At 38.6% G+C, this 141767-nt stretch overlaps 13 protein-coding genes and 1 long non-coding RNA gene across 19 annotated transcripts; 8 read left to right on the top strand and 6 right to left on the bottom strand.

Moving 5' to 3' along the window:
- Positions 1-20540: 20540 nt before the first annotated feature.
- On the top strand, positions 20541-21557 carry LOC121972705. Its single transcript, XM_042524350.1, has one exon. The coding sequence runs from the start codon at positions 20541-20543 to the stop codon at positions 21555-21557; it is 1017 nt and encodes a 338-aa protein (XP_042380284.1).
- Positions 21558-29845: 8288 nt separating this feature from the next.
- On the bottom strand, positions 29846-33534 carry LOC121970794 (sucrose-phosphatase 2-like). The gene is made up of 9 exons (XM_042521754.1): positions 33281-33534; positions 32896-32967; positions 32507-32806; positions 32321-32422; positions 32032-32226; positions 31646-31936; positions 31206-31392; positions 30222-30268; positions 29846-30133 (listed from the first exon to the last, which is right to left on the bottom strand). The coding sequence occupies exons 1-9, from the start codon at positions 33485-33487 to the stop codon at positions 30041-30043; spliced, it is 1494 nt and encodes a 497-aa protein (XP_042377688.1). The 5' UTR covers positions 33488-33534; the 3' UTR covers positions 29846-30040.
- A 156-nt stretch (positions 33535-33690) lies between these two features.
- On the top strand, positions 33691-46189 carry LOC121970795 (protease Do-like 2, chloroplastic). Of its 2 annotated transcripts, XM_042521755.1 has the most exons (21): positions 33691-33903; positions 34011-34193; positions 34395-34448; positions 37295-37368; positions 38799-38862; positions 39452-39496; positions 40262-40369; positions 41141-41218; positions 41414-41480; positions 41632-41690; positions 41873-41972; positions 42874-42953; positions 43767-43823; positions 43943-44046; positions 44326-44413; positions 44515-44600; positions 44690-44714; positions 44795-44866; positions 45228-45278; positions 45348-45408; positions 45522-46189. In XM_042521755.1, exons 1-21 carry the CDS (start codon positions 33733-33735, stop codon positions 45764-45766), a joined length of 1872 nt encoding a protein of 623 aa, XP_042377689.1. In that variant the 5' UTR covers positions 33691-33732; the 3' UTR covers positions 45767-46189. The 2 variants fall into 2 exon arrangements, 1 of the variants encoding a protein (XP_042377689.1); XR_006109017.1 differs by lacking the exon at positions 45522-46189 and having other exon boundaries at positions 44795-44984.
- A 1249-nt stretch (positions 46190-47438) lies between these two features.
- LOC121973598 (CASP-like protein 1E1) lies at positions 47439-48332 on the bottom strand. Its single transcript, XM_042524993.1, has 2 exons — positions 48027-48332; positions 47439-47939 (listed from the first exon to the last, which is right to left on the bottom strand). Exons 1-2 carry the CDS (start codon positions 48290-48292, stop codon positions 47591-47593), a joined length of 615 nt encoding a protein of 204 aa, XP_042380927.1. The 5' UTR covers positions 48293-48332; the 3' UTR covers positions 47439-47590.
- A 16359-nt stretch (positions 48333-64691) lies between these two features.
- On the top strand, positions 64692-65123 carry LOC121972706 (verprolin-like). Its single transcript, XM_042524352.1, has one exon. It carries the CDS (start codon positions 64692-64694, stop codon positions 65121-65123), a length of 432 nt encoding a protein of 143 aa, XP_042380286.1.
- Positions 65124-75174: 10051 nt separating this feature from the next.
- On the top strand, positions 75175-76485 carry LOC121970797 (protein SRC2-like). The gene has a single exon (XM_042521756.1). It carries the CDS (start codon positions 75288-75290, stop codon positions 76257-76259), a length of 972 nt encoding a protein of 323 aa, XP_042377690.1. The 5' UTR covers positions 75175-75287; the 3' UTR covers positions 76260-76485.
- A 2710-nt stretch (positions 76486-79195) lies between these two features.
- LOC121970798 (alkylated DNA repair protein alkB homolog 8-like) lies at positions 79196-82454 on the bottom strand. 3 transcript variants are annotated; one of them, XM_042521759.1, is made up of 5 exons: positions 82236-82452; positions 82014-82134; positions 81897-81928; positions 80828-81040; positions 79196-80709 (listed from the first exon to the last, which is right to left on the bottom strand). In XM_042521759.1, the coding sequence occupies exons 1-5, from the start codon at positions 82368-82370 to the stop codon at positions 80392-80394; spliced, it is 819 nt and encodes a 272-aa protein (XP_042377693.1). In that variant the 5' UTR covers positions 82371-82452; the 3' UTR covers positions 79196-80391. The 3 variants fall into 3 exon arrangements, with proteins under 3 accessions (XP_042377693.1, XP_042377691.1, XP_042377692.1); XM_042521757.1 differs by having other exon boundaries at positions 81897-82139; positions 82236-82454; XM_042521758.1 differs by having other exon boundaries at positions 81897-82134; positions 82236-82442.
- Positions 82455-85322: 2868 nt separating this feature from the next.
- On the bottom strand, positions 85323-87623 carry LOC121972707 (leucine-rich repeat extensin-like protein 4). Its single transcript, XM_042524353.1, has one exon. It carries the CDS (start codon positions 87621-87623, stop codon positions 85323-85325), a length of 2301 nt encoding a protein of 766 aa, XP_042380287.1.
- Positions 87624-87763: 140 nt separating this feature from the next.
- On the bottom strand, positions 87764-88695 carry LOC121973599 (protein PHLOEM PROTEIN 2-LIKE A1-like). The gene is made up of 3 exons (XM_042524994.1): positions 88567-88695; positions 88351-88496; positions 87764-88271 (listed from the first exon to the last, which is right to left on the bottom strand). Exons 1-3 carry the CDS (start codon positions 88606-88608, stop codon positions 87881-87883), a joined length of 579 nt encoding a protein of 192 aa, XP_042380928.1. The 5' UTR covers positions 88609-88695; the 3' UTR covers positions 87764-87880.
- Positions 88696-90747: 2052 nt separating this feature from the next.
- On the top strand, positions 90748-93213 carry LOC121970800. Its single transcript, XR_006109018.1, has 3 exons — positions 90748-90902; positions 91240-91408; positions 92993-93213. It is a non-coding gene; the product is annotated as an uncharacterized LOC121970800 (long non-coding RNA).
- A 222-nt stretch (positions 93214-93435) lies between these two features.
- LOC121970799 (cactin-like) lies at positions 93436-94771 on the bottom strand. The gene is made up of 3 exons (XM_042521761.1): positions 94248-94771; positions 93843-94109; positions 93436-93727 (listed from the first exon to the last, which is right to left on the bottom strand). Exons 1-3 carry the CDS (start codon positions 94404-94406, stop codon positions 93608-93610), a joined length of 546 nt encoding a protein of 181 aa, XP_042377695.1. The 5' UTR covers positions 94407-94771; the 3' UTR covers positions 93436-93607.
- Positions 94772-95181: 410 nt separating this feature from the next.
- On the top strand, positions 95182-110996 carry LOC121970801 (peroxisome biogenesis protein 1-like). 2 transcript variants are annotated; one of them, XM_042521762.1, is made up of 17 exons: positions 95182-95472; positions 96268-96441; positions 97257-97356; positions 101447-101938; positions 103280-104026; positions 104120-104211; positions 105284-105357; positions 105511-105730; positions 105859-105952; positions 106067-106221; positions 106801-107025; positions 107352-107552; positions 107794-107919; positions 108045-108106; positions 109084-109201; positions 109686-109970; positions 110383-110996. In XM_042521762.1, the coding sequence occupies exons 1-17, from the start codon at positions 95275-95277 to the stop codon at positions 110419-110421; spliced, it is 3402 nt and encodes a 1133-aa protein (XP_042377696.1). In that variant the 5' UTR covers positions 95182-95274; the 3' UTR covers positions 110422-110996. The 2 variants fall into 2 exon arrangements, with proteins under 2 accessions (XP_042377696.1, XP_042377697.1); XM_042521763.1 differs by lacking the exons at positions 95182-95472; positions 96268-96441 and having other exon boundaries at positions 97257-97352.
- A 7327-nt stretch (positions 110997-118323) lies between these two features.
- Positions 118324-120806, top strand: LOC121970802 (tubulin beta chain-like). The gene is made up of 3 exons (XM_042521764.1): positions 118324-118811; positions 119231-119500; positions 119812-120806. Exons 1-3 carry the CDS (start codon positions 118418-118420, stop codon positions 120498-120500), a joined length of 1353 nt encoding a protein of 450 aa, XP_042377698.1. The 5' UTR covers positions 118324-118417; the 3' UTR covers positions 120501-120806.
- A 4875-nt stretch (positions 120807-125681) lies between these two features.
- LOC121973601 (NAC domain-containing protein 21/22-like) lies at positions 125682-127193 on the top strand. 2 transcript variants are annotated; one of them, XM_042524996.1, is made up of 3 exons: positions 125682-125974; positions 126309-126580; positions 126732-127193. In XM_042524996.1, exons 1-3 carry the CDS (start codon positions 125788-125790, stop codon positions 126993-126995), a joined length of 723 nt encoding a protein of 240 aa, XP_042380930.1. In that variant the 5' UTR covers positions 125682-125787; the 3' UTR covers positions 126996-127193. The 2 variants fall into 2 exon arrangements, with proteins under 2 accessions (XP_042380930.1, XP_042380929.1); XM_042524995.1 differs by having other exon boundaries at positions 125683-125974; positions 126714-127193.
- Positions 127194-141767: the final 14574 nt, after the last annotated feature.

The raw sequence follows: 141767 nt of genomic DNA on the forward strand, positions 1-141767 counted from the left end.
TGTATATCAGTTGTTACCCGCTGAGAAGTTGACTCACCCCGTGGATATTTACTATTTTTAGGTTGATGCTGTCAGGAGAGAGTTCCAGTTGCTAGTCCCCTGCAGCCACGAGGATGTTTATTTATCTTTTGGCTTTATGTACTAGACTATGTTTGGACTTGTTTTGTTTTGATACTTGGAGCTTGCACGGATTGTACTTATCGATGGGTTTTTAATTGGATTTGTTTTACTATATGTTTGCCTAGACGGCAGAAGAGATAAGTTGATTTGATCGTCGGATTTGTGTTTTATGAGTGTAGTGGAGTAGGATATCGGTTTTGAGCTTTATGGATGTAGTTGAGTGGGGTGGATTTTGAGTCTTATCATCATTGCTTATTAAACTGCATGGATGTCTATATGTTGTGGTTTGTTTATTATTGTTATTATTCCAGCCGCATGTGGCTGAGGTATATGGTGATGTAGAAAGTTTCAGATTGTCCGCCGTACAGGGGGGATGCTGCCGAAATTTCTTCGGACAGGGACTCCTCCGGGGCGTGACAAGCATAGCTTATATCAGGACGAGTATACAACATAGTGTACATTAAACTACCAATAGCACTGGCATATGGTTTTTTCTTCATTTCGGCTATTTCCTCAGGAGTCTTGGGATATATACTTTTGCTCAAAACAATACCTCTTGCTATAGACATCTGTTCAATGTTGCAATCTAACATATTGAAGTGTTGTATCATCTTAGTGATATAAGCTTCTTGAGACAAATCCAAAAGCCTTTCTGATCGATCTCTAATGATCTTCACTTCTAAGATGTACTCTTCTTCTCCTATATCCATTATGTCAAATTGCAATGAAAGCCAAGATTTGACTTCTATCACATACTTTATGTCACTTCCAGCTATTAACATATCATCAATATATAATGATAAAATGACAAACTTTCCTTTTTCCTTCCTAAGGTAAACACAATGATCCTTATTGATCATTTCAAAATCATAAGACAAAATGACTTCATTAAATCTCATGTTTCATTGTCTTGATGCTTGTTTTAGCCCATATATAGACTTTCCAAGTTCACATACTTTATTCTCTTGGTCTTCAACAACATAACCTTTTGGTTGTACCATATAGATTTCTTCATCAAGATTCAAGATTACCATTAAGGAAAGCCATTTTTACATCCATCTGATGTAATTCCATGTCAAATTGTGCTACTATAGCTAGGATGACACGTATTAACACAAACTTCACAACTGGGGAGAATGTCTTTTCAAAGTCAATACCCTCCATTTGGGTATATCCTTTTGCAACTAATCGAGCTTTGTATCGATTAATCGATCCATCTTCTTTCCTCTTTATTTTGAGAATCTACTTATTCCCAGTAGCCCTTCGGTCCGGAGGAAGATCGATTAAATCCCAAACTTGATTCTTTCTCATTGACTCCATTTCCTCATCCATTACAATTTTTCATTTTTCTCTTACTGAGCTTCTCAAAGCTTCCTCAACTATTCGAGGTTCCTCATCATCAACTAGGAGAATCAGCAATGCCTCATTCTCAACATCAAAACTTTTTTGAGGAATAATCTGACGACTACTTTTTCGTAGGTTAGATTGTTAAGAAACTGACTCATTCAGTGGTAAATTACTCCCACTAGGTTGACTAGATTCAGGTATCTCTTGATTTATTGATAAAGGAACATTATCCTCCTCCTCTATCTCATATAGAGGAATTGTCTTATCAACTTCACCTCGTGTTGGGAACTCAGTTTCAAAAAAAGTAGCATCTCTTGACTCTATTTCAGAGATGATTTCATCTTGTCACTCACCAATAAAAATATAACTCTTAGAAGTCTCAGAATACCTTATAAAGATACACTTCTTACCTCTAGGTCCTAATTTTCCATGTTCGTGAGTCTTATCATGAACGTAGGTAGTTGACCCCCAAGGTCTCAGATTACTCAAATCTAACTTTTTGCATGTCCAACGTTTATGTGAGATAAATGGAACTGACTTTGAAGGCACTTTGTCAAGTATATCCGCAAATAAGAATGCATCTCCCCAATAGGAGATTGGCAAATTAGCTTGCGCCATCATAGACCTAACCATTTCAAAAATAGTCATATTTCTTTTTTCAGCAACCCCATTTTGCTGTAGAGTTCCAATGATAGTTAGCTGTCTAATAATCCCTTTCTCATTACATATTGTCATGAACTGATCAGACAAATATTCACTTCCACGGTAAGTGCGCAAGGTTTTAATCTTACGTTCCAATTAATTCTCAACTTCATTCAAGTAACGAATAAATCAATCTAATGCTTCAGATTTATAAGAAATCAAATACGTATAACCAAAACGTGTGAAGTCATCAATAAATGTAATGAAATAAAAACTCTCATTTCTAGTCTTCATATTCATTGGACCACAAATATCTGAATGAATTAATTACAATGGTGATTCAACCCTAATAGCCTTACCAAATGGTTTCCTAGCTAGTCGTCTTTCTAACAAGACAATGCTCACATATAGACAAGTTAATCTTAGCATGTGTGCCTAAAAAACCCTCCTTAGCTAATCTATTCATTCGTTCTTGTCCTATATGTTCTAATCTAGCATGACAAATTTCATCATTAATATCAGCATTACTAGTAAGAGTAATGTTTGAAAAACAACCATCATTATTATTTGGTTCTACATCAAGAATCATAAAATCATTTGTTACATAACCATGCCCAATTAACACAAAGTTAATTCTAAGTTCCACACAATAGCTATAAAAATTTACACAATAACCTAAATCAAGAAGATAAATGACAGAAACCAGATTCCGTCAAATCTCAAGAGCCAGGACATCATGTAGAAACAGGGTATGCCCACCATGTAGGTTGAGTTTGCAAGTGTCAATTCCTTTAACTTCAATTCTTGCATTGTTTCCCACATATTGTTGGAGTATATACTAAAAGCCTAGCTTTTGTAAACATTTATTTTTGAAATAAAAGAATCACATTGGTCAATATCTGCATTTATTTGTTAAATGTAATTGTTCAATTAATTTATATAGTAGATAACATGGAGTGTGGTGTCATACTCAAAAGATCATGTTGTTAGTTCTTTATACATTATAAATAGTTGCTCACGACTAAGATGGAAAGGAACAAACTATCGGAATAGTCGTAGTGTAATTAAGTATTAGTTTATCTTGATTAATAAATTACACTGATACACTCTAAGTGTATTGAGTAGGACCATTTAGGTAAGTTCTTTTTGTACTGACTTAATAAAAGAATTAGACCTTAGTTATTATGGAAGTGTGTGTTCTTAATCCTAATATAATAACAAGCACATATATTTAATATTTATTTCTTTGACTTATCAAAGGGTGAGGTTTATCTCGATAAATCAATATGCCCGATAAGTTGGGAAATGATATTACTTATAGTGTGTATTGTTGATTATAGAAGGAATCTGTGTCCTAGTTATCTAGGTTGAGAATGTCCCCAAGAGAAGCTCATAAGGATTGTCATGTTAAACCCTGTAGGTGGACTTAGTTCGACATGACAATGAAGTTGAGTGGTACTACTCTTGGAGCTAGATATTAATTAAATAAGTTGTCAGTAACTTACTTAATTAGTGGGCATTCGTTATCTTAAACACAGGGAGACTAACACACTCATGATAAGAAGGAGCTCATAATGTAATTTGGGATTGGTGCGGTAGTGCGGTAATAACTCTCTAGTGGAATGAGTTATTATCGATGAACTTGAGTTGTGTGTTCGGAGTGAACACGGGATACTCAAGCTCATCGGAAGGCCAAAACTAATTTCTTCTCTAGGTCCTTGTCGTAACCTCATTGAAGCCTCAAGTCCATCCAAAGAAAGACTCATCTTGGTTTCCAAGAAGGGGGTCGGCCCAATGCTTGGTGACCAAGCAAGGGCCGGCCACATCCTCTTTATAGGGGCCGACCCTATTGCTTGGTGACCAAGCATGTAGGGGCTGGCCAAGATTAATTCAAATAGGAGGGTTGTTTTGAATTTTTAAAATCTTCTCTTTGTAAAAAACTATAAGTTTTAAAAGAGAGATTTTAATTTTTAAAACTTTTCTTATTTGAATTTGGCCACATGTTTTAATAGAGAGTTTTAAAAGTTTTAAAAACTTTCATTTTTTAACCATCCTCATGGTTTAAGAAAAAAAGGAAGATAAGTTTTAAAATTAAAATTTTCTATCATCATGTTAAAAAAGGAAATTTTATAAGAGAAGTTTTAAATTTTAAAACATGGTTTTAATTTTTAGAACTTTCCTTTTTTAACTCCTACTTTAAGAAATAGAGCTTGTAAATTTTATAAGAGGATTTCTTCTTGTAAAATTTTAAAAAATATATTTCCTTATTCTTGATGTGGTGGTCGGCCACCTTGCTTGGAGCCCAAGCAAGGGGTCGGCCAATTATAAAAATAAATCATCATCTAATTAATTTGGTGATTGATTCAATCAAGAGGAAAGAAAAGGAAAATTAAAAGGGAAAAGGAAAAGCTAGAGGAATATTTTAATTTTTGTAAAAACTCTTCCCTTATTTGCCTTGGGCAACTAATATAAAAGAATGAGTGAGGATGCTTCATGAGATACAATTCTTATTCTCTTACTTGGAGAACCTCAAGTGGTCGGCCCTCTCCCTCTCCCTTCTCTTTTCCCTTTTGCTCTCTTCTCCTTGGTGGTGGGGGTGGCCGGATTTTAGAAGAAGAGGAATAAGCTTTTGGGTGGTGTTCATCTTGGAGGATCGTCGCCCACACGACGTCCAAGGCGAGGCGAGGAATACGGCAGAAGATCTTGAGGTCATTAGCTTACAAAGAGAAGGTATAACTAGTAGTTTTCTTCTGCATCATACTAGTTATTTTCTTTGTAAGAATTCTAAATACAAGAGGCAATTAGATCTAATTTATCGAATTTATTTTTCGAGTTTGTGTTTTCTTCTTTTTCGAATTTGTGATTCGATTGTTATTTTTGGTTAACCTAGAGTTATTTAAGAAAATTAAATATTAGCTTTCCTTAAAAGGCTTTGTCTAGGCGGTGGTGGTTGCTCCCATATCCAAGAAGGTCATGTGCCTCGCCATGCAGTCCTGGAAGCAAATTTTGAAAATTAATATTTAATGAAATTAATAACATAGGTGGATTTGAATCAATAGTGTTAAGTTCCGCTTGCGATTCAAATCTAAACCATTAAGAACAGATAAGTTAAATTTGGAATCAATGATGTTAAGTTCCGTCTGCAATTCCTAATTTAACTTCTAAAGAACACAATAGATTATTTAAGGAAAGGTTCGACACTTGTATAAAAAATTTTGTACAGTAGAACCGGTACGTTTTCCTAGGGCTAACCAACACATATATCCATTTGTTGCCAGCTGATACTCGACGGTACTTCACATATGTAGCTCGATCACGTGCTACGTGGTTTGTTGCTCCTGAATCTATAATCCACAAAGGATACGAATCAGCTAACAACATTGTACTTGCAACATGATGCTCATGGAAAGAAGATAGAGATGGATCTACCTTTTTAGGCTCAGTACAATCCCGAGCAAAATGACCCTTCTTGCCACAGTTGAAGCAGGTCAACTTGCTCCTAGGTTTTTGCCCATATTTCTTTCCTTTCTTCTTGATTTGGTTTATAACCGCAACAACACTAGCCTCCTTTCCTTTTCCTTTTCTCTTTCCTTTCTTAAACCATCTTTTCTTATTCTTGGAACCAGAACCTCCAGCTACAAAAGCTTGACCAGAAATCCTTACGGATTCAATCCTCTCCACCTCAAGTTCAACATAGCGTGAGACATCGGTAAAAGTCTTGATACTCTCACTGTGGGTCAGATTCTGTTTCATCGTTTCCCAAGAATCAAGAAGGGAATGGATAACTGCTTGAACCTGTTATTTATCGGTCAACGCATGACCAACAGTCTTAAGCTCTCGAATCATGTTACCCATCTCCCTGAGATGTTGGGTCATGGTAACATTCGAGTATTTTTTACATCTATCAAACTTAATTGTTAGCTGACGGGGCTTACTGAGACTTACTCCACTGTACTTCTCTCTAAGGGCTACCCAGACAGCATGAGCTGATGGTAATGACTCATACTCAAATACCAGGTCATCCACCATTAAACTAATAAATATTCCCTTAGCAATGAAGTCCTTCCTTTTCCATGCCTTATAGACATCAAGGTATGTCTGTGATGTGCTATAGAACCATGGTTTTTCCATGAATTGATTTACAGCCTCTAGAACTTCTTGTTCCTCAAGAACGTATTGTATTTTGAGGCACTAGATTTTGTAGTTATCCCTATATAATTTCTCTCCCTTATTGAGTTCAGCTATGATGTTTTTAGTTGTCATGATCTACATAAATAAACACATTATTTATTATTTCAGTGTAATTCATATATGTGTAATTAATTATTGGCTCAGTGTAAATTAGAATTAGTTTACAAAATCAAGTGATAACTTTATTTTCATTCATCATTTGTATGTTCTAATCTAATCAACATTGATCAATTATATTAAACATATCCCATCTAATGAACGAATCATTTAATATGAATGAATCATAATTAAAATGAACTAATCATTTTATTGAACATGAACGAATCATGTATATATGAACTAATCATATTATGAAATGAACTAATCATTTTTAAGTTTGTTAACATATAACATAATTTTTCATTATATAATTCTGTTCGTACATAACAACATAAATTATTACATGACTCAAAAAACTAAATGAGTTGATATTGTTCGTACATAACGACAGTAAACAGAACACTAATAAATTATATAGACCAACACCGCTCCCACTAGGACAAATACTAGTACAGCTGCCAACATTATCCCTATTAACACTACAAGAATTTTTGCATTCAACAACACCCAATAGACAACGCTTTTTAATAAAAACGTTGTCGTTCTTTGTTTTACAACGCTTTTAGTGAAAAGCGTTGTCTATGGTATTTACTTTTTACTAAAGACAACGGTTTTTAATGAAGTGTTGTCTTTAGTGTTGTTGTTTATGGTCAAAGACAACATTTTTTTAAAAAACGTTTTTTAAAGTGTTGTGTATGTTTCCCCTAAACTCACTTAAAATAAATTCGCAGCCCTCGCTTTGCTAAACTCTAAACCCTCAACGCGCGCGCGCCTTCTCCTCACCACTCCTCTCCACGAGTTCTCCTCTCCACTCCTCTCCACGAGTGCCTTCTCCTCTCCTTCTCCTCTCCACGAGTGCCTTCTCCTCTCCTTCTCCTCTCCACGAGCGCCTTCTCCTCTCCACTCCTCTCCACGAGCGCCTTCTCCTCTCCACTCCTCTCCTTGCCGCGTGATCTCCTTTGAACCCTAATCTCGACCCAAACTCCTCACGCAAAACTCCTCACGCCGGCCCAACTCCTCCAAGTCGAGATCCCTAATCTCGCATTTCCCCATCTCCTCAATCAAAGTCAGCTTACCCTTCCTAATCTTCTCACGGCTCCTCAACTCCTCTGAACCCTTCGATCTTAGTTCCTTCCTCGCAGAGCAGATTCGAGAGTAGGAGGAACGGAAGAAAGAAAGGTAAAATTTCTTCCATCCCTCTAGAATAAGATTTTGTTTATTTTTGATTATTTTCCGAACTAGCCATTTTGCCGGATTCATACTGCATCAATTTTCCCCCTCCCCTGATTGTATTTTCTCATGATTTAATCTGGAATTTTTAAACGTTTAGCTATAGACTTTGGCAGTAGGTATTAATCCTTAAAAATAGCATGAAGCATATAACATGCTATCCTTTTTTCTCAAATTCAGTGTGAAGCTGTTGACCAAGTTGCAGATATTATTCACATTCCAGCCTTTCTTTGTCGTCAGGTATAATGTGCAGCTTGAAATTAATCAATATCTAGTGTTATTCTACTATTATTTTTATTGTGTACCCTTAATGCGCAGAGAATATCTCTCATTTTTATTGTATCTAAAACTTGTGTTCTGCATTATCTCATCTTAATTCTGGGCAGTGACTTGTGCCTACTCAGTTTGTTGAATTTATATCAACTACTATTGTTATATTTATGTCACTTGCCTTCTAAGAGCTTAATGGCTTAAGTATGATTTAATACATCATGCACTATTGCATTGAGTTGCTTATGTTGATGTCCCTTTGAGGAAGTTGCAGATTCTCAAGTGCTAAAGAAACAAAGTTGCTTATTATAAGTTATAATTCAAGCATTTTCCTGGAATGGTTTCATTTTTCAACTAAAGGTTAACATGTTTCAATAGATAATATGTTTTGGTGAATGCTCCAATATTATATGACTCTACAATTTATACCAAGGCAAAAGTACCTAACTACCTATACGTAGACTCTAACAAACATGTACATATGGATAATATGGATAAACATGTACAAATATGTTGTGATGTTGCTGCAAGTTTCTGCTTTTATCTTTTATTTTTTTTCATACTGTTGTGAATTTGTTGGTGTAAATATATCATCTTGCTGTGAGTTTATGCATGTTTCTAACTAAACTTATGTTGATCAGTCTAAGTTGTTACAGATCAATGGATTCTACTAGAAAGAGTAAGAGAATAGGGCAACTTGCAAAGTTGGACAAGGGTAAAGAAGTCATTACAGCTGCCCGTGAAGAGAGTTGCGAGGGTGATAAAGTGTTGGATTCCAAAGACACTATCTCCTCAAGAACTTCTAGAGGTCGCACACAGTTGGATAAGATTACAAAGCAAAGAATGCAAGGTATTAGAAATGAGGTGTCATTCAATAATTTTGGACAACCGATAGGACCAGCTGCTGTAGCCATGCAAAGTTACATTGGTGTCTTGGCTCGGCAAAAGGTTAATATTAAATACAAGACATGGAAGCAAGTCCCAATTGCTGTCAAAGAATTAATATGGGAATCAGTCAATGTAAGCAAGTTAGCATGTTTTAACAATTATAATATTTCACTACTAATGATAGATATATTTTATGTTTGTCTTAATTAATCTTATTAATGTTTTCCACTTATTTGATGTACAGTTGATTTATAATGTTGACTCAAAGTGGAAAAAGGGATGTTTGAGGTCTGCAAATAGTAAGTGGAGGCAATACAAGACCCATCTCACCCAAAAATTTATTTTAAGCAGGCGTGACAAACCTGAGGAGTTGAATGAGCCACCTGTTGGCTTTGAAATTACAAGAGAAGATTGGCGTGCGTTTGTCATTAGTCGCATTTCTGAAGATTTCATTGTAAGATTTTAAATTTTTTCTTTTGAAACTATTCGATCATAATTCATTATGTATTATTCAAATTTGATATATCGCCTGTTTGAAATAACTAGAAACTCAGTGATCAACAAAAAGAGCGAAGGAAAAAAAATAGATATCCTCATCGACTCTCACGCAAAGGGTATGCACGCTTTGCTGAAGAAATTGTAAGTATTTTTAAAATATATTTCCTCTAAGAACCCTCTAATTGATTCACATTAAATTATTTCACATTTGTTATTTGATTTTTCTTTGTTGTAGGGGACTGAATTATGTGATGATAATGACATCAATAGAGCTATTATGTGGAAGAAAGGACGCGCCAACAAAGGAGGAGAGTTTGAAGGTGAAGATTTGGTGGACACAGTACACAAGATTGTAAGTAAATTTTCATGTTCTTCTGATAATGACTTCAATATATCTTCTAGTTTTCGAGAGTAAAGTTGCATGCATGCATACCCTTTGCGTGAGGAAGCCAAGGCAAGCAATGCAATGAGGAGTTTAACAGCCATTCCTTGCATAGCTTGAATTCTCAGTACTAGAGCATGTATTGAGGAAGTAAATGGTGAATGAATGCATTGAGAGCTTAGAGGTGACGGGTTTATATAGAACAGATGTGGATTTACTAGGTATCTAGGTTTGAAATGTTCTTACTTGGAGAAGAGATCAAGTCGAAAAGTCTATTACATGCAGTGGTTTCCTTTTGCTGCAATCAATTAATGGTGAATGCATTGAGAACTTAGAGGTGATAGCTAGAGTTTCTATAGAACAGATGCAGATAAATCAACCAGGTTTGAAACGTTCTTGGCAGTAAGCAATTTGTAAGCTTCAGTAACCCAAGGGCCAGTAAAGTTGTTCCCCAGACCACTGCTCTGAAGCTTCTATTATGTTTTCCCACTTGATTGGTGACAAATAAAGCTCCTTGTCTCCTTGAGCATTCTCTTTGTGTTGTTTTAGTTTGAATTAAAGCATAAGATTCATGAATCGGAACTTGAGAGGTTGGGAACAACTTTACTTTTGATTATTCTTTCCTGCAACTCCAGACAATTAGCTTCAATTATGTGGTGGTCCTCTCTTTATGGGTTTGTGTAGTGAAAATTTATTAAAATTTTGTCATTTTATTAAACTTGTAGTCAATTGCTCAATCAAATATGTGCCTTTTTTAGAACTGTGCAGAAGTAAATATATGATTGAATGCCAAAAAAGGAAAAAATATTTCAAAGTCAACTTCATATTTGTTCAATATGACTTACTAAGCACTTGACTTGAGCTATCACGGGAAGAACCGGCCTGGACATCAGTATTTTTTAAACCAATATTGCATATCCTTGGTAATTATCCTTGGTAAAGTACTGATAATTCTTTTTAATGTTGCATTACAGGATGAATATATACAGCAAAAGAGGGAGGGTAAGCTGCAATGCGAAGGAGCAAAAGAGGATATTCTTACCAAGGCACTTGAAACTCAGGAATATTCTGGGCGTGTCCGGGGTATCGGAGGTCATATCAACCCAACAATCTATTTCAATGTTGGTAGAACAAGGAAGAAATATGATGTTACCCTAGATATAATCGCTGAGCATAAAAGGGAGTTGAAGGAGGCGAAGATGCAAATTTTAGAACAAGATGTACGCATCCAAAAACTTGAAGCATTAATGCATAAAAGGGGTGCATGGGACAATTCAATTGATGACAAAGGCAGTTGCTCGGTGAAGTTTCATCAGAAGAATATTGAAGAAGATGACGTACAGATTGTGGGTAAAGACGAAGTTTTACAGGTAAAATACAAGTTATAGTGATATTCATTATTATTATAGCATTATAAACTAAATATAATCAACATGTTTTTTTTTTAATATTTTAGGGTCAATCAGTTGCATTGACATTGGAATCTTGCTCAAATATTGCTGCATATGGTACAATTGTTTGTTTCAATGGCATGGAAAAAATGCTTCATGGTATTCCATTTCCCAAGAATTACATTCGAGTCTCCATTGATCAAGCAGTGGACAAATCCGCTCCTTTGCCATATCCAATTCCAAGTGAATGTGAAGTAATTGGTGATGCCATAGGAACTGTTGTGGCTTGGCCTGAACAGCAGATTGTGAAGCAAGATGAGGTATATGAGATATTATATTTCTAATTATATTGTCACTTTATTATTATATTTCTAATTATATTGCCACTTTATTATTATTCAACCTAGCTATCTAACTTGTTTATATTTGAAATTATTAGAAGCCTAGAAGGAAGAAGTTTGAACGAAAAAAATCAAAACCTACTTTGTCAACAAGTGTCCCAAGAGCATTACATATGTTATATTGTTACAGTAAGCATGCTCTAGATGGAGGAAAATGTATATCAATGTGCTTAGATAATGAAGTGTTTGATGAAGATTGTGAACTTTTTCTTGACCTTGAGGACATCAATTCTTTGTATCATTTGGAGTCAATTTCAGGAAATTTGATCGTTGCCTACATATGGTAAGTAAGTTTATTTAAGCAATTTCAGCAACTTTTTCATCACATGTTTGCTTCCCAATTTTAGCAACTTATTATGGTTTATTGTTACAATTTCACCAACTTATTATGAGTGATCATTATTTTTTAATCCACATGATTGTTTTGTATCTAAATTTTATTATTTAGTATCTAAATATTATTTTCTCAGTTGCAACTGCATTGCTTTACTTATGCTGGGAATTACTGCATTGCTTTATGTTTGCTGGGAAATTCTAATATCTAGCAAGACAGAAAATCCCTAATTTGAACTGCAAGAAGTTTATTAATATTGTTGTGTGAACAAGTTTACTCTTGAAAAATTCAACTTCTAGTAATTTTCTCATACCATGTTATTCTCATTAAGTTAATAGTTCATCATTTCTATTGAGAGGTTTACTAATATCAATTGATGTGGTACACTTTACATAAATATAGCTCATTCATTTTCAACCGGCCCTTAATGTTTGCCTTCTGCCATTTGTTCTTCTAGACAGGAAGTACTTTGCTCATATCTTTTTTCTTGTATATTTTTAAGTATCTTAAATGTGCTTGTCCTCAAGAAATAAAAGAATTTGCATGTATACATTTCTGGTATGTTTAATATGCAAGATTGTTCATAGTAAGTTCTCATGTATGGATGTTACTATCATCAGCCATAACTTAGTGTTATGAGTGATCATTATTTTTTCCAACTTATTATGAGTGTTTTGTATCTAAATTTTATTATTTAGTATCTAAATATTTTTTCTTTGCAATGATAGGTGTCTGTATAAAAAGATGGTGAAAGATACCAAGACAAAGAAATTCAGATTTATGAATCCTCACAAACTCCCATATCTGGCAAAAACGGCACAAGACAAATCAGTTAAGCTTGAAACCCTGAATCAAAGGGCAACTCTTTTAGCAGATAAGCTGACAAGTGCATCAACAGATCAACTAGTGTTAGTGCCATGTAATGTCGGGTAAGCAAGAAGTAAAACATCACTTTCAATTGCTTCCTTTCGATAATTTATTCAATTTTATGATCTAATCCTATGTATTTGCCTAGTTTCCATTGGAATCTTAGTGTTATTGAACCTTACAAGGATGCTATTTACCTGCTGGATTCCCTAAGTTGCCGCATTCGCGATGATGATTCAAAATACGTAATGGAAATGTGAGTTCAGATTTCTTTTAGTAAATATTTATTATAATAAAAATCTTATTTAACAAATATTCTTAACGTATGAAGGGCCTTAAAATTGTTTAATTCAACCAAGGGAAGGAAAGGTAGGAAAAATGTTAAGTGGGAAGTAGTTAAGGTATGTGTACTTTTGTTTAACATATATTGTAATGTGTATAATTTTCATTAACAATTTGACTCTAATTATTATATATAGGCTCCTCAACAACCGGATGCGAAACAATGTGGTTTTTTTGTGATGCGATTTATGAGAGAAATTATTGAAGAAGTTGAGACTATTGAGAGAGATTCGCTGCAATCAATAGTAACATTATTTAGCTTATCTCAAATTATTTGACATAAACTATTTAAAATTACAAAGTGATCAGTGTTGATTATTTTTTCCATTAACATAAATTGTGTATATATGCTCACAGTTCACAAAAATAGGGTACTCTCGTGAACAAATTGATGAGGTTCGGTCCGAGTTGGCGGAGTGCATACAAGATCATATTTATGAATAGGTATGGAATGATAGTTGCCATAATTCTATTTAGATTTAAGTTCATGGAATGGTGGTTTTTTTTGGTGGAATCATAGTTAATGCCAATTTTTTTGATGCAGTGCATAGTTACCAGATCGACCTTGAGCAGTTGACCCCAAAGAAAAGTTGTCACTGAAGTTTAAAAACTTGTGAAAATTTTTAGTGAATGATGATGTTTTGTGAATGATGATGTTTTGGAAAAATTGTCACTTAGGTGAAAGGATGTTTTCTGGATTAATATGCAAGTACAAAGCACTGTATTATATGTTATTCTGTAAAGTTCTGTCAGTGTAAATTATCTAGTTTCTTTATCTAGCTTTTGTTCCACTATTGGGTTTGTTTTTCTAATAATTACTCGTGCAACAAAATATTGAGCAAGAAGCTGTAGATCTTATAATCGGGTAAAGTAGAAAAAGTTAACTACTTCATTATGCTTTCATCTTAGTATTTGTATATTTGATTTGTCTTCTTTGAACCAACTTCAAGTCAAAAAGCCGGATCCTCTAGATAGCTGTTAAAAATAAGGTATTATTTGGTTTGTCGGTGATCTTAATATTTGGTAATATTTGGTCTTTGATGCTCACGACAGAGTTCCAATGCTGCATGATTACCTTGTTCAAGCAGATTGCTCACTGCCTCAGTAGCTCGCATTTTCAGGTTTGTTTCATCATTGATATTCCTTCTTTTTAGTGTTCTATATTAAAAGGAAATACTAACTATCGATGAGATTGTTATCCTCTTGCTTGAACATGAACCAAAGTATATAAATTTGACCTTTTGATCTGAAAGTATAAAAAAAGTTAATTGGATACTAGTTTTTTATTTTTTTTTTGCAGTTGCATTTGTTGTATTTTCATATGTTTCTCAGTGAACTTCTAAACAATTCTTTTTTCATTAATTTATTAAGGCTTATTATAAGTTTCAGTTTGATGGTGCAAATTGTTTTCTTTTGTAATCCATCTGTTTCTTCTTTGGTTTAGGAAAGTTGAAGTGAATCCCTTGATAGTTGTTTCATAGGTTTGTTCCATTATTTTCCAGTACGTACTGGAATCACTATCAATAGCCCTCAAGGACTGTTTACAACCTTGCAATCAAATTAATTGGACTTATAATCTAATGTATGGTCATCTGGAGCATGAATATTGGAGGATTCATGAATGACTCTTCGGATGATGAATGTATGTCATTTAATATTGGTTCATGTATTTATTTAGATACATCTTGAGTATTCCTATAAATACCCTATGTATTTAACAATTCAAAGATGAAGAAAATCAAGTAGTTGAACACTAACACTTGGACGCCAACATTTTTGAGATGGCGCCTAGATTTGACCATCTAACAGACACGGCTAAAGGATCAACTTCTATGAACACCCTTAATAACTTATACAGATATTTGTGAACAATTAGGTTGGTGGCTATCATTTATCCTCCCTTTTGTTGTTTTTTCCATGTACCCAATGCAACTTTCATTTCAAAGGTTCCAAGCTGATGAACAAGGATGGGTGGACACAATCAAGTCAGTGCGATTTGGAGGAGCTGTCAGGATTAGTACCATGGATTGGCTTGGGCAATCTTAATATTTGCGTCAAACTGTCTTCTGGCCTTCCCTATCATCTGCAGTATCTGAGGTATACTATGCACATTTACCGTGAATTTTCCTTATTGAGCTTGGGCTGGTGATTATGAATGTATTTTATTTCAAGAACCGTATAAGCAAGTGTTCGTGCATCTAGTTTTATAACAATGCACTTCGTATCTTTGATCTAAAAAGCTTCTGAAACAAGTCATCTTCTCCAAGCATGCCCTGGTCAACATGCTAGTCACCTACTGGAGTCATTTCCTCGATGGCACGGATGAATACCTGAAATCCATCCTCTACTCCACCATTCTTTGCCACTCCTCAAGCCGAAACAACTGCAAAGGTAGAGTCAACATCAAGTATTACATTGTGCCTGGCTACAAGAAGACCGGGGCCGCAAAATCCAATAAAGACAGGTCAAACATCAAGTAGCATTTTGTAACTTATTCCTCTTAGGTTATATGCTTGGTTAATATATATGCTTAGAACTTGTAAAGACAGGTCAAACATTAATATGCTTGGTTAATATATCCATCTACAGCACGCTCGCTTTTTCCTCTAAATATGATTTTCATTTAGCACAGAACTAATGCCAATTTTTTTATTTTGATGCAGTGTTTAAAGAGCTTGAGTAGAAGTTGGCCCTAAAGAAAACTTGTCAGTTACGATATAAACACACTTACGGTATGAATTACATGTATATATAACATTGACATATTATTTAGTACGAGATTTACATGTATGAAAGTTTTCATACAAAATTTCTTGATTGCCTACAACCCCAGGTGTGCTGATGACAAGTTGAAGAAGATGGCTCTAAGAGTGATAGCTGAAAGCCTTTCAGAAGAAGAGATTGCTGGACTTAAAGAAGCAATTCCATGCGATGGACACCAACAACAGTGGTTAGTCAATGATGAGGTTTTGTAAAACTTGTGTGTTTGAAAAATTATTGTCATGAAGTTAAGGATAACTTGTATGATACAAATTTAATTTGTGGATCAATATGTATACATTTTGTTTGTATAATATAAAGTTTTATTTATTTGTTAAATAGTCTTATTATAAAAATGATTGTGGTTGTGGATATTCAATTATATGTAAATTTTGAGTATTTTTATAATTTTGCTATTTAATTAAAAAACAATTTTTTTTAAAAAAGACAACGTTTTTAAGTAATAAAAGACAACGCTTAAAAAACAATGTCTTTGAGACCAACCACAACGCTTTTAAAGCGTTGTCTTTGATATGTGCATTTTTACAACAGCATCTTTAACAACGCTTTTTAAGAACGAATAGACAACGCTTAAAAAGCGTTGTCTTTGTGACCAACCACAACGCTTTTAAAGCGTTGTCTTTGATATGTGCATTTTTACAACAGCATCTATAACAACGCTTTTTAAGAACGAAAAGACAACGCTTAAAAAGCGTTGTCTTTGTGACCAACCACAACGCTTTTAAAGCGTTGTCTTTGATATGACTTTCTACAACACCATCTACAACATCACTTCTTAAGTACATACGACAACGCCAAAAAAGCGTTGTTGTTTAGCTTTTTTCTTGTAGTGTAACTTGGACTCATTTGGGATAATTTCAGATGGGGCAACTTCAGGATTCTTCATCAGATTCATTTCTGGATCTTCCTCGAACATTTCCTGGTTCTCTTCAGACTCTTCAGGCTCTTCTTCACCCATATAGTGAAGTAGTTCCTTACACAGTTCTGAATATGTGATGCATCCTTCATGACGTCCCCATACATAGTCTGCTATTACCCTAAGATACTCTGGCAATGAATGCATCAATGCCCAGATCTTATAACTGTCCAGGACTGGAAACTCTTCTTGCTCAAGTTTCAAGAATAGTCTATCAAGCCTTCTAACATGTCCGTCGACTCCATAAGCAAACTTATACTCTATCTCCTGAATCTCCTCCCGGAGTTGGTTTTGCCACACTTTGCGATGAGTCAATGCGGTAATCGTATGAGCCATCTGAAAAATTGAATTTAAATAAGTCAGTACAAAACTGACTAACTAATACAAAACCAGTTTAATTCAATTTATACAGATATAGAATCATCATTATAAATGAAGAAAAATAAATCTTCTTGATTTTCAGGAGTTTAAGTCGACTGACCGATTGGACCGGTCGATAAGGAATTCAGATTTTAAGCTTAGTCTATTGTCCTCATTAGAACTAATTTAATTGGACAGTGATTTCTGACCTATGTTTTGTTATTGTTTAAGTTCATTTGAGTCAATCTCAGACTCATTGATCAAATTCAGGTCCATTTAATCAATCCAATGCCCATTGGATTAAGTCCGATCGATTATAACATATCTAATCTTTTTGATCAATTCTGACATAATAAAACTAATCAGGTCATATTTGATCAGTCCAACTTCTGTAATCAAAACGACCCCAATTAATTCAATAATAAACCAAACTAGTTTAAACCAACAAATAATTTGAACCAGATCTAGATATTATTGAATCAATTTGGTATTCTTAAATCAACTAATAATTTAAGTCAGACCTAAATTTGATTTGACAAGTTGGTCTCGTTCAATTTTCAACTAATTGAACCCCAAATTAATTAAATATGCATTTATTAATTAATAATACATTTCCCTATGTATTTAATTAATTAATATATTCAATTAAATTTTAAATCACTTTTCATGCATGCAACAAACATGATTTTATTTTTTATTTTTTTCAATCGATTGAAGAATCGATTAAACACATGATTCACTGTGTCGTGAATGGAATCAATCAATTCCTTATCAATTGATTCAAATAATTGAATCGATTGAGCAATCGATTAAAACAAAAAAAATTACATGATTCATCTTCTTCTCGTGACAAACACGAGGCATCTCGCGACCGACTTTCACTGGTATTTAAACGCAGTCGCCGACGCTTCTCTACTGCGACTCTATGCCGTCGAGGACTGTACGATTCCCATGTAGCCGGATGGAAATCGTGATTCGGGATGCGATTCTGGCAGAGATCGCTGAAATTGTAACGTTGCGATTTCTTCATGCTTAGGCATGGATCTGATACCATTGTTGTATATTTGACAGAATGAATCAAACATAAGATAAAGCTGTAACCATTCACAGTGATCTCCCGAAGAAATCGAAGAAGAACCATCGGACGTCGCTGTTGTCGAAATATGATCACGGGTAACCGGAAAGTGTTTCAAGGTTCACGAGTCAAATCCCTTTCCTTTCAGATGTTCTCCTTTGCACACTGATCACCGTCGTCGTCTCTCACTTTCCTTATGCTTCTCGTCGATGCCTTCTCATGACTTGGACACACCATTTATAAGAAGATTAAGGAAGACGAAGGAGAAAGGACGCCCCTTCATCTCTTGGCGTTTGCAGCAATGAGAGATATGAAGGGGAAATGGTGCCCCTTCGTCTCCTGCAATGCCCAACACACTATCGATCCTCTAGATAATCTTACCTATTTTTAGTCGGAAGATGTTTTGCGCCAACATCCAACCTCCGAGTGATTGGATCTTATCCAGGTGCATAGAAGCATTTTTTCTAACTTTCACTTTTATGTACCATCGAGTTAGCACAATAAGCATAATATAAAAAAAATAAATATTTTGACGATCTCGAGATTGCCCGGTCCTGACTTCAAATTTTGCTAAATCTAGGATGGACCGACGTCTATTGTTCTCTCAACCGGAAATGCATCATCACTAGGTCACTCTTCTCAGTGCTTACCTTACTTATTATTTATCGACTTACTTAACTTTTGACCTACCAAGTCTTTTTGCTAGATACTCCATCTTAACTTTAGCAGTTGTCAAGTACCGTAAATATAACTGGACTTCTTACTAAATATCAATCTATCTGATCTTCTTGTGTCAGTTATCAACTTAACTAGATTTCAACATAGTGTCAGGTCTATCAAGTCTTTCAATCTTATATACTTGATAAATATTTAGAAAATATAATATTTAATTTTAATCTATTTATTATTTATCAAAATCTGAATTTAACCATTGTATTAATTGTATTAATAGACTACTCCACTATCTTGCTCATATCAATCTACTATCTGCGTATCATCCGTTTAAATGTTGCATTTTATTATTACCAATTAATCGTAATTAAGTATTGCTATGTAAATTGCGTTTCTTTAATTTAATTACTGATTGGGTAACAAAAAACATTGTTAGAAAAATTTGGGATCATTAAACTTTAAATATTACTCATATGAGCTGTGACAAGAAATCATTATCAATTAATAATGATTAAGTGTTGCTATCTAAGTGATATTTATATAAATGTTGCTAATTTAAAATAGCGATACTCTGTTATGCAATGCTTTAGTAACACTTTTAAGAGATTGTTTGATAACGCTTGTAAATGTTACCATTACATATCATTTGGTCCGCGTAGAAATGGAGATAGAGCACACTAATTTTGAGTTAATTGAGTCAGTTGCATAAAAGACAATGGTAGTTATTACTAATGTTAGAGTGTCCTTTGAGCACTAGCATCACTCCAAATGGAATGAGACAATTTATTATTATTATTATTATTATTTTATAGTTAATATCAAATATACTAATTCTGAGATAAAATAAAATAATTTTATTCTACTCCAAATTAAGATTGAAACAAATGTTAATCTAAAAAAGTTGTTTTTCATTTGGAAAAGTTGATAATGACATGGGAGTTTTCAAAGTAGTTTTGAAAGTGTTTGGAATCCTAATGAGTCATTGCCGTCTTGCCGATAAACCAGTTACATTTTGGGACATGCTTATAAAACACATTGAGATATTTTCAAGAATATTCAATGACAAAAGAAACTAAAGGCAAACAAAAGGATTAGAAGTAGGATAAATATTTTTTAATAAGGAGACTTAGACTTGTCTTTTAATAAATTGCCAAATTTAAAATAAAAAAAAATTGTGTATAAGTGTACCAATTGTTCCTTTAATTAAAAGTTTAATTTAATTTATTTATTTATGCTAAATTTGTTTTGTTTGGTCTGCATTCATAATATCACGATATAATAATATCCAACGACTTAAATTAAATTGACCTAAAATGATACTTTTTATTTTATTTATTTATAATTCGGTTCGCATGCTCATTCAATTTGGCGAGAATTACAATACAATAGAATAGGTCTGCGGTGGCATTTTGGTAAAATAATAAATATAGAGATACTTTCCGGTAAATTGATATGACGTGTGATTTGATAAATTCCTATTTAAAAGGGTTTTTTTTTGTAACGGCGGAATCGGATCCGACCCAGTCGGACCAATACACGTTTTATCGCGTTTCCCGGCTTATTATCGTATCGGCCGAATTGCCGACTTTTCCATTTGCTCCTTCCGTCCACACGCGGCTGTCGTGCGCCACGTGGCAATAACTGATAACCTCACCCCCCATTCGCTATTTAAACCCTACTCTGTTTCAGGTTCCACCCAAACGGCCGCCGCCTCCTCCTCCTCATTCCCATCGCATGACGACGACGATCGCCTCGGCGACCGGTCCGACGAAGACGACTCCGCTCGTCACTCCTAGAGTGTGCTTCTCCTTTGCGGCCTACGCCAAGGCGGTCGTTGCGCACCTCCGCGCTTCCGGCGTCCCCATCGCCCCCGGCCTCTCCCACGACGAGTTCGCCGCAGTCGAGTCCGCCTACCGCTTCGAGTTCCCCCCAGACATCCGTTCCATTCTCCGCGAGGGCCTCCCCGTCGGCCCTGGCTTCCCCAACTGGCGCTCTGCCTCGCGGCAGCAGCTCCGCCTCCTCCTCGGCCTCCCAACCGCCGCAATCCTCCGCGAGGTCTCCGCCGGGGACTTCTGGCCCACTTCGTGGGCGCCCCGCCCTGAGAACCCCAGTTTCTCTTCCGATGCGAGGGAATTCCTCCGCCGCGCCCCGACGCTGGTCCCTATTTACCGGCAATTCTACATTCCGGCGTCGCCCTGCCTCGCCGGAAACCCGGTCTTCTACGTCCGTGGAGGAGACGTGAAGCTTGCGGGGCTGGACCTAGCGGACTTCTTCCGGACGGAGCGGCCGCGAGGCTGGGCTGCAGGCGCACCGGTGCCGGCGTGGGCGGCGACGTCCGCGAGGAGGGTGGACTTTTGGACGGATCTGGCCGAGGAGGCCGCGTGGCGGGAGAGGGAACGAATCTGCTCGCCGTGGGAGGCGAGGGTGGAGCAGCTGCTACAGGAGGCGAGGCAGCGGCTGAAAGAAGCCGGGTGGGCCGAAGAGGAGGTGGCGGAAATGATCTCACCGGCATCGGACGCTCCAGCCGTCGGTGACTCCCCGTGCTCAGAGATAAGGGGCGAGGGCGGCGTGCTGCGCCACGTGAAGCTTCTCTCCCTTGCGTTGCTCCGCGGCGGTTGGAGCGCCGGCGAGGTGGTGGAGTCAATGGGGTGGACGACGAAGAGAGCGGCGGCCGGAGAGGCGGAACACAAATCGATCAGCGCGTCTAAGCGACCCGAATCAAAATGGCTCTTTTTCGAATTAAAAAAATAAATAAAGAGAAGGGCGTATCATCAAAGAGTTGACTACGAATTAAAAATTCACTTAATTGACGTTATATATTTTTGTATTTAATTTATAATTTTTTCATTATCTTATTATTTTTTATTAAGAATGAAACTCTAAATCCAAAATAAAATTACTTTAATATTTTTTTTACACTAAAAAATAATTTTAAATTTTATAAATAATTTACTCTAATAATTTTTCAAAAAATTATACACTACCATAGTTCTCTTTCATTGGCATTAGTGATATTAGAAAATATATATTTCTTGACATTTTGATTTAAATCAAGTATAATATTTATTTTTATCAGTTTAATATCTGATATAGAAGTTAAATTTTTTTTATAAAGGAGAGTCGCCCTTATATAGTATATAAGGGGTATGATACGCTGCCCAACTCCCACACACGACTAGATGTGTAGGGTGCCCGTTAATGATCCAAATGTCCAAATATCTATGAGAATTGTGAACTATATCCTTGGTGCAATACATCATATCAAAGAACAAAGAAAAGGAGATTATAAAGTAAAATCTTCCCTCCCTTAGTTATTTGACGGTTAATTATAAGATAATCTCGTGATTTACTTTCATTTACATAATTTGGAGACAAATTGTAAGGAACATGCAAGTAAAATACTTACCCCAGTAGACATCTGGGTATGACTATTGGCGAGCGCCACTGGAGTCATGATCATTGCACGGGCCCGGGCGTTAGTCCATATCTGTGCGAGCAGCCCCTGGATAATTATTTTGTGTTCCGGGGCTCGGGATTCATCACTGTCGGAGTTGTGCCACTTGTCTGTAGGCAGATGAATGACCGCCATTATATGGCGCCGGCCACTCGGAGCGAACGGGGCTGAGGCTGCTCTACCAGCTGACTGGGACGCCGAAGCTAGTCAAATTAAAGACTTCTGAGCCTTCGACAAAGGTGGAAGCAGTATGAAAGCTATCGACAGTGCGCAGATTGTTCCTTGTGGTAGCCCGGATAAAGACGGCGTTCGATCGGATGAAAACGAAGTATTCGAGACGATCGTCGCTTGCTCGGGGCGCAGGTGTGGAAGTTTCGCACTGCTCGGATGGAAGATGTGGGTTGGTCCTGGTTGGAGTCTGTGTAGCGAAGGTGGCGGATCATGTGGTAATCTCCGCGCGGCGCCTCTTTCGGCTTATCAATGGCTCTCCGGAAGAAGCCGATTCCGAGGCCTCGTCGACCGGAATCATCGGAAGTCATTCTGGCGGAGGATTCGCTGCGCCAACCACTTCACCACCAACCATACGACTGGCTACTCCTTCTCTCCCATGAGCTGGGGCTCCTCTCTCCGAGCGGATCCTCCTAGGAGCTGACCAGTTGCAAGTTGCGACTTTCCAGCTCGGCTACGGGCGGAGCATTGATCTCTGCATCCACTAGTTTGCTCTTGTCAGCCAGACACGCCCTTAACATGATGTGGACTGCAAAAAAGGAGAAAAAATCAGTTAGATTCAATAGGAGAAGAAGAGGAACATACCTAGGCTGGACAGGAGTTTCGTACGGATTAGGCTCAAGCCAAACATGTAGAGGACTCTTTCATGCAGCAACTTGTGGATATGGTACTTCTGCCCCGCCAAGTGTGAAGTTGCATGGAGGTAGTCCGGTCGACTCTTGTACTTTTTGAGCACCTGGGTGTTCGCCACTTCAAGCTGCCAATCGGTTGAGAAATCGGGCCGCTCGGGAAAGCGAACGAAAAAATAGTAGTCCTTCCAATGCTTATTGGAGGACGACATCTTAGCGAAGAAGACCCACTCGGGCTTGGAATAGAAAGGTCCCCGGCTCAGACAATTTAGGATAATAGAAGTAGTGGAAGAGCCGAGAGATCAAAGGAATGTCGTGCAGACAAAAAAGGATAACGACCCCACACAGTAGCCTAAAAGAGTTCGGGACTAATTGGTGGAGATAAATACAAAAATATTTACAGATGGCAGAAAAGAAAGAGTGGACAGGAAACCGCAGACCGACGGTGAATTGATCCCTTAAGAATCATACAAAACCGGGAGGCGGTTGGCTCGGACGGTCAAAAGTCGAAGGAAGAGCAATTTGATAATTGGACGGAATTTCGTACGCAGCTCTCAAACTCTCAACGTCGCCGCCGTCGAACTTGGAATCGATGGAAGTATACCAGAGCCCAGGGACGGCGACGGGGGATGAGAGGAGCTTGCCATTGAAAACAAAGAAATGAAGTGCAACGAAAAAATTCAATTGGAAGAAGGAAGAAGCTTACTGGAAAGATCGCCAAAGAAATAGAAGAAAACGAAATATCGCCGGAAGCTCAAAGATGAATACGTGAAGTAAGGAAGACGGTGACGCGCACGAGGTTTATAAACCTTGTGGCCAATCGACCTCCGCCGTCCAATCCAGAGTTACGGAAACCTAGAAGTAGATCCAACCATTGAATTTGAAAAGATGCATGTCGTGTCGCAATCGGATATCCATCTGTCATATCAAACGTGCGGCCGCAGTACGGGACACATGTCCTTCGATCACCGGATATCATTTAATGAACTTAATTAAAATGGTATGGCTGCGTGCTTGGCCATAATTATCAGGGATTTGCACGGTCTTCGAGAATTTTGGATAACGTCAGCCACGACCATGCTCGCCCAACGATGCACAAGGAAAGGAAGTTTAGCTGCCAAGTGTTGATGTCCATCGTTCCAGTCGACACAGGGGACGGGCCAGTACTGCCTATTGTCTCGAGCGGTACAGAGGACGGGTCACAAGGCCAAACGTCCTAGGCACCATCCGCCCAAGCCACAGTCCAATAGATCTATAGGCACAACACGGCCAATAAAGCCAAATGGCGTTGTCTTATAGGCCGATCAACGAGAACAGTCCGATCGGACGTGGAAAATCCCTAAGGCACCAACTATCCAGTCAATCGGACTTGCAGCTCAAAGTCAAGGCGGTCCACACTATGGCTTAAGCTAGGTTGACCTGAACGGGAAGTGGCTACAGTAGCCGATCGGAGGAATCACTGTCCGGTCGGCCATCTGGATGAACCAGTGTTCGGTCAGCTCGGTCGGCAGGAGAGTGGGCCGAGCAGGCCACTCATCGAGCTTGGGGTATGATATTGACATTGTACATATTAATAATAAACTGATAAAATAATAAAAGAGGAAAAGACAGATACTTAATAAGGGGAAGAGAAAACAAAAGAGAACCTTCATCTATCATTGAATGCGAAGAAGCCAAGACAAAGATGTCTTTTGTCGATATTAATATCATTAAATAGAAGAAGATAGAGGGTCACTAAGAAAGGTGTAAAAGAATATGCTAAGTATGAAGAAAGGCAAGATTCATCTCTATCTCTATTATTTTGATTTCTCTTCCTACTATTGTTTTCTAATTTGAGTGTCGGAGGACTATCGCCAGAGACCCCTTCCCTGATTTAGTTTGTTTTGTAGATAGGAGAAAGGTCTTCATCTAATTAGTAGAGCCGTTATATCTTCACAATTTCTTTGTCCCCTGATTTTTTTTTCTGGCAGGGACAGAAGCATATGTATTTGCTGACTCTTGGACCACTTTTTATTGGTCCAGGGGATGTGCCATTCGTATTTGTGGTCGGATTGTGATCGTGATCCGGTCGCAAATGGTTGCGATCCCTTCTTGGGTTTACCGTCCCCACCAGATTATAGTTTTTATTCGGAGTGGACGCTCGGAGGTCTCCGGTAGTGGATAAGTGGTCATATTACTGGGCGCCGAGCAAGAGTGTTCTCCGGGCGGCCTCCGGCCGTCCGCTCCGAACAAAAACTATAATATGATAGAGACAGTGAACCCAAGAAAGAATCGTAACTATTTGCGATCAGATTACGATCACGATCCGATCATAAATATGAGTGACACATCCCCTGGATCAAAAAAAGTGGTCCAGGAGAAAATGATGAATTAATTATACAGAATCTTGGACAATAGATCTGGTTTCATATTTTTTTTTAAAAAATAAATCGGAAAGCATTTCTTATAGGCGATCCAGAAATTAACCATCCCTATTTAGGTACTATAAGTAGGAAGATTCCATGATAATCATGGCCAATCTGTCTTGTCCTTTGTATCGATATCATACAGATTGCTCACTGTGTTCCCTTGTCTCGTGGCATATATATGTTTACTTATCTGATGCATTCTACGGAGCAATTCCAGGAAGAATTGACAATTAATGTACCATTCTCCTTTCCTTTCTTTTTCTTTTACTTCAGGTACGTGATCATCGCGACATGCACATATGCTTTGTTTTTACTATATAGCTAGCCTACGTTGCTACAATAGTCAAGCTAATCATCGATTAAGTTTGTAATTTCTCGTAGTAGCACGAACTCTCTTTACGACTTTGCACAGAAAAAAGGAAAAAGAAATTATATAAAGAAAATTAAAATGCCATGAATTTCAAGTACTTAATCTTTGATGCATGAGAAGCGCGCCAGCTAGCTAGCTAGCGTCGTCTCAAATGGATTAAAAAAATGAAAGAACCAAAGCTGTTCTAGAGGCTGGTGGCGGCGGCGGCATCGGCGGCTACATTAATCCCACAATTACAGGGCACTCTGCAACTGCAGGAGGAAGAAGTACCGGCGACGAACCTCGACGAGAACGTATAGTAAAAATGGTCGGAGGAACCGTCCTCGTCGTCGTCGTCAAGCGCAGCCCCGAATCCATTACGATCGAAGTTTCTGGAGTAGCTCAGAGGATCGTACTGGCAGCCGAAGGCGGTTGATTTCGTCATCGCCACGGACAGCATCTTGCTCTGCCTCCTTAGTTTCCTCACCAGCCTCCCCAGGCCGCAGTTCGGGCCGCTGCGCTGCAGGTCTCCGGCGCCTGAGCCGCCAGCTGATCGGTGACTGGAGGAGCGTGCTCTCCGGCCGCAGAAAACGCTCACGGACGCTATCTCTCTCTCTCGCCGGCCCGACATGAAACAGAGGGAGAGAGTTTTATAGCGTGTGCTTGAAGCCATGTGAGCGAAACACATGGCTTTGGAGTTTGGAAACGTTTTCTTCGCCACATGCAAGGGTTTGACCAAGTCAAACGATTCGTAGTGGGTCCGCAACAATATTTTGATACCGTTGCAGGATAATTAAGTCGCCGACAAGACCCGTTGCAAATTATTATAACAACTAAATGACTACTATTATAATAATTTTAACTTTTATAAAGGCAACTTAATCAACTTTAATAATATTATATTGATAAATAATTTATTTAATATAAAAATACTTTATGTATAATAATTTTAATCAAATTAAACTAAAAAATTATATATTTTTTTAATACGCTATAGAAACTATTGTATGATTACCACGACTGTATTTAAATAAAAATTTATTCAGTAAAAAAATATAGTAAAACATCGTTTTAACTTTTTAAAAGTAAAATATTCTTTTTTTTTAATGATTCTAATAGACATGTACCTGGTCCGATTCGACCTGGAGTAGGGGATCCGGTTAACAGATTGAAACCATAATTAGCCTGACGTTAGTCAGGTCGGTTACGATTCAAAGCTCAATTAACTGGACCGGTTAACAGACCAACAGTTCGATGTTTTTAAATATAGATGATGGATTGATGGTGCAGGACTTGCCGTCTAGATCCCCTATTCTATTAAAAAAACCATAGATCATAGAATAAATTATTTATAATAGAATAAATTATTTATAATTATAGTTCAATCGTAATTGTGATATAATCATAATTAACTGTGATCTTTTTTTAAATTTATTATCTTTTTATGTTATAATTTGAGTCGGAACAGATGGTCTAAGATTACTTGGAGGCCGCCCCCACTCGATGTCAGATTATCTGGTCATTTGTCCATCATCGACGGTCTTCGAACACCCGTCTCGACTTAATTATAATTTGGAGGACGATGAACCTAAAAAAGCTCGTAAATAATTATGATTAAATCATGATCATAATTCGATCATAATTACAAAAGATTCGTTTCTAGTCCAGTATTTTATGGATCCGAAGATTTACAATGGTTGAAAACCAAATACCCGATCCATCTAAACTATAACATATTAATGATTGATGCATCATTAATTAATTAATTAATCAATAATTTTTACGGTATAAAAAGAAAAATAAGGAAATAAATAAATTTTTCTACTGGTAATAGTTCTTTTATACTAGTAGGATTTAAAAATTAGAGGAAAAAAAGTAAAATCAATTCTAACCGTTAGACATAATTCTTACCATTAGGGGAGAAGGATTTTTATTTTTTAAACTATTCATATTATTTAATTATTTTTCATTATTATTTAAATTCTATGAATAAAGAGAGCTCATTTATCATTTCCATACTATATTTTTTATTTTCATATTTTAATTCTAAAATTTTAATAACTTTTGACTTTATTTCTCTAATTATAATAAAAAGAGGAAGCTCATCATCTTATTTTGAAGAGGTAAGAAAATCCAAATGAAAATTATGATTTACGATATTCAATTTACCAATGATAAACACAAATAAATTTTGATATTTGAAATACAACAAAATACTGATAAGGATACTTCTAAGATTTATGATACTCTTTTAAAATTGTAAAGAATACATGAATAACTTAAATAAATAAATGTAAGTCATTTTTAAATTTTTTATAAATTTATAATTTTTAAAAATAATAATAATTTTAAATCACGGTCGATTATGAATCAAACAGTGAACTAATAATTTTAAACCATCAAACTGTGATTCCATATATATATATAATTGTTACTAGTGTGATCGTACACACGCGTTGCGTGTGTAATATAATTATATATAAATTATTTGGGTCTTTGAAAATCCGAATTGTTTAGATTTTCTAGTGGCACGTTAGAAAATCCCAGCAATAAACTATTGTAATGGGCTTCTCTATAAAAAAAATTATTTTAATTTAATATTATACTTATCTTAATAAAAGAAACTAAGAAAAGTATATTTTTTAATATCGTCGGCCTAAAATATTTATAGAAGCTTCTTTGATCATAGTGTTGTCAATTCTAAGATGTGGGACTAAAGAGAACTATATTTTTTATATAAAACAATCAAAGAAAATTACTAATAAACCTTGGAATTATTTTTAGTATGAATAGAAAAAAGGACAGTAACGTAAATTCATTTTAGGCTTCACCAAAGTTAGTTAGTAAAGGGGGGAGATTTTTAATAAAATAGTAAGATGTTACGAATTCTATCTTGCGAATTGTTATGAACCAACTGCCATGTCATATTATTTTATTTTTTTTAATATAATATTTTCTCTTTCGTAGTTTTTTTCTTCTTCTTCGTTCTCGCTGTAACGAAGCCAGGCTCACCGTGCCTCGTCGTCGCTGGTCACCCGCCTGTTCGTTGGCCGCTTGACCACTGCCTTCGATGCCTGGATTCCGGCGCGATTGCGGTCGGAATCCAGACGCAATGGCGCCAGAATCCGGACACGATGGCGCTGGAATCCGAACGCGATGGCGCTGGAATCCGGACGTGATGGCGTCGAAATCCGGACGCGATGACGTCGGAATCCGATCTCCTGCCCAACACGACCACGATAGCACTGGATCACGGCTGGAATCGAGCTGAGAAGGTACCCAATCTGGCGCGATCGCGGTCGAATTCCGTATGCTATCGCGACTGGACGCGATCGCGCTAGATTCCGGCGAGATCGCGGCCGGATCCGACGCGATCATGGTCGGAATCGGGCGCGACTAGATCCCCTCGCCGCCGAGACTTCCTCTCAGCTCGACGGTGGACAAGCGGCAGTAGTCGGAATCCATGCCGCGATCCCCGACGAGTTCACCCCCGAACTATAGTGTGGGTGAGCCCAGGCGGTAGGAGGTCGCCGGAGGTGGGCAGATGGCCGGGGACAGGCGCGGATAATGGACGCACGAGGAGGCGCGGTGGGCTGCTTCGGTTCAGCGAGAACGAAGGAAAAAGAGGAGAAAAAGATTTTATGAAAAAAAAAATGACATGACGGTTGATCCGTATTATTCCGTAGATAAAAATCCGTAGGTTAACCTTTCTCTCTCTATATATATAATATTTAAACAACCTCTAATCTCTCTTGAAATAACTTTTTATTTTATTTTTCCTAATAACTTCACATGTTCAACTTATCATTCTCATCTATCTCTATAGATTTAACTTTCTATTACTTCCCAACAATCTCATGCTCGAGAATCCATCCATACGCCATACCTCTCTTACATGGAACTCCAAAAGCTCCTATTGATTTTGATTCTCATTCGTTTTTTTTTTCCTAGTAATGATATCTTCATCAAGGTAACACTAAACATTTTCCTTTAGTTGGAATTCCCTGGAATTTAAGATTGTGCCTGTAAGGTTGATTCAAGTATCACCAACACATCCCCAACCATGCTCCAACTAAAGGGAGAAACAACAGCATTCGATTATTATCGCCGACGAAATTTATTCCTATAACCTGTCAGTTGAAACTGTTTTCCTAGAGATGCCCGAATTAGAAGATCCAGGCATCGTCGGTGCTCGCTGCGAACCCTTCGAGCCAGGTCTGATGAATGTGTACCAAGCTGAAGCTGCCTGGGCTGTCGGGCTGATGACATAGATGAAACCCAAGCAGGTGAGTTAGATGAAACACAAACTTGATACATAAAGTATTGGTAACTATCGGTTTAGTTTACCTTTGAGTTGAGTACAAAGGTCGTCACGCAACCATTTCGCCCTTCATCTGTGAAAGGAGTCTATGTAAGGCCTAGTAAGTAAAAATATCAAAGCATTTCTAGCGAGATGAGAATAGTCTTGAATTATTGCAAAAGTTCTGGATCCGAAATATTGCAAAAGCATTTCTAAACACAAACTTTTACATAATCACCAACGCAGTTTGAACTATTTAAACACGAGCTTGTGGCACTTACAGGCACAAAACCACTGATGTTTTTGTTCTGTAATTGTTGCACCATTTCAGTTCCAACTTATCTAGTATCACTGGTAGTGTGCATTTTAGATTTAGCTAATATATTTTGGGTGAACTGTTGTTCTCCCTTGATCTTTTCCCAAAACAACAACAACAACAGCAAAATGGAAACAGAATTCAAGGTAAATTTGTAAGTATGTAATGTGATTTGTAGCATATTACTTGAGTTGCAATGGCATAATTGTGAAACTTGACACAACAGTGCTCATAACAAACTTGACTCCAAGAATCTTACCATATGTTATGAAATCGGGAATTATATAAACAGTGTCATTGAATCTAAAGAGATTGGCACTACTTATTGAGGATTTTTAATGACAAAACAAAATAGGTTCACGATTTAGTCAAAATTATCACTATATTAATTTAATTCATAAGAAGGAAATAGACAATTTACTTTGAACTACTTACAGAACACCCAACACCCAGTTATTTTAAGAATAAATTAACATTTTTATTATGTATATTTTCTTAGAAAGCCTTTAATTGAACAAGAGGCCCTTAAAAGTTGTTTATCCAAATAACACTAACCTAAGTTGCCTTTATAGAACAGATATATATTAGGAACTAAAATCACAATTTTTGTGTTCTAAACATAGAACATTCAAAGATCAAATTATCAATAAATAAATGTGGAGAAAAGAAAACACAGACACTTAGAGGATATAAATTATAGACTATAAACACTTACCAGTTAGTTCCCACTTATCAAACTTTACAAGCAATGTGTCTGAACCAATCTTTGAAGTGAATGCTCTATCTACCCAGACTAGGAACTTTTTACCTTGTTTATCACCGTAGTATGGTCTAAGTGTGTCTATCCATTCGTGGAGAGATTGTTCAACTCCAGATGGATGGATAATAGTCCCACTTGGATGCTGTTATGCAAATATTCAAAATTAGCAATTATACACACTGGTACTCTTTGCGAAAGATTTATCATACAAAACCTGGAACCTGATTGTATAAACTAAAAGGCCTCAGAGTCAAGCAAATGGATAAAATCAAAAAGGATTTCAGAATTGAAGAGAAAATGTCTCTTAAAAGAAGAAAAAAAATATCCAAAAGAACATAGATGGCAAGCCTTAAAAGATGTGAGAACAAGGAGATAATTGTACTTGTTGCACTTACACATATTGTCTTCAAACTTTGGATAAATGATTCATAATTTTCAGCTGCAGCCTGGCGCCACCTCTCATATGCAATGTAAAGTGTAACTAGTATAATTGCTGGATTAATATCTTCTGGCTTGTAAGACAAGAGATCCAAACTATCTCTTGGAGAGATATTAGGACCTAGCCCAAAATGGGCAATAGCTTCAATAATACCTGCAGCACACCTTTCGGTGGCATGAATTATCTTAGAATTTCCTTTTGCATTTTCAGCATGCCATTGCAGTAACTCCTCTTGGGCATTGCTGACCTGAGATTTGAAGTGATATGTTTAATTGATTTTAAAGCATTACCTGAAATAATCATCAACTAGAAGAGAACAGTTAAAACTCTCAAAACACTAACCATGACACCATAAACATCTGAAATGCTAAATAGCTCAGCATCATTCCCGGAATCACCACATGCAAGAGTGTTAAGTGGCAGTTTTCCAGCTTCCTTGAATTTTTTGAGCAAATATGAAAGAGCTTCACCTTTGCCAGCGCCTTGTGGTAATATGTCAAGATCAATACCACCACTGTAGATTATTTTTACATCTAGCTGTTAGCAACAAATGTGAAAAAAAGATGAGATAAATCATGGCATCAAGACTTGAATATAACAACTGATATATTCCGCACGAAAAAAATCTTACCCCGCGGCTTTTGAAAATGCCTGGAAGTGATTTTAAAACCTCTTGAGCATGCCCTTTATCCACGTAGAAGCTGACCTTGTGTGGCCTCTGCTCAGTTTCTGGCTGAATGCATAAAAATCCATCACACTACGACATATGCCCTAGTTGATATATCTCGTTTTGCATTCAACAAATATCAAAGGTTACCTGAAGCTTTAACTGGGGAAATTTTCCTGCTTCCTCAAGAGCAATGTTCCTATTCCATGCTTTATTAAGGACAACTTCCCATCCCTCATCAGGTACCATGGAGTCACCATAAGTGATCTCGGTGCCCACTGACATTATTGTTATATCAGGTGTTAATAGTGGTTTCTCTTTCCTTAGCTGCTTGTAAAGTGTGGGTGATCTCCCGGTCGAGAATACTAGCAGGGAATTGTGGCGGTAAATGGACTCCCACATAGCATTGAACCTAAGCAACGACGTGTTCTCAGGGTCATGATGATCTACCTGCAAACACAAAAACCGTCCAAATTCAGTAAAAGATGAACATAAACAAAGCCTTCGTTGTACGCATTCATTGGGAATGTAGACTATACCATCGTGTTATCGAGATCCGAAACAATCATGAGACGAGCAGGGGCACTGAACCTATCCATTTCCTTGTAAGCCTATAAAACATAACATGAGCTGATTATCATCGAAGTATGCCTCAACTAAATCTCACTGCCCAAAGAAATGAACTTTCGAGCAGCAACAGCAACATATAAACTTCTTACTCCTTAAACATTCTACATATCCATAAATAAATTTTCTATAGAAAACATCCACTCTGCAAAAACTGAAAAACTCAGAGGAAGAGTTGAGATGCTCCAAAACAAAAAATTAGGGGATTCAATGACAAATCCAAAACCTATCAGCATAAGAAGCGGCATGCGATTGGAAAAGGAGCAACTGCAATACGGTACGGAGGAAGGAGATTACCAGAGAGGACATAGCGTGGGTACACCGAATCCGAAGCTGGGGACGTTCCGTGCGGAGGAGATGATAGGTAAAAAAGCTGAGATCTTTAGCTCCGGTCGCTCTGGGCGAGGAGAATGGATAGATCACACGAGGGGAGGAAGAGGCAGGACGATGGCAGCGGACTGGATCCGAACTCTTCGGTCGAATGCTTCTTTGAATCAAAGTCATTCTTCGCCTATCGACGCCGCATCGAATCGTCCCTGTAAATAACCGATTTAATTAATCAAATCAAAATCAAATTCCAGAGGAAAAAATGATTAATTAATTATTTTAGCTGAATTTTAAATAAAGTATAAATTGTAATATAACCATCCGTGTCGTCACGTGATCATCACGTGCCTACAATAGGATAAGGGAAAACACATTCCGATTTCCCTTTTCCATTCTCCCTCCCTTTCTTCTTCGAGAGGAGAATGGCAGCCTTCGGCTCGGCGTACGCCTCTCCTTCTTGCTCCTCATCTCTTTCGTTTTCCCACGTCTCCCCTTGCTTCTTCAGATCAGCCTTCGTCTGCTTCCACAGGCCCTTCCGGGCCAGACGCCAGTCTCTCAGCAATTCCCATCCCACTGCCGGAAACGATGAACAGGTTTTTTGCTTATTCTTTTGTCTGTGTGGATTTAACTTTTACACTAGTAAAAATTCGGTCTTTGTTTGTAAATTGTGTTAAACTTGTCTCCTTGATTGGTGTTGCAGGTGGAGGGGGTTTCTCAGAAGAGGTTTCCAGGGAGAGGGAAGGACGAGAAGGCGTACTTGCCACCTGACGGTGGTAGAGGAGATGCAGGACGGTCGCAGTCTCATTCTCAGTCGACTGTGTTCAAGTCGATTGCTACGCAGAAAAGAGACACGCGCGCGGTTTATGATCTTAAAGATCAGCAGGCATGTCAAAGTTCATGTTTTTTTTTGTAATCATTTCGATGCAAGGTGAATTTCTAGAGTAGATGGATTAAACGTGAGTTACTTGCTCATGAATATCATGAATTGCTTTCATTCGGTGGTCTGATTTGTTGAAATTAGCATATCGATTTACACATTTTTCATGGTCACTCATGGACATATTGCACCTCAATTCTTTAACAGGCTGACACCACTAGAAATCTTCAAGACTCAGATTTCCTTAATGCGGTTGTTAAGGTAATCCTTACACATCTTTGACTGTTTTCTTTAATGATAGACATAATGGCGCATTACATGTTGCATAAATATACATTTTTACTTTATCAGAAACTACATGTAAAGGATATCCCCCAATATGTTAGAGAATTATCTATACATATTGACGTTCATGCGCCATTAGAGAGAAGTAAGATTCCCTTGGAAGTTATTTCCAAGTGTTTAGACTTCCTTGTTAGCACTCCTCAAAGTGACAAAAGCTGGATTATTGAAATAAGGTGTTCAAACACTTTTGCTATATGGGGATTTATAACTCACTTTTTAAATGCATCTGAAAATATGCTTCCCTACAATATGCTCTAGGTTACAGTAAATGTGTTTCTGTTTACATACAGAATAATAAAAAAACTTCCTAACATTTCTTAAGGTTACAAATGATAAATTGTGAACTGTATTATGCTATCCAATTCTGAAATTTCCCTCCTAATAAATGTAAGATAAGTCTGTGGTTTTGTAGATCTAAGATTGCAAACTGTGTATAGTGGAACAATAAGTAAACAAATGTCTCTATCACTTAACAATAAGGCTTCTCTGACTTATACTTGACTCCTGAATCATCTCAGAATACTTTAGTTTCATAAAACCAAAAGAGTATCTTAGTTTCACAAAACTGTCACTGTACTATTGGTATAAGTCATTGTAACTTTTGCCCTTCTCTGGGATTTTGATTGTTGTTAAAGGTATTGGTATCAATACAGTTATTGACATAGTGAGTTTAGTTCTACATTGGTATTTCATGTTTAGAATTTTATCATGAGTCCTATATATAAGTATAATTATAATTATCCCATTAGAATGCAGCAATATTTTTCCCCCAGATTTTACATGCTATAAGAGCTGCTTTTTAGGGCAAAAGATTTTAGAAATGTATTCACTTGAGCAGGAGGTTACCATCCTCCCCTTCCCTCTAAACCCGTCCCTCTGGCCCCCACCTACCCCCAAATCTTCCTATCTCTCCACCCATCTCTATTATCCACATAAGCCACCACTGCCCATTCAAGAACCCACCTTCACATGAGCTTTGTTGCTCTTTTTGTAAGCCTATTGGTCATTGCACTTGATTCCTTGTGCACTGATAGAGACTGATTTGAGGAGCAACGTTGGGTCCTCCCACACTCATCCTCATTGTTTGCATGACCTTTGTATCTTATCTAGCAGGTCATGACTGCTACTAGCAATCACATTGATCAATCAATCCTCTTTAATGCACAAAACTTTGGTGCACAATTTCTTCTGGGCACCTTTGCCCTTGGCAAATCCTCTGTGATCGTTAATGTGACCTAGCTTCTTTGCATTTATGATGAGCACAACCCAGGCTTTCCCCTATGCTCACAAGCAATGACCACGTGTCGTGATCTCCCAACAACTTCCTGTGAGCCATCTGCATGTCATAGGTATGCTTGCTTCCTTTTTCTTGGGCACTGTCAATGCTTTCACGGACTGCTCATGATTGGACTTGACTCATGTCCTTGCGCACCATCTGTTCTCCTTCTTCATGCGATCTAGTCTCTTTGCCTTCTCAGTTAAGTGTACTCTCCAGGTAATAGTTGATTGATAGTTGTGCCCTTTATTGGTGAAACTCAGGTACAATAGAAGCATGGAAATCCTACGGTCTGCAAGTTTTTTTTTTTTTGGTTGTTGTTTTTGCCACTGCTGCCTTCTTGAAGAATGCCCTCCACATATGTCTACGCTGATTCAATTCTGCATAAATCAGTTGTTGAGCCTCTCTTCTAGTAGATTTGTTTAGATCTATGTTGAGCCTAAACGTACAAACCCCTTTCCAGCAAACAATCTACAGTCTGTAGGCATTCATCTTCCGCAGGCTATTTGTGGCACCGGTAGGTATTTTTAGTTTTTGCTCTCTTCACTTCTTAGCACATCTATTTTTTACTTCCTGGCTCCCTTTTATAGCATATCATATTTTATCCTATTTGCCTGCTGCATAAGAGTGCTAAAAGCTAAGTGGAACCTGATTAAAGAAAATACCCTCTTGTTCTCATTTTGCTGTCTAACAAAAGGTTGAGCTGTGCTACTGGTCTATCTTCCTTTCCTCTAAGATTGTCAAGTGTTTTCCTTTTCCTTCAGCCTATTGCATGCTGATGTAATCACTGGTTTAGGGAGAAGCCTACTCAAAAATTAGTTCGTGAGATTTCTCTCCATCCTTTTTTCTTTATCCTCTCTCTTTGTTGATGTTCTGATTTAAGGTTGAAGACATAGTTGGATGTGTGTTGATCTGAGCTCGAAGGGATCGTTGACTGCATGGTACATAAACTTAAATTTTATTTCATTTATGGATTGTGTTTCTCATTTATTCTTGTCATGTCTAGCCTATCTTTTTTGCTTAGAAGAGTTTCTCTGGTTCATATAATGAGTTGCACACAGATAGTATCTATGCTCGGTAGTGGAATTAGTATCAATAGGGTTATTGATGCAGTGGCTGTATCCCCACATTACATTTTGATATAGGGTTTTATCATGAGTTGTATAGATACATGTAAGTATCCCAATAGAATTCCATACAAATTTTATTTCCCCAAATTCTACAGTAATTTTATCTTCGGATGCAGATGCTTACTTGAACAGAGCTAATTATTCTGGATATTTGACAAGGGCACAGGCAAAAGTTTTATGTTATGAAATTCAAAATGGTTATAACCTGGAGGGGTTTTAAAGTGGCTAGTTATGTTTATTATGGTTTTTTTTTTTCAGTAAATAGATTCTGTCATAAATATTATCAAGCAAATATTCTTTCATATATTTCCAGATGTGTGTATATAAAATTTTTTATATCTTGCTATTTTGTTCAGGTTTATTGCACTCATACTGCTCCTGACTACTCACTTCCTTGGCAGAAACAACGTCAATTTACCAGCACTGGGAGGCATGTTTTTATCACTAGATTTATGGTTTATTTCTTGAAGTATCATTAGCAAAATGATATGGTATTTCTCTAGTACACTGCCAGCCTGTTAACCAATGTATTCCTCATATTAGATATTAGCCATTGAGTGACCGTTAAAAAATGTTATGTGAATGTACTCTGGTTTTAGTTTGTAGTCTCAAGCCAATAGGCTTCCAATATGTTCTAGATTACACCTAGATAGTAATGATCGGAGTTGTCAAAAGCACATGAAGCGCTGGCTTAAGCGCAAAGTGCAGCGAGGTGCAAGCCTTGCACTTCCGAGTATTGGCATTAAATAGATAATGCTGATATTTTTGGTTGCACACCTCCTTGCTATGCTATAGTATTGGCATCATCATTCAAAATATACTACTGTTTCTGGCCCACTGTTTCATCATAGAAGTACATCTTGCTTATCATACTATACCAACCAAGATTGGTACTCTTCTTCAGAATCAAAATTTGCTAACAACATTGGGCTGTAAAGTACGGTATAATGTGCACTAGTACATCTTTCATATCATAGCATACTGACCAACTTTCCCCTTTTTTTTTGCGCTTGCTGATATTTAACCAAGTGGTGTACTATCCTGCACCCCATGCATTGTGTTACATATTACGCGTGTTGCTTGTTACCATATCACAGGTGGTGACCACCTGAAATAGGGTGGTCCAGTGGTAAAAGAATGACCACACTACCTAGTAAAAAATGGTTTCATACCATATATGTCATATGGATGCACCTGATGTCCCCTTATCACATTTTTCGTTAATTAGCTTAGTAGAAGTATTATGAGAACTTGTTTTTGGTTGGCGCAACGGTAAAGTTGTTGCCATGTGACCATAAGGTCACAGGTTCGAATCCTGGAAATAGCCTCTTGCAAAAAGTAGGGTAAGGCTGCGTACGATGGATCCTTCCCCGGGACCCCGCATGGTGGGAGTTTCGTGCACCGGGCTGTCCTTTTGTTTGTGGTTGGTATGACAGCTCTTTAGGAGGATTCCTATTTTTCATATAAATTTGAGTCGGTCAAGATAGCATCAGTACTATCTTTATTAGGCACAGAAGATAGGATGTTCTTAAGTTTTTATTTACTACTTTTCCTCTTTGTTTTGAGTTTCTGGTGATTATCTTTTACTAAAATTTGGCTAAATGCCTTAACACATTGTCATTTTTTATTCTTTAATTAGCAATGATATGCAAAGCATTCTTCCAACATAACCTTGTATCCTTCATCTTCTTTTTCCCTTCTTGTTTAGTTTTTCTCACTGTAGTCAACATAGACTTTCTAGTCTTCTCTATATATGAATCCATGAAAAGTTAAGAAACCAATGACATATCATTAGTTAGTTTTTACAGTGCTTTATTATAATGTGATGGGAGAAAAGCTAAACTAATTTTTGTTTTTCAGTGCTTTCATGATTGGTGATGGGAAACTTTTGACTAATGCTCATTGTGTAGAACATGGCACTCAGGTATCTTGTGTTCAATATTTGTGTGAACCAGAATACATTCTCATGAAGTTGGTTGATATAGTTTAACTTGCATGAAGGATTTATTCCTTTGTTATTATCATTGTCAATGCTTTGTTGCACTTAGTGTTATGCATCTTTATTTACAGCTCTTAAAATTTTTAAATACTATCAGTAGTTTACCTTGAGCAATGTGAGTCATCTATAGATTCTTATTTCATGAGATTATTTCTTGCTAGTTTTTGGTTTAGCTGTTAAAGACCAAAAATACAATGCCATCCACTGCTTAAGAGCATATCACTAAAAAGAAATCTTGAGCAAGCCAAGCAACTCCACCATCCAGCTTATGAGACTTAGGCATTATTGATTTATGTTCAACAGTATTGAAACCATTTACTTGTCAAGTACATGAGTTTATCAGGATGTGCATATTAAGAACTATGACTTATATATGTTTCTTATTTTGGAATAGTGTTTTTTGGAATGGAAATTTTTTACTATAAAATTGGTTTTCACCTTTGTTTTGTATTTCTTAGAACTGCAGCTAATGTTTCCCTATTATAGTTACTATTAAGGTTTATGCTCTCAACAGGTCAAAGTGAAGAGAAGGGGGGATGACACTAAGTATGTGGCCAAGGTACTTCTTCATCTGTGTTGAACCTTCTAAGATGGCATATGTGAGTGCAAGATGATATGAGAATCAGCACGATCAGCACCTCCATTATGGCTATTATCTGTTCTATGGATGGTTTAGATTGATTTTAATTGACTTTAATTCATATGTACACATAATCAACAATTCAAAAAGTTCTGTGATACTGGCAGTGCCTATCAGTGTTGATATGGTAATATTTTAGTGTGATGCTTGCACAATGTTACTCCGTATATATCCTTGTGCACTTGTGTTGTTGATCTTTCATAACATATTTGCCTGCTGGTGCATGGTATAACTGTGATATTATATGCACCTCATGTGCATTAGAGTCAATATATAAACCTAAAGTACCTAATGTGGGATTAAACTCCATTACATGATTCAAAATACTCTAATAACTTGAATACTCTTAACTGTTACAAAGCACATTGGGAAATTCTTAGGTCCGCGCTTTGTGAGAATTATATTGTGATAGAGCTTGCAATTGGAAATCATCAGTCTTTTTCTTCATTTATATTTGCAAATAGCATCTTAAAATCTTCTGTTAAATACTTATTCCAGGTTTTTATGAATGTGTTTGCAGTATGTTCTGTAATCTTTTTGAGAACTATTGGTAATATTTTGGCATAGCTGGTATTGATTTTCTATATACCTCCTTTCCTTTAAAAGCATTAGTTCTTCTTACTATTTTCTGAACTTGACTTCTCAATCTTTGGTTACCAAATTTCTCAGTAACCTGATTTACAGGTCTTAGCTAGAGGCATAGAGTGCGACATTGCATTACTTGCAGTTGAGAGTGAAGAATTCTGGAAAGGTGCTGAACCACTTCGTTTTGGTCAATTGCCATGCCTTCAGGTTGCTGTTGTTCATGAATTGCAAAAATGTTGCTCTTCCTTCATGATAAGCAAATTTTCCATAAGTAATTTGTGTTTCTTTTGATGGAACTGGGTATTAGCCCTTCTCCAGTTGTTCATTGAATTGGCTTAATTATTTTTTAATTCCTATAAGCATTTTGCTTCAATGATACAACATATGACTGTTTTTTTTAATCCCTGACTTGCAGGATAATGAAGAGCTGGAAAATTGTAAATAACTGGCCTACACTTCTATATCTGTAATTTTGATGAATTAAGTGTATCAAAATGCCATAATTAGCCTTTTTGTTCATCAAAGCAAACTCCAGTTACCAAGTTTGATAGATTGCTTGTGGTTCTTGTCACATAGTGGTTAGGTATTTATCCAATGTGAAGAAAGTGAGGAAATTTTATGTTCCATTTTGAATACTGGTAGGTGATGGGCTATTATAATATAATCTTTAATGTTCTTGCATAAGGCAACGTACTCCATGTTTCTCCAAGTGAATTTATGCTTTGCCACTTGCAGCATGTTTTCTTTTGAAACAATAAAGATATTGATTATCCACACTTGAATTTTATCAGTAGTAATATGTACTTTTGGTATGCCAAGTCTGTATTTGTTGTCAAATCTTTATGTGATAAAGTGTGATCAAGTAGAAGTTCAGTTGTTGCAACAGTTGACATTTTCTAAGGCTCTCTTTTCTATAGGGTTATTTAATCTAGTTGTTCTTCCATAATTCATCAAACTAACAAGTTATATGATACACAGGATTCAGTAACTGTTGTAGGATATCCACTTGGTGGAGATACAATCTCTGTGACAAAGGGTGTGGTATCACGAATTGAGGTTTGATTTCATGAAATTGTGATCATAAGCTTTTAGTATTTTTTTGGTGAATTTTATATTCTTGCTGAGATTGTTTTATAGATGATAAATTGCTGACTTAAGTGTTATCAATTTTAAGTTGGTTGAAAATTTTAGAACATGGTGTCCAAATGAGTTTTTTAATATTAATCACTTTTTTTTTTGCTTCTGTTTCAGGTTACGTCGTATGCTCATGGATCCTCTGATCTGCTTGGTATTCAGATTGATGCTGCAATAAACCCTGGTTGGTAACTCAACCTAGTTTCCTTGCTAGAAAGATAGCATTTTATTTTTTAGATAGTTGGATGTTATTGCACCACTTTCTCTGGCAAGGTACAGATATATTCTTGTAAAAGCATATTAATGTTGTCAAAAGAAACGTTCTTGTTTTGCAGGAAACAGTGGTGGTCCTGCCTTCAATGATCGTGGTGAGTGTATTGGTGTGGCATTCCAGGTATTCCTTCTGCTAAATCTGCCTTTTATTTTCCCTACTTTATCTATTCCAAACTTTTCAAAAATCTTTTATAGATTAACTTTATCCCAGAATAATGTTTAATGGGAATGCATCTGAGTACTGCTTTTGCACCTAAATTAGCATTCTACCTTCTTTCATATCTCACTAGATATTTCATTTAGGTTTTCAGATCCGAAGACACTGAAAATATTGGATATGTTATTCCAACCACTGTGGTTTCTCATTTTCTTGATGATTATGAAAGAAATGGGAAGTATACTGGTAAGCTGACATCTGAAAGATTCTATTTTGATAGATCTAGTTCAGAATGATTGTTAGATCTAATTATCTAATGTTTTCCACTAGTTTGATTGGAGTTCCTAGCTAATTGATATAGAGAATGCAATACCTCTGATACTTATGGCTATTCTGATTAATCTGTAAGTATGCTAGTTAGACTACCTAGGTCCACTTCGCGTGTCTATGACTTGCGTCTTCATAAAGATTTAAATTTATACCTTTGTCAGTTTGGTTGTTGAATTAATTCTTTGTATGTTATTTATGGTAATATAGGTTTTTTTTTGCTTCTCACATCATATTGGAGTTATTCACTTTAATAAATGCATGTATAGATTAGGGGTGCAAATGAATCAAATCGAGCCGAATAATATGAAAATATTGATATTTGAGTTCAAGCTCAAAGAATATATATGATATTCAAAGCTCGAAAATACAAATAATTTTGTCTCGAGCTTGATTCGAAATAAAATTCGAGCTCGAGTTCGATTTGAATTGATCGAACCTTGATTTGAGCATATTCGAACTATAATTCGAAATGACTTAAATTCGAATTTGGTTCGAATTATTCGAATCTTAATTTGAATATATTTAAGTTAAAATTATGTAAAAATAATTAGAATTCAATTCGAGTTCGGCTCGCGAGCGGCTCGTGAACAATCTAACAAAATATTATGGGTTCGAATTCGGCCCGAAAAAATTATTGAACATGTTCGAGTTCGGCTCGAATTCAATAATTTCGAATACGAATCAAATATTTTTTGAGCTAGCTTGAAAAGCTCGCAAATTGGCTTGATTCGTTTGCACCTCTAGTATTGATGCGCATGTGTGTGTGTGTATCATATTTTTTTTTATAAATGACAGATTTTTTTTTTGGCAAAATTAGGATTTCCTTCTCTTGGGGTATTGCTTCAGAAATTGGAGAATCCAGCATTGCGGGCATGCTTAAAAGTACCTTCTAATGAGGTATTTATGTTGATTTTCTAGAAGTCTTCAAAGCCTCATGGTTAAACACTATCCTATTGCTTAAAAAAAAATTATATTTGATTACACTTGTTCCTTTGGTCCATTTAATTCCTTTATACATCATCAGAATATCAGAATAGTATTTTCTAAAAGCACATTATGCCAATTATTTGTATCTACATCATAATAATCTTTTAAAAAAAAACACATTACATTAATATCTATTTTCAGAAATGAGCCATAGTTAGAAGTTAGAACAATAAGTGATTCAGCTAGAGTCTAGAATAGGTAAATCCTATTTAATTTCTTATAATGTCATTATGGTTCCCATTGTCTTTCTCAACCAGTATCTTAATTCCTAACTTTTTGACTTCATCCAAATGAAGGTTCTATAGGTTTCATTTCGACATATTTCCTTCATGGTCTATATTGTAATTATTTCAAATATAAACTTGATCTGTGGAACTGGAGCATATAGTCCATCATCACATCCTTATCTCAGCAACTGTAGCTCTTTCTATATGTCATTCTGATTGCCTTGTTTGTCTATCCATAAACTACAGCTACCTACTCATTTTGTACAATTTTCTTTTGACTGTCATGGAACTGCTGATTCCCCTCTTCTTAACCATCTCTTACAAAACCTTATCCGGTAATAGTTCATCCATTCTCCATTCCCACTGGCAACAAACTGTGATGTTTGAATTTTTTTGTCTTTGATTGTTTCATCCATGTGCTGAAGGTGTAATTCTACAACATATTTATGCCTTGTCATGTTGCTACTACTGTACATTGTTTCCTTGTATCTTGAAGGGCGTATTGGTTCGAAGAGTTGAACCCACTTCGCCAGCTAACGATGTTCTCAAGGAGGTATACTCTGCTCACCAACACAAGTATTGTGCTTGTGCTACATAAGATTAAAGAAATCCTTCTTTCCAGATATTATTCTGAATTATCATGATCATAACATAAAACAGGTGTGTTTATAGGGTGATGTGATTGTAAGCTTTGATGGCGTTCAAGTAGGGTCAGAAGGAACTGTTCCATTCCGTTCAACAGAGCGGATTGCCTTTCGCTATCTGATTAGTCAAAAGTAAAGACAGGTTCTTCATGTGTTTTAACCGTAGATGACCACTAACATTGAATTCTGTTATTTTAGTCTGTTTTATAACTTGCCCTTTTCCAGTTCATTTAAACAAATTTGTGACACCCTCCAATTTGTTGGTATACCTAACAATTCAATTCTCAACACACACTGACTCAATATTATACATGATTTTCATGACTTGTATCTGACTATTGTATAATCAGGATACTTTTTTCTGATACAGCCTAATTATTTGTTCGTAATTGATGTTCTTTTGTGTATCAGATTTTCTGGTGATGTTGCAGAGCTTGGGATCATCCGAGATGGGACCTACATGAGAGTTCAGACTGTTTTGGAGACTCGGGTGCATTTAGTAAGCAGCAGAACTTTTATTGTTACCTACATAATTAAGTGGATGCTCCATAATTCATAGACCATGGTCAAATTCAGACTGAGATGACTTTTGCACTATAGGTGCCATTTCACATCGAGGGAGGTCAACCTTCATATCTAATTGTTGCAGGCCTTGTATTCACTCCTCTCTCAGAGCCTTTGATAGAGTAAGCTTCCCATTTTGATATTTCTTCAGTTGGTCATCTATACGTTTTTTGTTGGTTGCTTGATATTCACATCTGATTTAACATGGCAGAGAGGAGTGCGAAGACTCCATTGGGGTACCCTAACAACTACTCGTTGCTTATTCATCCTTGTTAATCTTACGCTGTTAAACTTGAAGGTAATTATTTTTTTTCAGCTTAAATTGCTGGCAAAGGCTCGATATTCTTTGGCAAGGTTTAAAGGTGAAGAAATTGTGATACTGTCTCAGGTTTGTTGACACACGGTGCCATTAGTTAAGATTACATTCTTTGTTGTTATTGGAAAGTAAACCAGATGGATTGGAGTCCATCAGGGACTTTCTACCATCGGAGGATTATTCTTTTCACGTAAGCACGAGAATAAGGAATTTTTATAATAAGTCTGGTGCTTCTTTTTGAAGTCATTATATTTTGATTTGACCATACTCTTATTAGATCGAATTCTACTTTGTCAGCTGCTTCTGTATTAAGTCAACACTGTCACTGTAATATCACCCGGTGTCATACCGGCCTTAATCCTTTGGTGGTATAAGATCTTAATGTTCCTTTTGTGAAAAATTCTCTATGATTCATGTATTCTTTTCTGCATAGGTTTTGGCCAACGAAGTGAATATTGGGTACGAGGATATGGGGAATCAACAAGTAAATCTCCTACCTTTGCTGATTAATTTTCACTTTCATATTACAGAACTCAAACTAAGTTGCCTGTAGGTGGTGAAATTCAATGGCACTCCAATAAAAAATATTCGACATCTCGCTCATCTAGTGGACTGTATGTATCTTTGTTCATTTTATATATAGCCTAGTCAGTCTGCTGGCTCGCCTATTCTTTTACCACCTTGTACTTGCACATTATGTTTACCCCTTCATTTTTGTACGATCAAGCTTGCAAAGACAAATACTTGATATTTGAATTCGAGGACAATTTCCTAGCTGTTTTGGATCGAGAAGCTGCATCAACTGCTGGACCATTGATTCTGCAAGCTTATGGGATTCCCGGCAAAAGGTCATCTGATTTGTTGGAGCCTTATATAGACGCCGAGGAAGATGATGGAATACCAAATCAAGATATTGGCGACAGCCCTGTGTCGAACTACGAGATTGGATTCGATGGTCTCTTATGGGCATGAACTTCAATGGTGCAATTCTTTCAAAACAGATTTCTCATGGATAAGCAATGCTACATCAGTGATGAATTTCTCATGCCAGCGACTTCTTTTCCAAAGATAGCGAAAGGTGAGGCATGCCGTGCCACTGAGTTGCTATACAGCAGACTAATTAATTGCAATCAACGCAGCGCAGCTGGTGACTTGGATCACAAATGGCTGAAAGAATTTATTCCAGCATTCTTCGGAATCGCCTCTGATTGCTGGAGTTGTTTTTCTTTACCCATTCCTTTTCAATTCTTAATAAGGAATTTGCTATTGTCGATTCATATTGTAGTTACTTTATTACGAGAGAGATTCAGGCGACAAGTTTTATTCCTGGAAAATGTCCCCTAATGTACCTTTCCTGCAACATAGTAATTGAGCTACTTATTGTTTGGGGAGCAAGATTGTTGTTTTTTTTCCCTTCTGTTTTTGGCTTTTGGAATCGATTAATCCTGGAGGTAGCGGTCAGCATCTCAGGGCAGTTAGGAATAGACTTTCTGAAAGAAATTAATTTGCAATGTGTACCACTTAGGAATTGACTGGGTGTTTGATTAATTGTTTTAATGGGATTTGTCATTCCCTTCTTGTGCTGGGTACTATATTATAACATTGAGACGTTCAATAATGCTTGGGATAAATCTAACTCAACTAAGGTTACGTGATCTTTAATTATGTATTAGCAATTATAAGTCTTCACGAATTGGTACGAATTGGTACTTGTATGGATGATTATTTTAATAAATTTTGGGATAAATTTTAAAAGGGTGTAAAAATATTTCGTTCTCCTCCATATAAAAGATCATTAAGTTAGGATAAATGTCTTCTATTTTGAAGGAATAGTTAAGTAGAAGGAATAGTTAAGATGACGGTTTTATTTTTTATTTAGTTTTTTTTTTTTTTTTTTTTTTTTGTATTCTAATGTGTTAGCAATTATCTTTTGTAAAACAAGTCAAGTTTTATGTTTGCACAAATTTATTTGATAAAATAATCAAATTAAGTTTGAAATAGTTGTTCGCTGTTCAAATTTAGAGTTGTAAATGAACCAAGTGTTTGTGAATAAATTTGGTGTTCGACTTGGTAAGAGTTTGTTTATGTTCGTTCAATATACATAAGATTAATTAAACAAATAAGCTTGAACAAGTCGTTAAGCTAAATAAAGAAGCTTGAACACATATGTGTTTAGCTCGTTAACGTTCGTGAATAACATTCGTGAACAACGTTCACGAACCATATTCATTAATAAAACTCTTTTTAAAATGCTAAATAAATAATAAAATAAAATAAATTTAAATTATCAAGCTCAATAGTCAATTAAACAACTAAAAATTTCAAACAATCAAACAAACTTGAATTGAGAGCTTGATAACATTTAAACGAACGAAACTCAAATCAAGCTCAAGCCCAGTTTAAATTGAGAGCTTGATAACATCTAAACGAATCAAACTTAAGCCAAGTTTCAAACAAGCTCAAACTCATAAAAAATAAATCAAGCCAAGTTTGAACACTCATTTCAAAAACTTGATTTATTTTAAACTCGGCTTGATTTGATTACCTTATCAAATAAACAAACTTAGAATACTCAAAAACTCAGCTCAACAAGATTTGACTTGTATACAGCCATATTCAAATTTATCTTTAGTTGGCGAGTGCATTTTGTTCAGGATCATCAAAAAGTAATTATTCCAGTAATTAATTCAACAATTCAATCTTCCACAACAATTTCCCCAAATACTGATAAATGTAAACCAGAGACTTAACTATAATAAATAATAAACCCGGCCAGATCCAAATCCAATCTACTAATTAAAGTCTACGAGCGCTGGCCATGGCGAGCACCACCAGCGCCACGTAAGCTACAGCCGCAAACATCGACAGGACGATGGCGGCGTTGACTCGCGCGCAGAAGCCGCCGCCGATGTCGCAGATCTTCTCCCATCCGGCCAACCTCTGCTGCCCTTGCTCCGCCACCACGCTGATGGCCGCCGCGGCGCCGTTGCCGGAGAAGAGGAGCACCACCGCCGCCAGGTCGGCGACGGAGAAGGGCAGCGACACGGAGGACACCCCGCCGCCCGCTTTGTTGCTCATCATCAAGGTCAACGCGAGGCTGACCACCGAGTAACAGAACACAAGCACGTTGACCACCACAAAGTAGCTGCAGTTACATAAAATCTAATTAATTAATTATCGTCTTAAATTAGATATTATCGCTAATATACGCCGTTTTGTTTCATGCACGTACACATAGGCCGCCGAGTAGGTGGACTTGGTATGCACGGAGAGGCTCGTGAAGACACCGGTGATGGGATCGTTGATGACGACCGTGGTGGTTTGCCGGGCGGCGCCCATGACGACGGCAGAGATGAAGGTCAGAACAATCGCGGCGACGCGGAGGATGTTGGGCAGCAAGCGCGCCGAGCTCGGCGGCGGTGCGCCGGAGGCGTATGGCTGGCCGGCGGGAGGCGCTCCTGGTGCCACATCGAAGCCAGGCCTGAACTGGGACTCCATCTGTAAAGGAAAGGGGAAAGATAATAAACTTATTGATGTTTTGATTTGTCCTCGAGGCTGCTATACAATTTATAAAAGTTTTTCCGTGTACGGTCCATTGACAAATTAATAAAACAGCAATACTCGGTCAATTAATGTATATATTAATATCATCAACTAATTAATTAATTATACTTTGACTCAATTAACTTCAGTGATCAGTCCTGGGTGATCAACTCAATTTCATAGAATTTTACTATCGATCAGAGTAAATCGAGATGAGCTTTTCGAAACTCGATCGAGTTCGTTCGTTTATTTTATCGAGTCAAGTTCGAGCTCGACAATTTTATCGAGCCGAGCTCAAGCTTAAATATATTCGACTCGTAAATACACGAACATATTCATTTAGAGGCTCACGAGCTCAGACTCGAGCTCGTCTCGTTTAAAGGTCTTGAGCTCGACTCTCGAACATGTGTTGAGTTTTTATTATTTTAGTTATTAGGTTTGTTGAATATTCATTCAAATGAGTTTTCAAACTTGCTTAACGAGCCTGCAAAATGAACCTTAATGAACCTTGTGATAAAAGTTTGATTCAAGTTCGAGCCAAACTCGAGTCCAAATATAATTTAAACGAACTAAATTCGAGCTTAATACTGTTCAGCTCGATTCGACTCATTTAACTCTCTCTCACAAAACTTGCCAAATTCCTTCTCTAGTTATTTAATGATGAATTATAAATTGATCCATGATTTATTCCTTTTTTAAATTGGAGGACGGATTGGGAAAGGACGCTATAAAACAGAGTGAGTGGAGAATACGTTACAGCTAATGGTCTGGACCGGACTTTGTCCTCCAGCAGTAGGAAACAATGAATTGAATGGTAGTTACGTTGAAGAATGAGTGGGATTTGGAAAATTAGGCATTGGTACGTTCTGAATGTACTGTAATTGTAATGTAATTAATTCTTCCTAGTGCCCTTGTTTAATTAGGTGAGTGATGTCATGTGTTTCTTTTCTTTATTTTGGCGGGTGAAAATGGAAGTCGACTCCACGTACGCGGAGAGGATAGATATCCAATTAGGAGGGTTTCAAAGTCAACTGGAGTGTAAGAGAAGCAATCTAACTAGATTAATTGCGGCTGTGTGAAGTCAAAGTCTCAAATAGCAGCGCTTACGCGTTTGGAATCGACACTAAATTCGGTGGTGGCATTAATGCAGTGGAGATGGAAAGAATTAGGTTGAAAGAAATCGGGAACTACGGCCGTTGACTTGAAAGGAAGTCAATGACCAATGAGATATTAGTGGTATTCTTGTGGAGCGGCAGTTCGTTAGATTAGATTCGGCCACAACAGACCTAGATTGCCCCTTGTTAATCAATCGACGATATTTATTTTTTAAAAAAGTGTCAGAGAGAACAATCGTGTGGAGTTGAAGAATTAGACATAATGAGTCAAGTGATCGAAGTTTAAGTTAAGATCTTCAAGTTTTAAGTTTTTTTTAGACCTTTGAGCACTTTGAGCATATGTTCTTCAAAAGCCTATATAATAACAACTTTAACACCTTTATTATAATCAACTGAATGATTAGATAATCATTGGAAGGCAATGATTGTATTACTGGTCAATTGGATTCATCTTTAATAGATTGTTTAAGCCTCTAAATGGATGAAATTATATCCAATCGATTACTTACCCAATTTATATTCAATTTGTTACACAATAGATTATACCTGAGTGATTTTTCACTTTTACATGGCTTTGTAACCACCATGTGTACACAATGATTCGAAACGAGTTAAGGATAAAATTTACCTTCGAGATTACGATATAGTGATTAAACCCTCTAAACAATTAACCAGACAACTAAAGTTCAAATTTTAATTAGGCGTACTTTAGGAATTTTCCTTTAGGACATAAGTCTCATGCTTTAAGGCTTTCCAACCAAGCTACTAAATAGATGGTCAACTCATGCAAACATATTACATATCATTTACATTAATGAGGTTACTTTTGACAAACACTCATGCAAACATATTACATGTCATTTACATTAATGAGGTTACTTTTGACAAAAGACCCAACATTACATTCACTTAATTAATCTTTCATATCTCTTATACCTCTAGGTCTTCAATCTCGATCTAGGTTGCTAAACAATTGAATCCACAAGTTTCTTTAAGCTCACTTTGTGTTATTCATTCAATGCTCCGCACCATTGAGTTCACCTTATTTCATGTCGTTGGAGCCATTAATGATGTTGGAAATGTGAATGCAATAAAGAAGTGGAAAAGAAGAGATTTCATTATGCATGAGTTGTTAGTCCTACATCAGAAGTCTCTTGATTTTATTATTAGTTTAAATTATGACACATGTATTAATGTTGTAAACATATGCATGGAGAGATATTCTCTTACGTGTGAGTGCGCAAGGGTGGGTGCAAATCCAGGGTCTACATTGTACTGAACCAAAATTGACTAGTGCGCGAGCACGACCTGCACAAGTCAAATGTCGGGCCGGTAGAGGCAAGATTTGTCCAAGTGAATAAACTAACATTTTGTCATTGAATCTCTTTTTGCTACATGCTCAAGAGGGTAACGGAAGCATTAATATGAAATTAATGGTGATTCCGTAACGTCTCGACGGAAGCATTAATATGAAATTAATGGTGATTCCGTAACGTCTCGATATTAATGGCAATATTAAACTCATTAATGGTGACTTCGTTACATATCGGGATTAATCGCGACATTAAACTCATTAATAATGATTCCGTAACGTCTCGACATTAATGAAGACATTAAACCCATTAATAGTGATACTAAATTTATCATTAAATGATCATAATTTGGTCATTCATTGTAGGCAAAGTGAGGACTCCTATATAAGGAGACAGGATCTTAAGCAAAGGATAGAGAGAAGCGGAAGATAAGTGAAAAAGAAAGCAAGAGGAAGAGTAGGAAGCGAACCTCTGTTCACCTGTGTTCTCCCACAAAACTCTCTCGGTCGTGCATCTGTTCGGCTGAGCTACTGGTGATAGCACTCGGGTGCATTCTCAGTTCAACACGAATAACTAATGCTTAGTTGCGTGCATGGTTTTGTCATTGTATCATAGGAAACAAACGATCCAAGAGAACCTCGAAGCACAACCAGAGGTGTGGCGAATCAGTTTCAAGGAAATTACATTGAACATAGGTCTCAGTATCTTAGTTAGTGAATTCTTTTCCTGATTTGGCGATCGACTCCCGATTCTTCTACGCACCGCATTAACTCCATAACTCGGACCACCGAAAACTTGGTAGAACCAGTCCCGCTGGCAACGTGAGATTATCTGCTCAGGTCATCTCAACATATAAGTTAGAATTGATTTCGTATAATTTTAATTCAGTAATTTTCTCCAATATCTTCGACAACATATTGTCTAACAAATGAATCCTCCCTAACCTCATGCTTTCAGTTGATCTTTTATAATTTTGAGTTCTCAACTTAATATTTCTTGCATCGGACCTCCAAACTCCATTAGTTCCAAACATTAAGAACATGATCTCCATGATCATACTCTGACCACCTAATTATAATAAAAGATGATAACCCTCACTTCGGAGACCTCTCCAAGAATGTCTTATGTAATCTAGAAGGGAGGTAAATTACGAAGAATTCCATCCAACACAACAATGACCCTTTGCATAGGGGTTAGATGAAAATTAAACCACCCAATGATCAATGACTTAGAATCCTCTAACCTCCTTAGAAGCTCCATCATTCATTTGTGGACACCGAACCATTGAGCAAAATTAAACTCGATCTTTTCAAATCAATAAGTTCCATGAGCTCCATGTACATTATTTCAAGTCTTTGCACATGATGCATATATCAAAAACACTAGTAAAATGTAACTTAAACCATATTATCAATAAAAAAAACACGACAAAGAAAAACATTTCCCCAACAAATGGCATAGATATATCTAGATCCTCATCTTTGCTAATATTTAGTATTAAAGATGTAAGAAAACAACTGCCCATAGTAAAAGGGAAAGACTTAGGGTAGTGTAAATACAGTCAAGGATGAAAACATTATTTCTCTCATTATCTTAGATTAGTAGAATCACCTTCTACAATTTAGTATTTCATCCTATTTTTATAATTATGTTTGCACCAAGATTGAGTTTAAAAATTTTGATATAGATGTGATGACCAAGAGCCTCTCTCCTGTGCGCGCGTACACACACAAAATGTAGAACATTTCTAAGATATATGATCAAATCCATAGAGCTTCTACCTCCTTAAGGTAAGGAGTGAGCTTGCCTCCAAATTAAAGTGAAGGGGCATTATCCTATCAGTCAATCCAACAAACACTGTCGGCACGGGTGGGCTGCGGCCGATTGAGAAGCTTGGCAAGGACCCTACCTTTCAATTCCTCTTCGAGATCACAAACCACACGGCCATGGGCTCACTCACAGATCTCACAAGAGTCTCTTGATGGTGTGCCACATGCAACATGAACTGTGGCTAAAGATCACCATAGCCCTCTAATGGGAGATTGTTGGTGCAATTATTCTCGAGTCAAGATTGACCAGTTTGACTAAGCTCGAGTAGATTCGAGTTTGAGTTTTGATGTTTGGACAATATATAAGAAGCAGTCGAGTAGATCAAGGTTGATCGGGTACTTGACAATTTGTGATAGAGAGGACAAGTAGATCAAGAAAGATCAGATACTTGACTGGAAAAATCTTAACTAGAGGTTAGGAAAGACAAAGACCTAACTCAAGTGTTAGACAAGGGTAAAGTCCTAGCTGAAGGTTAAACAAGGGAAAGACTTAACTTGAGGGTTAGGCAATGGTAAAGTCCTAACTGGAGATTAGGCAAGACAAAGACCTAACTGTGGTTAGATAAGGGAAAGTTCAAGTGGCTTAAGGAGGATTGTATGATGACAAAGGGAAGTCCTAATTATAGTTAGGTAAAAGAAAGTTCAAGTGGGTTAAGCAGGACCGCACGTTGACAAAGGAAAGTCCAAGTGAGTCTGGGAGAACAACATATTGGCAAAAGGAGAGTCCTAACTATAGTTAGGCAAGAGGAAAATCCAAATAGGTCAAGGAGGACCGTACGTGGTGATCGAAAGTTCAACGGAAAATTGGCATGTGATGACAATTCTAAGTGGGTCAAAGGTTGACCGGACACTTGGTGAAAAGTTTCAACATGTCATAGTTGATTAGATGTTGGGTAAAGGGAACCCTACACTTGGATTAAAAGAGTTAGAGTTGGACAATCGATTGGGTAATCGATTAGCCCTACCCTAATCGATTAGGATAATTGATTAAGCAGACCCTAATCGATTGGTCCAATCGATTAGGGAGGTTTTTATCGCGAGAACAAAAGGTGGCGAAATTGATTCTGACCATGCTAATCGATTAAGGTAATCGATTAAGAGTTGTGTTTGTCGTAAGAGAGGGAATCGATTGAGGCTTCTTAATCGATTGGGCTAATCGATTAAGGCATTTCATGATAAAATAGGGAGGTTGGGAATCAATTAAAGCCTTCTAAATCGATTGGGATGTCTCACTAATCGATTAGGATTCGAAAAAAGAGCTATTCTGTAGGTGTTCGAACTGTCGGATGACGTGACAATCGATTAAAAAAAAGTTGAATCGATGGGGAACCGTCGAGTGAACCCTAGAAAAGGGTTTTCACGAAGATTTGAAGGCAACACTTACACATATCTTAGTCGTCGATTTTTTAGAGTTTGGGAGAACAAGTACTACTGTATTTTCCACCACCAAGACTATTCCAAGCTAGAAGAAAGCAAGCTAAGCAAAGGTTCGTGTTGTAAAATAGTTTTCGATTTCTTTATAACCAAGTTTGCATTTCTTGTATTTGAGTGTGTACAAAATTTCTCGACCTCCAGATTGTTTATAAGAATAAGTGTTTTATATAGTGAAGTCTGTACACTATGTAGATTTTTAGATTACTTACCTCAAGGAGGTGAATACCAAGTAATTCCGAGTGTTTACGATTGCTTCGAGTTTTCGTTGTAACAAATCATCGACGAAACAACTGAAGCTAATTACTTCCCTCTAACTTCTAAAGTGCCCTAATACCGTCTATGAAGCCAACCTTCATCACCCTACTCATTTGTACTCCAACTGGAAGTCAAATTATAGCAATGGACCAAATGTTGAATTAGAGAGAAGAACTAAGACTTGGTTGTTTAAAGCTCAAGAATGTGGCCCATTTATATAGAGAAGAAATTAAACAAGATTTAGAATTGGATAAATTTAGGACAACTTAAAGTTTGATATATTTCTATATCTTAAAAAAAAAGTAAAAATAAAAAATAAAAAAATATTCAAGATTAATGATAGCTCTATAATAAATTAAAGACATAATTTTTATTATTTAATAATTAATATTTTTTATTTTGATAATAAATAGAGAATAATTATAATCCTATTAAGATTATTTTTTTATTTTAAATATTTATCATTAAGTCAAGTTAATAAAAAAAATCTTTAAGTATTGTATTTTACTTGCCTTTCAATTTATAATTTTATTACTTGCCTTTCAATTTATAATTTTATTTTTTTTTTATGAGAGTTTTTCTTTGAATAAAGTAATTTTCTTCTTCACTTTATTAATTTTATTTTACATTTTTTAAATGATTTAATGTACATAAATTTAATATATATTAACCATCGCGCACATGTATTGTGTGTAATATAATATATAAATACATATAAATTATATAAAATGAATATATACTGTCAAGTAATTAAATAACATTATTCAATGTAATATGTTTTATTCTATAAAAATCTTAATTCAAAAATAAAGTAGACATTAAGTTATTAATCATACCTCAAGTTATGTACTTAGAATGTCTTGTATCGCTCAAAGAACTGATGAGATAGCTGATAAGATATAGAGATGGATAAATGTGGTTATGATTTTTCTCGAAAAATCGATGAGATACATATGTATTGATGTGACTGTATCGATATATGGATGAGTCGAAACAGATAGATTGATGCGTTTTGATATCAAAAAGATAAAAAGTAGAAAACTATAGTAAAAATTAGAGAGGGAGAGGGGAAGAGAGAACGATGAAGAATCAATGAGAATTGAAAAGGTGAGAAGAATCGATAGAAATTAGATTATGCATTTGTGATTTGAGTGTTAGATTTTATATATTTATTTGTTTATAGCTTTTAGGGTAATTTGGTCTTTTTTTCCTTTTATATTTAGAGTTTAGGGGTTTTTTAACTAAATTATATAAATACCTTATACTCTGTATTTCTGATTATCAATTTTGGATTCAATAATATAGCTAGTTTTTTTTCCTTAAGTTCTACATTGTTTCAGAGCGAGGCTCGTTTTCTTTGATCTAATTTTTTTTACCGTCCCCTGTTATTGCTTCCTGTTGTCGCTGATGTCTCCTATTGCTACTGCCAATTTCGACGTCGACGTCCTGTCCTATCGATTTCGATACCGACGACCTATCCTGCCAATTTCGGCACCAATGCTCTTTTCTGTCGATTTCGGTGCCGACGGCCTATGTTACCGATTTTGGCATTGACATTCTTTTCTATTGATTTCAACACTAACGCCCTATGCTGCCGATTTCTACGTTTGACATCCTTTTCTGCCTCGAATTCTTTGTGATCGTAGGTCATCCTGACACCAGTTTTTACGGATCGTACAGATGTGTATCCTTATAGTTTGATTATTTTGAGCATTATTCGTTCTGTCATCATGCCTGGTCGTGCATATGCTTAATGGAAATCTGATCCGTATATGTTGGAGTAGTTGCAACAGTTCCTTGCTTCATAGCCCTTTGTCATGTCAGCTTCCTCTCATATAGGTTTGTCATCGTCTGATATTTTAGGTATATCTTTATTCTTATGGATTTTAGACTCTGGTGTCTCCCATTATATGTCATCTAATTTATTATTTTTTGTTTCTTTTTTCTCCCCATTCATCTATATCTATTGTGACAGCTGATGATACTCATATGTCATTAGTAGGTATCGGTTCAATTGTTATATCTTGTTTATCTTTTACTGATACTCACATGTTTACCTGAAATATGATACTTATATTTCAGGTATATCTTTATTCTTATGGATTTTAGACTCTGGTATCTCCCATTATATGTCATCTAATTTATCATTTTTTGTTTCTTTTTTCTCCCCATTCATCTATATCTATTGTGACAGTTGATGATACTCATATGTCATTAGTAGGTATCGGTTCAATTGTTATATCTTATTTATCTTTTACTTATATTTATTATATTCCAAGTCTTACTTTAAATCTTATTTCTATTAGTCAATTATGTAAGTCTGGATACCTAATCTCTTTTTCTTCATCTAATTGTTATGTTCAGGACTCACAATCTCAGAGGCTGATTGAGACAGGTCGTAGGAAAGGAGGACTCTATGTTTTAGATCAACTCAAAGTACCAGAAGTTGTAGCTTTGAGTGTGGATTTATCATCTTTTTATCTGAATCATTCATTTTCTGATTTTTATTTGTGGCACTTTCGTTTAAGTCATGTTTCAGCTTCTCGTTTGCAGTTTTTAGCTTCTACAAGAGTATTAGGAACTTTAAAAAGTTCTAATATTTCTGATTGTAGTGGTTGTAAACTGGCTAAATTTCTACCTTACCATTTTCTAAAAGTCTTTCTTTTTCTTCTGTTTTATTTGATCTTATTCATTTTAATGTGTGGGGACTCTCTCCTATTCCTACAAAATGGGGGAGGGGGTCAAGATATTATGTTTTGTTTATTAATGATTGAACTCGTTATATTTAGGTCCATCTTATGAAACACATGTCTGATTATCTTGTCATTTTCAACAACTTCAGAGCTCTTGTGAAAACTCAACATTCTAGTATCATAAAGTGTTTTAGTTGTGATTTGAGAGAGAATATACTTTGAATCATTTTTCACAATTACTTGCTTCTGATGGTACTATTCATCAAACCTCTTGTACATATACTTATGAACAAAATGGTGTGGCTAAATGAAAACATAGGTATATTGTTGAAACAGACCGTTCATTTTTATTATCTGCATGTGTTCCTAGTACCTTTTGGGAAGCAATCTTTACCACTTCTCACGTGATTAATAGAATTCCAACCTCACACAATTTAGGCTTATCACCTTTTGAAAAATTATATGGGTATGCTTCTCTCGATTCCTCTTTGCGTGTTTTTGGTTGAACTTGCTTTGTCCTTCGTCTACATGTCGAGCATAATAAATTAGTCTCTCGGTCTGCTCTTTGTGTCTTTTGGGGTTATAGTGTTACTCAAAAAAGATATCGTTACTTTGATCCCGTTAATAAAAAATTATATGTCTCTTGTCATGTTGTGTTTTTTAAGCATATTTCATTCTTTTCTATTCCATCTAGTTCGCATAATATAACAAAGTCAGATCTACTTTGTATTGATCCTTTCAATACCAACACAGAGAAAATTTCACCCACAGCTCCTACTGGTAGCTCAACTGAATCTGGTACTTTGGTTTCAGAGATATCCGCTCTACATGCTTCTCCTTCTGCCACACCCAATCATGTCCTGAGATTGCGGATGATCCTTCTCTCCACCATCGTCAATCCACTCATGTTTGTAAGTATACTAAACTGTCAGATTTTATTTACTCTTGTTATTCTCATTCTTTTGTTTCATTTGTTGCATCTAGTCATTGTCTTTCTGAGCCCGTGTCCTATAGAGAAGTTATTTGTAATCCACTTTGGCAGAGTGCTATGGCTGAGGAACTAACTACTTTGCATCAGACTCATCCATGGGATTTGGTTCCTTTGTTACTAAGAAAACACACTATTGGTTCTCATTGTATATATAAGATCAAAACTAAATCTGATGGATCTATTGAGCGATACAAAGCTCGTCTTGTTACTAAAGGTTATTCTCAGGAGTATGGTATGTGATGCAGATATATGGAGAGGGGCCCAAAGGGAATTAAGAAAAAGAGGAGAGGGTATTTCGATCTTTTGGGGCCTGAGTAGGGTTTGGTGATTAAAAGGGCACTGTTCATCATCTAACAAAGAGGGGGTGAGCTTGTGTTGTGGTTTCCGCCGCTAAGAAGAGGAGGGCCTTCTTCCTCCTCAGAGTGCTCACCGACGACGAGGCTGGCCACCCGTGGCTCCGATCCCCTCCCTTTCTTCTTCCGGACACCGTCTCTCCTCTCCTCCTCTCCAAGACAGTGTTCGTCACAGCATCTGGCGGCTACCATCGCAGGTGACCATCGGGACATGTCTTACCATCGCCTCCCACCTCCAACAGCTAGTCGTTGTACCTCCTCTTCTCCTCTTTCTCGTCTCCTCCCCTTCCCTCCGGTGCTGACGTTGCCGAGGAGCGTGGTCGCATCCAGCAGTTATCGTTGTTGCCTCCCGCGACCACCATCGCAGCCGCCTCCGGCAAACACCGCCACCACCGCCTCTCGCAGCTACTATAGTGGCCTTCGGTGGTCACCACCTCGCCGCCTTTGGCAGCCATCTCTGCCGTCATCTCCAGGAACAACCACAACCAACTCCAACAGTCGTCCTCACCGTCTCCAGCGGCCTTCACTGTCGACGTCGCCTCCAGCATCCACCAGCGCTTCACGCCGCTGCCACCTCCATCACCGGTCGACCTACGGTTTCCATCATTTGTATTATGTTTTATGTGTTGTGTTCCGGCCATCGAGCTGCTGAGTTATTGGTATTATCCAGCTTGCATGTTGTATGCCGGCCTGCGAGCCATTGTGGTGTTCCAGTCTAGGTGTTGTTACCATGTCTCGGCCCACGAGCCACCTTCTGGATCCATGTTGCACCGGATTCCATGTCACTCTCTCAGATCAGGCTCCTCAGCTGGCTCACGCCCTTCTGCCCATCAGGGCCACGATGACTCGATCCGCACCATGATCAGCTCATCGACCCATACGAGGGCGCCCCCCGGGGCCAGGGTACGTCGTCGTACTCATTTTGTACTTATTTTATTGTCTTGTTACTTGTCTGCTGCTTATGTATTCGTGGGACTCGCCTCGAGCGTCGGGGTACCAAATACTGAGGCAACCTGGTCGATGGCTGCAGGTAGTGTTGACAGGAGGACTTCTGATGACTTGGTCAACACAGAGGACAGCTCACCATCCGGGTCATAGAGATGCAGTCAACATTCCAGATACGTCACACCGGCAGGTTCGTCTTCTCAACTTCCCGACAGGAACATAATTGGCACCGTCTGTGGGAACACACCTGATCTGGAATGTGAAGATGGACGACGCCGGAAAATTCTGCCATACTCATGACCTTGATGGATTTCGACAATTATATCATATTCTCCTCACTCCACGGGTATTTGGGAGTCGAGGAATTGAGTCAGATCCGCTGTTGGACGACTGGTCAGTTTTTTCGTTGTATTTTCTCTTTCAATCATAGGATCTGCCATAGTTCTCCGGTCGAATACTCCCGTGTCGATCGGTCGGGCTTGTCCTACATTAGAACCATAGGCTCAATCTTGAAAACTCCCGCACCGATCTGTCGGGATTATATTTGCGAATACTCCCCAGCCGATCAGTCGGGATTATAATTGCGAAGACTCCCGCGCCGACCGACCGGGATTATATTTGCGAAGACTCCTGAGCCGATCGGCCGAGATTATATTATATCAGAGTCACAGGCTCACTGTCGAAGACCCCGTGCCAATCGGATGAGATTATATTATATCAGAGTCACATCGAAGACCCCGTGCTGATTGACTGGGTTTATATTATATCAAAGCCACAAGCTCACTGTCGAAGACCCTGTGCAGATCGACCGAGTTTATATCATATTAGAGTCACAGGCTCAATGTCGAAGACCCCGTGTCGATCGATCAGGCTTATATTTTATTAGAGCCACAAGCTCGTTGTCAAAGACTCCCATGCCGATCGGTCGAGTTTTAGTTATATTGGAAGACCGTCGAGCGACGACGTTAAACCCAGAGTCGAAGCGGCGACTATAAAAACCCCACCTTGAAGATCGTCGAGCAGCGACATTAAACCCCAGAGTTAAAGCGGCGACTATAAAAACCCCACTTTGAAGACCGTCGAGCGACGACGTTATACCCCAGAGTCGAAGCGGCGACTATAAAAATCCCGCCTTGAAGACCGTCGAGCGGCGACGTTAAACCCAGATCTCCACCGGCGGTCGAGCGTCGACCTTAAACCCGTGTCTCCACCGTCCAGCTTATCAGAGCACTTATCTCCCCCGTTCGGGATCGAGTGATTATCACTGGTCTCGGACCAGCTTATCAACGCATTGTACTTCTTATCTCCCCCGTTCAGGGTCGAGTGGTTATCACTGGTCTCAGATCAGTTTATCAGTGCATCGTACTTCTTATCTCCCCCGTTCGGAGTCGAGTAATTATCACTGGTCTCAGACCAGCTAATCAGTGCATCGTACTTCTTATCTCCCTCGTTCGGGGTCGAGTGATTAACACTGGTCTCGGACCAGCTTATCAGCGCATCGTACTTCTTATCTCTCTCGTTCGAAGTCGAATGATTATCACTGGTCTCGGACCAGCTTATCAGCGCATCGTATTTCTCATCTCCCACGTTCGGGGTCGAGTGATCTGTTAGGATGTATACTAAAAGCCTAGCTTTTGGTATAAACATTTATTTAGAAATAAGAATCACATTGGTCAAATGTCTACATTTATGATAAATATAGTTGGTCAATTAATTTATATTGTAGATAACATGGTGTGTGGTGTCACACACAGAAGATCATGTTATCGGTTCCTTATAAATTATAAACAGTAGCTCACGACCAAGATGGAAAGGAACAAACCATTGGAAGGTCGTAGTGTAATTAGGTAGTAGTTTATCTTAACTATATAATTACACTAGTACACTTAGAGTGTATTGAGTAGGATCATTAGAGGTCGTTTCTTTATACTGACTTTATAAAGGAACAAAGACCTCAGTTATTATGGGTGTGCTCTTAATCCTAATATAATAACAAGCACATATATTTGATATTTATTTCTTTAATTTATCAATGGGTGAGATTTAGTTCGATAAATCAATAAGCCCGATAAGTTGGGAAATGATATCACTTATAGTGTGTGTTGTTGATTATAGAAGGAAACTGTGTCCTAGTGATCTAGGTTGAGAATGTCCCCAAGAGGAGCTCATAAGGATTGTCATGTTAAACCCTGCAGGTGGACTTAGTCCGACATGACGATGAAGTTGAGTGATACTACTCTTGGAGCTAGATATTAATTAAGTGAGTTGTCAGTAACTTACTTAATTAGTGGACATTCGACATCTTAAACACAGGGAGACTAACACACTCATAATAAGAAGAAGCCCAAAATGTAATTTGGGATTGGTGCGGTAGTTCAATAATAGTTCTATAGTGGAATGAATTATTATTGATAAAATTAAGTTGTGTGTTCGAGGCGAACACGGGATGCTTAATTTTATCGGGAGACCAAAACCAATTCCTCCTCTCGGTCCCTATCGTAGCCTCTTATTTATAGAGTACTATACACACCTATACTCACATTCTATACCCACCTAAAGGGGGCTGGCCAAGCTAGCTTGGGAATCAAGCTAGGGCCGGCCTAAGCTTGGTTTATGGGTGGCCGGCCCTAGCTTGAACCCAAGCTAGAGGGGGCCGGCCATAATAAAATTAAAAAGAAATTTAATTTTAATTTTTATTATGTGGAAGATATAATTTATTAAAGAGAATTAAAATTAAAATATCTCTCTTAAAAGGGTCTACAAAAGATTAAAGAAAGAGATTAGATCTCTTTCCTTATTTGTATATTGGAAAGATATTTTATTTTCTCTTTGAAAATTATTCACATGTTAAAAAATTAAAATTATAGAAATTTCTTTTTATCAACCATGAAGGGATTTTTGAAGAGAAATTTTATTTTTAAAATTTCCGGAAACAAATAAGGAAGTTTTAATTTGTTGATTGAAACTTGTCTAATTTGTCTCTCTATGATGTGGCCGGCCATTATAAGTTTAATTGGGAAATTTTATTTTATTTTTCTCAATTAATTCATGTCAAGGAAAATTAAGGAAATTTTATTGTAATTAAATTTCCTAATTTACCAAAGCCAAGGAATATAAAAGAAGGGGTGGGGGTGCCTTCAAGTGTTACAACCTCTATTATTTTTCTCCCTCTCTTATTCCTTGGTGTGGCCTGCCATCCTCTCTTCCCCTCTTCCTCTTTGTGGTGGCTGAAACTCTCCTTGGCTTGGAGCTCTTGTGGTGGCCAGATACTACTTGGAGAAGAAGAAGAAGGAGGAGAGAAAGCTTGCATCCCTTGGAGCTTGGTTGGTGGTTTTTTCTTCATCTTTGGTGAAGCTCTTTTGTTTTGGCCGAACCTAGCTAGGAGGAGAAGAAGGTGCATTGGTGGTTTCTCATCTCGGAAGATCGTTGCCCACACAACGTCCAAGGTTAGAAGAGGAATACGGTAGAAGATCAAGAGGTCTTTCTAGAAGGTATAACTAGTAATTTTTTCCCTTCCGCATCATACTAGTTATTTTTGGAAATAATACCAAATACAAGAGGCTTACGATTCTAGTATTTCAAATTTATTTTCGATGTAGTGTTCTTAAGTTTATTTCTTTTCCTTGTGATTTGATTGTTCCTTTCGGTTAACCTAAAGTTATTTTAGGAAATTAAATATTAGCTTTCCATAAAAGGTTTTGTCTAGTCGGTGGTGGTTGCTCCCATATCCAAGAAGGCCATGTGCCTCGCCACGTCAGTACTGGGAACCAATTATGGAAATTAATATTTAATGGAATTAATAACTTAGGTGATTTGGATCAAACGTGTTAAGTTCCGCAGGAGATCCAAGTCTAAACCTAAAAGAACAAATAAATTAAGTTTTGGATCAAACGTGTTAAGTTCCGCAGGCGATCCAAAATTTAATTTAAAAGAACACATGGTAGCTAGGAAAATGTTCAGACCTTTGTACAAAATTTTTGTACAGTGGAACCTCTAGGTTTTCTGAGTAGCAACCAACATGATCTTCACTGGTCTCAGACCAGCTTCAGATATTGTATCTCCCCCATTCGGGGTCGAGTGATCTTCACTGGTCTCGGACCATCTTATTCTATCTCCCCCGTTCGGGGTCGAGCGGGCATCACTGGTCTCGGACCAGCTTCAGATATTTTATCTCCCCGTTCGGGGTCGAGTGGTCTTCCCTGGTCTCAGACCAGCTTCAGATATTTCATCTCCCTCGTTCGAAGTCGAACAGTCTTCACGAGCATCTATCTCCCCCGTTCGGGGTCGAGCAGTCTTCAGGCTCACGACTTTCGTCTCCGTGTGCATTCGATTTCACAAGCTATGCTCCCGCTCAGTTGTCAGGCTCCACTCTTGCCCAGCGCTGCTTCGCCTCTCGCTCGGTAGTTGTCCAGGCGTTCACTCGGTGTTCGCCCGATAGCTTGTCTGGTAGCCGCTCGACCCTATTATCTGTCGCTCGATCGACACTTTGGTTGCTCGGTCATTTTTTTACGGCAATCCAATCGGCATTTTATGATTGCTTTGTCAGTATTCTCCGGGCAGCTTGTTTAGCACTCTCGTAGTCATCCGACTGGTATCGCCCAATCGTCCGTTCGGCCATACACTAGACTATTCGGTCGAATGCTCGACATTCTCTCGAGGGCCTGGTCAGCATCTTATGGTCGACTGGCCGAGATTTTCTCGGTCACCCGTTCGGTATCGTCCGCTCGATCGTCAGGTCGTCATCTTCGCGGTCGCGCGCTCGGCATCGTCCGCCCGACTTCTATCCACAATCGACATCCTTTCGATCGTCCGGTCGGCATCCTTGCGGTCGCGCGCTCGACATCGCTCGTCCGCTCGGTCTGCTTGTCATCCCGCGTGTCACTCGGTCGACTATCATTTTACTCGTCGCTCGCTTGACATTTTTCCGCCCGCTCGGCATCTGGCCGACTATTGATTTAGTACTATAGCGACCGCTTGTGTGGCATTATACGATGAGTTCAACGATTTGATTCAGTTATCGAGAGTGAGTCAGCCTTTGTGATAAACTGTCTAGTCAGCCAGGCTCGCGCCTCCTTCGACTAGACTTGAGGGGAAGGCTTGTGATGTGGATATATGGAGAGGGGCCCAAAGGGAATTAAGAAAAAGAGGAGAGGGCATTTCGGTCTTTCAGAGCCCGAGTAGGGTTTAGTGATTAAAAGGGCACTGTTCATCAATCATCATCTAGCAAAGAGGGGGTGAGCTTGTGTTGTGGTTTCCGCCGCCAAGAAGAGGAGGGTCTTCTTCCTCCTTGGAGTGCTCGCCGACGACGAGATTGGTCGCCCGTGGCTCCGATTCCCTCCTTTTCTTCTTTCGGTCACCGCCTCTCCTCTCCTAGACAGTGTTCATCGCAGCATCCGGCGACTACCATCGCAGCCGACCACCGGGACATGTCTTACCGTCGCCTCCCACCTCCGACAGCTAGCCACCGTAACTCCTCTTCTCCTCTTTCTCGTCTCCTCCCCTTCCCTCCGGTGTTGACGCCGCCGAGGAGTGTGGTCGCATCTAGCGGTTATCGCTGCTGCCTCCGGCGACCACCATCGCAGCCGCCTCCGGCAGCTACAGCCACCGCCGCCTCCCACGGCTACTGCAGTGGCCTCCGGCGGTCACCACCTTGCCGCCTTTGGCGGCCATCTCTGCCGTCATCTCCAGGGACAACCACAGCCACCTCCAGCGGTCGTCCTCGCCGCCTCCAGCCGCCTTCACCGCCGACGCCGCCTCCAGCCGCCTTCACCGCCGACGCCGCCTTCACCGTCGACGTCGCCTCCAGCATCCACCAGCGCTTCACACCGCTGCTACCTCCATCACCGGCCGACCTATGACTTCCATGATTTGTATTATGTTTTGTGTGTTGTGTTCCGGCCATCGAGCCACTGAGTTATTGGTATTATCCGGCCCGTGTACAGTACGTCGGCCTGCGAGCCGTTGTGGTATTCCAGTCTAGGTGTCGTTACCATGTCTCGGCCTACGACCGCCTTTTGGATCCATGTTGCACCGGATTCCATGTCGTCTCTCTCAAATCCGGCTCCTCAGCTGGCTCATGCCCATCTACCCATCAGGGCCATGACGATTCGATTCGTACCGCGATTAGCTCATCGACCCATCCGAGGGTGCCCCTAGGGCTAGGGTACGTCGTCGTACTCATTTTGTACTTATTTTATTGTCTTGTTACTAGTCGGCTGCTTATGTATTCGTGGGACTCGCCTCGAGCGTCGGGGTACCAGATGTTGGTGCAATTTCCACTAGGTCAAGGTTGACCTAGTTGACCAAGCGTAAACCTTGGTCATGGTTTCGATGTTTGACAATACAGAAAGACATGTAGACATGGACAATGCAGGTGCAGTTGTCCATACGGAGAGATACTGATCAGGGTCTGATCAGGTTGGATGAAGAAGAGTCAAGTAGGTCAAGATTGACCGGATACTTGACTGGGAAGTCCTAACTGGGATGTTAGGCAGTTCGGGAAATCCTGGTGAGTGAAGCCAGGTGAAAATCCTAGTGAGTGAAGCTAGGTGAAAGTGAAAGTCCTGGTGAGTGAAGCCAGGCAGTTGGAGAAAGTCCTGGTGAGTGAAGTCAGGCAGATGGAAAACCCTGGTGAGTGAAGCCAGGTAAAAGACCTAGTGAGTGAAGCTAGGCAGTTTGGAAGTCCTGGTGAGTGAAGCCGGGCAAGGGAAAATCCAGATGGATCAAGGGTGATCGGACATATGGTGTTGAGAAGGTCAAGTAGGTCAAGGGAGTGACCGGATACTTGACACGAAGAGAAAAGTCCAAGTGGGTCAAAGGGATTGACTGGACACTTGGTGGGGAGTCTTAGCAGGTCAAGGGAGTGACCGAATGCTAAGCATGATGTACCAATAGGTCAAGGTTGACCGGATGTTGGTTTGGAAGGCTTGGGACTTGGTTTGGCAAAAACCAAGCTCTGGATCGATCAGTGGATCGATCCAGTGATACACTGGGTATCTGGATCGGTCTGGTGACCGATCAGTAACCAAACAGTAGCCTACTGAGTGTTATCTGATCGGTCTGCAGACCGATCAGGAAACAACGATCAGAAGGCAAGAAGCTCGGGAGAAAAGGAAGGGGATCGGTCCCTGGACCGATCAGAGAAAGATCTGATCGGTCCCCAGGACCGATCAAGATGAAGCTGGACCGATCAGGAGCATGCCTGATCGGTCCAGACCTTAAAACCGATCAGGGCTTAGCCTGATCGGTCCCCATGACCGATCAGGAGCTCTGTGGACCGATCAGGATGGAGCCTGATCGGTCCAGAACTATCCGTTGTGAGTGACAACGGCTATCTCCGTCTTCTTCGATGTCCCCTTTGCAGTGCAGGTTATAAAAGGAGATCGAGGGCTTCTAGGCTTTTGGTTCTTTTTCTTCTTCTTCTGGTTCGAAGCTACTGCTTCTTCTTCTTCACTGCTGTGATCTGAGCTTTGCTGAGCTCGCTTCTGATTGAAGCTTCGTGTGAGCTTCCCCGGCTGGTCAGCTGCTGCTGTTCTTCCGTGAAGTTGCTGCTTCGTCAACGGAAACCAGTCGAAGGCAAGCAAGGTGTTTTACATTCATTTATTTGTATTTCTTGCTGTATTTCTATCTTGTTGTTGCAAGTTATTGTGGCGAGGTTTCTCTACCCAGAAGGAGTTGTTATTAGTCGATTTTCCGGGGTCTCATCCACCGACGGATTGATAGGCTTCGTCCACCTTACGGACACGCCGAGGAGTAGGAGTTTATCTCCGAACCTCGTTACATCATCGTGTTAGGTTTGATTTTCTTCTCCTTCCTAGTTTCGTTTCTTGTTTTTATTTCCGCTGCGCCAACCCTAGTTTGTAGAAAGAAACGAGAATTTAGGGCGGCTATTCACACCCCCCCTCTCTAGCCGCGACCATCGTTCCTAACAAGTGGTATCAGAACCAGGTCGCTCTTCGTTGGATCAACACCCGGGGGAGCACGAGCTAGAGAATGGATCTATTTGGAGAAGATGTCACGATTCCACCTTTCTACGATCGCGACGACTTCGCGTTTTGGAAGGTAAGAATGAAATACTTTCTTATGACTAACCTTGAAAATTGGAGTTGTGTTCAATTAGGTTTCAAGCCTCCGATGGACAAGAAAGGAGAGACCCTAGAGAAGAAGGAGTGGACCAAGGAACAAGTCCACCAATCCCTAGTCAACGATGAGGTATTGAAAATATTTGAATTTTCTTTACCTAATGATGTTTTGTGTAGGATAGGTGGATATAACGATGCCAAGGAGTTGTGGAAGAACTTGGCAAAGTTCCATGAGAAGAACTCCACTTCAAGTCATGAAGAGGAGTCAAGTGAGCCAAGTAGCTCACATCATGGAGGAGAGGAATTAGAAGTTGAGGGCTACTCAACATCTAAGGAAGAAGAGGAGGAGAGTTCTTCTTCAAGAACGGAGCAAGAGGAAGAAGCTTCTACCTCCGGAAGGGATGAAGAAGAAAGTCTTCATCCATCCTCAACCCTAGGTAACTCAAGCCATTTAGTTTCTAGCAAATTACACATAATGTGCTTTGAGTGCAGGGAATTCGGACATTACAAGAGTAAATGTCCAAAGAGGGTTAGAAAGACTCCACCGGCGCCAAAGGTCAAGGAAGCCGAAGTCCCAACACGCAAGGGCAAGGAGCACGTGGTGTGCTTCCAATGCAAGCGAAGGGGACATTATCGGAGCCAATGTCCAAGGGGGAGGCAATCTCACAAGGACAAGAGACCGAGCACATCGATAGGGGGAGCTAAGACAAACCCTAAGGTAATCTCTAAGACACATTATTGCAATACTAGTAAGATGCGTGCTAGTAGTTTGATTGCAATTGACAATAATGATAAGCATGATAATTATAGAAATCGATACACATGCTTAGGTGCCAAACATGTGAGCCTAGATAAGGATAACACTAGGAAAGCCAACCCTAGGATCAACTCATCTAAGGTTAAGGATAATCTAGGTAGAAACCCCAAAACAACTAGACACATGCCTAGGAATACCTCAAAGAAAAATGAAAAATTAAAAATTGAGGTATTAGAGAAGGAGAATCAAGTCTTGAGGTCAAAACTTGATACTTTGGAAAAGGCTCTTAAGAACTTGGAGAAGTCATCTCTAGGGTTTAAGGGTCAAAAACCAATGTCCAAGGACAAGAAAGGTTTGGGTCACAAACCTAAGTCCCAAGTGGTCAATCCCACTTATCATAATGTTCCATTCGATTATGGAACAAAATCTAGGGTTAGGAAGACCATCACCAAGGTCACAAGGGGAGTCACCCCTAGAGTTGATCTTGATGAGTCCCAAATGACCAAGGCTTCAAAGCCTAGGAGGGTCATTAGAAGGGTTGCTAGGGAAGTCATCCCTAGTGAATACTTAGTGAACCCAATGAGCTCCAATAAGTATTGGGTTCCTAGGAGCGTGATTCCATCACACTAGATGGTTTAGGGTGTGCCAACCTTACTTGAATAGGTAGTTAACCTAATCATGGCAAAAGGTGGCACTTTAGGAATTTTCAAGATGCAATCAAGCCTTGAAAATGAAATTGAAAATTATTCCTAAGGTGATTAGGATGTGTCAATCACATTTGAGGAGTTCTCTTAGGTCAATTTAATTGGCACAAAGTGATCTAAACATCCTTGGTATGTGATTTTAGGTCTATTACACTTAGGAATATAGAACCTATGGCGAAATGATCAAAACTATCAAAAATGACAACTAAGGCTCGAATTAGGTATTTTCTATACCTTTATGTGCTATTTGCCATATATTGTTTGCCATATGCCATGTCATGACATCATATTTATTTTATGATCAGTTAAAATGTCATGATAATGCTTAGGATAGTTAAATGTCATGCTTTATTTAAGTTTCATACTTTATGTCATGACATCATGACCTTGGCACATGTTTCACTTATGATATCATTATATGTCATATCATCATCTTTTGCATTTGTAATCAATGAAATTGATTTAAGGTTAAAAACACAATTTGATATGGAGATCAAATTGATGTTTAGAAAATGCATGAGACCTTAGCCTAAGATAACCTAAACCCATAACTCACATCAAAATTGACTTGGATGTGTTTGATACACCTTAGATGTGTGTGAGATATTAGGATGATGAGTTAGGAACAAGGTGCATAGTTCTTGTACCTAGATGAGCCTAATTCAAAATTGGGGATCATAGGGAAAGCTTATGTACAAGTCATGTACATTTAGCCCAAAGATTGTGGTCCTAAATTAAATGGTTTAAAATCATTTCAAAATTGATTTGAAAAACCTTAATGAAGCTTTTCTAGTGATAGCATTCATCATTGAGCAAAGTGATACAAAATGAGTTAACTTTGAGCTATTTCAAAGACTTTTGAACTTTGTATCAAGATTTGAAAAGGGAAGTTATTTTCATAGAAAACTATTTTTCCTTGATAGTATATGTTATGAGGAATGTATCCTCAAAATTTCATAATTTTTGAAATTTTCTAGGAGTTTCTGAATTTCGGGAGGAAAATCAGAAATTCTGATATCAGACTTGTGGACCGATCAGAGAGGATTCGGATCGGTCAAAGAAAGTGTGGATCGGTCACTAGAACCGATCCAGGAGAGTGTGGATCGGTCTGGTGACTGATCCAGTGAAGGCTGATCGGTCTGGTGACCGATCAGTGCGTGTCAACTTGTTGATTTTCGACTGTTTTGTCTGAAATTTCAGCTGGGAGTTGGTGTTTTGGATTTCTAAAGGTTTGAAACTTTCCAAGACATTGTTAGTGCAATGGTCAAGGGGGAGTTGACCTTTAGGGGGAGTTTTACCTATTAGTCAAGAAGGAGTTGACATTTAGGGGGAGTTTTTACTCGTCGAAATTTTTGAGGATGAGTGATATGGGATTATCACTAAGTTAATTGTTGAATTTAGTTTCAAGGGGGAAATTAAGAGTTTCAATGAAAGGTATGGGACTTTCATTAGGAAGAAACTCTTGACCTTGGTTCACTCCTTTTGATGTGTGTCAAAAAGGGGAAGAATGTCTAGAGAATGTTCAAGGAAGAACATTGGAGTTAGTGGGAGAGTTTGTTGATCACGACGAGTGAAGTTGTGAACAACGATAACTTACTCTTCAGGGGGAGAGTTTGTTGATGTGTGCCAATAGGGGAGAATGAAGGGTTTAAGTTAGGCCTTCATTATCTAAGAAGGAGGTTGCCTTCTTAGAAGGAAAATGTAAGGTTGTAACTTATGTTTCATTACCTAGTGGCATGAGGAAAGTTGAGGCTATTGGATTAGCCTAACTTAAAGGTATTGTCAAACATCAAAAAGGGGGAGATTGTTGGTGCAATTTCCACTAGGTCAAGGTTGACCTAGTTGACCAAGCGTAAACCTTGGTCATGGTTTCGATGTTTGACAATACAGAAAGACATGTAGACATGGACAATGCAGGTGCAGTTGTCCATGCGGAGAGATACTGATCAGGGTCTGATCAGGTTGGATGAAGAAGAGTCAAGTAGGTCAAGATTGACCGGATACTTGATTGGGAAGTCCTAACTGGGATGTTAGGCAGTTTGGGAAATCCTGGTGAGTGAAGCCTGGTGAAAATCCTAGTGAGTGAAGCTAGGTGAAAGTGAAAGTCCTGGCGAGTGAAGCCAGGCAGTTGGAGAAAGTCCTGGTGAGTGAAGCCAGGCAGATGGAAAACCCTGGTGAGTGAAGCTAGGCAGTTTGGAAGTCCTGGTGAGTGAAGCCGGGCAAGGGAAAATCCAGATGGATCAAGGGTGATCGGACATATGGTGTTGAGAAGGTCAAGTAGGTCAAGGGAGTGACCGGATACTTGACACGAAGAGAAAAGTCCAAGTGGGTCAAAGGGATTGACCGGACACTTGGTGGGGAGTCTTAGCAGGTGAAGGGAGTAACCGAATGCTAAACATGATGTACCAACAGGTCAAGGTTGACCGGATGTTGGTTTGGAAGGCTTGGGACTTGGTTTGGCAAAAACCAAGCTCTGGATCGATCAGTGGATCGATCCAGTGATACATGGTATCTCGGATCGTGCGTGACCGATCAAGAACCAAACAAGAGCTCATCGAGTGTTATCTCGACGGCCCGCACCGATCAGAAACAACGATCGAAGGCAAGAAGCTCGGGAGAAAAGGGGATCGGTCCCTGGACCGATCAGAAAGATCTGATCGGTCCCCGTGACCGATCGTGATGAAGCCGACCAATCAGAGCATGCCGATCGGTCCGCACTTAAACCGATCAGAGCTTAGCGATCGGTCCCCATGACCGATCAGAGCTCGTGGACCGATCGTGATGGAGCTCGATCGGTCCGTAACTATCCGCTGAGTGACAACGCTATCTCCGCCTTCTTCATGTCCTCTTTGCAGGTGTTATAAAAGGAGATCGAGGGCTTCTAGGCGCTTGGTTCTTTTTCTTCTTCTTCGGTTTACCGCTTCTTCTTCACCGCCGTGATCTCGAGCTTTACGAGCTCGCTTCGATTGAAGGTGAGCTTCCTACCGGTCACCGTTTCTTCCAGAAGTTGCCGCTCCAACTAAACCATCAAGGCAAGCAAGGTGTTTTACATTCATTTGTTTGTATTTCTTGCTGTATTTCTATCTTGTTGTTGCAAGTTATTGTGGCGAGGTTTCTCCACCCAGAAGGAGTTGTTATTAGCCGATTTTCCGGGGTCTCATCCACCGACGGATTGATAGGCTTCGTCCACCTTACGGACACGCCGAGGAGTAGGAGTTTATCTCCGAACATCGTTACATCATCGTGTTAGGTTTGATTTTCTTCTCCTTCCTAGTTTCGTTTCTTGTTTTTATTTCCGCTGCGCTAACCCTAGTTTGTAGAAAGAAACGAGAATTTGGGGGGGCTATTCACACCCCCCCTCTCTAGCCGCGACCATCGATCCTAACACCAGAGGCCGGGGCAAATCGGTCAATGGCTGCAGATAGTGTTGACTGGAGGACTTCTGATGACTTGGTCAACACAGAGGATAGCTCACCATTCGAGTCATGAAGATGCGGTCAACATTCCAGACATGTCACACCGGCAGGTTCGTCTTCTCAGCTTCCCGATAGGAATAGTATGGATTATGAAAAAACATTTGCTCATGTTGCAAATAGGGATGTAAACGAGCTGAACTGAGTTGAATAGTATTAAGCTCAAGCTCGGCTCATTTAAGTTATATTCGGGCTCAAGCTCGAATGAAATTTTTATCACAAGACTCGAGTTTGACTCATTTTGGAATTACTAAGCTCGCGAACAGTTCGAGCTCGGCTCGTTATTAGCTCGATTATCATAGTTAACGAGCCAAACTAAATTAAACGAGCTTAAGCTCATTTTCGGGCTCCTTTTAAGGCTTATTTTGCAGGCTTGTTAACAAGCTCGAAAACTCATTTGAATAAATATTCGACGAATCTAACAACTAAAATAATATAGACTCAACACATCATTGAACATCCCAAACTACCACATTAAACTTCCAAACTCAATACACTATTGAACATGTTTGCGAGCATTTAATCAAGCCGAGCTCGAGCCCGAGTTCACGAGCTTATAAACAAACATGTTCTCGAGCCCTTTAAACGAGCTGAGCTCGAGCCCGAGTTCACGAGCCTATAAATGAAAATGTTCTCGAGCCCTTTAAATGAGCCGAGCTTGAGCCCTTTAAACAAGCCAAGTTTGAGCTCGAGCTTGCAAGCTTATAGACGAACATGTTCGTGAGCTCACGAGCTAAATATTCTTAAGCTCGAGCTTGGCTCGATAATCTAAATGAACAAACTCGAATGAGCTTTTTAACGAATCGAACTTCGAATAGCTCGTGAACCGTTTGGTTCATTTACATCCCTAGTTGCAAAAATGATGACTGTTCATACTCTGATTGTTGTTACTTCTGTTCGTCGATGGAGAATATCTCAGATAGATGTCAAGAATGCATTTCTAAATGGTGATCTTCATGAAGAAGTGTATATAACACCTCCTCCTAGTATTTCACACCAACCTGGTGAAGTTTGCAGGTTTCGTAAAGTACTTTATGGTCTCAAACAAGCACCTCGTGCTTGGTATGATAAGTTCTCTACAGTGATTATTTTACTTAATTTTCATCATAGTAATCATGATTTAGCATTGTTTGTTAGATGCACAAATGCAAGTCGTATTCTTTTATCATTATATATTGATGACATGATTATTACTGGTGATGATTCTGATAGAATTGCTTTCCTGAAGTCTGAGTTGGCTCATCATTTTGCTATGAAAGACTTAGGTATGTTATGCTACTTTCTGGGTATTAAGGTTGCTTATTCCCTAAAAGGTTATCTTTTATCTCAGTCAAAGTATATATCTGATCTGTTTGAGCGTGCTCGTCTTACTGATAATAGAGTCGTTGATACTCCTATTGAGACTAATGTTCAATATTCTCCATCTGATGGCTCACCTTTGTCGAATTCTAGTTTATACATAACTATTGTTAGAAGCTTGGTTTATCTCACTGTGACTCGGTCAAATATTGCGTATGCTGTTCATGTGGTTAGTTAATTTGTCGTTGCACCAACTACAGTTTATTAAGTTGTTGTTCTTCGTATTCTCAGTTATCTTCGAGGCATTCAATTTCAAAGCCTTTTATTTCCTTCTACTTCATCTCTTGAACTGCGTGCGTACTCTGATGCGGATTGGGTTGGTAATCCTACGAATCGTAAATCTACCATTGGCTTCTACGTTTTTCTTAATGATTCCCTCATTTCTTGGAAGAGTAAGAAGTAAGATGTTATTTCTAAATCTTCCACCGAAGCTGAATATCGTGTCATGACCTCAACTACTTGTGAGATAGTTTGGTTGCGTTGGTTGCTTGCGAATATGGGTATATCTCTTCATCAACTTACTCCATTATATTATGATAATTAGAGTCTATTCAAATTACATGCAATTCAATTTTTCATGAGCGAATGAAACATATTAAAATTGATTGTCATATTACTCGTCACCATCGTCAGATTGACACCATCACATTACCTTTTGTTCCTTCAAAGCTACAAATTACTGATATGTTTAACAAGTCATATTCTACTTAACACTTTTGTTTCTTATCTGACAAACTCTCAATACTTCTAGTTATAGTATCGTGAGTTTGAGGGGATGTTAGATTATATATATTTATTTGTCTATAGTTTTTAGAATAATTTGATTTTTTTTTATATTTAGAATTTAGGTTAACTAAACTATATAACGACCTTATACGCTATATTTCGGATTATCAATTTTAAATTAAATAATATAGTTAGTTTTTTCTTTTTCTTAATTTCTAGGAAGATAAAAAGTAAAAAAAATTATTAATAATTTTTAAAATTATTTTTAATGTGAAAAAAAATATTAACATAATTTAACTTTAAATTTATCAAAATAATTAAGATTTGATAAGTAAAGATCTATATTTTTAATTAAATCTTAATATAGTAATATATATATATATATATATATATATATATATATATATATATACTCTGGGCATGCTACAAGGATAGATTTTTGATCCATAAATTACAGATCAAATATGATCCACAGTATAAATTTCCATCTATTTAATCAGTAAGATCTCACAATCACTAATCAAATTATATATATATATATATATATATATATATACCTTAGCCGTGTGATTCCTGCCCCGCGTGATAAACGCGTTCGGTCAACTTCTCCATCAATAATTCCATGCCTACTTAAGGTCTTAATCTAGTGTTTCTTCGGGCAACGATTTCAATCGGGCCCACCTAGCTAGTGTTGATAAATCGACACATGTGCAGAAGAAAATATGGGTCGACGGCAATCACGTCACTTAAACGCATCTTTTTAACGGAAGCTTCGCGCAGGTTTCCGCCGTTGGATGGGTTATCTTTCCCGATATAAACATCGCCCCGTAGCTGCTTCACCCGATTCCTCTCGAACAAAGAAATCCCCTTTTCCTCGATCGATTCAGACGATTAAGCCCTAGGAATTTGCGATCGATCGTCCATGGCTGCCTACAGGACGTTGGAGGTGACGCTCATCTCCGCCAAGGACCTCAACGAAGTTAATCTCTTCAGCAAGATGGACGTCTACGCGATCGTATCCCTCGCCGGCGAGCCCCGGTCGGCGCAGCGCACCCCCACTGATAAAGATGGCGGCAAGAATCCCTCCTGGAAAAACGCCACCGTCCGCTTCTCCATCCCCGTCGACGTGGCCGCCGCCTCCCGCCTCGTCGTCCACGTCGCTCTCAGATCGGAACGCTCCCTCGGGGATCGGGAGATCGGCGAGTTGCACATCCCTCTCAATGAGTTCTTCGGCGACGGGGGCGATAAGAGTTCGTCCCAATTCGTTAGCTATCAGGTTCGCAAGCCCAACTCTGGAAAGCCCAAGGGCGTTCTCAACCTTTCCTACAAATTTTGTGAGCCTCCCGCCTCCGCCGACAATGCAAACGCTGCCAGTGCGCCGCCTGCGCCCGTAGGCTATCCTGCGCCGGGGAGCAGTGCCACTGCGTACCCACCGCCGGGGAAGGATTCCAAGGTCGGGGAGCCAGTCACCGCCTACCCTGCGCCGGGGAGCAGCGCCAGCGCTTACTCCGCTCCTGGAAATGACTCTAAGGTCGGACAACCCGCCACCGCCTACCCGCCTGCTGGTGCACAGGGAGCCTACCCTCCTCCCTATGGAGCTCCTCCGCAATACGGCTACTCGGGGCGTCCTGCCGGGTACGGGTACCCACCTCCGACCCAGTACGGATATGCACCTCCTCCGGCAGGGTACGGGTACCCTCCGCCACCGGCGCCTCAGTATGGGTACGCGGCCGCCGCGCCGCCAAAGAAGAACAAGTTCGGGGCTGGGCTAGGTGCAGGTCTTCTAGGCGGCGCCATCGGCGGCCTCCTTTTAGGGGAAATGGTGTCGGATGCATCAGAGTACGACGCGGGATACGACGCCGGCTTTGACGACGCCGGGGGATTCGATTTCTAATGACGCCACTAAAACCGTGCTCCGATCACTCTCGTGTTGCTTATTTCCTTTGCCCTTGATAGTGCGCTGTTCCTGGTTCATCAAGAAGAAAACAAAAGCTTGGATTTTTTTTTTTTTAATTTTGGGAAAAAGTTGTAATTTTGGTTTTTAAAATAAGAGGTTGGGGCTAGCTTGTGAATTGTGTATTATGATACCCTTTGACACCTTAAGTGCACTTTGAAATTAAGATGACAATGTGTCATATCATTGAATATACTACCAGAAAAGATAATTTGAAGATATCATAAACAGAATTAGGGGATTGTGACTTAGAGGAATAAAAATGATGAATAATTATCATGATTAATATTTAGATTACATAAATGAAAATATAAATAAGAGAATGAATTTTTATAATTAAGTAATGATTCATTGTCATGTCCCCTGAACGTGTTATTATTCTATTTTTAATAATTAAAATATTTTTTTATTCCAAAAAAATTCTTAATCTAAAATTAAATTTTTTTTCATAATATCAAATATCAAAATATATTTATTTAATTTTTCTTTCATATCACTTTCTCTCTCCTTTTTTCTTTTATCATATTTTCTATCTCCTTATTTTATCATATATTTTCTCTCTCCTCAGTCTTTTTTATTACTCTTTTTCTTTTTTTTTTTTCTCATCACACTTTCTCTCCTCTCAATTTCTCCCATCCCATTCTCTTTTTCCTCTTTTTTTCTCTCTCTCATCACACTTTCTCTCTCCTCAATCTCTCCTATCACACTCTCTCCCTTTTTTTTTAACACACTTTCTCTCTCATCATGCTTTCTCTTTCATCAAGCTCTCCCATCACACTCGGTTCATCTTTTTTCTCATCACTCTCTCTTAGCACATTTTCTCTCCCATCATATTTTTTCTCTCCTCAATCTTTCCCATCATACTCTCTCTCCTCATTTTTTCTCATTACACTTTCTCTCTCTTCATCTTCTCCCATCATACATTCTCTCTCATCACTCTCTCTCATTATACTCTCATTTCTCATTTTTTCTCATCATACTTTTCCTCTTTTTATTCTTTACCATCACACTTTCTCTCTCATCATATTTTTCTCTCACATATATTTTTTTCTCCTATTTTCCTTTAATGGTAAAAAAGAAAATTTTGATTTATTCTGATAGAAAATATTCAACTAACCAAACATTGCTTTTAAAAATGATATTCATACTCATACTCATTCGCATTCCACAATACTATGATTCTCATTCTAATTCTTAAGAAAGAACCAAACACCCCCTTAGTGTTTCCAATACATTAATATACAGCACTAAAATATTTGTGATCGCAAGAGTTCAAGTAAGCATCCATAGAATCTCTTCATGAGTTCATTTGTTGTTATGTTAGATCTCACGTCCAAAATAAAAAATCTTATATATTTCTTTATTATAAAAAAAAAATTAACAATTTTTGATATTATATTTTTCATTATATATATTTTCCATACCTTTTCATATTTTAAATTATATACAATTAAATTTTTATAAATTTTAAATCCATAAATTAACCATGAAATAATGTTATTTAACTTTTTTTTTTAAAAAAATATTTTATTATTTTTATTTATTTAAATAGAAATAAAAAATATTTAATTGAAAAAATAACAACAAACGGCTCCCTGAATTGGGAGACGCCCCCTAGCACCACATCCATGGATTTCATAGCTCCCACTGTAGATGTTTTTAGCAGTTTTTTTTTTAGGGGGCCAAAATAAAAATAAAAAAAATGAAGAAGAAGAAAAAAGATGTTCACTATCTGATAGTAAAAAGTGATTACGTACGTCCTCAATGTTTTTATCAATCTCTCTCAGAAATAACACAGAAGAGATAAATCATGGATGACTACTAACTTTGAAATAGTAATTGATGCATAAGGGAAGCATTTACTTTCATTATATCGAGATTCAAACCCCAGATCTTATGATGATAATGTTGGATCGATAAGCACATGAGAGGAGGGTAAATTATGTGATTTTCAAAAAAAGTCTTTTCTTTTTAAAATTAAAAGTACACAGCGGAAAAAGAAATGAAAAGCAAGAACAAGGAACATCAGAAAACACAGTTTGTTTACTTGATTCGGAGCCTTCGACGATTCCTACTCCAAAACTCAAATCTCGCGGACCTATCGATAGGTAATCCACTAAAAAACCTCTTCCGGTACCTCCAGAAGAGGGAATCGAGTACAAAAAAATTAGAACAAGTGCAACACACTGCACTTATCCTTTTGCAGTAATTAAGTACACAAAATAGAACTTTTACCAAGACGTAAGGATCGAGTGTGAGAGTGTTCGTGTGTTGGTGTCGGTGTACCGGCTGTGATCAAAAGTCCTCGAAACTCGGGCGCAGTAGCTTCGTAGTAGAGTCGTAGCAGGAGCCTGAAACAGACGGAAGCTCAAACGGATACGCAGAAGCTCGTATATCAATGTTGTATTGAAGCCTTCTCGAGACTGCCTTATATAAGGCATGGAAGGCGCCTTCCATAGCAGTTGAAGACGCCTTCAACCTGGCAAATTTGATCCCGAACAGCACGACACTTATCTGCGGCAAAGTCAAAATTTCATCTTGCGAAAGGCGCCTTCTATAACCATGGAAGATATCTTCTATGAATAGTACAAAGGCGCCTTCACTACTTGAAGGCACCTTCGGACACTATTCATCCGAAAACAAATTTGCTTCTTTTTTCTGCAAAACAACGTTAGTCCAAATAACCTGTAAAATAATTATTAGGACAATAACAATTAATAATAATAAAGAATAGTAGATAGTTCCTATCCTCCCAGGACCAGAAATTAGTCAAAGTCTCATATTAGGTATCCAAAATGGACCTAATCTGGACTGACGCCTATTGTCCCCTCAACCGGGACGCGTCCTGATAAGGTCACTCTCCTCCAGCGACTTACCACTTTGCTAGTTGTCCGGTTCGCAGACCCAACTAGACTTCGCGTCAGATATCCGATCTGCCCGTTGACCTATATGGACTCCCTCATACCTGTCAACTCCTGCACACTAGATTAGTACAATAGATAAATTGGTAAAGTAACACAGTGTCAACATATTTCAGGATTCGTTGGTCCGGTCGATCACGCGCGGTCGACCGAAAACTAGTCGGTCACACATTACCTAGGGTTACCTAGCTCAATCACTAGGACTTCCATTGTCTGTCTTTACTCATTAGGACTTCCTCTATCTAGCATCACTCACTAGACACTGCTCCACTCATCAGGACTTCCTCTATCTAGCATCACTCACTAGACACTGCTCCACTCATCAGGACTTCCACCGTCTACCTTCACTCAATAGAGCTCGGCTTCACTCATCAGGACTTCCTCCACCTAGTTTCACTAACTAGGGTCAGACTTCACTCACCAAGACTTCCACCAACTAGCTTCACTCACTAGGGTCCGACTTCACTCACCAGGACTTCCACTTGCCTAATCTCTAGTTAAGACTTCTCACTTGTCTATCCTTCGATTAGGACTTATCCTTGCTAGTCATCTAATTCTGACTAAACTATTCTCTTCTAAACATCAAGTCCTATTTAAATTAACCCTTGATCAAACTGACCAAACTTAAGTGTATTATCAAATATCGAAAATTTAGAGGTCAATTGTACTAACAGATAACACCTCATATGCTAATCACTATACCGTTCTGATGGGACAGAAAGATGTTCAGTCAGAATCTACACAATGTGGTGGCTAGGTGGGACTAATTGGCAGTCTACGGATTATTGAACGAGCAAGATTAAGCAATGAAAATCAAAGAGATTTATTGCAGGCAATTAACCATCCAAGATAATTACAACTCCTTACCAATAAATTCAGCATTTGAAGTTGAATTTGTTAGCTACTTTAAATAACAATAAACCTGGCTCCTTGGAGGATGTAGATCTAAATGAGAACAATTTAAAAATATTGATGTTGGATATATACATGGCTGTCCGTGTTGGCAATTTCTTCTGCAAAAATCACCAACTTCTTCAGAGACAGAAAACAGCAGCAAAACGGATGTTCCTCTATTAATATTTGACTGAATAGCTGAAAGGAAGACTCAGGGTAAAAACTTGCATGGAAGAAATGACAAAATTGCTTAAATTTCAATTGTGTGATTTGCATAACTTCCTTAGAGTCACGGAGGTCCTTCTCTGTTGAGCTAATTCTCTTCCTTCCCACGACTGAAATCCTTGTTTCCGGTTTATTTCATGTTTCCACAGATACCGAGCTTCCCCTGACATAAGAACCAATGATCCAGCATTCAAGAAAACAGGGATCCTCTTTATACCCTCTTCTGTTTGAGATTTGTTAATGTTATCTTCTTGTTTACACCGAGTGAAATGCATTACACAAGCTGATTCTAATGAGATTATCGCAATTCCATCATCAAAGCGCATTAGGTCCACATGTGCACAAATTCCCTGCTCATATGAGAAAAAAAAACAATTGTTGGAGCAGACGGAAGTGGAAGCAACACCATAATTATCAATGTCCAAGCAATGAATCATTGATTTAATAGATTTAAACTTAAGCCCTCACCTCCCCTGGATAGTAGACATTGGCAATTAGTTGGTCAAAAAGAGGTTCCCTCTGCAACAAATCTAGTGGCAAAGGCCAACAATCTTCTCCATACTGATCTCCAACAATTGATTCTGTGTCAGCTGCAGGAGATACTTCACTAAACCAGACTGCCTCACAAACTAATCTAGAAAGTTTAGTAGCCCATCCAGGAAGATCACCAAATCTCATAGCCTAAATAATATATAAGAGATATAAATATAAGTACTTATATCAAAATCAGTATAAAGGGCCTCTCAGTTGTCAGTATACATGAGAAACATGAACATCCCCCAAGGTTAGATCTAAACAACACAATTGAACAACTAAAACTATCACAATGACAAGTACTGGATATTCATCCTCAAGCACAATCCTGATGCTAAATTTACAAATTGATGACAATAAGAAGAAAAAGAATATCAAGGACTAGAAAAGATCCAGAAACGGATATCTACATCTACACCTGAAGACAGGCCAAAGAAACTTCTAAGTAATGCAAAGAAGAGATAGATACGTGCTCAAATAAAGACAGTTATCAAATTTATATGCCCAATTGTTCAAAATCCAAAAGTTTGCAATGCTTGTCCAAACAGTTTTCCGTGTTAAGTTTCTAAACCATTAGTAAGTACAAAGGAACACTGATACAGCCGACTCTATTAACAAACAAGTTCATGAAAAACAAAATTTTTGTAGCTTTTAAGGAGTAAACTTCATGACATGTTCTGATCCAAGAGATTCGTATTTGCACGCTATTAATGTAACATTCTAGAAGCAGCAAAAACTAAAGACCAATCTCCCAGTTTCTCAAATGCAAGTTATCTTAACTCAAGGAGACATGGAATGATAACACAACCTCACGTAGCATCTAGCAAAACGAATCGAAATGTATGATTATACTAACTCGGTGCGTTCTCTTTGTTCATTTTTGTCACTAATCTCCGTTGCTAATTAACATAAAACACAACTTCAAAATCAAATCACATTTTCAGAAGTGTAAGTGGAAATAAACAAGACGGCAAGGATAAAGTGGATCGGAAATTAAGTTTACCTGATTATGACAACCATCGTCGAACCACCCTTCTAAAAAAACAAAAAACACAAGCAATAAAATGTATAGGAAACTGTCAATCAAAGACAAAATAAAACCCGGATGCATCTCCACTACCATGTTGGATCGCGGATAGCAGGGATGACTGTTGAGCTGCTGAGAGAAAGTCCCGGCAGAGCCACAAACCTTTAACCCCATCGACCATCTCCCATTTAAGAGGCCGTCCGTAGCGCTCTTCCTGCCCTAACGAAAGATCAGAATAGGCGAAAACATTAGCTTGCGAAACCAAAGCAAGAAACAGGAAATCGAGTATGGCAGGAGGGAGAGGGGCGGGAAAACCAGGAGAAGGGAGCAGGCGGAAGAGGAGGGATCCGATTCTTCTTCTTCCTCGCCACCGCCAGCGCCGTCATCGTCGGAGGACTCCCCAAAAGCCTCTTCCAGCGCGCGTCGCCGAATTTCGTCGCCGCCTTCCATCGTCGCTCTCGATTGGAAGAATTCCAACCAAACCCAGCAATATCGATCGACTCGGTAACGGCTGTGGAGAATGGCCCGGTGGTGAAACGGGCCGAGTCCGGGTAAATGTCACCACCCTCTTACCCATGGCATTTCTTTTATTGTGATTATTCTAAATACTTTTTTTTTGAAAAAAAATATTAAAATAATTAAATATTTTATGGAAGATTTCTAAATATATAATATATTAATATAAACTGTAAGATCATAATGATCTCATTGGTACATTGAGTACCTCACTTGTTCGTTTGTAATCATTCTAAAAAATAATAGATCCTCTATTTCTCAAGCTCTTTTAATCTCTCTTAGCTTCTTTTACGTGGGTTTCTATAGGACAGTAAATAAGCCAACTCGAGTTAATGTTTGTACTGGTTAGGTTTGTTTGTTAAGGTAATTTAGCTAAATCAAACCAAATCTAAATTAAAGTTGTTAAAATCATTGCTAAGCTCAATTTTATTTCTTTTTTATAAGCTTATTAACTTGATTGAATCTTGACTTGATTTTAGTTCATTTAAATATTATCAAACTCTCAATTTAAATTCTTTTTTGATTGTTTGAAATTTTTACATTTTACGCTTGTTTAATTGATTATTAAATTTAATTATACAAATTTGATTATCCATTTTAAAATTTTATTTGTTTATTTAACATGTTGATAAGATATTTATTAATGAATTAATATTGTTCATGAATATTAATGGATTGAATAAGTGTTCAAATTTATTTGTTTAATTTAATAAGTTATTCAAGTATGTTTATTTAATTGATCTTGTGTGTATTGAATGAAACTTTATTAAATTAGATACAAATTTATTCATGAAACGTTTGCAGGAACAGATTCAGAAATTATATTGGGATAGGCTTGAATTAGAATTGATGGGAATACTTATTTTCATCGCATCGTCTTACTCTCCTCCTCTTTCTCACTCCACTGTCGCCGTTATAACCAACTGCTTTTCGTCTTCTCCGAAAGAGACATTCAATATCTGTTACTATATATTCTAAATTACCATTCAATATTTATTACTATTGAATAAACTACTTCTTGTTTGCTAGACTTACTGCAAAGAACAGAAAAGCTGGATTAAATAAAAAATAGAGCTTCCTATTCGGGCTGGAAAACTCTTACGGTGACTTGTTCTTCACACTATTGGCATTTGACTGAAGACTAAAAAAAGGAAAATAAACCAAAAGACTAAAGGATAAATCAAACAAAATAATAAAAAGTATTGCTGGTTTACTTGAATTGGCCCAGGGAAAAGAAAAATAAACAACAAAACAACTACAAAAATGTAAGGAAAAGATAACAAAAGTTTTACCTCTGTTTTTCACGGTCTCAATAAGCTCCGATGATAAAAAAAGATAAAGCAAAGATTGCTCTTATCGGAGAGGAAGAAAGACTAGAGTTGTTGTTGGTCGACCGGAAAAAACACAAAAGAAAAAGAGTAAGGAGGGCTGCTGCTTTTGAGATATATTGGAGAAAAAGAATAGAAAAACAATTACACTATAGTTGGCCAGAAAAAGATAAGAAGAAAGGAAAAAAATCAGAAGACGAAGAAGTCGGAGCGTGAAAGTTTGTGTGTGAGGCATCAGGCACGGTTTCTAAAAAAAATTTCTCACTCATTTTAAATCGATTGAACCAATTTAATATAATTAAACTTAGTTCAATCATAATTTGACCAAATAAAATTTAAATTAATCTTGATTTGAACCAACATATTTCTTATCTTCATCAATTTTAATATAGTACATTCATTTCGTATTCGATGATTAACTAATTAATTTATTTTGTTAAAAAATTCAATACCTAATATAATATAGATAATAATAAGCTAGGGCTTATTTATTTTGGATCACATGAGGACTGGATCAGGACAGCCCTCATATGAATCCGTCTATAAACATTTGATCCATTTACAATCCTAAGTTTCTATCAAGTGAGGCTTACTTTAATTTGAACCTTTTCGGGATAGTTGTCTAAGTGTACAATGGGGTACTACAACAACTCTATTATACCCACCTTTAAATGACTAGACAATACGTTAAAAGCTAACAATTTTGTTTGAAATTAATCCTTCTATTTGACTGCAAACATCTGAAAATAATTTGTTTGCTCACATGTTGTGATTGTACTAACAGGGTACTGACGCTATATAGAAAGACTTTTGTGGAATCACTTATAGAACATCAAGTAAGCTTAATGCCTTATTAAAGGCCAACCGAGTGGGAATGGTCTTCTTGTGAGTTGTGAGATCAAATGAGTTAATTATTTAGAATCACATGCACATGTGTGATTCTTCTAACTTAGGATGCAATAGCCAAGGATGGTTCATAAAGTATTAACAACCTTTATGGACCTAATAGTTAATTAACACAATATAAGTTAATTTTGTAACCTTTCTTAGGCCACCTTAATTGTGAACCAGATCTCCTGATAAAAAAAAAATGGATCAGGAGATGGTCCACTCCTAATTACGGTCGGATCGTAATTACGATCCAGTCATACTAAACTATAATCTGATGGGGACGATGAACCCATGAAAAGATCACAATCAATTATGATCAGATCATAATTAGACCATCCCCTAATCTACTTTTTTTTGAACCAGGAGATCTTCTCCCTTAATTGTGGAAGAGGTGCATCTAAACTCTACTTTAATTTATGCAACTTTTCTTTGATTTCTATAAGTTCATAAAATTACAAGCAATCTTTAATTTGGAGATTTCTTATAAGTCATTCATCTAAATTAAATAGAAATATAATAAATTACATAGACTAGGATACAAAATGTAGAGTGACATTCTTAGAGAAGATTCTTCTTCTTCTTCTCCCACTCTTTTTGCTCTTCTATTTGACCACTAGTTTTAATGGTTGCCGATTAATTAACTGAAAAATATCATTGAGGTGCTTGGTTATTTGTATCCGGGGTAAAACGGTGGTGGTGGAGATGCATAGCTAAATTCAGCAATTGGAGGCAGTAGATTCGTTGGTGGCTCAGGCGGCGATGAAAAAGAAGTTGAAGGCATCGGAGGAGAGTAGGCTAACGGCGACGGTAGAGAATGTGGGGGAGAGCTGAATGACTTCTTTGGTGATTCGGCATTTGGTGTAGGCGGAGAGTGCACTGAAAGTGGTGGCGAATAGATCGACGGAGGCGGAGACTGAACCGCAACCGGCGGCGGCGGAGGTTGTACTGGGAGAGAAGAACTTGAGGGCATTGGAGGAGAGTAGGCAGGTTTTAGAGAGTCGAATGGATTCTCTGGTGATTCGGCATTTGGTGTAGGTGGAGAGTGCACTGAAGGTGGTTCTGGCGAATCGATCGACGGAGGTGGAGACTGAACGGCAACTGGCGGCGGCGGCGGTGGTTGTACTGGGAGAGAAGAACTTGAGGACATTGGAGGAGAGTACGCAGGTTTTAGAGAGTCGAATGGCTTCTCTGGTGATTCGGCATTTGGTGTAGGTGGAGAGTGCAGTGAAGGCGGCACTGGCGAATAGATTGACGGAGGTGGAGACTGAACCGCAACCGCCGGCGGCGGCGGCGGTTGTACTGGAAGAGAAGAACTTGAGGACATTGGAGGAGAGTAGATAGCAGGTTTTGGAGAGTCGAATGGCTTCTTTGGCGATTCGGCATTTGGTGTAGGTGGAGAGTGCAGTGAAGGCGGTTCTGGCGAATAAGACGGAGGTGGAGACTGAACCGCAACCGGAGGAGGCGGCGGCGGTTGTACTGGAAGAGAAGAACTTGAGGACATTGGGGGAGAGTAGATAGCAGGTTTTGGAGAGTCGAATGGCTTCTTTGGCGATTCGGCGTTTGGTGTAGGTGGAGAGTGCACTGAAGATGGCACTGGCGAATTGATCGACGGAGGTGGAGACTGAACCGCAACTGGCGGCGGCGGCGGCGGCGGTTGTACTGGAAGAGAAGAACTTGAGGACATTGGAGGAGAGTAGATAACCGGTTTTGGTGTTGGTGGCAGGGGAGACTCATGTGACTGCTTTGGAGATTTAGGAGATGGCTTTGGTGTAGGTTTCTCCGTCGACGACGCCCCGCACTTGAATCGACTACAATTGGTAAATTGAGTCGCCATTGCACCGCAGATCCACGACGGCTTTTGGCCGGGAAAATGGGAGAGGCAGTTCCTCTTTCCATCTAGCAAAACATTATTGGGCTTCGTCGACGCCGCCGCCGCCGCACACTCTTTCGACATCCATTTGAAGTAGTTGTAGGAGAAGACGAAGTTAGTTAAACTCGGCAACTGACACACTCCTTTGGGTATGTTGCCGTTGAGCACATTGTGCGACAAGTCCATTTTCTTGAGCTTCTTCAACTTCCTCAAGCTCTTGGGCAACGCTCCGACGAGGGAGTTCCAGCTCGCGTCCACCACCGTCGCATTGCTCAACAACCCGATCTCCGCCGGCAAGCACCCGCCGAGATCATTGTTGAGAAGGATGATCTCGTTGAGCGTGTTCCCCATCTCCCCGATGCTCGTCGGAATGCACCCGCCGAGCTTGTTGTTGGCGAGCACGACGACAGAGGCAGTGGAGTTACCGAAATTGTCCGGGATCGGAGAGGTGAAATGATTGTTGTTCACGAAAATGGCGTCGAGGTGTTTGTTAAAGAGGGACGGAGGCAAAGCGCCCTCGAACTCATTGAATCGCATATCGAGGTACTTGAGCGCCGGCAGGCGGAGGAGGACTTTAGGAAATTTCCCGACGAAGCGGTTGTTACTGACATCGACCTCGTAGAGGAGCTTGAGGCGGGAGAAGCTCTCGGGGATGATGCCGCAGAAGCGATTGGAATTGATGTGGAAGATGGCGGCATCAAAGAGGAGGCCGAGCTCTGCAGGGAGATATCCAGCGATGCCGGCGCCATTGAGGTCGATGCCGGCGATCACATCGACAGAGGAGTCGTCGAGCGCTGAAGCACAGAACACGCCTTTGTAGGAGCATAGATCGGTGCCATGCCAGTTCTCGGTGAAGTTGTGGGGGTCGGAGTACATGGCATGCTTCCAGGCCTGGAGGGCTACGTAGGCACGACGGAGCCGGAGGTTGGTAATGCCGGTGGCCATCTCGACATCGAAGGCAAAGTCTTTTGGGAGATCGTCGCCATTGTCGCCCTCGGAAAGGCCAAGAAGTTGCTGTCGGGAAATGGATGCGCCATCGCCGGAAACGAGGGGGAGGAGGAAGAGGAGGAGGAGGTAGGAGATGGAACGACCAGCCATTGAGAAAGGCAATGGGAAAGGATGAGAGGAGGACGTCGAGATAACGGAGGGAATGAAAGATTCGGTGGTGGTTGATTGTCCTCTTTTGGTGGAAGTTAAGTTAGTTAGTGTTGGGTATTTATTAAAATAGTCATTGACCGTCAAAAGTCAACACATTCATGGGGATGATAATTAAAGAGGGAATTGATGGTTACTCTATTTCCATTATTTTTAAATATTAGAAAATATTACGTCACACACACAAACTCAAACGTATTTCACTTGGTGCCTTTGGGCCTGACGGTGACCCCTGCAATGGCCATGCCGCCCTTCCACCATTCGCTCACCACCTCGAGCATCCCAAACTCAACCTTCCCGGCGGCGAATTTCCCCGGCTTGAACTCCCCTCCGTGGATTTGTAGCCACTCGCCGACTCCTCTGCTCCTCTGCAGCGCCACCATCTCGTTACCCCTCTTCTTCATCCTGCTTGCCCCGCACAGAAACGTCACCGGGGCTTTGCTCCACCCAAACGCGTCCACCTTGAACTTAACGTGGTAGATGATCTCGTAAGTCTTGGACGGGTTCAGCTGGCGATCGTGCCTTGTCAGATCCAGAGTTCCTGTTACCTGAAGCCATTTCACCTGGTTGAGCTCTGCGACGCTGTCAAAGCTGTGCCATGCAACTCGATTACGATCGCATTGTATGTAGGAGCTATATAATTAAGGGAGCGTTGCATTTGTCGATGTACCTGAGTTGGTGTTTGGCAAAATCTTTAGGGAGCTTGTCTTTGGAGAGACTAGGCCACTTCCAGAACCTTTCGTCTTTGCCCCAAGTTATTTGCATGGCTTTGGCTGAGATGTAGATTGTGTCTGCAACTCGTCTCACCCACCTTTCCTGTTCGGGACGAGGAATTAGATCACAGGAGACCGATTTTGTATATCGAACAGTAAAAAACACAACTTACGTGCATGAGACCGTTCCAGTGAGGTGACTCGGCGCGGCTCATCTTGATCGACTGATCTGTCAGCTTCTTTCAATTTTCTTCCTCCTCCTCCTCTTTCTTCTTCTTCTTCACTTGCTGTGCTATCCTCTGCTTTCAGAGAATCCATATTTATAGGAGAAAAAAGACAGGATAAGCACAATCTAAAGTGGTTGATCTTACGTCGAAGAATATATTCTTCCTTCTTTTTTCCCTGTACTCCTTTCCTGACTAAACAATTGGCGGCTCAAAACCTATGGTCGGTTTTGTCATCGGCGTTGTCGAAAGATAGAGGAACTGAGGAAAGTAATCAAAGACGGAAAGAGAGCACGTAATGGGATTCGAAAAGCAAATGGAATGCTAGCTCGAAGTAAAAGAAGATAGAAGCAAATTGAGTTTGTGGTGCTATTGTTAATATAATGGCCACTAGTGATGGGTCTCGAATTTGCCTCCCAGGGTATCAGCTACTTAACTTACCGACGTAAACGAGGTTGGTGGGTACTGGCAGCGAATCTGGCACGCGGCGTGGAGGTGCCGGCCGACATGACAACTAGAAAGCAGATATCAATTCTGGGACGGGCCAATTTCCTATTGATCATCGAAAGCAAGCAGAGAGATTTCGTAATGTTGAGGTCAACTCTCTAGTTGCCGGATTTGCTAATGACGCATGCATTTGTGTAATTTCTCGAGGTTGATCCCTCCAGCCCAGATCCTCTGGACCGCAAAAAATGGTCCAGGAGATGATCCCTTGATCTGGATTGGTGGGGATGAATGGTCCCCATTTATTTTATGTATGGGGATCATCCCTTGAACCAATCTAAGTCAAGGGACCATCCCCTAGACCGCTTTTTGCAGTCCAGAGGATCTGTCCTCTGATCCCTCACCCTCCTGTCTTGCTTCTTCGTGCTAACGGCTACGGGCCGTCAGGATCAAGCCCTTATTCTGTAACACACACACAAGACGCATTTGAGCAGGCCACCAAAAGGTATTTCTATCTATATATATAGAGTCGATTCCCCATTCTAATTTTGAGATCCGTCTATGTATATAGAGACTTGTATGCAAATAGTGAGAGTCCGAATATTCATATAATTAAATATTACATTAAAGAATTTAAATTTAATGCAAAATAATCATCAATTTTTTCAAGGTGTATATTTCAGAAATTTTCAAATGGTATGGTACATTATACTTTAATATTTATCAAATGATGCATTTTGATATTTATTAAGGAATGCACTTTTTTTTAAAAAATATCTTTTTTATTAAGGAATACACATATAATGATGCATTCTGATATTTTTTGATATATATTTTTTTAAAAATAAATATCTAATAAACATTAACGAATAATTCGTCCTTTAATCATTTTTATATTGATAAAATTCTAAAATAAAAGTAAAAAAGAAGTCCTGCGCTCGCACATATTTTTATTAAATTAAATTATTATTTTTTAATATTTAAAAGGAAAAATAATAATAAATTAAATTTAATGATTTATTTTAAATGTTGGTATCTTAAAAGAGAACATTAATAATAAGTGAAATTTGTTTTAAATAATAATATTTTAAAAAATTATTTAGGTATGTTTATTCTTAAGGTGTCAAGTCGGATTAGTCGAACCGATTCGGATTCGGATTCAGATTCAGATCAGATTGATATTTTTTTTTAAATCTCAATTCGAATTCGAATTCAATTCCTAAATCCGAACCTTATCAATTTGATCAATCCGAATCCGACCCGAATAACCTAATTAAAAATATTTTTTTTACTATTATTTCTATAATTTTTCACTTTTATCTTAATATTTCATTATTATTACATCTTAATTTTTAAAATAAAATTTAATTTAATCCTAAAAAAATTCACAAGATTCTAAATTCGGATCAACCCGAGTCAATTTGAACCCAATTCAAACTTGATCCAAAAATTTTGAATCTCAAGATCCTCAAGCCAACCTGAATCCAAAAATTTTTAATTCGAATGTGATTTTTTTTTTTTTTTTTTTTGAATCAATTCGGATCGGATCTTCCGATCGAATTTATTGTTGACACCCTATCTATTCAACTATTCCTACTTGGAAACGGTCCGGAACTTGGACACGGTCCGGATCCAGCCCATTACGTCTTCTATTAACCCTATGATGGCTGGTTTCCCTCTACGACGCTAGCAGTGAAGGAAGCTAAAGGGGAGGATCGCGATGGAGTTGGTTGCTATACATTGTGGATTACAGCTGAGCGATCTCGATCGGTTGGTGATGTTAAAGTAGGAGCGCTAGACCGCCGAGATGGCCTGCGCTGCCAAACCCCCGTGATGCCGATGTGAGTTCCCCACCTTCTCTCTCCTTTCTGTCATAATCGCGTCACTAATTAGTTCTTGTTCTTTGTGTTCTTTCTTATGATGTTTTTTGTGGTCTTAAAGACGACAACTGATTCAACTGTTCTTTTAGAATCTCACGAGGTAGGGGATTACGCTTATGAGTCTATTATCTATTATCTATTCAGAAAAAAACCCCGAGGATATGGTGAAAGGTTCTTATTTATGCATTTCTGATACATGATGACAACACTGATAAAAAAATCTCAGCTTTAGAAGTTTGATAATTTGTTTCTGTATATTATTATGATTGATGATCCCCCGAGTTTTTTTTTTTTTCAGAAGTCGTATTGAAACTGCAACAAGCCTTGGAGTTGGATCCTGAATGGCATGCAGCACTATTGATCTTGGGGAATGCCCATAGTCAGCAAGGGTTCTCCACCCCTAATGAACAGGTTTTTTTGGGTTGCTTGAGAAGGCAACTTAGTGCTTCAAGCAGGCTGTGAAATTGGTAACTCTCTTCTTCAACAGAATAGAGATCCTGCTCAATTCTTTTTCCTTAAGTTGGTCATTATATTTCGTTATTTGACTCTCTGATTTACTTGTTTTGTAGCAACTAATTTCGTACCAGAATGTCCATATAAGAACTCCTAGTAATTATGATGTGTTATGCTGAATGTTGGACTAAGATAGCTGACCGTGCAGAAAATGATTTTTGTCTGACTTGTGCCTCTAGTTGTGTGGCTGTATCAAATGTGTTATCGCACTAAAAACTACTGTTAGAGGTGACACGTACTGAAATTTTACCAAACTGAATTAGCATCCATAACCTTCTTTAACTAAATTGATGTCAGTGTTCTACTGTAGCAAGTATTTTATGTGTGAATATATATTATAAAAATAACAACTTGGTTTGCTTACGTGTTATAGTGAAGTCCTATTTTCCATGATATATGAAGCAACCATTAATATCTCAAAATCTTTCTTGAGACATCTAAACCTCTTCCCTCCGGTACTTGTGTTGTGCCAAGAAATATAATCTCCTATGGTTAATCAACTAGCTTCTCAATTGATTCATCTTTTGTTATCATGTTATAGGCATCCTCAAGGAATTCTTTTTTGGTTTTGAAAATTTATTAGTTGTTGATTACTCCATATTTGATCGTGAAACCAAGGTGTTTTTCTGATAACTTTTATTCTTTAAAGGACTTTAAATGTCAGATAGCTTCAACTATTGTATCGATTGATTGTTGATGTGCTGTGAACTATAGTAACAACTATCATCTCTAATTCCTTCCTGAGTATGCTTGTGGATTGGCACAAGATACCATGCAACTAGGTTCTGCCCTGTTTTTCTTGGTACACTTAATTGCAGTATTGCTTGCACCAGGAATACTTCTCTAAACCAAGGAGTAGAACAAAAGTATCAATATCAAATTTCAGCTTCAGAAGTCGAAGCATAAACTTCAAATTTCAGTTTATACTGCATAAGATGATTTTGCCCATTAGTAGCTTCTCTATTTCCTAATATGAAAATTTTGTGAGAAAATAGCTTTTTGCATTATATTTTACTTTGTTTTTCTTATCTCAGTAGGAAACACTCCTGGATGGTCATATATTGTTTTGACTGAACATATTACTTCCTGTAGATTTTATCCTCTTTTAGCCATTATTATGTGCTTACTTAAAACAGTGAGAATCATCCCATATAAAAGAATGACATCCATTTAATTTGATTATAGACGAATCAAACCGCTTCAAAAGATGATCCCCAACAAGGAATGAATGAAGCTTCAATGTGAATAGACGGTGATTTATAAATAACCAGAAACTCATTGGATATATAGATAAGGACTTGTTGTTAGGAGTCGGTTTAGATATTGTACTTCCAAATCTACTATGCTTTAACACATCTATTTTCTGGTTTCTATTTCTTTCAAATTACTCTTTTCCAGCTTTGTATCTTGATATATTATATTAGATGTATTTTCCTTTTTATTTCTTTCAAGTTACTCTTTTCCAGCTTTGCATCTTGATATATTATATGAGATGTTGTACAAATAATCTCATTTCTAATTCTGCTCCTAATTTTCAGGCGCCCAAGGATAGTGATCTGAAGTATGATATAGATCACATCCTCCTCTTCCAAGATAATATATGTAAAGATGTAGAGCTACTGACCTCCTAATGAGAGGAACATTCTGTGATACATAACAGATCAACCAGACTATACAACTTTATAAATCATTGTAATGAACTATTTTTTTAAAAAAGCTCTACATCATTTTGAGAGCGTGGAATATCAACAGCTTAAAATAAGTTGCTTCGGATAATCTTAGTTATCAAGGAATTCCTGTAAAAATTAATTTTATAGTGGTAAACTATTTCATTATTTGAAATATAAATATGCATCAGATCTGTATATTTGGAACATATCAAAGAAACAAGAACCTATGCCACCCTCTGCGAGCATTCAATTTTAAACTAATGGATCTTAAAAGGAGGAATTTTGTACTAATGAACTTGTCAAAATTTTGATTTAGTAGACGTGCTCAAATCAAGTAGTTGAATCAGTGACTTATCGAGTTTCAAGAACAATACCCTCGACACAGAAACTCCACCATGACTACATGACGACTTTACAGATGCAAAAAAATAAAAAAATACATGTACAGACTCTTAAATCTTCCTGAAGGAATAGATCAGTCTTCTATCGTCGGTACGGATACTGCTTGAAATTGAAATACAATCGCAAAGTCCCATTGTCGAAAGTAGACATAAAGCCTTTCTTTGGAGAGTACTCCAGATCCTTATTTACAATCCGAAAAGCCTGCAACAATAGGTGACACATAAGTAATCATAACATAATTAGAGAAAATATTTAGATCATGAGTTTATTCTAATTAACATACATATTATTAGAAAATTTAAGTTTAAATACTTACTATGTCTTGGTAGGGTGGGCCACTATAGAATCTGAGAAGGCAGGTGTCGTTAGTGGTGCCATCCTTTTCGAATGTATACTGCGGTACTTTAGACTTATCGATAAGGTCCGGAAAAAATACGTTGAACTTATAACCTTGGACCATCTTAGGAGGAGGATTGTCCCGATCGTAGTGAGTTCGATTGTACTTGTTCCAGACAAATCCTGTACGAATCAGATTGAGGTATTCTGGCTTCTGTGTACGGTATTTATCATGCCACAATTTCATCTGAAAAAACAAAGTGTGCTTCAGTATGCATACTTTTGATGAAATAATAATAGGTTTGACGGCATAAGAACATGTATTTTGAATTTGATAGAAAAAACAAATTAATTAAAAGATAGAGTGAAGTAAAATAATATATACCTGTGAATGCAGAGTTACTTCGGAGCCAGCACCGAAAAGGGCTTCGCCTTCGTCCAGAGCTGCTCCCATGGCTCTGAGTTTCATATTCTCTTGGGGCGTGCGCGACTTCTTAGCATTCATTTGCTCCTCCAATATTTCTACAGCCTTGCGTTTCATCATGCTGCCTGCAACAGACGGAGGGCGTACGGATGAGGCAGGACGGAGGACGCACTGCACTGTGGCAGCAGCGGTTGCTGCTCGCCGGCGTGAAAGAGGGCAGCAGCCCGACTATTCGGCGACTTCGCAGCTCCCCGGTGAGGACCCACAGCAGCCGCCGTAGCCCCTTCCGGGATGGAGAGGGATGGAAGAGGGCGGCGCAGCGTCGGTTGGAGGAAGGAGCGGCGTCGGTCGGAGGGAGGCGAGGGAGGCGAGGAAGGCGCAGCGTCGGCGGAGACAGGCACGGCGTCGGGCGGGCGGGCGGAATCGCGAGGGGAAAAAAGGGGTGAGGAGGCGGCGGAAACTAGGGCAATGGAAGTTAGGGGTTTCTTTAATTAATCAACTCCTTTTAAAAGATAAATCCAACGGCTAATTGAATCATCCTTGAAATATTTATAACTTTGTTAAAAAATCCAAAAAAAAAATCAATAAATATGTAAAAATTCCAAGAACTTATATATAATATATATCCTCATTATTTATCAAATTATTATTATTGTTATCCCCTTAACAAATTCACTTGTCTTAAATTTTAAATTATTTTCATAGTTAATCATCCCAAATCTTATATAATATTTATTTATCCGTTATCAAACAAATTCGATCTCTTCCCTCACCTCCTCCCCAACAGTAGGATATTAGGAAAAATCTACACTTCTGGGCCGGGATATTTCGGCCCGTTAGATCCTATAATAAATTAACAGAAGGAGGGCTCATAAGGCCCACGATTCCACTCCTCTTGAGGCTCTTTCCTTCGCTGATAGATTGACTCGCAATTGGGAGTTCGAGGGAGAGAGAGGCACGCGAGCGAGAGCGGAATCGATCCGATCCGATGGAATTCGAGGTGCGGGCGGTTGGCGGGATTGAGAGCTGCTTCGTCTCGCTCCCTCTTTCTCTTATCCAAACTCTCGAGAATACGAGAGGCGGGTTCCTTCCACCGGTGCTCGCTCTCCAACTCCGAGCCTGCTCTGGAGGAGGTTGTTGGAACGTCGGATGGTCCGGCTCCGCCTCCAAGACCGCTGCAATCGAGGTAACCTATTGCTCATTTGTTCTTTTAGTTCTCCGTTTAATCGAATTTCTTGTCCAACCATCTCTACTATATTACCAACCTTGAGTATAGAGGAAATGTTCTTTATTTTGGGATTTCTAGTATCATATTCGGAGAACTTTTTTATTGTTTTTGTCCGAGTCTTATAGGTTTCTACTTGATAACTTATCCGATCAGTGCAACTTCCCATCACATAATCGCTTGTGTGCTACTTTGCAACTACAAATTTGTGAGGCTTCCTATTTTCTTCTCGTTTTTTTATTTAAAAATAAATTTTGTTTTTAATTTTCTCAAAATAGCTGAACAATTTTCCACTGACCTCTTCTCCTTTCGGGTTTCTTCAACTGCGATCGCTCATGCCTATGCTTAGTGATGAAAATTTCAACCTCTTATTCACGTATTTGAGGTTTCTTTGCGTAATCGTTTTACAGGACACTTTTGTTAAATACTTTATGCTTTAAGTCAACGGAGACAGTCAGTCCATTACTTGATTACTACTTTTATTTTTCTTCTCAGTCAAAGTTAGATGTTTTATTCATGTAGTTGAACTTTTGGATACTGTGATTCTACGAACAAATAATGCCAATGCATAACTATTTTTCATGGTATCTACCTCTATATTGTTAAATTTGTTGTTGTCTCGATTTGATGGATCATAAGTTTAGTATTGGTTTTACTTTTATGTACATATTTGACACAGTTTGTGAGACTTGTTTCCTTTTTCCACTTCTTTATATTTAATATCTTTCATATGATTAAAAAAATAGAGCCTTCCAGGTCGATCAACTATTGGCTGAATGCATTTCTTTACCGGATCATACTAGAGTGCAGATCAAAGCCATTGCTAACCTACCAAAAGCTGACTTCGTCAATATAGAGCCAAGCAGTGAGGATGACTGGGAGATTTTGGAGCTAAACTCAGAACTTGCTGAAGAAGCTATTTTGAAACAAGTACTAAATTTTCCTGCAAAAGTGTTCTTTTCTTGTTACCATAACATGGTGCACCAAGCTTCACCTGTTTTATGGTGGAGTTTTACTCCATTGGATTAAACATTAACTCATCATCCTTAAGATTATTCTATGTTACTCTGGAATTTTTGTTAGTATAGAAATCTCTATTTTATCAAGTGGCCCATTCATAAAGTTCTGTTATCTATGCAATGAATTGAGATTGTTTTCTGCTAAGTAATATTTTACTTTGTTTTTATAGATTCCAAATTAGTGTTCTCTTTGAAGGGATCAATATGACACAGGTTGAAAGTACGTTCATTCAATGTTAATGACAACTTGCACAAAGCATATATGTAAGAAGCACAATCAAGAATGATATAGAGAATGCTTGACCTAGAGTATAGATATTACAATACTAACAAATGACAATTTTAATGTGTGATACAAGTATTTTAGAATGTACAAGTAAAACACGACTAAGTTAGTTCTGTAAATCACATATAAAACAATTTGAAACAAGTAAAACTACAAGTAATCAGAATATGCAATGCAAATAAGGAGACTTAGTATGTTTCCTTAATTGAGTCAATCTTCTACTTAGGTATCTCTACCCTGGGATTTTGTCAAATCGTAGTACTAAATCATTTGAGATCTTCCCATGGATATGTGCGTAGGTCTATTTTTTTTCCTCATGCTTAAATTGCTTCTATGGATGACAAGAATCTCTAGATGTTGGTTTTGAATTTTCCTAGACTACTTAACTATTTGGTCATTCACTTTCTTTTTTGCCACTTATGGTTTATTTATGAGTGCAGGTTGGCGTTGTCCATGAAGGGATGAAATTTCCTTTATGGTTACATGGCCATGTTATGGTGGAATTAGTTGTGGTCTCTACTTCTCCTAGGGAATCGGTAGGTAAGAAAAAGGAAAGCATGCGTTCTATTCCCTTTTTTTTAATGAAATAGACGTTTCAGTTTGACTGATTTATAATTTATGACGATAAGTACCTCGCTAAGAAATTGCATCGATCTTATCTGTTCATTTTATGACCTTATTAGTAGAGAGAATTCAAATTAAGAACCCTAATTTCATGGTGACTATTTAGGGGCAGGAGTAAACTTCATGTTAAATGAATCTCTCTATTTATAATGCCTTCATTGGTATTATGAATGTAGCATAAAGCAGCTCCCAGGCACATTCTCTTCGCCTGGTTTCTCAAGATATTAAACTGCCTCTCCCTTTGAGCTAGTTCCAGAAAATCCTGCAGTCTCTTGGTTCAATTTGTTAAGAAATGTTTTATGATCAGTTTGATGGTAGTTCTTCAATTGCTTTCTTATAATAATCAAGGAATGTGCCTATGCAAATAAGATATTGGCTATATGAACTATCAAGTACATTTTGTGTTAGCAAGCAAATGCTGTTCATCTAGTAATAGTGTAATATTAATTTCGAAGGTTAAAAGTTCATTTTAGGAAGCAATTGTCCATCACTTGGTAATAATGCAATAATCTTTCCGAAGGTTTAAAGTTTTGTTCTATGCCAAAGTTTTTATGTCTAGATGGAACAAGATGGTTCCATTACTAATCACCTTACTGTTAGTGCCACTGTCGGCAATTGCCACCAATTAGAAGAAGTGGAGATTTGCCAATCTTCTCACAGCAGGTGGTGCCATCGTCTTGAGGTGTGTTGAAGAGGTAAATGAGGTAGAAGTAGTCTAAGTAGGGAGTACCAAATGATTTCTCAGGGATTGCAATAAAAACTGATATGAAATAAAAGGAAGTGTCTCTTGATCGAGATTTTATTGTTACTGAAAATCTTATCATAATTAGGTTAAAAAGTGACTAGAAATCTAAAACTTGTAGTTGCTTAGAGAGCTGAAATTAACCAATTAACCTCATGATCTGGCAAGCAGAATCACATAACCCACCACACATCTTGCAATTTCAAACTAATGGTTTACTATCTAGATTCCATCTGCTGAATTAGATCATTTTTTGACTGTAGTTGAGTTTTGTGTTCAAGGTTTCCAATTTTGTTTTGGGTCTATACCAGCAAAACATTTCATTCCGCTTGCAAACTGATATGCCACATGCAAAACAACCCGACACCATGAAACCTTTGGTGAACCTCACTGTAATGTTTGAAACTGAGCAAGAAGAAATGTCTATGTGCCCTCAATAAGTGCAACATATAAAATCCTCAGTTGGCTTCACGAGTCTTTTGTGAGCAAAAAAGGTGAACCTTGCTGTGATGTTGAGAACCCATATTCAGAAGCTGAGTCTAGACTTCGAGTCTTCTACACAATGAAGAAATCCGAGTGCCTTGATAGATGAAACCCTTGGTGTGACTCTGAGTCTTCTTCCTTTTGTCCTTCCCCATTCTTCCTCTCCTCTCCTCTCCTCCCCCCCTTCTTCCTCCTCCTCAACATACCTAAGTGGAGTAGGTTCTTTCTATGACTTATCTTCATGCTTCTACTCTTTTGACATTCAATACCTCTTGTGCTGGCACTCGATACACTCGACACATTACGAGTGATTAGGGACAAAAACTCGTACTTTACTCGGGATTTCAAACCTTACTTTTATTGGCATGATTCTTTAGCCTAGATTTAGTTTTGAGTAACTGACCTATATATTGATCTCTGCATTGTGTTTTCCACCACTGTCAGTGGTTAAAATTGGTATCTTTTTTAGTACTAGTATATTGTTCTCATGTCTTGTTCTCCCATGTTTTCTACCTCTTCAACTCCTTTCTTTTTCGTGTGACCTAGAGATCAGGTTCTACTCTCGGAAATAGCTTCTTGTAAAGCAGGCTAAGGCTGCATACAATAAATCCTTCCCCGAGACCCATATTGGCGGCAGCTTCGTGCACCGGGTTGCCCTTTTCAACTCCTTTCTCGTCTTCTCTTTATCTTTTTTTCTAGTATCTTTTCTTCTTGACTTCATGCTCTTGTCATCATTTCTTTTTCTCTTCATCCCTTAGTGCTAGTCTATATCCATGCCATGTCTCTCTAGTTTTATGAATTTCTACCAAATGAAGATAGTTAAACAAGTTTGAGTATCATGTGTTTGGTTTGACATCATTTTTCTAGCATCTTTTCTTCTTGACTTCGTCTATTGTTATCATCTTTTTCTCTTCACCCTTTGTGTTTGGTTCTTTTCACCTAGATTGCAACCCTAGATTTGACTTCAGTTATTTGATTAGTTAACTTTGATTCTTTTGTAAAAGAAACAAATTTAACCCCCTCGAATTCGGAATAAATGAACTTCGTTATCATACATGATAGCTAATGAATGGGTAAAACTGAAAACAAACCTAAGAATATTCCACCTTGATGAGATCCGCATGATAAAATCATTGAAATTTATTTTCTGTAATTTCTATCATTCGTGCACGATGATACCCTTTTTTTTTTCCCCTACATGTGACACCCTAATTTAGTTTTTCAGGATGTGTTGTGGGTTAAAGGGTGTTTATAAGTTTAGATGAGTAAGTTATTTTAGCTTGACTTAAGTATTTTGAACCAATGGTTGAGTCTAACAAAGTAGTGGATCAAATATCACACATATATGGATCATGACAATTGGTATCAGATCAAACCTCATACTAAATAGGATGCGATTATGTGTTAAAAAGGATTCTCATATGATGATAGAGCTCAAGGTTTGAAGTCTTGTTCCAACCTATGGTTTTGGTCCCTGGTCAAAATGAGATTGTGTCAGTGCCATGCTGGCTATACTGACACAGTGCCAGAGGCAATGAGGAGGAGATGAATAACTTGGGAAGAGAAGAAGAGGGAAAAGATCAAAGATTGAGTCTTACCACCTCACACCACAAAATCAACAAAGAAGAAAGGGAGCAACATTGGGGTGTTGTGGAAAAGATTGAGGAAGTGAAGAAGGGAAGGTAGAACACTCAAAAATGTGAAGCAAAGAAGGTTAGGGTTTGGTAGGGAAGTGAAAAAGTGAAGGCAACACATGCTTTGCCTGATTCTTTTTCTCTTTTTCAATTTTGCTTGCCCTTGGTTCCTCTTTTTTGGTAAATGAGGAGGTTAAGGTCCTTAAACAAAGTGGTTGTTGTTTCACTTTTGTTGCTGAATCAAGTTAGGATGTTCAAGCAAAATGTTTGTTGTGTCACATCAATCGCAAAGTGGTTCCGATCAGATTTGTGATCTTGAGTTGTTTCCCATGCCAGCTGGTTGAATGAAATGTTTTACGCATGCCGATCGACATGATACAATATTTTTACTCCATGATGGAGCCACCATTGGTCCTCATTTCTCAGAAATTGGAATGATTGTAGTGAATGACTTGGACATTGGGCGTTAATGCGGATGTCAAGATCAAAGTGTGAGAAATTTTGGGCTAATAAGTGGGCTCATAAGCTTAGGTGTTTGAGCTACTTTTGACTTGAGTTTAAACATTTTGAGTCAGTTGAGGTCTAGAAGTTAATGAGTTAATTTATGAGGGTGGCTTCTGGATGTGCCTTTTATACTATGATATATTTTTTTCACAATGGATTTATCTTTCTCTCAAGTTCCTCTGATGTTGCCGTTTCTTGTATTTTTTCACTCAACATTATCAATCAACTATCCATTGCATGCTCATGGTAAATGTCTTTTTCTGTGTCATGATGATGCATTTTTTCAATTTGGACTATTTTCCTGTGTGCAAAATAGCCGACTCCACCTAGTGGAGTAAAACTTGGTTGTTGTTGTTGTTGTTGTGTGCAAAATCACCAATAAAAATTCCTTATTTTATTTTTTCTTTGATATGATTGAGATGATTTTCACTTCATATCTCTTGAAATGACACTTCTGTCTTTTATCCATGATTCTAAAATAAAAGGTGTGCCTATTCAAGTTTAAGGCTACACTTCATTTTTGAGCCATCTCTTAGAATAATTTTTGGGAGATGATAACTACTATGCATTCACTTTACACTCTTGATTGTTTATGTGTCTCTAGTTATTTTCTTGTATCTAATTTTTCTTGGTGTCCTTTCAGTTCAACTTGTGCCTGGTACAGAAGTTGTTGTTGAACCAAAGAGACGGAAAAATGAAGTGCTTACACACCAGAGTGTTCAAAAGCAAAATTCAAGAAAAGAACTAAGGATGAAGGCACTCTTACGTGTGCAGGCTGAAAAAAGGAAATATGTGCATAAAATTGAGTTCAAAGATATTGATGTTTTGGTGTTTCTAAGTTATATTGCATTTATACATCCAGAAACGGCTAAGAAGTTTTCATTAGAAAATTTACAATTAGCAACAGTTATACCCAAATTATGGCTTAAGGAGATTTCACAGAATAGTAATGCTATTTCTGAGAGAAGAGGAGATAATCATTTCAACATGCAAGAAAATAGTGGGCTTCCTACGACTAGTAAAGTGAAGCCAAGACATGCTGTGGTCCATATCATATATTCTGATGCAGTAGCAAAAGGCCATGTAATGCTTCCTCAATCTCTTCGTCATTTCATAGGATCTGGTTTGCATTCATGTAAGCATACCAAGCTTGATATGTTTCTATAATTTCTGAAATTTGGTTACTTTTTATTGTTTTGTGAGACAACAAAGGCTAAAAGAGCATTCTTAAGAAGAATGACATATAAAATTGTTGAATTGAGGGGGCAAACTTATAACCCATTCTTTGCAGGTCTGCTATTGTTTCAGATTTTAGTATACATTTGTTTTTTAAATCATTTTCCACTTGTGGGCATCCATGGAGCATTAAATTTTCTTTCAAAGAAGCTATTAAGTCCTAGTTTGGTGGAAGTTTACAAGATTAGTTTACTTACTAATTTGTCGTTAGTTCTTTTGCATTGTTAAGTTTGACACTAATATATTTGATGTGCAACACAATGCGAATTTGACAATTGTTGCTTGTCAGGTTTTAAAATTACATTTTAGGTAGCAGTTAATAATTGATAAATCTCCTCTGTTTGCTTGTGTTGTCTGTCTACCATACTTCATGCAAATGAAAATGAGTACATCAATGAATCATTTGAATGATTGTCATATAGTTTTAGAAGAGTAGTTGATTAAGTTTTTATTTTTTTATTTTTTATTTTATTGTTTCTTGCCCCTTTAGATGGGAGTCTTGGTACAATAGTAAAGTTGTTGCTTTGTGACCAAAAGGTCATGGGTTTGAATCATGGAAACAGTCTCTTGCAAAAAGTAGGGTAAGACTACGTATAATGAATCTTTCCCCGGGACCCTGCATGACGGGAGCTTCGTGCACCGGGCTGCCCTTTTTTTATACTAAATGAAGGACATGATCAAGCTTCTTGTTTTGTTGATTTTATTGAAATATACTGTGATCTCAAACCTTCACTATCCTTTACTTGTTTTTAATCTTCTGCTCTGCCCTTTTGTGTATGTTGATTTCAATTGTCTTGGGAAAGAGATTTTTCTTGTGTTATCACTGAATGTCATTATCCTTATCAATAATATGCCATGGCTCTGTTTGTTTCATATATTAAGAATCATGCAGTTATTGGGAATTCTAGGAATGTGTGTTTCTGATATCAGGTTTGAAGCATTATGTGCAAACTACCAGGCATACCCTCTTTTCTCTCTTCTTGGTCAATGCCAAACTAGGGGTGGACATGGATTTGTTTGGTTCAATTTGAGACATATTTTCATATCAAACAATTTTTTGTTGGTTTCTAGTATCCATACCTATTTGATTCAGTTTAATCATTTCCATAATTGTAATCCTTATTTTGAATTCCAAAATTAGTAACAATACAAATTAGGTCACATATATAGCACGATCATCTGCCAACAAAATACAGTTTCTACAGCATTAGCTGAATAGGCAGCTGTTATTTACTCGCAGGGGTTTTCATTAAAAAGCACTTCCGAAGTCCAAAGAAAGACATTTTTTCAATGACAGTTTCTCCTCTTCGATTTAATTTGGTTGGAAATGGTAAGGTTAATGATGATAAAAGAAATACTATTGAGAGCCACACAATTCTCAAGCAGGAGGGGATGGCAACTGATGGAGATACTTCCACTGGAGGTATCTTAGACTTGTCACTTCAAGAATCCTCATTCTCTCCTTTGACCTATGAAACTCTTCTAAATGAGGATTCTAGCAATGTTGGTATTGGTATAAAATTGGAGAATAAGTTACTTGTAAAGTTATGGATGATTGGACAAATTGGGGCCATTGCATCTCAAAATAGTCAGATGAAAGTTAACTCTGTTGTTTTAACAAATGAAACATTGCTTCACATTGAAATAATAGATCATAAATTTGGTAAAAAGAAAGAGGAGCTATCTATGCAGGGTACTAATGAGAGGGAAAATGTTGGGAACCGCAAGATTGAGATTTTTTATCTACTCAGAATCAATTATATTGACTCATCAAAATGTGATGTAGATGCTAGCTTTGAGTTTGACATCACTGCTGGCAGCAAAAACAGCGACAATTTGCATGATTTGGAATTGGCGCTTGGAATATTGGAAGTTGGGGAACCTCTATCCTTTGATTCTATTTCAGAGAGTGTTTTCAAAAGAAACTTCCATCTAACTGCATCTTCCTTAAGTTGGTTGAAGGCATCCATTTCTGATGTCACTGATAGTAAGTAATTTCAAACTATACCAGCAATAAATTAGTATATTTGTAGAGAAAAGTTGGAGATTATTTTTCTTTTTGACTTTCATTTCTTTTCAGGATTGCTCATCCTTCTATCTCCAGAGTCTATGAATTTGATTTCTGCTTATGATATTCCATCTCCTGGGCACATACTTATTTATGGACCTCCTGTAAGGATGTATGGTTTTTGATTGAGCCATCATTAGGTGGCATCTTATGTATCTTTCTATTGACTTAGATCTGTAGCAGTTCTTCTGCATGAGCATGCCATGTTGATCCAATCTATGTTTTCCATGTTTATCATCCTTTGTAATCCACAAGAAAGTTGAGATTAGATAAAGGCACCAGAGCTCCTGAATATATCAGTGCATAACTATTTAATGGATCGCTTAACTTCAAAGGCTTAGTTTCTTTTGATTGTCAAAGGCAATGTCAATACGGTACTTATAGGTGGTCCTTGGTAGATGAAAGTTGTACCTTTTCAGTATGTCATAGATTTTAAATAATATGTGGTGAAGATTGAATTTAACAAGTGTGTATGTGCATCTAGAGAATAGGACCTCTGTCATGTTTAGGCATGTAGGTCAGTCACTCACAAATGACTAGGTTTTATTATTTTGAATCTGTAGGTTGATGTTTTTTTTGGATAACTTCATTGATTGTTCATGAAATTTGGAAATCTTGACAGTTTGGAAATGTTTGTGCGTATTCTAAGGTGAAAAAACTTATAGTATGCTTATTGTTTAAAAAGAAACTTTTCTTGAAAGGAGGATCATATTCTATCACTCTAGAAGATAATGCTAACTAATATGTTAGACTAAGGCGGCGTGTGGTTAAATGACTGGAATGACTATGAGTATGAGTTTGATAGTAAGGTGGAATGAGAATGAAAATGAAAATGAAAATGAAACCGGGTTTGGCTGATTCTTATAAATCTGGAAATCATTCCAAAATTGTCATTTCCAAACCCACAATCCAAACACTATTTTTTTCTATCATTCCATTCCCTCATTTCCAAACCCACCAACCAAACACCACCTAAAAATGGTAGCTAAGAGCCTAAGACATTGCCTTACTGAAAATGGGTTTGTACTTATTAATCCATTCACTATAAAAAGTGTCTTATCTTGTTTAATATGTTTATGGATTATTATTCTAGGCTACTGAATCTTTAATCTTGTATTGGAAGTGAAGCCTTAATTATAACTGTTATTTAATTCAGATATGTATCATTTGATTCAGGGGTCTGGGAAAACTACATTAGCCAGGGCTGTTGCTAGGCATTTTGAAGAGCACGAAGAAATCTTAGCTCACATGTAAGTGAATGAACATGCTTAGTTTGTATTGTTCTTTGAATGCTATTCTAATTCTTGTTGGAAGTGAAATGTATCTCATGAATATGTAAACATTTAGAGAACTCACTGAATAATGTTTTCACTGGTTTCCGTGTTGAATGTTGTCACATACAGAATTTTCATAAGCTGTTCAAAACTTGCTCTTGAAAAGAGTCTGACTGTGCGACAAGCAATTTCTGAATATATATCTGAAGCTCTATCCTGTTCACCATCTATTGTCATTTTTGACGATCTAGACAATATCATTTCATTTTCTTCGGGCGAGGGATCTCAACCATCCAGTTCAGCTACTGCTTTGGTTAACTATGTTATTGATATTGTAGATGAATATGGGGTAAGTTTTGATCTATGGTCCAATTATCTTACTGAGCAATTTAATTGTTGTTTCAAGTCCAAATAGTATGACTTACAAGGCTAAATTATTGTTACTTCTTCCTTGTTGCATTAATCCATTTTGAATAGAATAGGAGCCGAAGTTCTTGTGGATACGGTCCTGTTGCTTTTGTTGCTTCTGTGCAGTCTCTCCAGAATATTCCCCCATCTTTGAGTTCTTCAGGTTCAATAATTTCTGGAATTTTAATTTATTTACTTATTTATTATTTATTTATTTTTAAAACCTTGTATTGGTTTTGTTTGATTGAACCATCATTTCTATTATCATATTTCTCAGGGAGGTTTGACTTCCATGTTCAACTAGTTTCTCCTGCTGTCTCTGAACGTGGGCAAATATTAAAGCATGAAATTGAAAAACGTGCTTTACTGTGTCCTGATGATATAGTCTCTGAAATTGCTTCAAAATGTGATGGATATGATGCCTATGACTTGGTATTGATTTCTTTTTTATGGAATTAATTTTCTTTACCTATGTTTTGTCCTGTTGCATGTTTCTGGACTTCAATGCAAGAGTTACGTGATCCATATCCAACAACTTGTACCCAAAACTGATCAGTCAAAAAAGAATTCTTTTAAAAAAATTGCTTCATCCTTCTGTTACAGCAACCATAATAAATTGTTCTTCTCCTTTATCAATTAAGTAATTATTTGTTATATAAGTGCTGGTGGGCCGAAATACTACTTGTTTGATTAGTGGCTATCCTTGTTCCAAATTAATATATTTCTTTACTCGTTCCTATCGATATCCTAACAATTTTTCTTCCATAAATACGGCATTATTCATTTATATGTCCTTATTTTGATGGGGTTGCTTAGAGATAGTTGTGGGGATTTTGTTTTTTTATTTTTCTGCCAAAGTTTGGAATTGATAACCTTTCATGACTAATGAGGTAACTACCCATACTGTTTTGTCAAGATCTGAAAGTTTCACAATGTTTTCTGTTGCCACTAATTCTTAAACAGCACATGCTGTATTGGAATACTTATGCTAAACCATTGAAATATGTGCAGGAAATTTTGGTTGATAGGGCTGTACATGCTGCTGTCGGTCGTTTTTTGCCTTCTAGGGTTGATAAAGATACAGAACTTGTTCTGCAGAAAGAAGACTTCTCGCAGGCAATGCATGAGTTTGTTCCAATTGCAATGCGTGGTCTAACAAAAGCTGCTTCTGAAGGCGGACACAGTGGTTGGGATGATGTTGGTGGACTTGCAGATATCCGAAATGCTATTCAGGAGGTCCGTCTGGTCTTTTTTTTAATCTTATTTTTGGATTTTCATTACAGGGCAGGAATATAGTTTTAATATGGGAGCTGGAATGACACTTTTCATAATTCATTTTGGATTTTGTGTTCAATTCCTTCCAAACTTGATTTCTAGTGTGTATTTTAAAGTTATTTAGCATGTTTGAGAGAGAATGATTGATATCATCTTATTATAGTATGTCTTATTCCTTCATCTTCATTTGTGCTCCGAGGTAATCAGACATATTTTTTCATTCTAGCAAGAAAATTCAATGATTTGTTGCCCTCACATTGTTATCATCTATTTTCATGATATTCCAGATGATTGAATTACCTTCAAAGTTTCCTGGGATATTTTCTCAATCACCATTAAGATTGAGATCAAATGTCCTCTTGTATGGGCCTCCTGGTTGTGGAAAAACTCACATTGTCGGTGCTGCAGCAGCAGCTTGCTCCTTGAGGTTCATATCTGTCAAGGGACCTGAGTTGCTGAATAAGTACATTGGTGCTTCTGAGCAAGCTGTAAGACATAAATAGTCAATATATTCTTTTACCAATCTTGTATGCGATAATTATAGAAGTTGCTAGCAAGAATGTACACATACCATTTTTTACTATGATTATTCTACTCTGTATTCAGTAGCATTTTTACTATGGCTATTCTACTCTTTATTTATTAGCTTGATTGATTTTTGTACCCATCTATTATGTTTTCCATCAGTATTCTTTTGGTAATTCAAGAACATGCTTAATTGTTTCTTAGGTCCGCGATCTGTTCTCCAAGGCAGCTGCTGCTTCTCCTTGTCTTCTATTTTTTGATGAATTTGACTCTATTGCACCAAAGAGGGGGCATGATAATACTGGAGTGACAGATCGTGTTGTTAATCAGGTTAGTTTTAGGCATACAAGCAGATGATTGAACATCGTTCTCAATAGCACTTAATCTTAAATATGTGTTATTCTTTTTAATGGGAACTTGTTACTATTGGGCTATATTTGTCTTATAAATTTCAGTTGCTAACTGAATTGGATGGCGTGGAAGCATTGACAGGGGTGTTTGTGTTTGCTGCTACTAGGTGAGTGTTCTTTGAATTGATATATTGAATTGCCAAGTTAACTATGTTATTCAAGGAAAAAGGTGAGTTCTCTTATACAAATGACAATTTGGTGTTAGTTTTTCTCATGCCTCAGTGATGCTGATGGGAACTTATGATCATGTTTTTTTGTTTTCTCTTTTAGTCCTTGGAATTCATACAGTTTAGTACATTGTTAAAATTAAGATTTGCTTTCTCCGAGTCATTGTATCTGACTTATTGATACATTGGATACCTGGAACATGAAGTATGGAACTGAATGGTATCTATAGCTGAGGCATTCTAATCAAGGGTGGCCATTTGTATCATTATGATCATATGGATTCCTTGTTATCTAAGTCGATCCTTCATGGCTAATTTCTGTTTGAACAATGGCTCAATTACTGAATTGAATTTTATCTGCTCCATTTTAATGTTTAAAATTACTCTTTTTAGACATGCATGTTTTGAGTTCAAGCTATAGCTTAAGTGTACTACTGATAACAAACACAATGCGCCATGAACTCATGCTTATTTGCCAATCTTAATATTAGTTGAACTATGTATTTTTTGATCAAGTGACAAGCTTAAATATAGTCAAATTACTAATTGTAGTCTATACACTTTGCATCCCCTATAACTGCAAGTCTTTATCAGTTAAGAATGATGTTCTTCGTGAACTTGTTGGCACTTCAAGTTAATGTTTAGATGAAATGTTGCATTTTCTCTATAAGTGGTCTAAAATTATTTGTTGTTTTTTGGAAATTGTAATTCTATATAACTTAATATAGTGTTAAAAATGAATAAATAGTAATCATCCGGTAGAAACAGTGGATAGTTGGCTACAAACTCACCTTGAGAGGAGCAATCATTTCAACAATTCTTTGTAATTTCTTAAATTCAGTAGACTTTTTTTTTTCATATTTGATTGTGATTATGGTCTCATTTATTTAGTTTTTTCATATATTTTGGTCTAATAGTCGGCCAGATCTACTTGATGCTGCACTTTTGCGACCTGGAAGGCTTGATCGACTTCTTTACTGTGATTTTCCATCCTGGCATGAGCGATTGGATATTCTTAAGGTTCTGTCTAAGAAGGTTAGCTTTATACCATATCATTAAAAAAAAATTATTGTTGTATTAGCAGAATAAACAAAAAAAACAGTCATGTCACATTGCTTATTTTATTCTATGGGGTTTTCTGGAGCCTGTACATGAACTGATTTGTTAGTTGTTCCTGATAAAGCTAACCACTATTTAGGAAACCACACCTGAGGTCTAAATTGCGGGTAGGAATAGGATTACTTTTCTTTTGCCATCTAGATAGATTGGATCAGTTAAGTATTGGATCAGTTAAAACTTGATAATAATTGGACAAGTGCCATAGCATGAGTACGAAAATAGCAAACTTCAGCTGCCTGACTAATTTTGTTAACTAGCTTTATTAGTTTTTTTTTAATATTTCCATTTTCCAGTTGTCTTTTTATTTAAAACTGAAATGAATGTGTTATACTTTCAACTATCTTTAGCCTTACTCATATTGTTTTGAAGAACCCTAACAATTTTGTGTTGATGGGCCTAGCTTCCTTTGGCAAAGAATATTGATCTGGAAACGGTAGCATCAATGACCGAAGGCTTTAGTGGTGCAGATCTTCAAGCACTCCTGTCAGATGCTCAGCTTGCATCAGTTCATGAGCTTCTGGATAGTGAAAACAGTGACAAGCCTGGGAAAACACCTGTTATCAGTAATCAGCTTCTGATGTCTGTTGCTTCAAAGGCTCGACCTTCCGTATCAGAAGACGAGAAATGCAGGCTATCCAGGATTTATAATCGGTTCCTGGAGTTGAAGAAATCTGTTTCTGCACAGGTTTTTTTCTGACCTTGTTCTCGAAGTGCATGCACATAAATATGAGGCTAATTAACTGGTAGATATGGTTATTAGGAATTTTGAGTACATAGTTTTAGTATAGCAAGCATGTTTTTATCGATTTGGCTTTTATAATACAAATTTGCTTCAGTACAGACAAACTGACAAATTTACTTCACTGGCTTATGGTTCCCCTGTCAATATTGCATATGAATTGATTGTTTGGTTTAACTAGCATAATGAATTAAAACTGTTGCTTTCTTTAAACAAGTTAAATTTAATCCTACCAGTCAGGTTTAAAGATTGAGAAACTACCACTTCCTTGTTCTGTTTGTAGAATATTTTCCTCCACCATTGTCACTTTCAAGACTACTCATGGCAGAAAATTGACTGATTTTTTTTCCTACTACAGACGAGGGATGCAAAGGGCAAAAAGGCAACCCTAGCTTGATAACACCAGCGGTGAACTCAAAAACAATCAAAATTTTCTGGAAGCTCGATCTTTGGAGAAAGTGTTTATATCATGTTCCAGCAGGAAGGATTGTGGCAACAAAGTGGCCTTGCTGATGAGAAACAGAACCAGCGCGCACACCACAAAAAAAAATCCATGCCTTGGATTCATCGACTTCGGAAGATAAACGAATGGATGATTGCGTTCCATAACTATTTGATAGAGTGACGCAGGTTACATAGGTGATTTGAGGTTTTGTTTTTAGTTTTCTATCTTTTTTTTTTTTTAATTTATTTGGGAATAGTATACTTAGCCGATCCCATTTAGTAGGATAAAAGTTGATTGTTATTGGCTGATGTTGTATTCGGGAATACTCTGCTCTCCCGTAAGATATGTCTACACTATATCCGTGTAAGATCCATGGCATAGGGGAATATGCATGGAAGAGTAGAATTGTTACTATGGAACTATTTTAGTTAAATACGAGGGGAAATGGAAACGTAAGGGCAACATTTTGTCAACTTGGACGATAAGAATATCATTGGACTGGTGAGAGTGAAGTCTACATACAAAAATTTATATCTTATTCAAACAGGCTTTTGAGTGATTTTGATCAAAATTACTTGATAAGTTATTTTTTACTTCTTTTTAAAATTTTTAGGGTTAAAATTTTATTATTTTGTATAATTAAAAGCACTATCAAACAATTTTAGTCAATACTATAATATATATGGATGCCCTTGCAGGCCGTAACACGGGTCCTTGTAAAGCTGGCGGTGCACGTGATTTGGAGATGATAGCACAGTCCAAAAATTGAAAGTAATTTCGTTTGGTGCTCGGGTTTCCTCGGACTCTAAAGATAGAGATTGGGAACAATTTTATTGATACATCCCTGGTGTGTGGTTTGGGTACGCATGGATTTTAAAGGAAAGAGATTGGGAATAATCTCATTGGGTTCATCTCCGATGTGGCTTGGATACTCATGGACTCCAAATATAAGAAATAACCCAACAACTGTTGGGTACATCTTAGGTGTGGCTTGGGTCCAATGTCATTAGGTATATCCCCGGTGTTACCTGGGTCCTCATGGATTCTAAAGTAAAGAGATTAGAAATAATTTTGTTGAAAATATCTCAAACGATTTGACGGTAAAGATACTCGGCCCAGGAGCGTCCCTGTCAAGGGGCATCCATAGCCCACTGCTCAGGTCCACGAGAATATCCCTCATGCAAGTATCTCCCTTGGGTCCCGCCCCTCCAGCTATCCTCTTCTATTTTTTTCCATCGTGCCATGCTCACTAGCCGCCCGTTAGGCGTTAGTGGATTTTACTAAACGGACTACCAAAGCAATCGAGAGATCATTTCGGGAAGACTAGAAAAGACAGGCCGCTATATGGCACTCAAGGGTTGCTCCCTCATTGTGGACGGCAGGGTGTAGTAGACTTGTCAGGGCGTGTCTCTGATATCAGGGTGTCGACCCCTGGCTTTGAAATGGTCTGCGGCCCATGCTACGTAACGGTGAAAGGACGCCGATAAGGGGTCTACAGGACAGGAGGTTTCATCCTCTACAAAAAGGTGACAAAAGTTCGGGCAGAGGAGGATCATCTTCACCTTCGTCTCCTTCTTCCTACATTCTACAACATCTCTCTGCTCTTCATCGGAAGAACTTCAACTGAGGTCCTTCCCTCGGTGGAAGGCACCACAGTCCATAGTGGGTCAACACTCCCTTCCATTGAAAGCTTTTCTTTTGTAATGCAAGCTCTTTTTGCGGGAGGCAACTTTCTCTTTCAATTTACCGCTGACTTAGACATTGGAAGGGCAAATCAATGACGCTGGCTCCCGCTCACCGATGTTAGTTTGGCTATTTAGGCTCTTGGTTTGGGAGCCCATGTACTCGAAGATGGAAATAGAGGAGCATTGAAGACTTGGTAGGAAGATAGTGTGATGATTAAGAACAAAAGGCTCTACCAACGTGAATCCTTGTCGAAGTGTTGCGGCGGAAGAGGAGGCAAGAGGAGTGGAGATTTTGACCGCATCATATATATTTTCCATAAAATAAGAGTCTATGTGCTTTTATCTCAAAATAGTTATTTTCCATTTATTGTCATGTCATCCATCCATCTCAGCCACACTCGACTGATTCTATCTGAAATCTAGAGAGATAGCGTACTGGACAGGTTGCTCGGATGCTAATTGGAGGAAGATTTTTAATCAGAGAAAAGGCTGCGAACGGAAGTAGAGATCCTCTCTGCACACACTCAAATAAACAGATAGAACGTCAGTGCCCCAAAATCAGGGAAGATGTCTTTGACAAAAACCCTCCGACGCTCAAATCAATGTAGTCACCCAACATAATAATGGATAGATGAATCATAAAGGCTTGAGCGTAATGAAACTGCTATAAAAGACGTACCTTGCTAGCAGAGAGGACCTCCTTTATATACCACTTCTAATAACCTCCTCAATCATGAGGTGATAGAGAATGTTGAGTGTCAGAAGTTGTCAAGTAAAAAAATATGTATGGCCTGGGAGGCATATAGTCATCGGCTGAGGAATTTTTCGTTATCCGTGTGCACTCTTTTTGTAACTTATATCAAATGCGACGATTGAAGGAATATGCTATCACAATCTGTTGGTTGATAGAAAGCGTAGAGTCGCCTTCAAAAAAGGTTCCATCGAATACTCATATAACAATAAAGAATATTCTCTAACAAACGGTTATTAATCTCTGATAGACTATTGTGATTCTCTAACAATATGGTCCATCGAAGATATCTTGGTCGAATATTTGGTCGATTGGGTATATATACATAAAAGTAAAATATTGAGTATGGTAGGACATTTGATCCTTAAAACTACTCGAATATACGTTGTGTAATGCTAGAGATTTGATTATGAATAAAGAATCAAGTCCCCTAAGCCTGGATGACTTTACGACCGACCAACCATACGAAGGGATAGTTGCCTCTAGAAAATGGGGAAATAAGCCCTGAGAGGCCGGACCAGTACTTTTCGCTAATCATCTTTGTATTGGGAGGCTTGTCCCTGAAGTGATATCTAAGCTCGAGAATTCTGGTCGGGTCTTTTTTGAAATTTGCCTTGTATATTTGCTCGGCAAAAATAAGGATATTGAGCCTTGTAATTGTAAGATACGATAATAAATATTAATTAAATAGTAAGTGTTATTAAAAAAATAACCTTATTGAATTTTTTTGAAGAGTTATATATATTTTTTTAGGATTTAAACGGAATCTGTATGATATGTTTGAGGGGATAGATCTATTCGGATAAGAGAAAACCTATTTAGATATCCCGGGAGTTGATTGGATTAATTAACCTATGTTTGAAATCATTTAACCTAAGTTAATTTTATCAAAACCTAAGTATAAATATTAAAGCTTAGATTTAATACCTTACTTAAGCTCTACTGCCTCCGTGTCAATATTGCTCGCATTGTCTCGCGTGCTCCGTTGACCGTCGGTTGCTGGGCGACAATGCTGGTGACCACGAGGGTCGAACACCTCCAGCCAATTCTCACGGTCACCTCACGCTAAACATCAATACCGTAAGCCCTAATCCCTCTTTTCCTGATTGTATAAAGCTGCCAATCTCCACCGTTGTCATCGCGCTGACTACCGCGACCATCACTGTCGGTGTCGCGTGTTCCCCCCACCGCAGGTCCATCCTGGATGCCACCTCTTCTCCCGGATTGATCCACAATCACCCCACTCCGACTCTACCGTGTCCTCTTCACCCAATCTAACCGCAGATCGACAATGTGAGAGTCGTCGATGCCCTCCCTCTCGCAATATCTCTCTCTTCTCTTGTCTGATATCACCCTCTCCGCGGCACTGACCACTTCCAATTTCATTCCATCTATGCAATGGGTTGGAATTGGGGAGTTGCTAGATACCAGAGATAGAGTTGGAATGTCGATTTGTCGCCTTTTCATGCCGATGAATTTTAGGCCATAGTTGCAGCTGTCGCTAGTTGATTTCTGATGTCTATGCTTGAGCCAATTCTCAGCTACTTGGCTGGGGCATCCATGGGTCATGGCAGGAGAGGAAGGAGCCAAACAATAGGTAATATGTCCTTTACTAGTTAGCTCTTTGTCAATAGATATTGTCACTATGCCAATGATGATTGCTATTAGCTAGATTGTTCTTAGAGCACAGTTAGGATTAATTATGCCAAGGGGATCGGGGAAGTATCTTTATTAATCAAGGATACCAATTTGAGATAAGTGTTTCGATGTAGAGATGATTCAAGACAATCTTCATTTTGAGGCGTGTATTTTTTACTTTGTCTTTTTAGATCTTTGATCTTAGTGCATGAGTTATGATTTGATTAATAATTTTATGATCTTGACTCTATTCATATCATTGTTTGAGTTTGATACTTATGTTGCTTGACTTTATAAATGATCCATTTTCTATCTATGCAGTCTCATTATTCTTCATGTTTAATTTTGTTATATATGTATGATATTACCATACTATAGTGTAAAATGTTAGATATTTTGCTAGACCCTTGGTTGATGATTTGAGTTTGTGCTTATTTTAGGACGATCATACTTTAGTGTAGGATATTGAGTATCTTAATAGACCTTTATTTGTTATGTATGCTTATGCTTATATGTTAGTAAGATTATACTTTAGTGTAGAATATCGAGTATTTTACTATATCCTTATTGATATTTAGGCTCATACCTGTATGCTAGTGAGGTTAGACCAATGTATGGCTATAAAGTATTATATTGGATGAGATTATTCATTTTCTACTAATCTTTACATTGTTATGTCATGATGATTATTGTTCTCATTCGTGGTTGAGAGAGTCATCAACAACTGTTAATATATTCTGTCGACCCTTGTCTCCCATTCATGGTTGAAAAAGTCGTCAACGACGGTTAGTATCTCTTGTCGACTATTATCTTTCATTCGTGGTTAAGAGAGTCGTCAACGATTATGATGCATAAGATTATCAACGTGACTATATGTGATAGTGTATTTACCCATGGTTCATAGCTAGATAGCTATGTATAAATCATGTCTACCCATGAAACCATTCATTATAGAGTATTCTCCTGCAGATAGTGGCCACTTATAAATCCTGTCTGCCCACAGAACCATTCATGATAGAGTGTTCTCCCGTAAATAGTGATTATTTACATACCCTGATTGCTTACGGGATCATCCGTAGTAGAGCGATCTCCCGTAGTTAGTGGCTGAGGAGATAGATAGTTAGCTCATCTTGTATATCCATGAGACCATCCGTGGTAGAGCGTTCTCCTACAGATAGTGATTATTTATATATCTTGACTGGCCACGAGAGTCATTCGTGGTAGCAGGTTGTTGTGTGTAGACAATGCTTGCTATATACTTGAAATATATTAGTTGTGTATTTATTTATGCAGGATCTGCATTTACTCCCGATTTATTGGTCTTACCTAATTGAGCAGGTTAGTAGATGGTTATGTAGTTGTTTATGCTTCATTAGTAGTTGCTTACATTGACTCTCTTACTTTTATAGTAAGTATTTTATTTGAGAGTGCATCCTTTGATCTCCTTATATATAGTATCATGAACTATCTATTTTATATTCGTTGAGTATTTTGTACTTATTATCCCTTGTTTTCCTTCTATTTCTAGGTTAGTAGGTAGAAGATGTGTTATGTCGCTCAAATATCATGGTTGCCAGCCCCATATTACACTCGAGAGCATGTTTTCTCTGTTACGTTTTGTTGTTTGTATTTACACTTTGTTTTATTCGTAGATTTTAGCCTTGTGGTATCCTTTTATTCGAATGTGTACTTGTTGTGTAAGTCGATACGATACGCAATCATTTTGTATTTTATATGTAATGAGGGGATTGTGTAAATATCTCTTTTTGAGTGGTGGTTATGTTTCTATCTTTCGTTCTGGTTGTGTATGATTCCAACTGTGTGAACTGTTGATACTGTATTTACTGCTTTGTGGCATTATATCCAGGTTTTAAATGTTATCATAAGGGGGGAGATGCTGTCCATTTATCGGGCAGAGACTCCCTTGGGGCATAATAATAACTCTAGTCAGTTGTATATTCGGCCACCCGTATACAGGAGGATGGGGGTATGAATAGTGAAGGCTTATATGTTTAACCAGTTGTCAGATCGACCTCCTGTATACTAGGTACTTAGAGCGGAAGGCTAGGTCCTTGGATCCTGTTCAAATATTACTCTTGACCGGCCTCATGATCGGTCAAGACTCTCTTGAATCCGAACGGGTGATGACTGGTCGAATATATACTAGGTGTCTTAATACAGACAAAGAGAACTAAACCCCTTTGGTTCGATTGGCCTCTAAGTCGACTGTCCTTGTTCTGAGGTCTTAGCTCTAGGCAAGGAACCAAGCCTTGTTGAGATTGACTCCTTAACTGCCATGTCCTTTTGACTTTGACTATCCCGTAATGTTGACTTTAACTGCTATGTCATATATAGATCCGTTCGTAACAGCTCGTATTACTGACTATCTTATAATGTACACCCTATACACACCTATTATATTTTTTATTTTTAAATTTTTTAAACCTATATATATATATATATATATATATATATATATATATATATATATATATATATATATATATATGCGCGCACACACACAAATTTATTACGTTGCGGACCTTCTGTTGTAGATTCATCTGGACTTGACTTGAGGCGTCTCCAATGCATTGGAGGCGCCTTCGTTTTAGTTTCAGAGTTAAGTCAATTAAAATTTATTTTTAGAGTTTAGGGGTTGTGTTATAGTGTTTAAGCTAAAAAAATTTAAGTGCACATGGGATATATATTTAGGGCACCTAATAATATTTTTATTTTTTTAGCTCTGGGATTAAGCTAATTAGATTTTACTTCTAGAATTCAGGGGTTGAGTTATATTGTTTAAGCTAAAAAAATTAGGTACTCACAGGTATAATATATGTATTTAGGGTTTAAGATTTAGAAAATATTAAAAATAAAAAAAATTGAGACATTTGGATTTGATCTAAGCATCTCAACACTATATATATATAAGATTTTGATACCATGCACGACAATAATTTACAAAATTATCTATGACGTTAGTCGGGGCGTTTGGATTCAATCCAAGCACTTGGACACTCCCAGTAACCCAATTGGAAAGTATAAATCCTATAGTTAAAATCTTAAAAAATTTTAAATCGAATACTATAACCTAATTTTGAAATCTGAACTCTAGGGATAAAAAGTAAAAAAAAAAATACATATCAATATAATCCTGGGATCAAATCTAGGCGTCTCTTAGATTTAATCTAGATGCCCTGAGCGTACAATCATACCAAATGTATAATTGGACTTCTATAACCTCAATTAGAATATTCATTATGAGATATTTCCTATTTAAACAGCATAAATCAACCAAACATTTATTATAAGTAATAAAATATATATAGTAAAAAAAATTAAAAATGGAATATCTCAAAAAAAAAAAGAAAGAGAAGTAAATTACTGGTTGTAGATCTATTAATTACTTAAGGTAAATAAGTGTTTTATAATCTATAGGCAATGAAAAAGAAAGTGTACTCATGTTAACGTTCCTCCATACTCTTTGAAGGGAAAGGGGCGGGCACTTGCCCAGTGAATATTCAAGATTTAAGAAGAGAAATAAACACATAAAAATTAACATGTTAAGCAGTTAAAACATAACTACATAAGTAAAAAATAAATCAAATATTGAAATGTAAACTTGGTGGGTTCCATTATCCAAATAGCCCTTAAACCTCGACGATGAAACTGAAAATAGAAAAGAATAAGTGAAAATTTACCCTAAAAATATTGGAAGGTGAGGGTAAGCGCAGGGAGGTGACGAGACTCGAACCGCCTTCTATAATTGTACTGCCCTCGTTGTGTCTCCGGTTCTTACGCTTCCTCCTCTGTCCTCGGTATCTCTAGCCACCGGAACACCGGCATTTGGTCGTCGGCCTTCGAAAGGACGAAGATGAGAGAGATCTTGCACGTACAGGGCGGGCAATGCGGGAACCAGATCGGGGCTAAGTTCTGGGAAGTGATCTGTGACGAGCACGGCATTGACGGCACCGGAAGGTACAGCGGCGATTCTGACCTGCAGCTCGAGCGGATCAATGTGTATTACAACGAGTCCAGCGGCGGTCGCTATGTTCCGCGAGCTGTGCTCATGGATCTGGAGCCCGGCACCATGGATTCCGTCAGATCTGGTCCATTTGGCCAGATCTTTAGGCCGGATAACTTCGTCTTCGGGCAGTCCGGTGCCGGGAACAACTGGGCCAAGGGGCATTACACCGAGGGCGCAGAGCTTATCGATTCTGTGCTTGATGTGGTAAGGAAGGAGGCCGAGAACTGCGATTGCTTACAAGGTATGTTTTTTTTGGATATAATAAATCAAGAGATCTGGGCGATATTGCTTATCATCTGGTGATGCTGGCTTCTCCTTTTCAGATTTATGTCTCATTAACCTATATGTGTCGGTAGTCTTTGATTTTTAGGGGCAAATGGCTCTTGGAATACATCTCTTTAATCTGCAGTAGAATAAACAACCTTCGACCCGTATGTCTTTTTCTTTTCTCTGTGTTGTGTAATTCTATGTAGTCTAGTGTAGTAGATCTGTATATGATAGATGCATTTTATCTTTCCTCTCACATTTGAAAGATCTAACATGTGTCTGAAGGAAGATTCCAAATCAGATCCGTAGTTGGAACTCTTGAACAGGGCAAAAATCTGTGAAATTCAACCCTATTTACTCCCTCAAGGTTAATTCTTGGTTTTCGATCTTCAGGATTTCAGGTCTGCCATTCTTTGGGAGGTGGAACTGGCTCTGGCATGGGAACCCTCCTCATATCCAAGATCAGAGAGGAGTACCCTGATCGCATGATGCTTACTTTCTCCGTTTTTCCATCGCCAAAAGTTTCTGATACAGTTGTGGAGCCATATAATGCCACTCTCTCGGTGCATCAGCTTGTCGAGAATGCTGACGAATGTATGGTTCTGGACAATGAAGCACTCTACGATATTTGCTTCCGCACCCTGAAGCTTTCAACCCCCACCTGTAAGCGAAACCCACAACTTTAAATTTTTTGGTCGTCTTATTGAAAGTGTATATTACATCAGTAGTTTTCTCTTGGTAAAATTTATGTTGTGAGCCATTGTTTTCAATTGTTACCTCATTTTTTCTTTTCTTCAGCTATGGCATACATATAGATTCATTTCACAAGCTTTATTTGTCTACATTCAACAAATGATAATTGGAATTATGTTGGACTTGTTATTTTCTCAATGTTCCAAATAGTCATACTTGCAGATTGTTCTTTAGCTGTTTATTCATTCATTCATTCTTTTTTTCTTTTCTTTTTGCTTCAGTTGGTGATCTGAATCATCTGATCTCTGCTACAATGAGTGGTGTCACATGCTGCCTCCGTTTCCCTGGTCAGCTTAACTCTGATCTTCGCAAACTCGCTGTCAACTTGATTCCATTCCCTCGGCTCCACTTCTTCATGGTAGGATTTGCCCCCTTGACATCGAGGGGATCCCAGCAATACAGAGCGCTCACTGTTCCCGAGTTGACTCAACAGATGTGGGATGCAAAGAACATGATGTGTGCTGCCGATCCCCGACACGGTCGATACCTGACTGCCTCAGCCATGTTCCGCGGCAAGATGAGCACAAAGGAGGTCGACGAGCAGATGATCAATGTGCAGAATAAGAACTCTTCCTACTTTGTTGAGTGGATTCCAAACAATGTAAAATCAAGCGTGTGCGACATTCCACCCAAGGGGCTGAAGATGGCTTCCACATTCATCGGCAACTCGACTTCGATCCAGGAGATGTTCCGCAGGGTCAGTGAGCAGTTCACAGCCATGTTCAGGAGGAAGGCTTTCTTACACTGGTACACTGGCGAGGGTATGGACGAGATGGAATTCACCGAGGCCGAGAGCAACATGAATGATTTGGTGGCTGAGTACCAACAGTACCAGGATGCATCAGCTGATGTGGAAGATTACGAAGAAGAGGAAGAGGAAGAGGAAGAGGAAGAGGCCCAGGAAGGTTAAGCTTTGACTTCACTCTTATAGTCTTATTCCGGCTTGATGTGAACATTTAGTTGGGTTAATTTGTGTCATCGAAGGCATGCCCTTTTTATGCCTTTTGCTAGTGTTTGTGTGGATATAATCCTTCTAATGTGAGACTAGTGTGTTCCGAGAGCTGTGTGATCTTGTCATGCCGCTGTATCTTGACTTTGTTTGACTATTCTCAGACGTTGCTGCGTTGACTTGATAGTAGTATTGTAGTGGTGGTGTATGTGAGAAATGGACCTTACGTTTCCATAAAGCTATGAGATTGTTCCCATGATTCTATCATGAGCTGGTCTTTCTTATCTAGAAATTGATGGATTTGAAATACTAACTAATACAATACTAATACAAGTAAGCAATATAAGTTCATAACACCAAATTCTATTAAAACACTTCATTTAAACTAGGAGAATTGAGAAAACTTCTATGAGTTCCTGGGATAATATCCAATTTCGATAGATTAGATCCACTCGCAAAGAGAAGGTACAATAAATCTATTAAAGCAAAAGGTGATATCGTTTGTCCTAAATGATCCATAATTAGAAACGCAACTACTGAGATTTTCAAAATATTTTGGTGTTGAATTTGAGTAGAATGATATATTTAGTTGACTAACAAACCCTTAGTCAACTTAATATACGAACATATAATTTTTGTATAGAAAAGTGATATCGTTCGTCCTAAACCATCCATAATTAGAAATGCAACCAATGAGATTTTCAAAATATTTAGGTTTGAATTTGAGTAGAATGATATATTTAGTTGACTAATAACAAACCCTTAGTCAACTTAACAAACCAACATAAAATTAGTTCTTATCAACTAAATAGGTTTTGAGTCACCTACATATATATCAACAAAAGTGACAAAGGACTAGTGGGATAACAAGTCAAAGAACGATGACTTTGAACTATCATGAGTATTTTCCGATTTACTTTGATAGCTGATGGAAAATTTTTATAAGATCGAATCGATCATCTTCAGAATTAATCGGTTTGAAGAATTGGATAGTCAGATTATTAAAAAAAAGTGACAAGAGATAAGGTATTAATCCCAGTCATCTTACCAAGACCTGATAGACTAAAATTAACACAAACCTAAAATTTAATTCATGTTTGAATTAGGCTCAACCAACCAATAATCATTATCAACGACACACCTAAAACACCCAAACACCATCTTTAAGATTCCTAAACCAATTTAGGATGACCCAAAAAATTTAACAAAGCATTTCTTCAAGTTACTATCAACTATGTAGGAATCTGTAAATTGAACAAGATAGTCCTCGATATGGAGTGTGGGAAACAAGGAACTTAACCCTCGATACCTTACAATAAGCCTAAAAGCAATAGGGACAAGCCCTCTATGTAAACTAGACTTGCCCTATAATGTCTATGCTATTAATCAAAGATCTACCCATACACCCGAAATGCTTCACATAGATCTCAAGGTAGTCCTAAAGTTTGACAACTTCATTTGCTTTGTAGTGTCTTCAATTTCTCCATTCAAGATTAATATATATCGTCCAATGACCAGCAATAGGTATTAAAATTGCAAGTCCAAGACAAGGTCATCAGTCCAAACCATTTGAATTAAAACCATTCTTAAACATCAAAACCACATAATTAATCTAAATATGATAGAGCAACAATATTATCCAACACAACTTATCTAAATGGGTTGGGGGTTGGTCTATTGAAGGATCTCATTGCAAATTCAAAAGTTCCAATAAGTCTACTCTTTGTTGAGAGATACATGTTGGATTTTATTCCACTATTTGATAGGTACACATTATTTTGTAACACACGGATCAATATCAAACCTTAAGTGATCTAATTAATTGTTATTGCTGGTTTATATTATTGGATGTGAGTTTACATGTGTAAACTCGCTAATCTGATTCATTATTAATGATGAGCTGATAAAAATAGGATATGACCCCCATAGGATTGGATACTTCGAGACCTCCCTGTTACTCATTGGTAAGGAGTGTATGATGCCATCATCCAAATCCCTACGGCAGATCCATGCCTACTCTTTCTTCATCACTGAATTATGTGGATGACATAAAGAATGATGATAATTCTACTGCATTTAGATGCATCCTTTTAGTTTATGTATTTACTTTCTGCATGTTACTAAATCATGTATGTTTTTTTCTTTGTTGAAGTCATATGGTTTTAGAATTTAACATTAGAAAACTATACATCAATGCAATGGTCTAATAGACCCTCCAACCTTATTATTGAGACAAGTGGATCGTATGATCTTTCACAAATCAAATAATAGAAGGATGTTCAATCTCATGTTATCCTGGAAAATTTTGGTTAGACCCTATTTGCCAACTATTGGTAGGGACAATAAACATAACTAATAATAAAAAGACTCTCAACTTAAAAATTTACAAATAGCTTCCTATGTCTCCTCTTTAGTTACATTTAATTTTAATAATTATCAAACAATAGATACCTTATTTATAAAACTGGCCAACAATTTTATATTTAGTTTATCATTTAGAGTTAATTAGCATTTTCTATTTTAGTAATAAATATAATTAACATATTTTCATTAAGAATATTATTAAGTCCAATCTATATAAAAGAAGTTTAAAGTTTTGTATAACTAATTATACTCACATTTACTTATTTTACAGTTACTTTATCAACTTTGCTCCAAGTTCTTAGATGATTTGATGGTTCAATTTTAGCACTAATTAGACACATTCTTCTTCATATACGCCTAAATTTTGATTAATATTATAGCAAAAGGTAATATCACTCATCTTAATCAGTCCAATATCTTTGGACCCATAATAATATATAGACAGATAAATCATGGAAGACAATTTTACCTTAAATTTCGGCCAACATGATGATGCCATTTTAAGCTTGGCAGTACCAATGAACTCACTCCATGTTTCCTGTTCTTAATTATGATGCCTCAACTCGAACAGGTTGGAATGAAAGAGATAGCTCCCTAATTTGCATCCAACTCTCACCTAATCACTTTGGATCTTCTCTCACAGCCTTAACTCTTGTGGTTCATGCAATGCAACCATCACTAACCTCAACGACCATATGCCATTATCTCATTTCATTAATTGCACAATGAAGATTAACTCCTAAGTTTGACAAAAACACTCACTGAATTTAATGAGTTCACAAACCTCATTGCTGTCGATCAATATCTGTTTCTTTCAGTTGTCACCTGACTCCTCACGCAAAGGCCACTGTACTCAGCAAAATTCTCCATGGAGGGGTCCCGGGTGAGGATTATCACTTTTGCCAATATCTGTTTCTGTTCTTGCAATTGTGATGATGAATCAATAGTGCCCTATTCTGCCTAATTATTATAAGTACATATAGCCAACTGTAGATAATGGTTTGATCATTAATGTCCACACAGAAGTTTTCTTAGAATTCATATTCATGATGCCACAGCGCAATCAACTGGAAGAAAAGTTAGTTGCTGAACTTAAAGTTGGTCTGTTGTTGCTGAGTACATCAGAATAAGACTCATCCTAGAGAAGAAAGTAAACTAATCTTTCAGTTCCTGATTAAGACTCATCCTAGAGAGATACAGTTCCCAGGATTGCTCAGTTGATTTCTTAATCTGCAACGTGATCCTGCCATTTGATGTGCTGCAGCTTTTCAGTAGTCTGAATGACTTGCAGTGGTTGACCCAGAAGATGCTTCAAAGTGTGCCACCAAAAGGAGAGTAGATACACCTTGTTTAGAGTATATAACAATTCAATGCAGCATAGAAGTATTAAAGGCATAATCTTTTTAAAAAACCTTGATCCGGTCTGAGATAGGGGATGCGTTCACTCTTTTAAGTATTTGTAGCCCAACTTTTTGGGTAGGTCAGATGCGTGTCACATCGGCTCCTATTGGGTCGGCTCCATGCAGGGACTCGGGTGAAGGTTTTTGGTGATGGCGACTGAAAGGATCGAAAAAGATTAGAATGGAGGCCAAAATGGATTTTGATGAAACTCCTTCAAAATTAAGAAGGAAAATTGAAAGGAGGAGAGACAGCGAAGTTAAAAAAATAGTAACTATGTCACAGTGTACCTCTAAATGCCGCTACCATTATCTTATATACTTAGTGAAGAGTGGCCAGGATTCCCAAGGGACATACCTTTTTGCGTTTTTCACCAAAGGGAGCAAGTTTCTATAACTAGCGCTATTGTAACTGCCATGTTGCATTGAGCTCGGTCTTAAATCGGGCTGACTCGAGTTGAGCTCGGTCATGAGTTGGCTGACTAAATCCGAGTGTATTGACCAAGTCTTGAGTATTGTTATCTTGAGTTGAACTCGTCGTAAGTTAGGCTGACTTGACTCGAGTTCCGTTTTAAATGGGACTAAGGGCATCTATGCCATATCAATACCAAATCACAAGTATAAAAATCTCTTACGACATCTCCAATGATTAAACCTCTCAATGAATTTTTTTTAATAATTTTCACATTATAAATTACATATTTTTATTTATTATTTTTTCATTTAATATCTCTCTATAACTTTTATTTGATATTTTAATTTTCTTTTTTTTTGAGATTTTTTAATTTTATAAACCTTTTACAAACTTTTTTGGATCATTTCTTAGGACCTTGCCTGATGAGAACTTCGTGCATCGAATTATCCTTTATAAACTTTTTACAAAACTTGCATTCGAAATTTTCTAATCTTAGGCTGCCACGTGGTTCCTAGTATATCAAACCTAAAGATCTCTTTAGATTTAGGGACAAATCTACTTCACAGTGGCATGCATGCTATGGCGGTATGGCCTCTAATGTAATGTTACACATTCTTTAGGGAGGCCAATAATTAAGGAGCAAGTTATTGGTCCCCATGAGTCATGACAGCAATGGCAGAGCTCTTCATTGTGATGCAGATGCATAACCTGCTGCTGCAAATGCATGCAGCAAATGCATGCACTGGGCAAGTAGAAGCTAGTATGGATATGTTTCATATGTACGTGTGGAAAAAAAAGAAGAAAAATAAACAGAAAAATTGATTTTAAGAGGCCAACAAGAGAGGTCTGCTTCACTAATTGGCATGCAAAATGAGCACATTTAGCCATAACTATCCTTGTTAATTACTTCATTTAAACTATTACTTTCTTCTCTCGCTCAAACCTCTCTATTACACACATTTTAAACTCCTTATTATCCTTCTTTAAGTAGTTGACTTAGCTCCTTATATCATACTCTGGGCAATCTTAGCTTTTCTTCTTCTTGAACACAATATTGTAGAAGCACAAGAGCATGAGTCACTTGAGCATGATGGAGGCAAGGCTGCCTCCGGGTTTCCGGTTCCACCCGCGAGACGACGAGCTAATATGCGACTACCTTGCCAAGAAGGCTAAGGGGGAGTCAGGGAATGGCAGTGTACATGGATACTCTATGATGGTCGATATCAATCTCAACAAGTGTGAGCCATGGGATCTTCCTGGTGCGTGATATAATTTCTAGTATATTTATGTTCATATGTCGTTTTAGAACTTCTTCTGATATTTTTATCTCCTTTCTTTCATACTGCTTATCAATGGAATTCAGGGAGGGGTTTAATTTTTTCAGAATTAAAATTCTTTCTTTTTTCTTAATCTCAATCTATATATTCTTATGCTCATTTTGAGATTGATCCAGAGGTTTTGCTAGAATATAATGTCTTTTTATTGAGAAGTGGTTATTGCAACTTTTCGATTTCTGAATTAAGTAAATTCTTGTTCTTAGATTTTTTTTTTCTTTTTTCTTTTAAAAAATTGATATTTTTTTTTATGAGATAGAAATGGCATGTGTTGGGGGTAAGGAGTGGTACTTCTTCAGTCTCCGAGACCGCAAGTATGCAACGGGTTGTCGAACGAACCGAGCGACTGAGTCAGGCTATTGGAAGGCAACGGGAAAGGACCGCAAGGTGAGCCGAAAGGGTGTGCTTGTCGGCATGAGGAAGACATTGGTGTTCTACAAAGGTAGAGCCCCTAAGGGCACCAAAACTGATTGGATCATGCATGAATTTCGCATCGAAGATTCTTCCGATACATCCAAATTCTATTTCAAGGTACATGTTATTGAGATTCAATCCAAAATACAATCACAAATATGAAAATCTCTCGAAAACTCGATTAATTTGCCTCCTTAGAGGCTTTCTCTATCATTAACTTAGCACTTTAATTGTTTCCATTCCACATGAGGACTGGGTTTTGTGCAAGGTGTCCTTCAAGAGCAGATCAACGATCACCAAAATCGACAATTGCCAAGACGAGACTAGTCGTTCCACCTTCCTTCCACTCAAGTACACTGACATAATCTTCGATCAAATTCCGCATGGTCTTAATGGTTATGAGCAAGTACCCTGCTTCTCCAACCTTTCAAATGATCTTGCAACTCCTCCGACGGCACCAACCAATGTAGGAAGGAACTTAGAGAGCTACTTAAGAGATAATAATGCCTCTTATCTGTGGGGTTCCTTTTGAGCTTACTAGTGTGGTAAAGTGGTGTGTTACAGTGATTTTTTCAAATAGTATGATCAATAACAAGGAAAGTTTGTTCTATGTTCCAGACAATAAAAGAAATAAGAAGGATTTGTGTTCTTAAATTCTACACATTGTGGTTGATTACGGAGTCGAGCCTATTTGTGATAACAATATAGAACATTGTTGTATCGTCTTATATGAGTACTCTGAGTGCCATCACATTTATATTAGTGAAGTTCGACCTCTAAGTGTTTACTTTACTAAAATATGTCCTCGGTTTTTTGCGTGTAGAAATATAGTTCTATTTTCATTTCTTTTACCAAAATGTATTCCATTTTTTTCATTATATATTTTCTTTGCAAAATTTCCTCTATCACAAAATGTCATACAAAAATTCATCCCGGCCATACCATTTTGAATTTCTACTAAAAATATGTTCTTTCGTGTTTTCACATTAAATGCTTCCATTATAAATTTTGTTCCATTAAATCCATCACAACTAAACAAATTGATACTGAAATTGACTTACAATCTGATATTAACTTGTGTAAGATTGAAATACTGGCCAGTATCGTCAGCTCCAGCTAAGATAAGAATTGCCCCCAAGATCTATAGAAACAAACATCCATATAAATACCAACTGTACCAACATGTAGGGATCAAAAACAAATTCACATGCGAAGTTTTAATTTGTTGTAAAACAATTCAGTATCAACTTATTTGAGGAAAGAAACTCAACCCTTGTCAAATAATACATTGAGTGATCAACCCTGTCATAGTGTTTGTTTGACAAACATTTAAAATTGGACTTAGATTGAACTAACTAGATCTATCCACGAACCGAGTCTAAATTGGTCCCAAAATCTAAATTGAATTAATGGACCGATTATCCGTTGATCCGGTTCAACTGATCCAATCTTTAACTAGCCCATTAAAGGTTGAATCCTAAATTAACTGACAGACCAAGGTTTAACCACCGGTTCAATTGCTAATTTGAATCTAACGGTTGATTCATATATTTATTTTAATTTTTTTATTTTATTTTATTTTTAATTATAATTTTTCATTTAATAATATTTAAGTAATATTAATAGTGTAGTTAAATGTTAATTTTTTGATGTGAAATTATTATGTCTTTTTAATATTAATAGTGTAACAATATTAATTGTGTATTTGTATCAAATTTATATTCATTTCATGTGTTGGGTGAATCACGAGAGAGCAATTATTACTAAGAGAAATTCTAACTATCCGGGCCCGAAAAAAAAACTCCTAAGATCTCTGCAAACATTCAATAAGAGGTTATATGTGCAATCACTCTGACGCTCAAGTTAAAGAAGTAGATTGATTAGAGAATAAAAGTTCAAAGTAAGAATTTAGGATGATTTATGTGTGTCTACTTGTGCCCTCAAAAGCGGACTCCATTTTATTCCATCTCCCAAGAAGGAAGCATGAATTCCACGTTTAGGTCATGGGGTTGTAATGTAGGAGGAGATCTAAAGTATTCTTTTATATATTTTTTTAATTGGTTATTCGTTTATTAAGTTTAGTTTACTTTTTTTTTTAATTATATTTAATCTTGTTCTAAATCTTAGGGAACAAAATCTTGTTGGTTAATTTGTCCTAAATCTTAGGGAACTAAGTTCGGTTGGCTAATTTTCCATTTAGATATTTTTAAGGGCTTTGAAAGCTATATAAATCTATGCTTAGATAATGTTTAGGACAAATTTTTTTTTGGATATTTAATCGATTTGCTTCGCTTAAGCTATGTTTCTGTTACATCTCTTTTTTCTTCTATTCCCGCTCTTGTTTAGTCGAGAAGGTTTTTAAGCTTAGCTTGGGCTACTTCTTATTTTATTATTTCTCTCTTATTTTCTCATTAATCTCTCTGAAACTTCACACCCTAGAATAATCTATATTATGTCTTTGCATTAGTTGATATCAGAGTTTATTAAGATCCAATGGAGGGTCATCATGGACGTAGTAGTGGTCTCAACAGGCAGGTTCTGAATGAGGAAGACTAACACTGTGTGATCGTAATATCCAAGATATAATGATGATTGAGGATTGCAGAAGCAAGTTGCGAAATGAACCCAGCGTTTGACAGCATAAGATTTTAAAGATCGTGAAATCTCTAATCGTAACTCTGAGTCTACTTTTGAGAATTCATATCACTATTGTACCATATACTGGGAACACCATGGTTGAGATGAACGATATAAGGACTTTGGTTTCGAGTTGATTTTTTTGATTTTTTTTTTTAACACATTTCAAGCGGAAGGCTTCATTGATTAGATCAATGAAGTAGATAGGATTTTCAAGTACAAGGAAGCACCTGATTATGTCAAAGTAAAATTGGTCATTATCAAATTCAAAGGTCAAGCCTTAACATGATGGGAGCAACTTCAGCGATCACGAGACAAGATAAATTCAAAATTATCGATTGAGAAAAATTGAAAAGACTAATGAGAACTCACTTTCTTCCCTTTGGCTATGTGCAAATGTTATTTCAACGACTCCATATGTTGAGGCAAGGGGCTAGAACTGTTGACAACTATACTGAGAAATTCTATCAACTGATTGCTCAGAACAATCTATCCAGGACCAAGGATTAGACAATAGCATGATATTTAGGGGGATTACGATGACCCTTGCAAGATTCCTTGAGTCTCCACTCACTCAAGACTATTTTGGAGGCTTATCAGTGAGCATTGATTGTTGAAAAATAGTTAAACCAAAGACCAATAAATTAGAGCAATCAAAACAATCGAGTTGTTTGCCCTCGGTGCTACACCCTTCCTAGCAGCCACTACAAGGTAACCCTAAGACCTCTATAAAGTCCTTTTGACATGGTGAACAAAGCATCGAGCTTCAAATTGTAAAAGATCCTTAAATCAAAAAATCAAAACCCTAGTGATCGAGGAAGACATGGAGGATGAACTTGAACGAATTGATGAGTCGATTTACGACGATGATATCTATGATGAGGTTCTTTATGATGATGGTCAAGAGACTCTTGTCGTACGCAATAGTCTACTGGTCCCCAAGGAAGAATCGGAAGATGATTGACTGAGAACCAACATCTTTCATACAACTTGTATGATTCCGGACAAAGTTTGCAAGATGATCATTGATTGTGGAAGCTATGAAAACATTGTATTAGAAGTTGTTTAAAAGCTACAATTGAAGACATATCGTCATCCAAAACCCTACAAGTTATCATAACTTAGCAAAGGGAGCGAGGTAACTATGGATAGGCGTTGTTTTTTTTTTTGTCTTTTTCTATTGACAACAAATATTACAATCAAGCATGGTGTGATATTGTGTCAATAGATGCATGTCACATATTGTTGGGATGACCTTGGCAATATGATCGTAGCGTTATCCACAATGGATGTAAGAACACCTACAACCCTCAACATCAAAGGGAGGAACATCAAATTAGCTCCTCGATGAGATGGAGCCCCTTTAAATTTGATAACCAATAGCTCTACATTACTTTCTATGTCAAGATTTTTTAATGAGATGAAGCATGGAGATGTGGTCTATTTTTTGCTTCCTTGTGAAAGCAATGTAATAGACATAGACTTGAATCTACCAGCTGAGGTGTAGCAACTACTATCTGGCTTCACTGATTTAATGGGTGAAGACCTTCCTCTTGGACTTCCCCCTATGAGAGATATTCAACACCAGATTGGTCTTATGTCGAGACCAAGATTACCTAACCAGCCGGTATATCGTCTTAGTCCTAAGGATGCCAAAGAACTACAATGACAAGTTATGAAGCTATTGAGGCGAGGCTATATTCGCAAGAGTATGAGCTCTTGTACAATCCCTACCCTATTCGTACCAAAGAAAGACGGTTCATGACACATGTATATTAATAGTTGAGATATCAACAAAATCATGATGAAGTATAGATTTATGATTCCTCTCTTAAATGACATGTTAGATCAACTTTTCAGTTCTAAGATCTTCTCCAAGACTAATTTTAAGAGTGGATACCACCATATTTGAATCAAGTCCGGAGATGAATGGAAAACTGTCTTCAAGACACAACATGAGCTATACGAGTGGATGATCATGCCTTTTGGACTATCCAATGCATTTAGCACGTTCATGAGATTCATGCATCAGATCTTGTGACCTTTCATGGGAAGATTTGTGGTTATACACTTTGACGACATCCTCATTTATAGTCTGACATGGGCTTTGCACCTTGATCACCTCCAAACTATTTTTGAGAAGCTAAAGGCAGAATACTTATTCGTCAACAAAAGGAAGTGTTCTTTCTACTCGACCATAATTTCGTTTCTTGAATTTATTGTATCTACTGATAGTGATTGTTCAACTAGTGAAGAAAAAGATGGCCGAAGCACATGTTCTAGTAGTTCTAGATTTTGACAAACTATTCAAAGTAAACTGTGATACATCTAGCATTAGCATTGGTGGTGTTCTAAGTCAATTGGGACACCATATTGTCTTCTTCAATAAGAAACTATCCAATGTCGAGAAAAATTACTCTACTTATGACCTGGAATCCTATGCTATTATGCAATCCTTGAAGCATTGGCATCATTATCTCATGTAGAAAGAATTTATGTTGTTTACTAATCATGTGATTTTAAAGTACATCAACGACCAACACAAGTTGAGTAGGACTCACCAAGTGAGTAAACTTGCAGGAGTTCACCTTCACGCTTAAGCATCAATCCAGGAGTGTAAATCGTGTTGTGGATGCTCTAAGTCATCGTTCTTCCTTGCTTACAACCATGAGCATTAGGGTTATCAACTTTAGATCTTTCTCAGATATGTATGTTGTTGATCCCTCCTTCGGCAAGATATTTCAGGAAGTAACTAATGGACTTTGCAATAATTTTATTCTGCACAATGATTATCTATTTTGTGGACTATGATTATACATTCTGGACTGTTCCTTAATGATCCTGTCTGAGCGCTGAGTCGACAAATGCTGGGGGCATAACGCTCTCTGCTGTCTCCGACTGGTGATGTGGATCTCCGGCGAACCTGCAAAGAAGCCGAGCCGGGAAGGGGTTCCCGGTGACGACCCTCCGACGCTCAAGTCAGGTGAAGAAGAAAAGAGGTAGAGTAACTGTGGCTACAGTGATGAGAATTCTGCATACCTCCGTCGAAGTTTGGGATCCTTATATAGGACCCCGGGGAGGCTCGGGCACGCTTCTCGATGCGTACACGCTTTCCCAGACATACCTCCAAATGAGTGTGTTAGAAAAGTATGTCTGACACCCTTCCGCAATCATCCGAGCATATCTCTGACGTGACAGTGGAAACTTCCACCGTACGATACTCTATTCGGTCCGGCCGCCGACCATGCTGCTTGTCAGCGGCAGGCGTCTCGAGGATGATGTTTACCAACTATCCCTTTCATCCTTTTGCGTCTCTTGTCTGTTCCAGAGCCAGGCGGTCTTGCCGCTCGAAGCTCCTAGCACTCGGGTACGTGTATGTATTGGACAGAGCGGGAAGATCCTCGGTCTTGTGCTCGGATGGGCTCGCACCTCAGTGATCTGTGCTTCGACCGAGCGGCCTGTCCGCTCGGCCCATAAGCTCCTTTACCTTAAGCGTCGGAAGCTCGACCTATGGCCGAGCTATATTCCGATCGACCTGGAGGACATCCCGCCGACCGGTCAGATGTTATGTCTGCTCGGTAGGACCTTGGGGTCGCCCTTATTGACCTTTAACCTCCACGCGTCGTTGACCGCCGCCGACGTAGGTGCCCCGTCCTTACCACCGGATCACATGCCTTCCCCTCAAGTCTAGTCGAAGGAGGCGCTAAGTCCGACTGACTGGACTATGAGTCTGGCTAGGTGGCATCATCCGCTCTGCCGCTTTCTAAAATGCCCTTTCGCTCGGCCAGTATGATGCCAAGTGGGGTCGTTCGGCCTATTACTAATGATGGACCGATTGACCGACAGTCTGTCACAGCTGACGTCTTCAGGATTCCCTTGGAATGTGTGCAAATCCCTGCCATTATGGTTGAGCACGCGAGCTCTGCGCCGTAATGGGGCTCATTAAATGCACTCTTATGACTTGATGCCACGTGGCACCTCTGTCGTCATCGTACGATGACGGCATCGCGTCCGATGGGACCTTTGGCGGTTTGAAATCAGCGGCCAGATCCGGGCCTTGGTCCCTGTGACCTACATCCGACGGTTCGAGACGATCGAGCCCAACCTTATAAAGCTTCGCCATCCCCTTCCGCCGCACCTTCGCGTTCGTGCTTGCAGAGCTCTCGTTTGAGCTCAGTGCTCCGGCGAACCAGATTTCTCGGCCTTCCGGCGATCTTCTGTCTTCTTCTCTCGCCCGCCTTACTTTCTGTAAGATCCTTTACCTTTTGCTCCCTGGTTCCCGCCTTTTCTTTGCACTCCTCGCCGTTGTCGTGTTTTTCGGCTATTGTTCCGTTCATCTTTCTCCTCAAGCCCCTTGCCTTTTCTTTGCACCTTTGCCCTCTGTACTGTTCCGACGATGGCTAGCTCTTCCCAGCCCGCAGATCTCACTCCTGGCCCATGGTATACTACCATGGAGTCACAGTTCGATCGGCGTGACGCAGAGAGCTTAATTAACGCCTTCGATCTCCCTTCTGATTTTGAACTCATTTTGCCCTCGCCTTCTGCTCGGCCGCACAAACCTCCATGCGGCACTATTTGTTTTTTCCGCGATCAGTTTACAGTCGGTCTGCGATTTCCTCTTCATCCCTTTATCGTCGAAGTTTGTAATTTCTTCGGTATTCCGCTCAGCCAGCTGGTGCCAAATTCCTTCTGCCTTTTGTGTGGAGTTGTTGTGTTTTTCAAAATCCACAACATTCCCCTCCGTCTGGAGGTTTTTTACTACTTCTATTACCCCAAGCAATCCGAGCTGGGCACTTATCTGTTCCAGTCTCGGATCGTCTTGGTCTTCTTCGATAAAATGCCCACCTTCAACAAACATTGGAAGGAATACTTTTTCTTCCTCCGTTTTCTCGGGCGGCTCCCCTTCTTGACCAAGTAGCAGGTCGAACCGCCCACCTCCCCCGAACTGAAGAGGTATAAGACCCGACCGGACTACCTTCAAGCGGCGAATATGCTAGCTAGTCTGAAGCTCGACATCAACAAGCTCCTCCCTGAAGGGGTGATGTACATGTTCGGCTTGAGTCCGAGCCGAACCAAACTCCCTAGCAGCTTTGGTAAGAAATTTACTTGTGCCTTTGCCTTGAGTTCTAACTAATTTCCTTCTATTTTCTTTGCAGCGAACATCATAATGGAATATGTACTGTTCGGGATTCTGAAGAAAAAGGCGGAGGCGATTGAGGCGACATTGGCCAAGGAAATGGAGTAGATGGGTATTGCTCCGGTCAGCTCTCACGAGGGTGAGAGTGAGACCAATATGGGGGAGTCGGCCGCTCAAACTTCTCCCGTGGAGGTGACAAGTGGCGCAGCCTCCAGCAGGGAACCGACCGTTCGGGAGGAAGGCTCCGATCCGAAGGATGAGCTCCCACTCAATAGGAAGAGATGGTGCGCTGAGATGCCACTTCATTCGGCTACCTTCGCGATGCAAGTGTCTGAGCGGACGGGCCCTCTGTCCCCTCGCGGCAAGGCCCCTTCCGTCGAGTCCCTGTCCTCCGATCGGACCCCGTCACAGCTAGAGCCCTCTCAGGAACCCATCGCCGCGCAGCTAGTTAGCTCCCTGCCTCCAGTGTCTCGGAGGCCTCCCCGCTCGGCCATACTTTCCAAGTCGTCCGCCCCCACATCTGATCCTTCCGCGTCCGCTCACACGACGCCGGGCGGGCGCCACACCATTAAGGCCACTCTGCATCTTCCTACCGAGGATTACCTCGCAGAGTCGGATCGGCCCATGACCCTTGAGCACATGATCGCCATCCAGGGACCGATCGCCGAGGTATGGGCGGATGCCCGAGCCCGCGTCGCCGCAATGCCTCCCGGCCTGCTAGCTAACAGTCACATGAGGCATGGCACCAGCGTAAGTCTTCTGCCCACTCAAACTTCTTTGTATCGCCCCGTTCGGCATTAAAATGCTCCTTTTTTGTTAGCGATGGGTGGAAGACGTAGCGGTTGCCGCTCGTTTGGAGCTGCTGGAAGATGAGCTGAAGCATCTCAAGATTTCTGGTGGGTCGTCCTCTTCTCAGGGCCCTTCATATGTCGAGCTGCAAAAGGAGCTGGCCAAGACCAAGGAGCAGCTAGAGGCCGAGCGGAAGAAGACGGCCGACCAGGCATACATGCTAGACCAGCTCGAAAAGCAAGTCAAAACTTATGACCGTAAGATAGAACTCACCACCACTCGGAAGTATACCGCTATCGTCGATTTAGAAGCGAAGAATGTGGAGGCTCGCGCCCTGGAGCAGCGGGTAAAGGAGTTGGTGGATCTACTAGACCGCGAAAAGAAGGACCATTTGGTCGAGGTGGCGACTCTCAAGGACGAGCTGAAGACCCTACAGGAGCCCTCGAGGCCTCTCGCTCTGCTCTTAAGGAGTATCAAGAGGCTGAGCCAAGCCGGTTCGTTGTACTGAGACAGAAGTACATCCGCTCGGCTGAGTTTGTTTAGAAGGTGTGCGATCGGCTCGTCCTTGCATTCGAGTTGGCCATCACTACCACTGCGGACCACCTGAAGGCCCAAGGTCACTTGCAAGAGTCCTTTATCATCCCCGCCTGGGAGCATGCAACGCTTCTTACCACCATACAGAAGAGCGTTTTTGATTTTCTCGAATGAAGTGCCTTTTGCATTTTTGTATTTCTGCCGCTCGGTCGGCCAACTTTTGTTTTAAATGCTACTTTTGAATGCAACTTTTGAATTCAACTTTTGTTCTGTTAGCTTGTTTTCCCCTGGGTTGTCATTAATAACCTTATGGCCCTAGCGTAGTCTATGTCAAAATGCTTCTATTCGTTGGCCCCTTCTAGGATTTAGGATAGTCGCTCGCCTGCCCTTAAGTACTGGGCTTTAATGCGGTTGCACGACGTCCTTCCGAGCGGAGTGTTTAATGGTCGCCGCTTCGACTCTAGAGTTTAATGTTGCCGCTCGACGGTCTTCCGGCCGGGGGGTTTATAGTCGCTGGTTTGACTCTAGAGTTTAACGTTGCTGCTCGACGGTCTTCCGGCCGGGGGGTTTATAGTCGCCGGTTCAACTCTAGAGCTTAACGTCGCCGCTCGACGGTCTTCAGGCCGGGGGGTTTATAATCGCCGGTTTGACTCTAGAGTTTAACGTCGCCGCTCGACGGTCTTCAGAGAGTTTTGCCGCTCGGCACCAAATGCTCATATCCTTTATCTTTTTTTAATTTTTACTCCTGCAGCCAAAGGATACAGACGAATGGAGCATACATGAAATAAATTATACTGGCGCACCTTTTACCCCGCTCGGTACGGCTGGAGGTGGTTTGCACTCCATGGTCGTTCTAACCGTCGTCCATCCTCATCTTCCAGGTAGTATGCACCCGATCGGAGCTTCTCGACGATTCTGAAGGGCCCCGCCCATGGAGCTTCCATCTTGCTCATATCGCCGACCGACTTCACCTTCTTCCATACTAGGTCGCCAACCTGGAATGCTCTGAGAATTACACGCCTGTTGTAATTCTGCTTCATTTTTTGCCTGTACGCCATCAGCCGGACGACTTATTTAGCTCGTGCTTCATCAACTAGGTCCAACTCCAGCTGTCTCCGCTAGGCGTTGCCCCCATCGTAGTTCTGGACCCGATCGGACTCGACTTCGACTTCGACCTCGACTGGGACGACCGCCTCACCCCCGTATACCAAATGGAACGGTGTTACCCCCGTTCCCTCCTTTGGGGTTGTGCGAATGGCCCATAGCACGCCGGGCAGCTCGTCCACCCAGCTTCCTCTCATGTGATCGAGCCGAACCTGAAGCATTCGCAGGATCTCCCGGTTGGCTACTTCGGCTTGACCATTGCTCTGAGGATATGCCATGGAAGTGAAGTGTTGTTCGATGTCGTACCCCTTGCACCATTCTCCGAGCACTGAGTCGACAGATGCTGGGGGCGTGACGCTCTCCGCTGTCTCCGACTGGTGATATGGATCTCCGACAAACCTGCAAAGAAGCTGAGCTGGGAACGGGTTCCTGGCGACGACCCTCCGACGCTTAAGTCAGGTGAAGAAAAAAAGAGGCAGAGTAACTGTGGCTATAGTGATGAGAATTCTGCATACATCCGTCGAAGTTTGGGGTCCTTATATAGGACCCCGGGGAGGCGCGGACACACTTCTCAATGTGTGCACGCTTTCCCAAATATACCTTCAAATGAGTGTATCAGAAAAGCATGTCTGACACCCTTCCACAATCGTCCGAGCATATCCCTGACGTGACGGTGGAAACTTCCACCGTACGATACTTTGTCCGGTCTGGCCGCCGACCATGCTGCTTGTCGGCGGCAGGCGTCTCGAGGATGATGTTTACCAACTGTCCCTTTCATCCTTTTGCGTCTCTTGTCTGTTCCAGGGTCAGGCGGTCTTGCCGCTCGGCGCTCCTAGCACTCAGGTACGTGTATGTATTGGATCGAGCGGGAAGATCCTCGGTCTTGTGCTCGGATGGGCTCGCACCTCAGTGATCTGTGCTTTGACAGAGCGGCCTGTCCGCTCGGCCCATAAGCTCCTTTACCTTAAGCGTCGGAAGCTCGACCTGTGGCCGAGCTATATTCCGATCGGCCTGGAGGACATCTGGCCGACCGGTCAGATGTTCTGTTTGCTCAGTAGGACCTTGGGGCTGCCCCTATTGACCTTTGACCTCCACGTGTTGTTGACCGCCGCCGACGTGGGTGCCTCGTCCTTACCACCGGATCACTTAAGAAAACACATTATCAGTGAATTGCATAACGAAGGACACCTCGGCAGAGATAAGATATTAGCCCTCATCTCTTCTAACTTCTATTGCCCCCAGCTAACTAGTGACGTAGCTCATTTTGTGGATCGTTGCTTTGTCTGTCAGCAATCTAAGGGAACCCTCACCAATGCTGCTTTGTATACTCCCTGCAATTCCCGAAGTCCCTTGGTTTGAGGTTAGCATGAATTTTATATTGAGTTTACCCCTCATCTGATGGACCATAGATTCTATTTTAGTTGTGGTGGATCGATTCTCCAAGATGGCTCACTTTGTGACATGCAGAAAAATCATAGATGTTCGGATTGTCACCTTCTTTTTCAAAGAGATTGTGCATTTACAAGATATTGCTCAAAGGTAGATCCGCTACCTTAACGACCCCTAGTGTCGGCCCTACGGATATAGAGATATGGAGGGAGGTACATGCAGGTACACAAGTCATAGGTGAATGGTGGGGTAAATCTTAGGTCGTTAGTTCCTGAGAATCGACCCCCTGGCCATTACGCCAGAGATGCCATTCTTGGCCATTACAAGGTATTGCTCAAACTATTACTTCATATCGCTAAATTTGTTAGTCAAATTTGGAAGAGTTTATAGGGAAAGATAGGGACGAAGCTAAACTTCATCCGTGCCTATCACACGCAGACAGATGGTCAGACTGAGGTGGTGAACCGGAATTTAGGAAATCTTCTGAGATGTCTCATAGGAACCAAACCAAAGTAATGAGATCTGGTTTTAGCTTAAGCAGAATTCACATACAAAGAATATGACCACTGGTTTGAGCTCTTTCGAAGTTGTCTATAGACGAAACCCGTCCAGGGTATTAGATTTAGCACTATTTCATGTCCAAGACAAGCTAACCCCAAGACTAAGGAGATGACCAAGCATCTTTGGGTCATTCATGAGCAGGTTAAGCAGGCTATTTAGGAAAGAAACACTGAGTACAAGATCAGGGCAGGTCGGTATCGACGTTAGGTTCTTTTTGACATTGGTGATATAATTTGGGCTGTATTAACTCATGATCGTTTCCCTGTTGGTGAATACAACAAGCTCAAAGATTGAAAGATTGGATCTTGCAAGGTACTAAAAAATGTTAACAATAATGCCTTTAGGTTACACCTTCCTAGTCATTTAAAAGCATCTTATGTTTTTAATATGAAACAGCTAAGTCATTGTGTTATAGAGCTGCATACACCCGCCCTAACTTTGAGGACGAGTTCTCTTTAATTCCAAGTGACTGATGCACGAAGGGATCTAAAGTATGATTTGCATATTTTTATTTTTTTAAAAAAAATTGGTTATCTATTTATTATGTTTAGTTTATTTTTTTCTTAATTATATTTAATCTTGTCTTAAATCTTAGGGAACTAAGTCTTATTGATTAATTTATCTTAAATCTTAGGGAACTAAGTTTGGTTGGTTAATTTTTCATTTAGATATTTTTAAGAGCTATATAATTATATACTTAGATGATATTTAGGATTTTTTTTTTTTTGATATTGAATCAATTTACTTCGCTTAAGCCACATTATGGCTACATCTTGTTTTTTTTCTATTCTCATTCTTGTTTTCTCGAGAAGGTTTTTAAGCATAGCTTGGGCTACTTCTTATTTCATTATTTCTTTCTTGTTTTCTCGTTAATCCCTCTGAAACTTCACACCCCGGAATAATCTATATTTTGTCCAGCGTCAGGTTACCAATATAGATCAACGTGCTTTATCCCTCTCCCCCAGTCACACCACGTTCTCCATTTATCATGGTGCCCACGTTCTCCGTTTATCACAGTACCTACGTTCTCAATGATTAAAGGAAGGGAGTAGGTGATTGCCTCCGAAGGTTACAGGAATGGGTCGCACTAAAGGGGTTGGATGTAACCAAGCTATAGAGTTTGGTATGATCGAGGGGTAGGGATCGGACGTGGTCGAGCTGAAGAGGTCAGACATGGCTGAGTTGAAGAGGTTAGACATGGTCGTGATAAAGAGGTCAGATGTGGCCGGGTTGAGGAGGCCGAGGGCAGCTGAATTGAGGAGGTCAGGTGTGGCTAAGCTCATTTGGAGGTTGATTTAGTGCACTTGGGTTCGAGCTTCTTAGGCTCAGCTGGTTGAGTGAACCCACTTTACCTCAGGCTCACCCTTGACCAGGCTTGATTCTGGCTCAAACAAATTTGACCTTATTGATTTTGACTAACAGTTTAGTATGACTTTTGGTTCTATTGTCACATGTGTAAGTTGATAATACTCACCACATTATAGTATAATCTTAAAACTATATGTAAAATCCAATAAAGTATTAAACAATATCAACCAAAATAATTTGGAACGGAATCTGTGATAATATGAAACAAAAATTGTATAAAAAAAATGGGGATTGTAAAAATAATTGTATATTTGTCTAAGACATAACCTGAAAAATAAACTATATATGGGAATTGCATAATAATTAGTACTTGGTTGTGTACGTGGTTCTACTATTGTATCTTGAGAATAAACCTCAAGGCACAGACGGAGCATGATGAATTTATTTCAAGGAAACTGGTTGAAAGCAAGTCTCGACATTTTCTTTCCAGCACTCAGGAGTCTGGAGTTGGAATTTTGCAGTCGAGAGCTTGCATTGGGAAGTCAGGAGTCTGCCACTTGAACTCTCTAGTCGGGAGTTTGCACTCAGGAAGTTAGGATTCTGTAGTCGAGAGCTTGCACTCGGGAAGTCGAGAGTTTGCCACTCGAACTTTACAGTCTTCTATAACTCGGACTCTCCAGTCAGGAGTCTGCACTTGAGAATTCAAGATCTACAGTCAGGACCCTCAAGTCAGGAGTCTGCACTTGGACTCTATACTTGGGAGTCTACACTCTGGCATACAAGGCAGCTTAGTTTTCTAGCCAACTCATCCATCCTAAGCAGCTCTTTCTTTCTTGTCCGGCAGTCTGAGATTATCTGCTCAGATCAACTCAATAGATAAGTCTGATTTGATTTGTAATTTCAATTCGAACTACTCTATCTTTGGTAAGATTGTCCAACAATCTTAAAATAAATTCTGTTATGTTGAGATGGTCACAGAAAATGTTGAGGTGTAATAGATTCATTATGTGAAGGCCCCCCTTTGTCCCGATTAAGAATGTTCCAATCAACTATGGGGAAATGCTAGAGAAGTTCAATAGGTTAAACTTCAAAAGGTGCCAATAGAAAAACTCTTCTACTTGTCTATGCTAAATCTGGCATGATTCTTGACCGAGGATCCTCCCAAGCATGCTGATGTTCATACCATCAGTACAGTAGAGACATAGACTCATTCTGAGTTCCTTTGCTGAAACTACATTCTCAACCATTTTGCCGACTCACTGTATACTGTGTATAGTATGAAGAGAACGACTAAGAAACCGTGGAAGTTCTTGGACAAGAAGTATAAGATGGAGGATACGAGGGCCAAGAAATTCATTGTGGGTCGATTCGTAGACTATAAGATGGTTGACTACAAGACGATGATCAACCTGTAGGATCGAGATGTGCTAGAGTGGGGGGGGGGGGTGAATAGTGCTCATGACTTTCATGTTCGTTTAAAACTTCGAAGAGAACGCAGTGGAGTAAATAAAGAGATGAAAAGTCAATACTAACAAATCCAAGACTTACTTGGTTCGGAGCCTGTGACTACTTCTACTCTAAGGCCCGCATGTGAGAGTGCTTTCATTGGACAATCACTAATCAATCAAAGAATACAAATACAATTTCAAGTGATTACAAGTAATTTGAACAATACAAATACCGACGAATTTGGAGAATGAAATCTTCAATGTAGTCATAATTAGAGCAACTTTCGGGCATTATGGAAGCATTTTCTGAGCAGCGCGCAAAAGAAGAACTTCTTTGAAATGATGTTGTTGAACCACTGGTCGAAGTCTCTTTTTATAGCCCATTTCGGGCACCTGG

This window comes from Zingiber officinale, chromosome 4A, assembly GCF_018446385.1.
Source record: "Zingiber officinale cultivar Zhangliang chromosome 4A, Zo_v1.1, whole genome shotgun sequence".
Lineage (NCBI taxonomy): Eukaryota > Viridiplantae > Streptophyta > Magnoliopsida > Zingiberales > Zingiberaceae > Zingiber > Zingiber officinale.

What these genes read in the sequence shown, in the direction of transcription:
- LOC121970802 (XM_042521764.1), top strand. Translation starts at nt 118,418, where the DNA reads ATGAGAGAGATCTTGCACGTACAGGGCGGGCAATGCGGGAACCAGATC. An exon ending in GAACTGCGATTGCTTACAAG is followed by an intron (nt 118,812 to 119,230) that starts GTATGTTTTTTT and finishes TTCGATCTTCAG; the next exon opens with GATTTCAGGTCTGCCATTCT. An exon ending in GAAGCTTTCAACCCCCACCT is followed by an intron (nt 119,501 to 119,811) that starts GTAAGCGAAACC and finishes TTTTTGCTTCAG; the next exon opens with TTGGTGATCTGAATCATCTG.
- LOC121970799 (XM_042521761.1), bottom strand. Translation starts at nt 94,406, where the DNA reads ATGATGAAACGCAAGGCTGTAGAAATATTGGAGGAGCAAATGAATGCT. An exon ending in AAGTAACTCTGCATTCACAG is followed by an intron (nt 94,110 to 94,247) that starts GTATATATTATT and finishes TTGTTTTTTCAG; the next exon opens with ATGAAATTGTGGCATGATAA. An exon ending in GCCCACCCTACCAAGACATA is followed by an intron (nt 93,728 to 93,842) that starts GTAAGTATTTAA and finishes CTATTGTTGCAG; the next exon opens with GCTTTTCGGATTGTAAATAA.
- LOC121973598 (XM_042524993.1), bottom strand. Translation starts at nt 48,292, where the DNA reads ATGGAGTCCCAGTTCAGGCCTGGCTTCGATGTGGCACCAGGAGCGCCT. An exon ending in ACCTACTCGGCGGCCTATGT is followed by an intron (nt 47,940 to 48,026) that starts GTACGTGCATGA and finishes ATGTAACTGCAG; the next exon opens with CTACTTTGTGGTGGTCAACG.
- LOC121973599 (XM_042524994.1), bottom strand. Translation starts at nt 88,608, where the DNA reads ATGAGCCGCGCCGAGTCACCTCACTGGAACGGTCTCATGCAC. An exon ending in ACTGGAACGGTCTCATGCAC is followed by an intron (nt 88,497 to 88,566) that starts GTAAGTTGTGTT and finishes CGTCCCGAACAG; the next exon opens with GAAAGGTGGGTGAGACGAGT. An exon ending in TTTGCCAAACACCAACTCAG is followed by an intron (nt 88,272 to 88,350) that starts GTACATCGACAA and finishes TGCATGGCACAG; the next exon opens with CTTTGACAGCGTCGCAGAGC.
- LOC121970795 (XM_042521755.1), top strand. Translation starts at nt 33,733, where the DNA reads ATGGCAGCCTTCGGCTCGGCGTACGCCTCTCCTTCTTGCTCCTCATCT. An exon ending in GTATTGGTGTGGCATTCCAG is followed by an intron (nt 41,691 to 41,872) that starts GTATTCCTTCTG and finishes TATTTCATTTAG; the next exon opens with GTTTTCAGATCCGAAGACAC. An exon ending in TAAAAGTACCTTCTAATGAG is followed by an intron (nt 42,954 to 43,766) that starts GTATTTATGTTG and finishes TGTATCTTGAAG; the next exon opens with GGCGTATTGGTTCGAAGAGT.
- LOC121972706 (XM_042524352.1), top strand. Translation starts at nt 64,692, where the DNA reads ATGTCTTACCGTCGCCTCCCACCTCCGACAGCTAGCCACCGTAACTCC.
- LOC121972705 (XM_042524350.1), top strand. Translation starts at nt 20,541, where the DNA reads ATGACGACGACGATCGCCTCGGCGACCGGTCCGACGAAGACGACTCCG.
- LOC121973601 (XM_042524995.1), top strand. Translation starts at nt 125,788, where the DNA reads ATGAGTCACTTGAGCATGATGGAGGCAAGGCTGCCTCCGGGTTTCCGG. An exon ending in TGAGCCATGGGATCTTCCTG is followed by an intron (nt 125,975 to 126,308) that starts GTGCGTGATATA and finishes TTTATGAGATAG; the next exon opens with AAATGGCATGTGTTGGGGGT. An exon ending in CATCCAAATTCTATTTCAAG is followed by an intron (nt 126,581 to 126,713) that starts GTACATGTTATT and finishes ATTCCACATGAG; the next exon opens with GACTGGGTTTTGTGCAAGGT.
- LOC121972707 (XM_042524353.1), bottom strand. Translation starts at nt 87,623, where the DNA reads ATGGCTGGTCGTTCCATCTCCTACCTCCTCCTCCTCTTCCTCCTCCCC.
- LOC121970798 (XM_042521757.1), bottom strand. Translation starts at nt 82,370, where the DNA reads ATGGAAGGCGGCGACGAAATTCGGCGACGCGCGCTGGAAGAGGCTTTT. An exon ending in CCGCCTGCTCCCTTCTCCTG is followed by an intron (nt 82,140 to 82,235) that starts GTTTTCCCGCCC and finishes ATCTTTCGTTAG; the next exon opens with GGCAGGAAGAGCGCTACGGA. An exon ending in ACGATGGTTGTCATAATCAG is followed by an intron (nt 81,041 to 81,896) that starts GTAAACTTAATT and finishes TATATTATTTAG; the next exon opens with GCTATGAGATTTGGTGATCT.
- LOC121970797 (XM_042521756.1), top strand. Translation starts at nt 75,288, where the DNA reads ATGGCTGCCTACAGGACGTTGGAGGTGACGCTCATCTCCGCCAAGGAC.
- LOC121970794 (XM_042521754.1), bottom strand. Translation starts at nt 33,487, where the DNA reads ATGACTTTGATTCAAAGAAGCATTCGACCGAAGAGTTCGGATCCAGTC. An exon ending in TTCCCCAGTTAAAGCTTCAG is followed by an intron (nt 32,423 to 32,506) that starts GTAACCTTTGAT and finishes TTATGCATTCAG; the next exon opens with CCAGAAACTGAGCAGAGGCC. An exon ending in GCATTTTCAAAAGCCGCGGG is followed by an intron (nt 32,227 to 32,320) that starts GTAAGATTTTTT and finishes TGTTGCTAACAG; the next exon opens with CTAGATGTAAAAATAATCTA.
- LOC121970801 (XM_042521762.1), top strand. Translation starts at nt 95,275, where the DNA reads ATGGAATTCGAGGTGCGGGCGGTTGGCGGGATTGAGAGCTGCTTCGTC. An exon ending in TTCTCCTAGGGAATCGGTAG is followed by an intron (nt 97,357 to 101,446) that starts GTAAGAAAAAGG and finishes GTGTCCTTTCAG; the next exon opens with TTCAACTTGTGCCTGGTACA. An exon ending in ATATTGTAGATGAATATGGG is followed by an intron (nt 105,731 to 105,858) that starts GTAAGTTTTGAT and finishes CATTTTGAATAG; the next exon opens with AATAGGAGCCGAAGTTCTTG.